This window comes from Adiantum capillus-veneris, chromosome 2, assembly GCF_014529385.1.
Source record: "Adiantum capillus-veneris isolate H3 chromosome 2, ASM1452938v2, whole genome shotgun sequence".
NCBI lineage: Eukaryota > Viridiplantae > Streptophyta > Polypodiopsida > Polypodiales > Pteridaceae > Adiantum > Adiantum capillus-veneris.
This window is the reverse complement of record NC_140932.1, coordinates 118,539,817-118,683,995: the sequence shown is the minus strand read 5'-3', so window position 1 is coordinate 118,683,995 and position 144,179 is coordinate 118,539,817. Positions and strand designations below refer to the sequence as shown.

The 144,179-nt window shown below is 43.3% G+C and overlaps 1 protein-coding gene across 2 annotated transcripts; it reads left to right on the top strand.

The window, feature by feature from the left end:
* The first annotated feature begins 35,300 nt into the window (after positions 1-35,300).
* Positions 35,301-123,535, top strand: FKGP (L-fucokinase/GDP-L-fucose pyrophosphorylase). 2 transcript variants are annotated; one of them, XM_086488996.1, is made up of 7 exons: positions 35,312-35,733; positions 38,338-38,581; positions 38,708-39,093; positions 40,018-40,144; positions 64,454-65,458; positions 65,582-66,270; positions 122,771-123,535. In XM_086488996.1, the coding sequence occupies exons 1-7, from the start codon at positions 35,446-35,448 to the stop codon at positions 123,152-123,154; spliced, it is 3,123 nt and encodes a 1,040-aa protein (XP_086345122.1). In that variant the 5' UTR covers positions 35,312-35,445; the 3' UTR covers positions 123,155-123,535. The 2 variants fall into 2 exon arrangements, with proteins under 2 accessions (XP_086345130.1, XP_086345122.1); XM_086489004.1 differs by lacking the exon at positions 122,771-123,535 and having other exon boundaries at positions 35,301-35,733; positions 65,582-66,285.
* The last annotated feature ends 20,644 nt before the right edge of the window (positions 123,536-144,179 follow it).

The window sequence follows — 144,179 nt, the reverse complement described above, 5'->3', positions numbered from 1 at the left end:
GATGCATTCCTAGGTGCCTTGGCCTGTTGGACGCACTGGATCTTGTCATTGGCCATTTCTATTCCATTTTTGGACACCACATGTCCCAGTAGCTGTCCTTTCCAGACTAAGAAAATAGATTTGAATGGATTTAGACAAATCCGCCTTTCTTGACAGCGCTTAAAAACCATCTCCAGAAATAGTAGATGCTTTTCCTTTGTGGAATATATAGTGAAGTCATCCATGAATATGGCGAGGAATTGATGAAGAAATTCACTGAAGATTTCCATCATACATCTTTGAAAAGTGGCCGGTGCATTGCAAAGGCCAAATGGCATTACCAGATACATAAATGCTCCCCACTTCGTAATGAAAGTGGTCTTTCCCCGATCCTCAGGAGCATTTGTAACTGGTTATAGCCACTATATCCATCCATAAAGCTATACATCTCATACCCTGCAATTTCATCAAGTAACATATCTGTGAAGGGTAATGGAAATGGGTCCTTGACGGTTTGAGCATTCAGTTTCCTATAATCTACACATACTCTCAGCTTCCCATTCTTCTTAAGCACAACCACAATAGGAAACAACCAATCACTTCTAGCTACTTCAGTAATGAACCCAGCTTTTAGAAGTTTGTCAATCTCTTCTTTGACCTTCTTAGCATAATTTGGATTCATTCGATAGCGCTGCAGTCGTACTGGCCTGGCATCGGGTTTCAGTGGTATTCGATGTTGACAGACCTCTGGATCCACTCCTTTGAGATCAGTATGTTCCCATGCGAACACATCTTTATAGTGCTGGAACATATGTCGTGCCTTCTCTTTCATCGTAGGATTCAAATGTTTATTAACCTTGATCATTCTAGGGTTTTCTTTAGACCCTAAATTCCATTCCTCTATCTCCTGATCATCTGGAAGCAACCAGTCGGGCCCTCCACCCTTTCTCTTGGTTGATTCCTTAGCATAATCCCAGGACGATCCTCTGAGCTCTGAATTACCATTTTGATTTCTAGTAGCTCCTCCAGAGCATGCCGGTTCTACTGGTGTGCGGAACTCAACTGGTTCTTCTGGCCTTCCAGTTAACCGAACTGGACGTTCTCCTGAAATGATCAGTTCAGTGAAAATAACAGAACCAAATCTCCTTTCTAAAACTCCCTTACTCTGATCTGTCTATCATGCCAGTGTTTCCTTCTTTGCTAAACAATTTCTTGTTATGGCATAGCCCTCTGCCTTAACTCATCCAACTGTGTTAACTCCTCCAGTCTCTGCCTCAGATTGTGATTAAAATCTAACCCATACTCGACTGCCATCCTAAGGCTGGGTATGACAAATTCCATAGGCACAATAGCTTCGGTGCTATACACCATTCTAAATGGTGTCAATCCTGTGGTGACCTTATAAGCTGTCCGATATGCCCATAGAGCTGTTTGAAGTTTCAAGTCCCACTAATGTGGCTCTTTTTGCACAATCTTAGTGAGAATATTCATGATAGTCTTGTTACTGATTTCGGCTTGCCCATTGCATCTAGGATAATATGGTGTGGATTTCCGATGCTTGACTGAAAGCATATCCATGAGAATATCCATAGTGTCATTGATGAAATGCGTACCATGATCTCACACAATATTCACAGGACATCTGTATCAACAAACAATATTTTCAAATAGAAACATAGTAGTAGATTTGGCCGTGTTGTCGGGAAGAGCCTTAGCTTCTACCCATTTGGTCACATAACAAGTGGCCATCAATCTATACCTATTCTTCCTTGGAGTAATTTTCTTGAAGGGACCCATAAAATCTAGACCCCACTTCATAAAAACACTCAGTGGCTGAACCAGTGTGAGAGGAGTCATATCTGTTGCCGTGGGTCTGCCCATTCTTTGGTATATATCACAAGTTTTACAAAAGCTTCTGACATCACATATTAAAGTCTACCACCATAAACCAGCTTGTAGAATATTTTTGGAAGTAATATCAGTAGAAAAATGTCCTCCAAAATCCCCATTATGTGCCTCCAAAATGACTTGCATTCGTCCTTCCATAGACACACTTTTGCGAAGAATCCCATCAACTCCCAATCTGTAAAGTGATCCTCCAATGATGGTGAACTTCAGACTCTTAATAATCAGAGCCTTCTTCTGATTCTAAGTCCATTTATCTGGGAATCCTCCTTTAGAAAGAAACTGATATACCTCATACAGTTCTGGATCAGTTGATTCTACCGCTGTTAACTGGAATAGTTCTGCATCTATTTGATCGTCTCTTAAAGACACATGAGAGTATCCATCCGTACTCCTGGACAAGAAATCAGCGCATAATGGTTCTTGTCGGGCTTATGGAAGATAGGAAATTCGAATTCCATTAGGAACATCAGCTAGTGTATCAGTCTGCCTTGAATAATGACTTTATTGATGAGAAATAGTAAGGCCTGATGATCCACATAAAAATGAAATAGCTTGCCCAACAAATAATGTCTGAATTTGGTAGCACTAAAAACCATCCCTAAGGCTTCTCTTTCAGTAGTTGTATACCCTTGTTCAGCCTGACAGAACCTGCGACTAGCAAAGTATACTGGATAATCGGTTCTACTTTTGGGTTGAGCCAGTATTGCTCTCATTGCTAGTCCTGAAGCATCGACATGTACATGAAAAATGATGTCCAGTTTGGTTGTTGAAGAATTGGCTTACTGATAATAGCATTCTTCAAAATCTGAACTTGTTGGTCTTCTTTATAAGTTCATACAAAGGTAATGCCTGGGAAGCAAACTTGTGCACAAATCATCGATAAAAATTGATATATCCCAAGAAAGAGCTTAACTCTGACACATTACGAGGTGCCTTGGCCTGTTGGACACACTGGATCTTGTCATTGGCCATTTCTATACCATTCCTGGACACTACGTGTCCCAGTAAATGTCCTTTCTAGACTAAGAAAACAGATTTGAATGGATTTAAACAAATCCTCTTTTCCTGATAGCGTTGGTTGTGCTTTCTCAGAAAACTTTACTGGTATCTTCTAAACGACCCGAGTATCAGAATTCTCTGGCTGATTTCAAAAATCTGCCGAGCCATCTCATGGAAATGGTTTTCCAGCGCTGTCAAGAAAAGAGGATTTGTTTAAATCCATTCAAATCTATTTTCTTAGTCTGGAAAGGACCGTTTACTAGGATACGTAGTGTCCAAGAATGGTATAAAAACGACCAATGACAAGATCCAGTGTGTCCAACAGACCAAGGCGTCTTGGAATGTGTAAAATTTAAGTTCTTTTCTGGGATATATCAATTTTTATCAACGATTCGTGCACAAGTTTGCTTCCCAGGCATTACCTTTGTATGAAGTTATAAAGAAGACCAGCAAGTTCAGTTGGACAGATGAATGTGAGGAGAGTTTTCAGATTTTGAAGAATGCTATTAGCAGTAAGCCAATTCTTCGACAACCAAACTGGGATATCATTTTTCATGTACATGTCGATGCTCAGGACTGGTGATGGGAGCAAGACTGGCTCAACCCAAAGGTAGAACCGATTATCCAGTATACTTTGCTAGTTGCAGGTTCAGTCAGGCTGAACAAGGGTATACAACTACTGAAAGAGAAGCCTTAGGGATGGTTTTTAGTGCTACCAAATTCAGACATTATTTGTTGGGCAAGCTATTTCATTTTTATGTGGATCATCAGGCCTTACTATTTCTGATCAATAAAGTCATTATTCAAGGCAGACTGATACACTAGCTGATGTTCTTAATGGAATTCGAATTTCCTATCTTCCATAAGCCCGACAAGAACCATTATGCGTTGATTTCTTGTCCAGGAGTACGGATGGATACTCTCATGTGTCTTTAAGAGACGATCAAATAGATGCAGAACTATTCCAGTTAACAGCGGTAGAATCAACTGATCCAGAACTGTATGAGGTATATCAGTTTCTTTCTAAAGGAGGATTCCCAGATAAATGGACTTAGAATCAGAAGAAGGCTCTGATTATTAAGAGTCTGAAGTTCACCATCATTGGAGGATCACTTTACAGATTGGGAGTTGATGGGATTCTTCGCAAAAGTGTGCCTATGGAAGGACGAATGCAAGTCATTTTGGAGGCACATAATGGGGATTTTGGAGGACATTTTTCTACTGATATTACTTCCAAAAAGATTCTACAAGCTGGTTTATGGTGGTAGACTTTAATACGTGATGTCAGAAGCTTTTGTAAAACTTGTGATATATACCAAAGAATGGGCAGACCCACGGCAACAGATATGACTCCTCTCACACTGGTTCAGCCACTGAGTGTTTTTATGAAGTGGGGTCTAGATTTTATGGGTCCCTTCAAGAAAATTACTCCAAGGAAGAATAGGTATATATTGATGGCCACTTGTTATGTGACCAAATGGGTAGAAGCTAAAGCTCTTCCCGACAACACGGCCAAATCTACTACTATGTTTCTATTTGAAAATATTGTTTGTTGATACAGATGTCCTGTGAATATTGTGTGAGATCATGGTACGCATTTCATCAATGACACTATGGATATTCTCATGGATATGCTTTCAGTCAAGCATCGGAAATCCACACCATATTATCCTAGATGCAATGGGCAAGCCGAAAGCAGTAACAAGACTATTCTCACTAAGATTATGCAGAAAGAGCCACATCAGTGGGACTTGAAACTTCAAACAGCTCTATGGGCATATTGGACAGCTTATAAAGTCACCACGGGATTGACACCATCTAGAATGGTGTATGGCACCGAAGCTGTTGTGCCTATGGAATTTGTCATACCCAGCCTCAGGATGGCAGTCGAGTATGGGTTAGATTTTAATCACAATATGAGGCAGAGACTGGAGGAGTTAACACAATTGGATGAGTTAAGGCAGAGGGCTATGCTGGAACAAGAAATTGTTCAGCAAAGAAGGAAACACTGGCATGACAAACGAATCAGAGTAAGGGAGTTTCAAAAAGGAGATTTGGTTCTGTTATATCAGTCAAAACTAGGCCCTAAGAAACTGAACTTAAAAATAGCTTGGGCAGGTCCATACGAAGTGGATTGGGTGTTCTCCAATGGCACAGTTAGATTCAAAGTTTTATCTGGATTACTGCTGCCAGGGGTATATAATGGGGCTAAAATCAAGCTTTATTGTTCAGAAGATAGGGAGAATTCTAGAAATAAGGGTACTGATAATCTGGGAACTAAGGAACAACAAAATCCAGAATCAGCTATTTTAAGCCTTTTTCATGCACAGCCAGTTCCAGAACAGGTCAAAAGTTCAAAAAAATCTTAGTAGGATAACACTATGGCAGTATCAGAATCAGTAAAGTGTCGAAATCAATATTAGCCTTTATGAGGAAAAGGGTGAGTTGGACTAATAGTAGTAATCATTTCAGAGAAGATGGAGAGAATTAGCCAATGCATGTGTGCCACGTCATTTGTGGTGCACAGGACTCTAGGAATGGTAAGTAGTGGAGCTTTTAAGGTGCGGATCCGTATAACAGTAATGCGCGCTGCAAAAGCTTCTCTTCCACTTATTCCTCACAATAAAATATAGTGGTATGTGTTCACTAACCAAGCCAAAGCGTTACTCCGGTTGTGCAAGCCACAAGAATTGAGTTTGACACAGTTATCATTAGACAAGTTCTTGATACTTTCGATGTGGAAGATGGAAGTGCTATGGTCTACGATAGAAAGGTGTCGGTAACACCTGAGAACATTGCTTTTGCATTCAAAATGCCAAATGAGCCAAAGCCAGCTGTAGCAAAAACAGAACAGATTAGTGCAACGCTAAAAGAAGATGAGGCTGCCAAGAAGAAACGCAAAGCCGGCGCGCAACGGGTTCTAGTTTAGCAGGTCTGGACATTCCTACTGCTTACCGCTTTGTAGCAGAAGCTGTGAGTCTCAAAAACAACCCAACTTATGTGTCAAAAAAATTGTTTGCTATGTTATTAGCAAAAAGATTGGACGGCACAGTTCCCATCAATCTATGTCAAATTCTGTCACATAATGTACTTTAGCAGACTTCTAAATTGAAGTCTCAAAATGTGTTCAAAGCCTGGTATGTTTGACAGTTCCTTTACTGGGTGACTTCTTTGAATGCTCATGACCAGGTAAGGATGGCTTGGAGCCTGAAGCCCTTTCCAGTAACTAACAATGTGGAATTGTCATCAGATGAGGAAGCCCCAGATAAACAGTTAGCCATCACTGGGCAAAAGAGGAAAGCCACGCAAGAGGAGGCTGGCAGTTCAAAAAGGCCAAAAACTACATTGGCCAAAAGCAGTGCTTTCCTCAGGCAGCTGGAAAGTCAAGTCACAACAGTGACTGCTGAAAAGACTCCAACAGACCAGACTTCAGCTGGTCAATCAAAACAACCCCTTGTCCAGACCACTGGTGGGATCAACCAGACAGTAGGGCAAGTTTTAGCAACCACCATTGTAGGAAAAGACTGAGCAGATAGGACCAGTGTTGAGCAACCAGCAGGTCAGGCTGATAAGGGAAAAGGACCAGTGGTACCTTCGAGCCCACTGGGTAAGGTTTCCATTCCTTACAGTGAGGTGGCTCTACATTTAACCAAGAAGGACCGATTACAGCACCTGCAGACTCATCCTCTCAAAGGATGTCTACTGTTGCACAAATCTGATTACACTACACTACCATATATGGCTCCTCTCACAGTTTACGAGCTAGTTGCTTGTGACCCAGCCACAGTGAATGATGGATGTTATGTACTTATTCAGTCATCGTGGAACACTATTGTGAATGCCATAGGACAAATGTTGGATGCCTCGACGTCAAATGATGAAGTGACCAAGCTAAAAGCTAAACTGAGGGAGAGTGAGCAGCAAGTTGAAAAGTTGGAACGGGAGAGAGGAACTCAGTCTTTGCGGCACAGTGTCCTTGAAAATCAATCAGCTAGGACTATTCAGCATTTAGAAGACAAGTTGTCTAAGATGGATTCTGAGATGCGGACGCTTTGAGAAGGAAAGATAAAAGCTGAAAGAGCTGCTGACAGAATCGAAACTATGATGAGAATGAAGAGGGTTGATTTCAACTCATTGTTGACTAGTCACACTACCTTGAAAGCCACTTTAACTGAGAGATATATCTATAATAATTTGTCTGAGATATTGAATCTAGAGGGGAATGATGTTTTCAATATAGATAATCTGAGAGCACTCATGGAAACAATGCAGAGTGATTTGCAAGATAAACTCTCTAAATACAACAGTGCTCTGGCAAATCAAGCTATCTTGGATTATATTGAGCAGTAGAACAGCCTTGATGAGGATGATGATAAGGCAGCAGAAGAGGATGAGAAGGAGGATGAACCAGAAGAAATGCATGATGATGATGACTCTCCTCCATCTCCACCTTCAGGATCTGGTGCTGGTGGAGCAGGGGCCACAGGAGGAAACCAGTCCAACACAGACCACAGCCAGACCAGTATGAAGGTCAGCAGTCGGGTAATCAGCAAGCTGGAGATCATCAACCCAGCAACACTGGGAATTCACCAGTGCACCAATCACAGAACAGTATGGATGAGAAAGGGAAAGGCAAAAAAGTGATGACTGAAGTCCTGAAAGGTGATGAGCAACATTCATTGCAACTCATCACACTGAACAGGAGACTAAGACATCAGCAAGCTCCCTTAACCAGGAGGTATCCGGAGGATGGTGATCTTTTGTCTGATCTGGAACAGTTTCAGCGATTGTATGTCGGAGCCAGAGAAATGGTCTAACATTGGAAATCAGCTGCTTTCCATGACCAAGAGGTGTGCCAACTACTTGAGCATCCTAGCAGAATTCAATTGCTAGAAAGAGTACCTTAATGGGTACTAAGCATACTTAATCCACACTCGCAGCGGCAGTCTACTGCAGACTGTCATTCCCTAGCCATTGAATTAGAGCGCCTGTTGGGAAGCAAGCCAACCTATAAATGTATGAAGGATGCTAGAGGTCAATTGAAAGAGGTCTTACTGTAAATGCAAATTGCTAGGAGAGTTATCAGAGGGTCCAAGCTATTCTTGAAGATCAGGCTACCACCAGTAAAGGACCTTCAACTCAAATGACAGTCAGAGAACAAGCAACTGCTCTCCGAAGACTGTTTCAGCTGGTCATAATAACTAGAAAGATGATGCAGCAGAAGAATCAAATTTTCCTTAATTTTTGGAATTCGTACCTGATTCTCCAGTCCTCTTGTATGCCTTACCAGCTAGAGAAGCTGAGTTGCCTAGGTTTTTCCCAGCACTATATCCGCAACATCCAAAACCAGTAGATCGGCTCACATACTACAATGTTACGGATGATCTTCGGGATTGGTATGAGCGATCTACTGTCGAATGGAAAACCTGGCAAACACTTCTCAATGATGCTCTTCAATTAAATGATCCCCAAATGATCCCGCGGAATCAAAAGAGGAGATACAGAGAATTAAGTTGTGTATGGGGCAATGGAAAAGTCAGCTTAGAGGTCTCACCAAGATCACAAACCAGCTGCTGCAACTTACTGTGGAGTCCTCTAAAATTCCTAAAAAGGATGTTACGGCTAAACCAAGCCTGGGACCACTGTACAGAGAGGTGGCTAAAATTCTCTTTGAAGATAGGATTAAAACAAATCAGCCTCTAACAGAAGGATGGATCCATACAGCTTTGCATTGTCACAAATTGGCCAAAACTCCTCTAACAAAAGGCAAACACATGCTCTATGATCCGGACACCAAAACCTACCATCCTCTCACGCCTTATGAAGTAGAATTGACCACAAAAAGGCGGGATCAGCTTGAGCAGGAGGCCATTTACAGACTTATCCAAAAGGACAATGCTGGCACTGGGACTTTTGAAACACCACCACGACCGAAGGGCAGGAGGAAGTGGGTTTAGTGGAAGGATACTGGGTAGTTTAATGTCAGAATTCAATGGTGGATTCTTCCAGCCGTTCTCAAAATCAAACGGTGGACCCATGGACCTTTCTACTCCCTTTCTAGCATCTTTCAAAGTGCATAAGAGGCCAAAAAGGAGGTCAAAACAGGCCCTTAAAAAGTGCATACTGGTTCTCCACTTGTTATCCTCTTCTGGGCTGATACTTGAGACATCTCACACCTCATCTATGATGTAACCAACAAGCTCTAGCCTATGCCTATATAAGAGGCTGTCATGTATGAATTGAAGCTTAACTATGTTCTATTGCACCCATGAATGTCTCATTTTGTTATCCCCCTTAACCCCACATGTGGTATCAGAGCCAATAGTGTAATTAGCATTTCCTAATTACCCACCTTTGATCTTAGCCTACACTCTTTCTCTATCCTAGTTCTAGTGCGCGCGCGCACACACACACACACACACTTTGATCGTCATTCAATCCCCCCCCCCCCTCTATCTCTCCTCTAATAAAACTCCTAATCACAAGCTCCTAATTAAGCTCGGGCTAGTCGTTGGAAAGACCAATTGGCCACTACCCTTCTTGTTTAATGGGATTTTCATTAGTATGAGTAATTAGGCTTTTATTTGTCTCTCATTAGCTTAGTAATTGATTTGAGTTAGGAATCACATCTTGATTCATCAAGCACATGTTCAATAGCCCTCTGCTTGAGCTTCATTTAGAGCCCTTAATAGTTGGCTTTGGACATTATTAGCCCATTCTAATTGTGTTGCCAAGTTGGGGGGGGGGGGGGGGGTATTTGTGTGTGTGTGTGTGTGTAATCTCTTGCTAACTCAATTATTATATTCCATTTTAGGAGAGCTCCCATGAGAAAACGAGGTGGTCGTGGTGGTAAGTTTACCATTGATAGTGCATTGGTTGAGTTGATGGAGGTTCAAATCCTTGTTGCCTGTTTTTTGAATGGGATGACTTGTGCGGATATAAAGTTGTTGACTAAATGGAGTTCATAGCCATAGTTGGGTGCACCAACGGTCAACATTATTGCATTGTTTTTTTTTTTCATCGTCCAATTCCAAACGATCATCTTTTGGTCTCACCCATTGACTGCCAACTACAATCCCCTTCTCGTTTGCCAATCATTGGCCACACACCTTCAAAGCCTCACATACGGGGGCCTTTGCACTTTCCAATCCGGCCAACAAGCTGCTTCTCAAGAGTTTTTTTTGACCTGTCGATAGCTGCCTAGCAAGCCTCCACCAAGGGCCATGGCCACAAAGGGGGCACTCTCCCGTGTAGTTTTTGAGCATTTTCCCCAAGTTCAACACTTGATCTCAAGGCTTTTTCCCATGAACCTCGCACTTCAAGATCTTCAACCATTGAAGAGGTGATGGAAGCCTTAAAAATATGGAGTACCTTGACATACCTTTTGGTGGAGTAGATGGGGGTGGATCATTGCTGTATTTCTTTTCCCAAATTCTTGCCCAATTCACCATTGTGCACTTTAGAGGGGTCTTCCAATTTGTTGGATCCTTGTATTTGCTATGACTTTGGGGCAAGAAACGATGGTTGTTTGAATGGATTACCTTGTGCAAGGCATCTGACCTCTCCATCACCAATGATGGCCTAAAAGTAGGATAGGAACTGTGGCCTAATGTTGACAACCTTGCATTCGTATTGTTAGAGAAAAGCTTTACTCTTCAAATAATAAAGAGCGAGAGGAATGAACAAAACATACTAGAAATATCTCCGAGGCTAGGATAGTCATGCATAGACCGCATAAGGATAACCCTCACAATGGCCTCTCTCCTCTCTTTTGGAAGTGGAACATCGATAGTGGAAATATCCTTCCATAACTCCTTCAACTCCTCGATGAGGGGCTTGAGGTTTCCACTTTGTAATTTTCTGGTACAAGAAAAAGAAAGAAGTATATTGCCCTTCTTGGTTGTCTCCCATGGTGGAATATTGTAGTTGATGATCACCACTGCCCAAGTGTTCCATGATGTAGACTTGGTGCCAAAGGGATTAACACCGTCGCTTACCAACCCAAGCCTCAAATGCCAAGGCTCTAGCATAAACTCTAGCCACACTGAGTCTTGATGTGCCTCCATGCAGGTGAATTGATGGCGACATGCATCATTCCCATCATTTGAGTAGTGGTTGGCGTGCCATGTGATAAGTTCCACTATAGATCTGCTTTTAAACATGTACTAGATCCGAGGAATAGAAAAGTGCCTCAATACCTTATGGGGTAAGTGAGCTCCGGTCATGCCAGTCTTGTGGCATGGCACCCAACACGAGATAGGTGGTGGCATGTGCATGTTGATTGCGATAAACTTTTCAATCATTGATGCATGCATGGATGCTCTCATACTCCATTCTAAGTGTAGTGACATATGATCTCGCCCGATGACGATCCAAATGCATGTGGTGATCTCTAAGAAGCATTTTGCCCATCAATCTACAATCAAACATATAATCAATACAAATCCACGGAGCAACCAAGAAGAAATTGAAATAAACAAAAAGTGGAAATAGAACTTACTCGAGGAGTCCATCTACACTAACATTGCTCCAACCAAATTTCTCTTGTAAGTTGAGGACTTCCAATGATGCTCAGAGCATTGAGTAATACGCACCATTGTAAAGAGGTGTTTTAGCACTCAATAGCAACTTGTCCTTCGTTGCTTGTGCCCATTTAGTACATGGTCTACAATCCTCTTCACACATGTTAGCTTCATGTGCCAACAACTCATCAACCATGTGCTCATCCTCAAACTCAAAGTGACCCTGAGAAGCGTATGGAGGAGCTGTTGAAGCAGAGTTAGTGCTCACCCGCTCTTGCCATTGTTTTTCATTCTTGCATGCCCTCTCACCTCCATTGATGATAGTAGACCAATGGGTGCATCATCAAGCGATGCGATGGGATAATGGTACTCTCATAAACTTGAGTGCTTTTTTGAGAGCTCAAAAGTCACTCGTTCTCCACATGCTCCAAGGCAATGCACTACAAGCAAGGAAATGCAACTTTACACTTGGCACAAGGGCAATGGAATTTGTCTTTGAGACATCAATCACGCTTTGGGCCATTTGAATGGCCACATCCATCCGAATTGCCCTACACACATGTGAAAAGAGAGTTATATTAATTTAAAATTCTTAAAAACCACATCTTGCCTAAAAATGAATAGTAAATGGATTAGACTAAAGCTATATTTGATAAATTAAAGAAAATATTGAAGAAATACTTTAAAAAGATTGATAAATATGAAAAGCAACTAAAAAGTAAAAAATTAAAAATCTAAAAAATAAAACTAGAGTGAGTGTGTGATAGAGAGGTGGTCTAATAGTGTATAGCCTTGCAACCTTGGATTCTTTTTTGAATGTTTACAAAATTTAAAACGCGGCAACCTTGGATTCTTTTTTGAACATTTACAAAATTCAAAATATGACAATATTGGCGATAGCAGGCACGGTAATATTTGCAATGATAGGCGCAATAATACTTGGAGCTCTTAAAAAAGAAATAGAGTACGATATGCTGCTTTTTTTGGCAGCATGTCTTGCTCTTTCCTTCATCTTGCCATCGCACTTCTGTAGCAGCAAGCTTCCCCCCCCCCCCCCCCCCCCCCCCCCCCCCCCCCCCCCCCCCCCCCCCACCCCCCCCCCCCCCCCCCCTCCCCCCTCACTCTCTCTCTCTCTCTCTCTCTCTCTCTCTCTCTCTCTCTCTCTCTCTCTCTCTCTCTCACACACACACACACACACACACACACACACACACACACACACACACACACACACACACACACACACACAAACTCTTTGGAGGAGAATCCTAAACTAGCGATTGTTGAAGCTCAACCACAAGGAAGCTTGACCAAAAGGAAGCTCGACCACATAGCAAAGAGGCTTCTCCACAACCCTTCCCCCTTTGCCCTATTGTTTTAAACACACACGCACACATACACACACATACACATAGAAAAGATAGAAATAGAGATTTCATATCTCTTGCATGTTTGGTGTAGGTGTTTTCTTGCTTGCGCAGATGCTTGCAATCGTGCTTGATTGCTTGGTGTGTGATTAGGGAGAGATAAAAAAGAAAGGGAGAAAAAGAGATCAATATAAATTAATGTTTAATCTAGAGTGAGAATTTTTGAAAGATAATCAATTGGTGTCACAATGAGAAACTGTTTGAAGGATGGCTATGTTGAGTTTGAGATAAAGAAGGTGAGTGAAAAAAAGACAAATAGTTTAGACATTATGCAGTAAACATTAAAAAAAGTTGAAATTTTGAAAAAGAGATTGGATAGAAAAATAAAAAAGAGAGTTTGAAGAAAGAGTACATCAAGAAAAAGTGTTAATTTTGTTTTGATTAGAGAGTGAAAAAGTGTTAATTAGAGAGAGAGAGAGAGAGACAGAGAGTTGTAGCATAGGCCAACTCTAACAAAATCATCAATCTAGAGAGAGAATCACCCGGCTAGGGCATGGAAATATCACATAATGAAGTGTGAGAACGTCATCGGGGGTACAATGACTAAGATGATTCAAGAGAATGCTTCTCCAATGCAAGTAGAGATTAGTCATGGCTAAACTAACTCTAATCATCAATCAAGCATCACCTACACACATAAAGCCCATGAATTGAATATCAAAGCACCCTCTTGGCAAGCACACACTAATTGCATTGGTGTTGGCTTCTCCAATCACCACATGCCAACCAAAGTACTTGATCAAAAGCTCCACACACAAGGGTGAATGGTACTTGAATCTCACAAAACCTACCCACTTATGAGCACACAATAGGGCACATATTCCAATCAAAAGATCAAGAGTGCATACACACTTCTCTAAGAAATCTAAATAGAGATGCTAAATATCACAAATTAAGTACGCATAGAATGTTAGGAGACATTCATCAAAGCAAGAAGTCATTACCACACCCAAATATAGAATAATGAGAGGGTAAAACTACTTCATGACATGAATGTAATGTAGAAGAAACAAAATTAATGAGCAAAATAGAGATTAAATTAATCAAGGATAGCTTCTCTAATTACAAATGATTAGCACTAGCCTTCTAAGCATGAGCAGTAAGCTCAAAGCTCGGAAGGGCATCCATAGATTGAGCACTCAAGTGTGAGCTCTCACGAATGACTACTTAAGAATGAATCCTCTTAAGAATGAATCCTCTTCGCATAAAAGAGCTTCTTATAATTTACCATGGTTGAGATGTGATGATATCTAAAGAGGTGTCACTAGACTATTGAAACTAATAGCCCCTACTTAGGTCTAATAGTATAAATGTATGTATGTATGTATATACTTATATATGTGAGTGTGTGTATATGAGTGTGCATATACCTATTCTACTTCTCTCTCCACCCTCTCTATCTACCTTGATTAGGTAGAGAAGTAAAGGTATGTAGATTAGGTGTAAAAAGAGGTAGAAATATGGATGAAAATCTATCTACCTCTCTCTACCTAATCTATATCTAATATACTTCTATTTACCCTCTCCACCTAACTCTCTCTCTCTATCTACCTTGGGTAGAGAGATAGAGGTGTGTAGATTAGGTGTAGAGAGAGATAGATATATTAATATCTCTCCCTGTATGCCCCCTCTATCTACCTTGATCTACTTCCCTCTCTATTTACCTTAGGCAAAGAGATAGATATGTGTAGATTAGGTAGAGATTAGGCGTAGAGAGAGAGAGAGGTAGATAGATTGATACAAATATACCTACCTTAGGTATAGAGATTAGGTGAAGAGAGAGATGTATATAGATGGATAAAAATCCACCTACCTCTCTCTATGCCCTATCTATCTACCCCAATTTATCCTCTCTATATGCACTCTCTATCTATCCCAATGTATCATCTCTCTATCTACCTCTATTTACCTATCTCTACGTCCAACCTAGCTTTGCGTAGGTGTAAATTAGGTGTAGAGGATAGAGATCTACCTCTCCATCTACCTTAGGTAGATAGGTAGAGGTGTGAAAATTAGGTGTAGAAGATAGAGAATCGGTGTAGATTAGGTATAGATAGATAGAGATAGAGGCACCTCTCTCTATCTATCTACCCTCTCTATATAGAGGGTAGAGATTGGGTGTAGGGTAGATTTTATGCTAGATAGATAGAGAGAGAGAGAGAGAGAGAGAGAGAGAGAGAGATAAGGTCAATACTTAGAAACTAATCTCTTGTAGACGTTGGATGAGAGACCACCTACTAGGGAGCAGCCACCATCTTCTTCGTTTGGTTGGTTCACGTCAAAGTTGGGTCCCCTTCAGGGTGATCGTCTTCTCTAGTGAATCCAACTCTTGAGGCAATAAATCTAAGCAATAAATTTAGGTTTATATGTAGTTAGTAAAAGGCGAGCTTGAGTGTAGCTATCTTTTTGTTATCTGCAAGCATGGCCCTCTTATTTTGGTGGAGCTTGAGTGTGTGTGTGTGTGTGTGTGTGTGTGAGAGAGAGAGAGAGAGTTACAGTATGATGGCTCCCATAGTTGGCACGAAATGTGAGAGAAATGGATGGCGAGGTGGGGTTAAGTGTGCCACAAAAGGGTCAATGGGGAGTTTCAGCTGATCATAGAAGTTAGTCTATCCATGATTAATCTCTACTTGCATTAGAGAAGCATTTTCCTTAATCCTCTTACTCATTGTGCCCGATGACACTCTCACACTTCATTGTGTGATGTTTCCATGCCTTAGCTCAGTGATGCTCGCTCCATATTGATGATTTTGTTGGATTTTCCCTATGCTATTGACACACATTAGCAAAGTGATTTGCATAGACAATTGCAATCAATTTCTTGATTTGTAAGCATGCACACACAAGAATTTTGGTGTACATACGCACCTTAATTCATTGCCAATTTCCATTGCACTTAGTCAATTTTCTTCTTAATCAAGCTTTAATTATGGCGCACACACATGAATATTTGTCAAAACTAAGCATAATTTCACCACACACAAGATTCAAAGACCAAAATTGACTAATAATTTCATTCCAAACAATCAAATCCGGCACACCAAGTTTCTACACACCTAATTTTAGCAATAATTTAGCACCATATCGAAACCAAATTAATCACCCAAAAATTGAAGGGAGTGGGTTAATGCACTTACGATTAATTGCATCCAAGCTATTCCTTGCTCCATGCATAGATTCAACTTTGCACACACATTTGTGGCACTCCAATTTGGCCCAAAATTTGACCAATTAATGGCAAAACATAAGCTCTCAAATCAACAAATAGACATTAAATAGCTCAAATTAGCTTGACTAGAGTTATAAATCCACCTCTAATTAGGGGATAAAACATACGTTACACTTAAAATTAGCAGTTATGTTCGTAAAGTTAGCATGGAATTAGCATGAAATTATCATGGGATTAGTGTATATTAGCATGAATTAATAAAAACTAGCATGGAATTGAAGTGAAATTAGTAAGAGTTAGTGTGAAATTAGTAAAATAGTAGTAAAATTGAGGGGTTTGGGGTTAATTAACCCAAAATCATTCCATACACATATCAAATTAAACCACATTGAGCTACACACACTCAAAATCCTACAAGATTAAAAGAAATTAGTGATGAAATTACTCTTACCAAAGCATCCTCTACTCCTCTAGCTTAGGCAACTGCTCCCCGACAACGACACCAAATGTAGGAGATAGTTGTAGCATAGGCCAACTCTGACAAAATCATCAATATGGAGAGAGCATTATCCAGCTAGGGCATGGAAACATCACACAATGGGCACAAAATGAAGTGTGAGAGCGTCATCAGGCACAATGAGTAAGAGGATTCAAGAGAATGCTTCTCCAATGCAAGTAGAGATTAGTCATGGCTATACTAACTCTAATCATCAATCAAGCATCACCTACACACATAAAGCCCATGAATTAAATCTCAAAGCACCCTCTTGGCAAGCACACACTAATTGTATTGGTGTTGGCCTCTCCAATCACCACATGCCAACGAAGGTATAGATCAAAAGCTCCACACACAAGGGTGAATGGTACTTGAGTCTCATCAAACCTACCCATTTATGAGCACAAAATAGGGCACATACTCCAATCAAAAGATCAAGAGTGCACACATATTTCACTAATCAACCTAAATAGAGATGCTAAATATCACAAATTAAGTACACATAGAATGTTAGGAGTCATTCATCAAAGTAAGAAGTCATTACCACACTCAAATATAGAATAAGGAGAGGTAATGAGTGAAATAGAGATTAAATTAATCAAGAAGAGCTTCTCTAATCCACAAAGGATCAGCACTAGCCTTCTAGGCATAGGCTCAAGGCTAGGCCATCCATAAATTGAGCGAGGATTGAGCACACAAGAGTGAATCCTCTTTGCATGGACTCCAAGTGTTTATCTATTACAATTAAATTAGGCTCACCTCTATATGATATACAAATGTCAGCATAAAACTATACAAGACTAATAGGAAGAATTGTAGCATGTCCTCCTATGCTTGGTGCATCCTTAGTCCATATCTCAATTGTTACTAACATTCCCCCCTTCTAATTTGGCACACGTCCTCGTGTGTCGTTGAAGCAGAGCACGGTTACATGATGGAAAGTATATCCTTGGAGGAATGTTTAGCTGTCAAAACATAAACCAAGCCATAAAAGTATGAAAGATGAACCAAGATGAATATAACATGAAAAGCAATGGTCAATCATGCAACGTGAATTTTTGCTTCTAAAAGATGGCTATAATCATAGCCAAAGACTAAACAACATAAAGCAAAAAACCACCTAAACTATAATGAAGATTAAGCCACTAAAGTTTTTAGATTTATGTATGTAACATAAGTAATCAATTATGACCTTAGGCTAATGTAAGTTCATAAACCTACTAGCCTAAAAACCATATGATAATACTTAATACAACTTCCAAGTCTCTGCATATCTGTGGGTCACAAAGAAGCTCAAAATCCGTCAGTACATTGTCATTTACTTTTAATGAAGCTCATGGAAGATGTTTTTTGTTTAGTATTTCAAATAAAAAAGTAAAGCACATCACAAGGCGATCACCCCAAGGCAAATCAAGCTACAACTCTTGGCTCTTTGAACCCTCAAGGAGGTGTTCCAAAAATCTACTAGCCTACCATGGTGATGGCTAACCCCTATCATCCCAAGAGATCAGTTTCCGGCCTTGACCAAGGGACCCAAGGTGGTTCCCTTCGCTTGCCAAGCATGTGTCTAGTAGCAATTAAGTGGAATATTAATGTGATCATTGGGAGCCTAGGACTAACAAGAATGAACCTATATTAACCTAAGATCAAGGTCAATTATCTATGGTTAACACATATAAAGCCAGATTTCTAATGAGTTTAATTTTCATAAAGTCGAGTGTTGAAACTTTAGTATGTGCCTAGCTTTTGGAACGAAAAGAACCATAGCTAGAAACAAAATCATTTAATGCAAGCATAAGGAATGGAGAGATTAAAAAAAAAGCAATGTCATGAAAGGATTTCACCTATTCGTGCTCTTTTGAGTATCCTTGAGCAAAGCATCAACTCATTGGGTAGAGGTCTCTTGATTCATTTATTGCAAGTCAAGTCTCTTGAAGCAAGTGTTAGCAGACACAAACTCAAAAAACCATTTATTGAAAACCAAAACACACAAAAGCTTTACTGAAAAACCTAAAGTTAGGGTCTTGCATACCCAAATTTGCCAAAGGAAAAAGCCCTAAGGAAAAAAGTGCCTTTGGTTACACACATGATGCTCTTTAGAAGCAAATATATGTATACATATAAAAAAAGAGAGAGATTATGCGTCTACATAAGCAAATTTTGCACTTTTTACAATCTCTCATCTCTAACTAAAAGTTGATTTATTGCTAGCTCAAATGAGATGTTCAATTTAAAACAAGCCATGAGTTAAAAATAATGCAACTTTTAAGTGAAATGAAGTGGCTCTTGAAAGCCAAATTTTGAATAGATTGCAATGCCGGTGCTCGTCATTGATCAACAAAAGCTCATGTCTGCCCACCAACCTTTCAAAAACAACTCGATCTTTAGTGCTCTTAAACATATGGTTATTCAACACAAGCACTAAAAATGTCATGCTCAATCACAAACCCAAAATGATATCTTATGGCCATTCAAAAAAGCTCAATTTTAGTGCTATGCAGGGTTTTTGCATTAAAATGTAACATTCAAGTCCAATTTTGGTGCACTTGTTTCGATCATGCATAAATGCATTGTCAATGAATCTCTCAACTAAGGCTCACATGCATGCCAAAAAGAATTTGTTATGTAGTGCAATGAGAATGCCAATGAAATCGAGCACCAAACCATGCACAAGACAAAAATTTGTTGGAATTGTAGTCCATGTATGCATGGAAATCATCACACAACTATAGCACACAGTCGATGCTTGCTTAGTTTTCTCTCATATGGCAAATATGGAATACAGGGCAATAAAAGAGACAAAACACATTGTTAATGAATCTTGAGGTCTGTTGAGTCCATCAAAAACCCAATGTTGTATATTTGGCAATGTCCCGTGTAATAGCGATGAATTATCAGTATATTGGAAGAAGTTTTGGCTTAAACCACTATCATAGCCCTTCACAAAACATGCAATTGTTATGCCAATCCGTGCAAAAATGAATTAATGAAAAGCACAACATTGATTTTTACATACATAACAAAAGAGACTTAGATGGGCCAGGCCTGGATATCATCGAAGTGAAAAAATGCTACTATGTTGATGGCCATATCTAATTCAATGAGGATTTGGCTCTCAAGGATCCATAAGGACCATACATAACAACAATGGAGAGAATGCTAAAATATTTATCATTTGATTTCACACATCGAAGCGTGTCTCATCCTCTTATTGATGCAATCACTTTTTCCCCCCCTCTAGTCTCGAAGGGGGAAAAGGATGGCAAGGTGGGGTTAAGTGTGCCACAAAAGGGTCAATGGGAGTTGCAACAGATCATAGATGAACGTTGAATCCCTAGCCACTACGGGGCCATAGGCTGAGGTGGATGTGCAAATTTGCAGTCGAAAGAGTATATGAGGAGGTGTTGTTCCACCATCTACTTCATAGATTGCACACATGCTGCAGTGGTTATCACCGGCAAAACAAATGGGTGTGTGAGGTGTTTGTGGGTAAGATTTGTGCACAGTTGTGTGTGTGTGTGTGTGTGTGTGTGATTTGATTGGCCAATACATCAATGATCAGTGGTCATGCAACATATGATGGGTAGCAGGGCATAGTCTGGACTCGATAGTCAAAAGTGGGACTTTGCAATTTGGAAAGGTTTGCAAGCTCATCGATTATAGATTCTGCAATGAACGCCCACAGTGTGGGGTGGATATTGGCAAACCTACAGGCGAGGAATAAGGGTGGTGGCTTGGTAAGCTATGGGCGAGTGTTTGTTATTTGCACCAATGCTACCCAGTTTGATCAAGGAGTTACCCACTGACTCGGGTAGGTGTATGGAGACTTGGGTTTTGTGAGAGAGTGAGCACCGCTTCAAGTCAGCAGGGAGAAAAGGCGCAAGATATTGCCAACGTGAGGAAGTAGGCAAGTGGCCATGAGAAAACTTGAGAAATAGTGTGTGTGTGTGTGTGTGTGTGTGTGTGTGTGTGTGTGTGTGTGTGTGTGTGCGCGCGCGCGCGTGTGTGCAAGCAGACATAGAAGCTACCAACGCTAATGGCAAGTGAGCATGTGTCTGTAAATGAGGCAGGTGTGTGGGGCATGCGAGAGCATGCATGATAAAAATTTCCATCTGTGTGTATGTGGTGAGATTTGGCAGCAAAGGCAAGGATTTGGAAAAGAAATCCAGAGAGTGTCTCTATGATTTATTTTTCTCCCTTTTTTTTTTGAATATTTCTCTTGGAGCTATTCTCACGACCAAAGGGTGTGTGTGAGTGAGTCTGAAGCAAGATGGACAAATGGCCAAGTGGTGATGTGCGTATAGCGGTGCTGATAGGCTAGCAGGGCCAAATAAATCACAACCTTTTGTGAATCCCCCAAAAATCTTCAAATTTTGAATCTTTGAATTTTCAAGCGAATGTTTTCGGGCCACAATAGATTATCAATGTTAAGTCAATTCAATCAACATTCAAAAGTGCACACACATCTCACAATTGCATTTAAACAAACTTCTTGGATGAGACTAATCATCTGACTCCTTCATTTAGGTCCATTTTCATATTCCTTAGGATACACACATATATGATTGGAATCGATGCCCCAACAAGTGCTTTATTTTCAATGTGAAATCAAACAAGTTTGAACTCGATTTAGCTTTGCATAAACTTGTAAGCATGAGTGCTCATGCAATAAAACAAAAATTGTCATCCCTTATGCCCACCCATTGCTTCCGATTGAAATTCATGCAATTGAGTTGAGGAATTCATGAACAAGGGTTTAAATCCATCAATTGGTGCAACATTGCCATGTTCATCTCATTTGGTAAAAATTACAAATAATTCATTCACACATTGGATTGCACATGCCATTGATCGGCATACACACCCAAATTTAGACCAACAATTTATGCATCCAATCAATTTATCCATCATAGAATTGCTTTAAATTCACACTTGATCAAGCATATGTGACTGCATTCATGCTTATAACATTTATTTCAATAAAAGAATGATCCAAATTTTACTCAATAAAGCAATCCACACACTCAAAAACAAGGTACACAAGTTCAATTTTGGCCTACTTAGCAATGCAATGAGGCCTATTCTTCATGCTTGAACGGACATTTAATACAAAGTTATCAATCCAAATCCATCTAGGTGTCTCATTTTACCAAAAATCATGACATCGAGGTGGACTTAGTATGAGCACACACAAACAATTTTTGCCCAATTTCTTGGCATATAGGCATAACCGATGATTGGAATTACATTGCACACACATTAACAAAGTGATTTGCATACACAATTGCAATCAATTCTTGATTTGTAAGCATGCACACACAAGAATTTTGGTGTACATACACACCTTAATTCATTGCCAATTTCCATTGCAGTTTTTCAGTTTTCTTCTTAATCAAGCTTTAATTATGGCACACACACATGAATCTTTGTCAAAACTAAGCATAATTTCACCACACACAAGATTCAAAAACCAAATTTGGCTATTAATTTCATTCCAAACAATCAAATCTGGCACACCAAGTGTGTCAATTGATTTACACACCTAATTCTAGCAATAAATTAGCACCACATCAAAACAAAATTAATCACCCAAAAATTGAATGGAGTGGGTTAATGCACTTATGATGGATTGCATCCAAGCTATTCCTTGCTCCACACGTAGATTCAACTTTGCACACACATTTGTGACACTCCAATTCGGCCCAAAAGTTGACCAATCAATGACAAAAAATAAACTCTCAAATCAACAAATAGACATTAATTAGCTCAAATAGAGCAACGAATCCACCTCTAATTAGGGGATAAAACATATGTTACACTTAAAATTAGCAGTTATGCTCGTAAAGTTAGCATGTAATTAGTATAAAATTATCATGGGATTAGTGTAGATTAGCATGAATTAATAAAAATTAGCATGCAATTGAAGTGAAATTAGTAAGAGTTAGTGCGAAATTAGTAGAATAGTAGTAAAATTGAGTGGTTTGGGGTTAATTAACCCAAAATCATTCCATACACATATCCTACACACACTCAAAATCCTACAAAATTAAAAGAAATTAGTGATGAAATTACTCTTACCAAAGCATCCTCTAGCTTAGGCAACCGCTCCCCGACAATGACACCAAATGTAGGAGATAGTTGTGTAGCATAGGCCAACTCTGACAAAATCATCAATCTAGAGAGAGCATCACCCAGCTAGGGCATAGAAACATCACACAATGGGCACACAATTAAGTGTGAGAGCGTCGTCAGGCACAATGAGTAGGAGGATTCAAGAGAATGCTTCTCCAATGCAAGTAGAGATTAGCTACGGCTAGACTAACTCTTATCATCAGTCAAGCATCACCTACACACATAAAGCCCATGAATTCAATTTCAAAGCACCCTCTTGGCAAGCACACACTAATTGTATTGGTGTTGGCCTCTCCAATCACCACATGCCAACAAAGGTATTGATCAAAAGCTCCACACACAAGGGTGAATGGTACTTGAATCTCATCAAACCTACCCACTTATGAGCACACAATAGAGCACATACTCCAATAAAAAAGAGTGCACACATATTTCACTAATCAACCTAAGTAGAGATGCTAAATATCACAAATTAAGTACTCATAAAATGTTAGGAGTCATTCATCAAAGTAAGAAGTCATTACCACACTCAAACATACAATAATGAGAGGGTAAAACTACTTCATGACTTGAATGTAGAGGAAACAAGAGTAATGAGAAAAATAGAGATTGAATTAATCAAGAAGAGCTTCTATTATCCACAAAGGATTAGCACTAGCCTTCTAGGCATAGGCTCAAGGCTAGGCCATCCATAAATTGAGCAAGGATTGAGTACACAAAAGTGAGTTCGCAAGAATGAATCCTCTTTGCATAAAAGAGATTCTTATAAAGGCATGGACTCCAAGCCTTTATCTATTACAATTAAATTAGGCTCACCTCTATAGGATATACAAACGTAAGCATAAAACTATACAAGACTAATAGGAAGAATTGTAACATGTCCTCCTTTTCTTGGTGCATCCTTAGTCCATATCTCAGTTGTTGCTAACATTCCCCCCCTTCTAATTTGGCACACATCCTCGTGTGTCGCTGAAGCAGAGAACAGTTACATGATGGAAAGTATATCCATCATGTAACTGTTGTTGCTAACATTCCCCCCCTTCTAATTTGGCACACATCCTCGTGTGTCGCTGAAGCAGAGAACAGTTACATGATGGAAAGTATAACTATACAAGACTAATAGGAAGAATTGTAACATGTCCTCCTTTTCTTGGTGCATCCTTAGTCCATATCTCAGTTGTTGCTAACATTCCCCCCCTTCTAATTTGGCACACATCCTCGTGTGTCGCTGAAGCAGAGAACAGTTACATGATGGAAAGTATATCCTTGGAGGAATGTTTAGCTGTCAAAACATAAACCAATTCATAAAAGTATCAAAGGCCAACAAAGATGAATACAACATGAAGTGCAATGGTCAATCATGCAAAGTGAATTTTGGCTTCTAAAAGATGGGTCCAATCATAGCCAAAGACTAAACAACATATAGCAAAAAACCACCAAAACTATAATGAAGATTAAACCACTAAAAAAATTTAGAGTTACGCATGTAACATAAGTAATAAATTATGATCCTAGTCTAATGCAAGTTCATAAACCTACTAGCCTAAAAACCATATGATAATAGTACTTAATACAACATCCAAGTCTGTGCATGTCTATGGGTCAAAAAGAAGCTCAAAATCTGTCAGTACATTGTCATTTAGCTTTTAATGAAGCTCATGGAAGTTGTTTTTTGTTTAGTATTTCATATAAAAAAGTAAAGAACGCCACAAGGTGACCACCCCAAGGTAAATCCAGCTACAACTCTTGGCTCTTTGAACCCTCAAGGGGGTGCTCCAAAAGTCTACTAGGCTACCATGGTGATGGCTAACCCCTATCAACCCAAGACATCAATTTAGTGCCTTGACCAAGGGAGCCAAGGTGGTTCCCCTCGCCTGCCAAGAATGTGACTAATAGAATTTTTGCTACTCTTTTTGGACACTCTTTTGATTCATTTGTTCATTTGTTAGCCCTTTATTTCTTGCTTCCATAATGAGAGATGCTTATGGCAAATGGACTAAGGGAATAAAGCCTAATCATAGCCCTAGGTAATGTGAAAGTGATTGGAATATTAAGGTGATCATTAGGAGTTTAGGACTAACAAGAAATGAACGTATATTAACCTAAGCTCAAGGTATGATTAACACATATAAAGTCTGTAGATGGTGGAGGCAGTCTCACTGGCGGCGGCAGTTTCACTAGGTGGGAACCAGCTCCTGGAAAGCCAAGCAACGGATCAATCAGTAATTACCATGACGGTTACCACAGTAACTTCAAGAAGCTATAAATAGGACCCATTCCATTGTAATCGGGTTGGCTGTACTTTTGGGCTGTTTTATCTTTTGACTTCCTACTCTTAGTGTGAGGTTGTAGTCCTGAAGCTATTCCTAAGCTACATTATTCCCACTTGTACTCTTACTCTGTAATTCCTAATATAGTAGTCGAGTATACTTCAGCCAGATATGCTTTGTATCCATTCCTTCTGAATCTCAATCTGAACACTAATTCTAGTCATTCAGCTTGTCTATTTCTCAGTAGATGTATTCCAGTTCATGTAACCGTTCTAGCTCAGTTTCTATCTTTTCCTCCAGTTCTACTAATTGAACTAATGAATCACCAGTAGCTGTAAACTCTAACATTGGAATACGCTATCTAAAGAGATCAGCTCCAATTCCATTTTGGCGATCACGATGGCTAGAGCTGTTGCTCGTTGACCAGCAAACTCCTCTCCCAGTTTGAGTTTTGAGTTGCAGTAATGGCACCCAAACCCAGTCGAGGCCGAAAACCATCCTACCGTGTTGACCCTATTCCGAAGGAGTCAGAAAGAGACTCTGATCCCAAGGATGAACAAGTAATTGACATTGAGGCTTAGGAGGAGCACAGTCATGCTAATGAGGCACAAGACTCTCAGCATTCTAGTCAGTCCAGAAGACGCAGGGTTGAAAGGGAGGAACGCAAGGCTAAGAGTTCTCGGACCACACATGGAGACAAAGGAGCCAAAGGAAGTAAAGGAAGTCGTCATACTTTCAGTAGAAAAGCCAGGGAGGAAACAACAACTGAGACAGAGGTAGAAATTAATTGGGATGCAGACATGGACCATTATAAGAAAGCTTCCAAAAGGGGTCAGGATTATAAGGTGAGAAGAGGAAGAAATGAGGCTAATAGACATGATTACACATCTGCATTGAAAATTTATTTTCCCATGTTCAAAGGGGGAAAGAAGGATGACCCGGATGTTCATATCCAAGCCTTTGAGTAGTATGGTGAGTTAAAAAATATTGATGAAGATGACTGGGGTGAATACTTTCGGCGAACATTAAAGGAGGCAGCAAGGAAATGGTACTAACATTACACGGCTTGTCAACTCAGATCATATAATAAACTGCTCAAAGCTTTCCGACTGGAATATTCAGACAACAGAGGGGATGAGGATATACTCTGTGAGCTGGATAAGATAAGGCAAAGAAAATTATCAATCAGAAGCTATGTTGAGAAAATCAAGGAACTAACTAGACAATTGCAGGAACCACCATCCAAAAAGCGACTGAGAGCATGGTTTTTGAATGGTTTTCGCAGTAAGAAGTTTAGGGAATAGGAGGTGCTGTGTGTGACACACACACACACACACAAGACAAAACAAGTTTCAATGTGTGAAAGTATACATGTGTAGTCACATATATATATATATATATATATATATATGTATGTATGTGTGTGTACACACACGCACGTGTATATTTATAAATGCGTATGATTGTGTATCCATGTGGGTGTGTGTACGTGTGTGCATGCCCAAATGTGAGTCTTTCAACTACTTTTTGTGCATTTAGGATTTTTTGTAGTCCATCAATTTCTAATTCATCCTAGTTTCTTTCTCCACAAACGAAAGTGTCAAAGTGATTCATTTGGCTTTCGAATGCATAGAGTCTTCATTTTTGTGAAGTAAGCAAGAGTTTTTGGCCTGCCCAAAGGGCAAAAGCTATAGAGATGCCTTCTCTATCTGCTAAATAAAATAGGAAAGAGGTTAAGTTATATTTTCAAGCATTTTTTGATAGGCCAAAAATGTTGATTGGTTGAAATAAGAAGTGGGCACTCATTTAAATGAAGAGTGTGTAAATTTAATGATGGGCATGTCTTGGGTTTTGAAATATGAAATGAATTCTCATTTACCAAAGAAAAGATTTTGGGCATTCCTTGCCACCGATTCCTTGCATTTTTGCCCACTACATGGATCAGGAATAGTAGCGAGGAGAGTGGTCATGTAGTTGGTGGACATAGAGTCATGCCTTGAGCCATCAATCGCCGATTTGTAGCAGTAGTTGCTTCTTGTGCAGCAGGGAGGTGTTGGGGGGGGGGGGGGGGGGGGGGGGGGTGCAAAAGGAAGGTGGAGACGGGGCAGGTGAGGGGAAGGGAGGTGAAGGCAGACGAGGCTACCTAGGGGCTGCAGGACCTACAGATGCAGAAGAGCTAAAGGGCAGGGTCTTAAAAGTGGAGGCAGTGGGTGGCCTTAGGCGTGGGGCTATGAGATCTGGCACGGACCCTGCTGTGCAGAGAGTGCAAGGCACCTATGATAGCGAGGAGAGCAAGTAGCAAAGGATATAGGGCGTAGGCACCTGTTAGAACACGAACACACACACACACACACACACACACACACACACACACACACACACACACACACACACAGAATATGGTCGTCGAGTGATTTGAGTCTCCAGTCGTCCGGGAGAGGGGGATGGCAATGCTTCAATGACATGCAAGCCATTCTCGAGACTCAAGTCGGTGGATGCCTGCATCCAGCCTCTGCCTTGCACCCGCTTGCAACTCCACCATCTCCACTCTTTCTAGCTCCTGTGTTGCACCTCGATTACTCGATTACTCCATCACACCTCCTGCGTTGCACGCTCGAGCTTAGCTTTGCATTCCCCGTTTTCTCACTGCCCATTGTGAACGGCCTCCTTAAACTTCTCCTCATCTAGCAACCGTAGAATGAGGAAGACAAGCCCGCGACTTAATGAAGATAGCTTTGGAAGAGATCTCTTGATACGCACATCCACTGAACTCCAAAATAGAGGAGAAACCATCGCTTTTCCTCTCTAACACCATCTGCATCTGGCGGTAGCGGCGGCAGCACATCACAGAGGTCTTGGAGGATCGATGCCTCAAAAGGAGGTGTGGCTGCTACAGAGTTGGTTGACCAACACCTCCCCGGGGCCCGATCAGAAGGAAACAACGAGGATAAATGTCCACAATTACGTCATCCGCTTCCAATGGGCAGCCAGTATTTGCAAATTACAATTTTGGGAACTGTCAACCAGAAACGATGACGGCTTCTGCCTAGCAAAAGGAGGGCTGCACACAAATAACGCACAAGCAGGGTCTGGCTATGGCATATACTCGAAGGAAAAGGGTGGGGAAAACGTACATGATACAGGAGAACAAAGGACTGCCTAAAGGCAGGGAATCTAGAAGCTAAAAGCAAATGGGAAAGGCATCTCCACACACCTGCTGCCCTCCCCTCTCTTCTACCTAACAGTCTTCCCATCCACATGTGTGCGTCCTTGCTTCCCTCTTCTGCTCGAGATCCCTCCACATCTTCCTCATTGCACTTGATTAGAGATAGAGAGAGAGTCAACTCATTCTAAGCCACTTGCTACGAGTCAAGCGATATATATATATATATATATATATATAGAGAGAGAGAGAGAGAGAGAGAGACAGAGAGAGAGAGAGAGAGAGAGAGAGAGAGATCTTTTGTCGTGCTCTCTCACTATGCCGTCACCAGGCTGGACGCAACCAGTGAAAGCATTGCCAAGCAATGGGGTGGGGGGGGGGGGGGGGGGGGGAGGGGGAGAGAGAGATTCTCCCTCTATCTTCGTCTACATACTACCCTCTTGCGTGATAGTGCCCCATTGGTGCGTCAAGTACAGCTGCACGAGGTTGGGTCATGAGGGATTTGAGGAGAACTACGAGGGTGATGGGGCAACGGTGAGAAGGAAATAGCACCCAGCGATGGGGAAGGAGATGACACAAGGTTGAAAGTGTGTGTGGTCTATGAGGGAGGGTTACATATGCTTTTTGTTGATCACCGATAGGCTATCTGAGAACGAGAAATAAGATGATTAGTCTCAATTGTTGGTGGCGCAACAATAGAAATATCGCATACTGGGTAGTCATGTGAGGCGTCGCTTCTGAATGCCAAAGGAAGGCCTCTATAAGGGGCAGGGGTAGCTCCAACCTCCAACTATTGGCTGCAGAGCTCGAGACAATAGTCTAAAGCAGGAAATGTGTGGTCCCACTGGTAAAACCTAAGTGGCGCTATGCAATACCCATAGCAAGACGTCCGGAGTAGTAGGAGAGACTGTGAGAGCACATGCATGCAATTTGGAAGGGGAAAGTGACAACGGAGCCTGGCCGTTCTTGATTCCATGGCAACTTCCTTAGTAATCATCCCCTCCTGTCATGCAAGTGTGGAGATTCCCTTTTTCTTGCTTGGATTCTAGTCACTCTACCTGCATTGCCATACATAATCTTCACCCCACCGAGGAAGAGAGAGAGAGAGAGAGAGAGAGAGAGAGAGAGAGGTGGCCCGAGTGGTGGTCGTCAACTATCGGCAGTGTCAACGGAGCTCGTCGATGATGATGGGCCAACACAGGCAAGAGGGGAGAGCCGAGAGCTTTCGAAGAGAGAGAGAGAGAGAGAGAGAGAGAGAGAGAGAGAGAGAGAGAGAGAGAGAGAGAGAAGGCATGGCACGTGTAGCAAGTGGGAGTGAGGGCAAAGTTGGTGAGAGAAAGTGAAGGGAAGGAAATAAAGTAGTTTTTCTTTTGTGCAATCTATTGCCCTATTTAAACGAGGCCTATGCTAACTTTTTCCAAAAACTTATGAAACCTATGTATGAGAAACTTTAGAGGTAAATTAACTAAATTTGAAAACTTTGCACAAATTCTTTAAATTTTGTAGATTTTTTTGTTTTTAAATATAAATTTAAAGATAAATCTCAAAATTTGTAGATGGGATTACACTAAACTAGGGTTTTTTTTAGCTTTTGAATCACTACCGTCCCTTTTCTCTCATGCTCTTCACGTGCCAACCTCTCACAACTACCATGACCCCTTCCTGCTCATTTTTCTTGCTATTGGGTCACCCTCTTCGCTGCTTTTCTTCTCCCGAGTCCCACGTTCACACAACATGCCTTCCTACTTTTTAGAGATGAAAATATCCCAATTTTGAAATGTAAATGCATTTTGAAATATTAATTTCTTAATGTTGAGATGTAAAGGCATTTATGAGAAATTAATACCCTAAATTTGGTAAGTATGTGACTCTAATCTTCGAAGCAGGTCACATTAGTGGGAATGTTGAAAGATGCGCACTTGTTAATCAAAGAGGAAAAGGGAGAGGTCTCCATCTGGCGGGCGAGAGGGAATAAGAAGAAGATTTTAACGTCGCTTACTGTCAGATAGCAAGGATCGCCGCCTTGTAGTCCTGCGGTGTCAGCCCGAACGTGGGGAGAGAGGGAGAGAGAGAGAGAGAGAGAGGGAGATGTGACTCGGGGAGATCTCATGCGCAATACATGAGACAAGGTGACGATGACGAGGGGGTAGTGTGCAAGGGAAGCTGTGAATGGGGTGGATGCAGAACAGCCCTGGGGAAGCGGCGTGTTGTGTGCACAGCAGGGCTTTGTGGTCTTGCAGGACAGAAAAGCTTCATGGATTTGCTGCAGGTTATTGCGATCACGGAGAGAGAGAGAGAGAGAGAGAGAGAGAGAGAGAGAGAGAGAGAGGGGGCGATAGACAACATAGGCTTGGCAAGGGAAGGGTTCTGTGACGCTGAAGGAGTCTGTACGTGGATGGTGATCGCGAGAAGCATAAGGGGTTGATGGCAACAAGGCCATTCGCTTTTGATTTCCAATTAGAAGATTCTGTTGGCATCACAGTCGGTAATTAATTAATGTTTGCACATAGACCCACTATGTCTATGTAACTATGAGAAATTAATACCCTAATTTGGTAATAAAGTCATTGCTATTGCATCTTTGTAACGTTTATTTCATCTTTTCTTGGAAGATCACAATGGTGCTCTTTACCTTCCCTTGCTCTTCTCAAGGGCAGGCCTTGTGATTTTATCACTTGTTTGAATCAAACTACACTCACTCTAGGAGTGCACGGGTAGAGTATTCAAAATTTAACCTTAATTTTTCCTTTCTTCTTTCTTTAAGAACACTTTGCAACAATAGCTTAACTTTACAAACATTTTCATTGAGAGGCACTCATACAAGATTTTTCTTGAATCAATAGTCTATAAGATCTTAGAAACCCTTTAGTCATTAAAGTCGAGGTTTTAAAATGTGAATATATGTATGCATTCTACAAAGATAATTCAATTAAGAAAATAAATAACTAAAAATCTACTTAATTAGCAATTGTTTCATTCTGAATCTTTGTTATGGAGAAGATTGTGCGGTGGACGATATATTCATATGTGCTCTTAATGCACATAAAGTATAGAGAGGGAGAGAGAGATTCATTCAAAATGCATCCTTTACACTTCTCAAAACATTTCATCGCTCCTCTTTCTTGCCATTCTTCGTCTTCTTCTGCCCCCCTCTCCTCTCTCTCTCTCTCTCTCTCTCTCTCTCCCTTTACTCAACAAGTTGAGGCTTTTTCTCTCTTACTCTTCTAGCCAGCAAAAATCTAAGAGAAATCCATACAATCTTGCCCATGGAATCGTCTATAGAAAAGAGAATACAACTAAGGTATGATTGGAAAAAATTGGATCGTGTCATGATTTAATCACAAATATAAATGTCTTTTTGTTCAAAACATCCTACCTGGTTTTGCTTGGATTTAAGTTTCAATCATAACTGTCATGATTCTTTTCATTCCAAACTTCTTGTTTTTAACACTCCCATATGGGTTTTCTCGAAAGTCTCGCTCGTTGTATGGGATTCTTCAACACATAATAGGATCACATTCAGTACATGCACATACATGTATATGGTATCTTGACATTTCGAGTAGATATTTCACCACGGCCATCTTGGAGATTGAAGGTCCGAGATGTTTTGGCTACAAACATTTTGGGCCTGAAAGGTTTCGTGGCTAAACTCTTGGGGAAGTCACTTTTCAAAATGTATATCTTATTTGGTGAATTAATTGGAGAGGATTAGCAATAGTCCAAAATGTATACTTTTATGTATACATTTTTTAGCACAAGGGTTGGACCAGGGGCGACACAGACCTCCGGCAAGGCTGGCTATAGGCATGCAATTAATCAAGGGGTCTTCTAAAGTTAGAGCTAAGGGCCTATAAGAGAAGGTGGTTTGGTGAAGATGACCATGCATCAGTCCACTTGTCCTTTTAGTGGTATCAAAGTAATTTGGTTATGGGGAGGAGGATCATGGAACCCCACAAATTTTGCATGTGCATGGATCCAAAGCTTCCATGGTGGGGTTGAGGAAGCTCGATGAGCCGCACAAGAAAGAGGTCTTACACACAAGGATGGCAAGGAGGCACATGAGAAGAACACGGCGATTATGACATCAATGTAATCTCCATGTCCTATTGCATATTTTTTGCTCCTTGAGTGAGCACAACCGAGGCACCTAGCGAGCTATGTGAGTCTAGTTCTCTCTCTTTGTGCTGCCTCCAATTTTTTCCATTGCCATGTTAAGCTTGAATTCATATCTTTAAGCCTTGAGTTAAGTTGGGCACCCTCAAGAAAGGATTTCAAAGCTCGTCAATCACATGGCGTGGAGGATTCAGAGGGCAGATTTTCAATGTTGCAAGCCACCATGCATGCATCCATGGCGTATCTTCGATGAATAGATTGTGCAAAAGCCATGCATGGCTTAAACAAAGTTCTCAAGTTAAAGAAGTATGGCTCCATGTATGGTTTGTGCAGGGCAAGGCGATCATCGCTTCCAAAGGCAATGACCTTAGAGCACAACGTGCTTGGATGCATAAAACCAGACAAGTTTAGGCAAGCCATGTGCAGCAAGGCAATCAAGGCAAGGCCTTTTTGTGAAGCATGGAAAATCTCAAGCAATATTTGTCCCTATCAAGCAATTATCGCAAGGAAATCTAGTTGATTTCTCAAGGCGCAAGGCTCAATCTCTGCAAGCTCAAGAAGTAATGCATATACAAAGTTATATAAGAATATAAAATAGTGTGTATCCTCTCCACACAAAGTGAGGAGGTAAGAGCTTGAACAAACACAACATTTTTTTCAAAGCAAGGATTTTGAATCAAGTGATCACATATTGCAAGGAGATTTGGTCACATTCAAGGCTCCTCTCAAGCAAAGGGAGCACAGAGGGCTTGCAAAATTGGGTTTGAGTTTTGGAATCCAAGGTTCCAAGCATTATTTTTTATGATTTCGCTATGACACGTGACACTTTGTCAAGGACATCATCAATCAAATTATGGTTGATTGTTTGCTTGATAATCACAAGGCCGATAATCAAGCAGGGCATGCACATGATGCAATAATACGCACGTTTTTAGTTATGACTCTTTGCACGAGGATGCTTATGGAATTTTGTATTAGGGTACACATAAGATTCATTATTGGCATTTATTTTGCCCTATACACAATTTCTATTATGTTGTGGACGTGGATTTGATGATCTTGGGAAAAATCTCAACACTCTTGCTCAACATGTCATTTGTTCTCAAGCTTACTTGAGCTTGGAGCTGAAAGATAAATATATATATGGGAAAAATAAGTCATGGGTAAAATTCCTTACCATTTGATCATGGCAAGCCTAAAGTGGATGCATTGTATATTCCAGCAAAAACAACAAAATGGCGAGGTCAACCCAATCCTAATGCTTTTAAGAAAAATTATAGATTATCAAAGGATTTTTCTACATATATATTTTGTTTCCCTACTAATGACTTTTTTAGAATCGTGCAGACATACTAAATACTCCTTCCTCGCCTCAAAAACATCTACAACCACAGCACTCAAAAGTCGGCTGACACAATGCATGAGAGAGAGAGAGAGAGAGAGAGAGAGAGAGAGAGAGAGAGGTAGGTTCGGAGCATCCAGAACCTTGTAGAGCTACAAGAGAGAGAGAAAAGGCATGGCACCGCCCACACACACACACACACACACACACACACACACACACACACACACAGAGAGAGAGAGAGAGAGAGAGAGAGAGAGAGAGAGAGAGAGAGAGAGAGAGAGAGACGATGCTGCCTACTTGGCAACCCAATGTGTACCTCTCTTTGCTTCATTGATGGCATCTTCAATAGATTCTCTCTTTCCTCTATTTGTTGAAAATCGAACAGACAGTCTTGAGATTTATTCAATTCTTTCGGAGATTTGTGCCAGAGATTCCTCCCTATCTTCACTCTCCAAAAGGGATACATCAGACTCGAACATGCACAGGTTGACAAACATCACCTTAGAGCGGCTCTCTTAGCCAACTAACTGCCCACACTATCCTGCAATTGCGTCTCATTTTTTTAATAGGAAAAAAACATCAACATGATCTGCGCCTGCATCCTCACGAGCCCACGCGAGCAATCATCGTCCAACAAAAAACCGGCAAGATCTGTCCCCCGCCTTCACTGGCACCTCGCGGCCTTGCTGTCTGTTCGGATTCACCCCGTTAAATGTACCTCGCCTCGGATCAGCTGAGATTCCCCGTTTTTAGTGAATCTACTCCAGCTGGTAACCCCTACTACTTTTTTGGCACTGCCTGCTTGGAGATAGTGATATAGGCGTGGTGCCTATCAAATTGTGTACATATTTTTTAGGCTTCCTAGAAAAAATAGATTATCTTTCTCCCTCTGTCGTTCAAAGCAATTAAGCGTGCGCGTGTGTGTGTGTGTGTTGCTCTGCTCTGCCGATCAACGCAATCAAGAGCTCTCTCTCTGTCTCTCTCTCTCTCTCTACACCAACTAGGGGAGAGCCAGAGGAGCAGTCATCATAGTAGATCTTAGAGCCCATCCACACTAGAGGTACATTGATTGACCGAGCCATTGAGCTAGGCAGATCTAGATACCTTGAGGGGTCTCCCACCATCGACGAAGACTGTAGCAGAAGATACGGATCACTCTAGCTCGACATGCAAGACGCCCACCCAGAGTATTGACCATGGAGGATGTTAATGAGATTTGACAACGACCGATTAGAGATTTCATTTGAAACACCCCCCCCCCCCCCCCCCCCCCCCCCCCCCCCCCCCCCCCCCCCCCCCCCACCCCCCCAAATCTCGTTTCAATTTCGGATCAGCTTCAGATTCATTTCCTTAGTGTTTTTCAGTCTCAGTTCTTTGTACTTTCCGTACTCAGACATGGTATCAGATTCACCAATTGTAACTTTTTGGTCTCATAGGTCATTTTGGCCTTTCGAAGATGTTAATATAACATCTCATCTCATTTCATTTCATTTCTCTCTCTAACAGCAGCCAGTGCTACTGTCTGTCTGCACGTTAGTGTTTCCTCAAATAATTAGGCTATGGTCACGCGAGGCTTAGTTTCCTCTGACCCTCTCTGACGGCGAACAGCTTTCCACCGGTATAGTTTTGTAACTATGCCAAAAAAGGCATAGTTACAAAACTATGCCGTCCATTACCGGTCATCGCCATGACTCTCTCTCTTTGCTTTCCCTCTTTCTACCTGCTGCTCACGGTGACACGGTCAGCTCCTATCAAGACGGTGTCTCAGACCTACGGATAACTAAGCATCGTGTGACCATAGCCTTATTTGTGGACAGAATTAAGTAAGAAGTAAATTAACTACAGCAACGCCGACCAAGCATTTTCTGTTCTCCTCAGATCTGCGAAAGACGCGAAATGCGCACTGGCAACAATCAACAATGGAGGAAAGTGATCCTCATAGCGTTTTGTCCAAAGCATGGTATAATTTGAGGCTATCTATACGATGTCCCGAGAGGGTACCCACGTGGGATGCTATCCTCCTCACAGCGGCAAGCCCCCAGCAGGCTCATCTCTATCAATGGCATCTTGACTTGGCTAAGCTCCGGGGCACCATTGCTTCTCACACAATTGCTCTTGCTGTGCCAGACCCTGGTGGAGTACGCATTGGCTCTGGTGGTGCTACCCTTCATGCCCTCCGGTCGCTTGTGCATTTCAGCACGACCTCAGTAAGCTGCTATCTTTTAAGCTTTTTTTTTTTAATATTCTGTTTTTCATCCAATTTTGCATGGTGCTTGTGAATGTGTTAAATGAAAGGTGCTGGAGGATTCTGAGCTCAGTGAGCTCGTTGAACTTTTGCATGACGAACAGCCTTAATGACGGGCGAGGGTGTTGAAAACCAGTAGATTTCTTGGCTACATGGAGCCACCGTGTGCCCCTTGTCACGTCTGTCTGTGTGTACATGTACGTGTGTGTGTGTGTGTGTGTGTGTCTGTGTGTGTGTTTAGTGAGTATGCCTTATTTTTCAAGATTTACTTATTTTTCCATTGCCTTAAAAATCACCCGTAAATGGACTTCTTATATTAAAAAACAGAGTGTGTTTTATGCCAAGTCAAAGAAATCAATTCAAACCATCCTGTCGTAAAGTTTTATCGAAACAATTATTATAAATATGGTGAATAGTGATTTTGCACATTTTAGGAATATTGGGAGCAGGTTTCGTAAAGAATATGCATTGATGAACTGGATGATGACCATGAGTCTATAAGTTTCACTTTCTGTATGGGTGAATATGGGATTTCCCTAGATTTATCTAGGTATGTGTTGAAGTTGTATTATTAACTTACTAATTCTATATTGTGAAGTTTTTGTGCAAATAGCATAAACAATGGAATTCTCTCTATCTTTAGAGGTGCGTATGCCTACCATCTTGTTGTGTTATTCCTTCCATTAAAAGCTTTTGTTAGTGCTATGCTTCATAATCTGCCCTGCATTTTTGCAGTGGATGTATGCTCATGTATACGTGCACGCATGCGTGTGTTTATCCAACAAGCTGTCAAGCAGCGATTCCACCTTGTATGCTCATATATGCGCGTGTGCGTGTGTATCCAAGAAGCTGTCAAGCAGCAATTCCACCTTGTAGTGGCAAAAACGAGATTCTTGAGAGTGAGCCCCTTATGAACATGGGTATCAGCAGCAACAGTGTGTTTATGAGCATTGTTGTATTTTGTAGCTGCCACTACCTACAGACGTGAATGGTAAAGCGACCAACAGAACCCGATTAAGTTATTAACAATCAGCAACCCCAGCTTATTGCTGTAAGCGGCAATAACTAAAGTGGATATGGAGGCAGTGGTACAGGGATAGCAATGACATTAGAGGATATGGAGCCTTTTCTGTTTTCTATTTGACACAAACGGGATTCTTTATGTATGCTGATGTTTGCCTGATAATCAAAAGCAACTCGGGGGTCAAGGGGCACCTAAGGGCAATAAATTCCACTTTAACACTAGGTTTGTGTTTGAGCCACTTAAGTGGCTTGGCACCTCATTCTATAAAATTGTCTCTACGACTGTCTATTTTTTAATAAACCATGATCGTAGGATACCATTGAGATCCTATGACATAGAGGAAAACTCTAGTATACCATTTTTCCCAAAAAAGTGTAAAATTAAAAATTTTAATTTTCTAAAAATAGTAAGAAGCCACAAACTGGCTTTTAAATTTGACAGCATACACGTTTTTGAGGCCTAAAACAAACCGGCAGTTATTTTTCTAAAATTAGTATATGCATATATTCTCATTGTATGCATATTCATGTATTTTTCAAAAAAGTTTTAATGTGCTTTGAAGTGTTTTAAGGGGTCTACACGGGATATCAAAAATTTTTAGTGATCTTTTTGTTCGATTGTACCTTAAAGATGGCTCTTAAAAAATAATAATTTTACATGAAATTATTTATTTCTATATTTTTTCAACTCCCTAGATGAATCCCTGAAACGTTTTAATGAGGTTTTTTGTGGTCCATGAGAACAAGAATGTACAAAAAGGTTGCTTATAGTCACAAAAGTGGCTCATGCTCACACAGCCCTAGTGTTAAAGATTCCGATTATTGAAGAACACTTCTTTCCACTTGTTTGTACAGTATTTTGTACAAACTTTGAGCTGATGCACATGCAACAATCTAGAAGGGCTTTAGATTCAAATCTTGGAAGATGAATTAGTCATATCCAAATCCGAACACAGAGAGAAACTTTGCCCTTAGTTCACTTATAGCAACTAACATGGAGTTTATCTCTCTGGAAACTTGTTTGCAAAACGAGCCTACTTCTTCTTCTTTATGCCAGTTTTGCCTATAAAAATGTCAAGGACAACTTGAGTGCTTAGAGGTTCTCAAGCTTATGCATAGGTCTTCATGGTGCAAGCAGCTTGAAGCTAGGGACTCTTTTGTAAGCAATTTACCAAATTCCAATCAACCTTGAGGTAGAACTTGGGTGTAGCCTCTGGGGCAGTGAAGATGCTGGAACTCCTGATGCTGGTCAATCCGATTGAGTCTCTAATTGTCAGTTTACCAGGGTCCAGTACAATAAAGACGGAGCCACAGGCTCAGTGTCGCGCGATTGCAGATCGAACACAATCTAATTTGTTTTCTCTTTTGACAGTGAAAGTCCATTGTTTTTCACATGCTCTTATTTCTTTCGACTTGCTGCATTCTGTATAGCTTGCTCATTTGAAAATTCGCTGAAAAGTTCAATCGACAGTATGTTGTGCACTTGAGTATAATCTTGAATTGTAAACAATCTTTGATGAGCCTACTTGAATTTGATATGCAGGACTTTGTCCCTGCAACTTCCAGCCGAACTCAAGCGCTTAACACTGAAAACATTTCTAGCATGAGAGTCTTGCTGGTTCATGCAGGAGGAGATTCAAAACGTGTCCCATGGGCTAACCCTATTGGGAAGGCATTTCTACCTTTGCCTTCTCTGCATAATGATGATCCCAATAAGCAAGCCTCTACATTATTTGATCATATCCTGGCAATATCTTCATATGTACCTCAAGATTTTGGGGAACAAGGTAGGAATTCTGTGGCGTGGTTTCTATGGCGCTTTTCGAAATTCTTCTATCTTTAAGCCTTTTGCAGTTCTCAAATTGAAACGTAAACCTATCATCTAAACAAGGAGTGCAACGATGTTTTGGCAGGTGGTCTTTTAATCATGACAGGAGATGTCCTACCTTGCTATGATTTCTCGTGTCTTTCCACTCCAATCAATGGAACATGTATTGTCGTGGTGCCTGCTCCACCTGATGTTGCGGCAAATCATGGGGTTATTCTTACACGTCCAGGAGACGATTCTGGAGAAGGATATGAAGCTTCTGGTCAAAGGTGCGAGCTGCATCAAGTTATAGACCTGCTACAAAAGCCTTCACATAGCGAGCTGTCCGTTAGAGGTGCATTATCAGAAGACAACACAGCACTTCTTGATTCTGGGATATTTGCAGTTCGAGGAAGGGCATGGACACAATTCCTGAACCTTTCTGTTGAGGACCCTGACCTAATTTCAAAGCTTTTGGAACAAAGAGAAGAAGTAAGTGTCTGGGTTTTTTTTTTTGAGCCTTCTTATCTGTCTACAGTTATTGGTGTCTATGATAATTCTGTTGGTTTTATATCTTCAATCTAGTGCTCTTATTTAGTGCCAGGCTTCATCACGGTGGGCCTCTCCAGAGTAAACACACAGACTTAGTACGCATACCTTTGTGCTCATGTCTGTGTGCATGTTTGCGCGACCCGAATATATGTTGAACCTACCTATATATGTTCTGGTTGTTTTACGACAAACAGAAACTTCTTGTATAATTTGACTTTGTATAGTAGTGCAACGTGCATGGCATATCTAAGGAATATTCAAATGTACTTCAGCCAGTGAATCAAAAATGTTTCCTTAGCTGATCTTGTGAAAAAAGGTACCAATTGTTGTTTAAATCCTTTTAGAAAGCACTGTGATAAAGTGAGTGGACATTGTGTGAAGTTAACGAATTAGTCTGTATTTGATGGCTTGATTGTGTGTGTCCTGCCTTGTAAACTTACGTTTTTGCAGTGTGTTAAAGCACATTGTTGTAAGCTATGTTCTTTAATGGAGTTTTACGCAAGTGAGGAGTAGTTCTTTATTCAGAAAGGGCATTGGAGCTTGTCTGAAGGTTTCAATTTCAAGTGAACTTTTTAGAAGACCAGGTGTCACTTAACTTCTGTGGTGAGCATTTGTACTCAATTCCAAGTTGTTACATTGAAAGAGCTTAACTGTGTGGGGCCTATTCAACATCGTTAAGGGCTTATCCAAATTTCAATACTCACACAACAGTAGAAAATCAGCTTAATTTGTTTGCGCTCAAACGACACATACATACAGAGCTTGCTAATGTTGTAAGTCTGACAAACGCGTATATTATAGGTGTACTTGAGTCTCTGTACTTTAATTACAAGTTACATTTATTGATCCAGATCAATGCTACAGGTCAGCTTGTATGAGGAAATAGCTGCAGCTTGGGTTCCTTCTCGTCATGAATGGCTAAGAAGTCGTCCTCTTGGTATCGAGCTTCTCAAGGCTCTGTCATCACATTGCCTATTCAGCTATTGTGCTCGTAGGTGAATGACAAATCTTTTCCTTGGTTAGCTTCAGATTTGCTGCTTGCATTTACCTGTATGATTCCAATGTTGCATGCGGTATATGAATATGAATGGCAGTTGCCGAGCTTTGCTGATATCTGACAGCTTATGCATCAGAATCTCATTTTCATTTTGGGCCTCATATGGAAGTTCTGAGGCTAGCTTTAAGAGTATTATAGTCAATTAGTAGGTCAGTTTCTGTTGAATTATATAAGAGGTCTTCTAGCATTCCTTTACTTAACATGGGTGTTATGTACGGGGGCCATAAGGTAGTACATTCATTGGAGGAGGTCTTCTTGTTGATTCATTTAACATAGGTATTCCTTACACGTCAGAAGTTATGTTGCCTGCGCCTCATACACAGAAAATTGTGTGAGCTCACCTCCTGCACCGTGTGCATGCAATGACTCTCTCTCTCTCTCTCTCTCTCTCTCCCTCCCTCTTTCTTTTCGAGAAAAGGGGCTGTAATCTGTGTACAAAAGAGATCTTTGGAGATGCTCAATGGCCTCTCACCTAAAGTAAGTACAAAAGTGAGAACAATGTGAAGGCTATGTAAATGTCAAGGTGGTGTGTACAATGAGTGTAAAACAAATTACTGGGGAGGTGCATAATACCACGTGATGTGGGCATGGTCCTGACTGAAAAGAACTGACGATCTTGCCTATGTATGAAGAAAGGCGCGTCTATGCTACTACGCTGCCTTGTAGGAGCCTGTTGAAGTATCCCACTAAGAGTATGTAGCAGCTCAGTCCAAATGGCTGTCAAAATTGTGGATGTAGGGGAAGATTGTGAGCCCAAATGCGAACACATCGAGCCTTGTGCCTGGTCCAAAGAGTGATGCTGCACCCATCACGTATGCCTACTCTAATCAACAAACAACAAATTGCCATCCACATTGGCTGCGCATACGGACAAACCCAGAAACTGTGCCTCAAGGATTCAGGCTCTAAAATGCATCTTTGACAAGTCGGATCATCCTAGTGCCAACCGGCAATCCTGCGTGCGCTATCATCCACATGAAATAATATATCCTGTGGCTGATCTTGAGGGTCCAAATGCATGCCAAAACTGTTGCTGGAAAGCAGGGAGGATACGCTAATCCTGGCATACCATTGGCGTGGGTGGTGAGGTGGGTGTCAGGTCCGCAATAGAAGCCTTTTCCCAACGGATATAATGTACTTAAAGAAGCGAAGAGGGGCTCCATCCATAGGAACGGGGAATGGGGGACGGGTCGGGGCTGGGACGACAAAAGTTAGGGAACAGGGTCGGGGCCCGGAACAAACAACATTTTTTTTTTCATATTTTCTCGATTTTATTAAGCTACATGTATATACCATAGTGCTAAGAATACTTTGAGGATTGAATTGTACCAAAAAAAAGAAAACATGACTCATAATAGCAAAATATGCCAATAATACATCGATGGCGTGATGGCAAATACAAGTAGATAAGTACATGCCTTAAGGGCTCAAAATGGCAAGTATTTAAGAGGCAAAAGAAAGCTAAAGCCTAACTAGGGAGGGGGTGAGCCCAAAATTTCACATCAAACCTTGGAAGTGCTTGCCTAATGAGAGTAGATAGAGGCTTGCCGCTTGATAGAGAGTAGGTAGAGGGAGCTTGAGAGAGAGAGAGAGGCTTGATTATCAATAGAGAATCGAGACTCGAGAGACTAGAGTAGATAGACTCTAGACTCTAGAGGGAGCTTGAGAGAGTAGCGGGGGCTTGAGTCTTGAAACTTGAGAGCTTGATGCTCGAGAGAGTAGAGGGAGCTTGATAGCTTGTGCCAAGGCCCAAGTGAGCTTGCAAGTGAGGCTTGAGCTAAAGCATAATGATAAACAAGACTCAAGAGCTTGAGGCTTGAGGCTTTGAGCATTGCATTGAGGAGGCTTCCTTTTAAAGGCCTCCAAAACACCTCCTACAAGAGCCCCTAAATCAAGGTGAAAAAGGGCTCTAAAGCCCCCAAAAATTGGCGATTTTCTATACTTCAATTTTTTTAAAAACTAGCCGTTGGTCCCCCCCCCCCTCCCCCGGGTTCTTAATCAGAACACCATTCCGAATGGCCAACCTTGTGACTGGCTTGCAAAAAGCCATCTCTGGCTCCATCATCGTGCAACGAAGGCCATATCACTCACTAGGATCCCAATCCAACTGAACAAGGGGCTTTCCCTGCCAAATCCACAATCTCCCAAGTGGTGCCTCCTTAGTAGTGAAAATAGAGTCAAACACAAGATCTCTTGAAAGAACCTACCCACCTTTGGTATAAGAGAAATGAGTCTTGTGGACATAGAGGCAGGCATCTCCGGAGTGCTAAATATGTGCTGTAAGCCAGAAAGCATAACGGAGTCAAGTACATCCCATCCTCTCCTAGACAAGATGCACCATCTAGGCCAACCACTGTGTCATGCATCTCTTGCTTAGAGAAGGGGCTAGTAAAGTGAGGCACACAACTTCTGTAACCACAGGCTGAACATGAGACCAAACCTCTTCTTTGGCATGCAAAATGTCATTAGTCAGGTGTTCTATAGTAAACGAATGCTCAAAATAATCTGAAGCTATGTCAAGGACCTCGTCAAGATGCGTGTGCAAGGACCTCATCAAGATCCGTGTACAACCTGTTCGTTGAATTTTGTTAAGGCCCTAATAGAAGTCCCCTTGGGACGCTCTTGGAAGTGTGCAAAGAAATCCTTATTCATCCTGTCACAAACTGTTGACGTGTCAAGCCACTGAAGAGTGGAGCCAATCTGCAGATCCCGGCCGAGGAGCGTAAACCCTAGAAGCAGCAGAAAAGTTTTACCAACTTATGGGACCTCGTCCGATGGGGTCCCAAGTCATTAGAAGTAAAGCCGGCACACATACACACTCAAAGATGATGATGTGGCAACTTTACGGAGTGCCACATTTTGCGTTGGATTGCTGATGTGGCAGATTCACGCAACTCCGCAATTTTTGTTGACATGTTGACGCTGTAGACTATATGGACAATCCTGTAATTCACACTGACAGTGCCATGTGGCAACTGTACGGATTTTCGCAAAATGCGTTGACAGCTTTTGGGCACTAGCTTCTGGGCCAGATGCTTTTAGAGTTTGATGCTTTTCATAGGCCAAGGGCCTTTAAATATGAACGAAGGGCTCATTCTCTAGCATGCTTCTGCGTGAAGGTGTAGGGATTGGAGACTTGGAGTACCGGCGTTGTACTGAGTTCAAGCAATATAAAGAAATACCGAAAGGGGCGCCAATGTTTGGGGCCAATGCTCTCTGGGGGTGGAATTCAGTCACTCTGCATCTCGCGTGTCGTGTATCTCTTTTAGTTCAGTGTTATTTGAAGTGCTTAAAGTCGTTCAGTCTGTTCTTTTTGATTGGCACGTGGTGCCCGTCCTCGTGACACATCCTATCTGCTTTGGATATCCATGTCGATATCAAAGCATGATGGGTGAATTTGGATTTCTCACTTTGAATGTGACTAGGAGTCTCTTTGGTGTCTACCTCGCGCTCTCCTAGAAACTCATCTCCTGGAAACGCCTCGAGTTGCTAGCATATGCAACCCAAACCGTCCTGTAACTCACATTCCTTGTGAAATAGGCCTCAACGTCTCTTTGCAGCTGTTTGCTGTAAGCCAGTGATGCACGTAGCCAAATGGATGTGGGATGTGCAGAACCAATACGTTTCCAAACATCCTGAATCATTGAGACAATGAAGTATCTTGCAGCACCAAGTTAGGTAGAGGAAGTCTCGAATCTCAATTGCAAAGAAACTCGGGCATGATGAGAGAGCACTGTAGTAGGCCAAATTGTAAATGTCCTACCATGAGATGCTGCCAGGCGCCAATGTAAAATCTATCTAGTCGCTCTAACAAATGACCTGACTGCCTCCTGAAACCCCACGAAAATTGCAAAGATTGTGAAGTGCTAGTCACAGATGGAATATGCTAGGCATTTGCACTAGAAACTGCAAAAAGGAATTTGTCCCAAGCATCTCTATCGCAGGTGCTACAAATGGTAGAGAAGGAGGTTGAATAGATTGCCAGTCCTCAGAGGTCTCTACAGTGTTGAAATTACCCACAAATCCATATTAGGCAATACATTCACAATCTGTTGCCAAAACTCGGCTCTCTTGTGAGCTGAAGTGGGGGCATAGATACACATCACACCAACCAGAAAGTCATCAATCTCTAGAGTGATCTACGTCGCTCTACCATGTCACGAGACAGGCACCACGTGCCAATAGAAAAGAACAGACTGAACAACTTTAAGTACTTCAACAACAACTGAACTGAAAGAGAGAGACAATACGGGGAGTCGCGAAGTTCCAATCCAGAGAGTATTGACCCCAAACCTTGGCACCCCTTTCGGTATTTCTTTATACTTGAACTCAGTACAATGCCGGTACTCGCGCTTTGCATCTTCTCACAGAAGCGTGCTAGAGTATGAGCCCTCTGCACATATTTAAAGGCCCTTGGTCTCAAAAGCAGTTACATGAAAAGCAGTAAACTCAAAAGCATCTGGTCCAAGCAGGAAATCCGTACAAGTGCCCCATCAGTAGCGCAGTTCGCAGAAATCCCTATAGGTTGCAATGTCAGTAGGTCAAGGCAAATTTTGGAAATCCGTACAGGCCCGCCATGTCATCAGCTTAAAACACGAGCATCCGTACTGGTTGCCACATCATCAAATTTTACGCTATTTTTTGTGTGTGTGAGGATTCAACCTTATTTTAATGCTTGTATGTCACTTGGGCCCCATCGGACGGGGTCCCATAAGTTGGGGGAACTCTTTTTTAAAAATAGGCCACTCGGCAAAACTTTGCAAGTTGGTAAAACTTCTGCTGCTTCTGCTTCTTCACTTAGGGTTTAGGCCCCTCGGCCGAGATCTGCAGGTTGCCTCTGTTCTTCAGTGGCTTGACACGTCAGCAGTTTGTGACAACCATGTACTGATGTACCATGGTCACGTACACAATAACGCCAACAGCTCCCTAATAAATAGCATACACCACTGCTAAAATACTGGTGGCCACTGTAGTTTCCCAAAATGCGTGAGAATCCCTAGGTAGCAACTTGCCACATCTACGGTAACTATCCATACATAGCTTGTGCTCATGCACAAGAAGTATATCCACGTCTCGATCTACATGGGAACGCAAGCCTTGCGAAGCAAATTCTGTCTTGGGCTATTGATGCTACTATGATGCAATCCTTTGACATTCCAAGTGACGATATGTAAATCTATGTGACAAGCAATGGTGAACCTGAAACCTCAAAAGGCATACATCAACTGTTTCAGTGGCTACAAGATTGAAGATCAATTCCGATCCCTCTTGATCCTTGGCCGAAAGTGTGGAGCAAGAGCTAATGAAAGTGCATCCTTATCATGTCGTAGTGGGCGTAGGAGCCGTCGTGGAGCAAAGGAGTGAGCAGCTGTAAACCAAAGCCATTGATCAAGTCATGTCCTAAGTTGAAGGCCAAAGAGGCTAAGAAGAAAGAGGATGGTTCCACTGCAAATGCTGGTTCCACTACAAATGCAGCCATTTTTGAGTCTTCTGTGAAAGGAGATTGTGTTGCTGATGTTGATGCAGAATGGGCTTTTAGCGCAGAGTGCACTTACAATCCTGCTGTCCATGATGCATGCTTGTCAGTTGCTGCAGATTCACATGTGTGGTATTTCGACAGTGGTGCTACAAAGCACATTACCTCACATCGTGAATTGTTTACCTCTCTCGAGTCTGTCCGTCATGGGAATTCAGTCACTTGTGCCAACAACGCCTCTTATCCAGTTCAGGGAGTTGGAAAGATTGTGCTCACTGCTGCTAATGGCATTTCCTTCACACTTTTTGATGCACTTTATGTAACTGGGATCAAGAAGAATCTCATTTGTGGATGACAGATGTACAGTTCATGATCTCAGTTTTGGTGATGAAATTGTTGCATCTGGGCTTTTGTGCCGTAGGCTGTATAAGCTCACTTTGTATGACAAGTGTGGAATTTTTTTTGCAAATGTTGTTGCAGATTCAAGGGCTATTTCAAATGCAAAACTTTGGCATGCACGTTTTGGTCATCTGAATTTTGCCAGTTTGCTGCGTTTGCAGAAATCTGATATGGTTGCTTCTTTGCCACCTCTTGAAGCACCTGTCAAACATGTTTGTGAAGGATGTATTTTGGGTAAGATGCAGCGTTCTAAATTTCCAAAGGATGGTTCAGTTTGGGCCACATGCAGGTTGCAGCTTGTGCATAGTGATGTTTGTGGGCCCATGCAAACTCCGTCCTTGGGCAATTACCTGTACTTCGTGACTTTCATTGATGACTACTCCAGGCATGCATGGGTATTTCCGCTTAAAGCGAAGTCCGAAGTTTTTATGTGCTTCAAATTTTTTTTGGCTATGGCTGAAAATGTCTCAAAATGTACTATGGGCACCCTCCGTTCCGATCGAGGGGGGGAGTATATGTCTCATGAATTTAATGCATTTCTGGCTAGTCGTGGGATAAAACACCAATGTACAGTGCCTTATACACCTCAGCAAAATGGTGTTGCTGAGAGGAAAAACAGGTCACTGACGGAAATGGCACGATGTATGGTCAAAACTCAAGCTTTACCGCATTCTTTTTGGCTTGAGGCCATCATCTGTGCCACTTATGTACTAAACAGGTGTCCTACGAAAGCTTTGCAGTCTATTACTCCATATGAAGCATGGCATGATAGAAAGCCTTCTATTGAGCACATGCGTGTTTTTGGCTGTTTGGCATATGCTTTGTTGCCACAAGTGCAGCGCAGAAAATTGAATGATAAGGTTGTCAAATGTATTTTGTTGGTTATAGTGCTGAAAGAAAAGGTTACAGTTTGTATCATCCGTAAACAAAACGTATTCTGGTTTCTCGGGATGTAGTGTTTGTGGAAGATTCTGTTCAGCCCTTGTTGTCATGTACTAGAGACAGTAATGTAAGCTCACAGGACATTTATGACACTTTGTTGCCTCTTTTCAGTGGTGGAAATACGAATGTAAGTTCCAATGAGGCAAATGTACAGCCTATGGGGGTTTCTGAAAATGTTTTAGATCAGCCTATTACTGATGCAGATGTACATGATGTACTTGATGAGGAAAGGGCTGAAAATGAGCAGGCTAGAGGTATGCCAAAATGGCTGGTGCACACTTTGCGTGATAGTAAATTGGATGCACCTTTGTCTAGTCGTACTCGTTCAGGCTCTCGCCATGCATCTTATGTATCAGATTGTTATGCTTTGGCTGTGTCTAGCTTACATGATGTTGAGGAGCCTCTGACTTTTGATGAAGCACAGAATTTAGAAAATTGGATGGCTGCCATGTAATCAGAATATGATGCACTTATAGAAAATGGCACATGGACTTTATGTGATTTGCCTCCTGGCAAAAAGGCCATTGGTATGAAGTGGGTTTACAAGTTGAAACGCAAGCCGGATGGTGAGATCGATCGCCATAAGGCTCGACTTGTTGCAAAGGGTTATGCACAACAAAAAGGCATAGATTATGAAGCGATTTTTGCTCCCACTTGTCGTATGACTACTGTGCGTTTTCTATGTGCATTGGCAGCTCATTTTGGTTGGGATGTACATCAATCAGACATTGTTACTGCTTTCTTGAATGGTGACATATTTGAGGAAGTTTATGTAACGCAGCCTCGCGGTTTTGTCATAAAAGAACAAGAGGACAAAGTGTGCAAATGTAACAAGGCTTTGTATGGGTTGAAGCAATCTCCTCATGCTTGGTATGAGAAAGTTGACACTCATTTGGTCAAACAAGGCTTTCGTAACAGTCCAACAGAAAGCACATTGTATGTAAAGCGTGAGGGTGATGTGAAAGATGACAAGTACAAACGTTATGTATGGCTGAAAATTATGACACCAAAAAGAGCACCCATTTTTGTAGCCGGTTGCTACATTCCTCATCATGATTCTCCCTTTTATGCTTGCATGGATAGAGATCAACCATTTTCTGATTTGGAAGAGGACATTGCTTATTTCAAAGGTGAAGGTGATGTTATTGTATTCGGGGATATGAATGCTCGCACAAAAACATTGCAACATGATACTCAACAATTTGATATGCCATACATTTCAAGGGAGTTGGAGGAAGTTCACTTTGATGATCGTACTTCAATGGATGAGAAAGAGCCGGATCACTATGGAAAGTTACTTTTACACATGTGTAATAGCACAGGTATGCTCATTGCCAATGGTGTATCTTTGTGGAGTGGAACCAATGGATTTACATGTAGGAGACATAATGGGGATAGTGTGATTGACTATATGCTACTCTCTGAAGCCATCATGTATCGCATAAAGAGTTTTATGTTTGGTCAATGGACCCCGGAATCCGACCATCGCACCTTATGTATTGACCTTTCATGTGGAGAAGCAACTAAGCATGATAATCTCAGCCAAAGGAAAGAGAAGTTATCACTATGTATGGATTTCAAACGGGCACCAATGTACATGACGTGGCATGACCACATGGAAAGTACGGGTGCTGATGTGGCAATAAGAGGTACGGACGATGATGAAGTGGCATACTATACCATAGAACCCATATTTTGCACTGACAGGTGCCACCTGGGAGCAGTACGGATTCTCGCAAAACGCGCTGGCAGACTGACGTGGCTGCTGTGCGGAATTCCGCAAGTTGTTGTGCTTGCTTTTTGGACAGATTTTTGATCAGTTGCTTTTGGAACACTTTGCTTTTGAGTTTGGAAGCTTTTGGGGCTTTGCTTTTTTGGGCATCCCTTGTATCAATAAATAGACCTAAGGGGCCTCACTCTTCAGAGCATCTGGATGCAGAGTTTGAGAGCAGAGAACCCCTTCGGAAGTTGTACTTTGCTCAAGCATTAATATAAAAGTAATACCGAAAGGGGCGCCAGTCTTTTGGGGCCAATCTCTCGGGGCACTGAACTACGCCGAGCAGTGTAGACTCAATTATTAAAGTGTGATAAAGTTGTGAAGTATTTCAAGTGATTCTCTCGTGGGTGGTGTTGGATTCTCGACTTGGGGTGCCCAAGCCTGTTGACAGTGGTATCAGAGCACGGCTGATTTCTCTTCTACTGGGAAATCTGATCCTCTTACCGTGACATACATGGATTCAAACGACGAATCCCGCAAGAATCAGACAAAACCCTCCTGATACGTCTGAAACGGGAGGCAGAACGGAAAATTCAAATGGATTAGCAGATCATGAATACGGGCCACCTCGGCCTACACAGTATCAGCTTATGGAGATGCAACGTCAACAACAACTTGATGATTGTGCAAAGCAGATGCTCCAGTTTGCAAACAATATGCTAAATTTTTGACCCGACACCCAATTGACAAGGTGCACACCCATTGGCAGAAAGTCATGTCCCACGCATGTTTACTAAAGATGAACTCGAGGACGTTGTTGAAAAACGTGTCAACCATCTATTGGGGTCAAAAGAAATGCAACTGAAGAAACGAAACAAGGGAATTGATTTCCCTAGTTACTTGGGCAAAAAATCCTCTTCTGAAAACGCCAGAAAACCGAAGAAGAAGCGTGTACGTGTCGAAGGATTGTCCAGTTCGTCCTCATCTTCTTCTGACAGCTCAAACAACTCCTCCTCCTCTGACTCGAGTGATGAGGACAGAAAGGGCAAGAAACGATGGAAGATAATATGTTTTATTAAAAAAGGGAGCATTTTTACAGAGCCAATCAATATGATTTCCTTGATGACAAGGGCAAAAAGGCCAAAGAATTCAAAGAGGGAGGACAGACAGTAAAGTTTGAGTGCTTTTTAGGGTTTGGAAATGCTCCCAAGGCTTTAATATAACATTTTCTGGAGGCCGCTATACAAAGCACTCCAAGATTAGACGGGCATCATCTTTTCTAAAAGGCAATGCATGGACATGGTGGTCCACTCTTTTGTTAAAGAAACAAGCATCGACAAAGTGGTTGAAATTTAAGAAACTCTTTATTTCTTTTTGGCTCACACAAGAATATGAACGAGACGTGATTACTGATTGGAACCATGTTCGGATGGTCAAGATAGAATCTTTGGATTCTTACTGTGAGAGATTTTGAGATGTCTTCTTACTTTCTTCATCCTTTTAGAAGATCAGTTTTAAGGAGCAGATTGAACAGTTCAACCAAACTCTTGTAATCTAATAAGCCACTTAGAGATTCTAGATGGGACATCCATGTGCTGCATCACATACGAAAATACATTTTCCATTGGTAGACTTACAAAGGGTCTAGGAAATAGATAAGAGCGGAAATTTGTAGTGGCAAACATCAATGCAAGCACCATGTGCTCTACGTGGTGAATCCTTTTTCTGATGGGGTCATGATGCGACGAAGTAGATAGGACGCATGAAAGAGGTTTGGGGGTCCTTCTACATTAGTACGGCTCCAAGTGTATTACTTCCTACACTAGGGTTAACATAAAATGGCTTGTCCAATCTAGGGGGTGCAATGGTGGGAAGAGCAGCCAGGATCTGTTTCACTTCACTAAAATGTTGTTCATTTTCTTCACTCCATAGAAAGACATCTCTATGGGTGACTTGTTGTAGAGGGAGAGCCACCTGAGAGAGCAAGTGGATTAACGTGCTCAAGTACCTTACCTTCTGAAGGAAAGAGACCAATTGCTTAGCTGTTGTGGGTGATGACAAAGATACTAAAGTCTGAAACTTGCTTGGGTCAGCCTCAATTCCTTTTGTTGAAATTACATGGCTGATAAGAGAGACCTTTCTTTCACCAATGTGACATTTATATACCTTAAGCTGGCCACCCAAGGTTTTCAGCCTAGCTAGGCCATCATAGACCTTGCTTAAATGGAGAGAGCGAGAGCTGTAGATGCAAAAATCATCTATGGAAACCTGTATTGACTTACTAAGTATGGTTGGAAGAAAAAATTTACATAGCATTGAAATGTGGCCGGAGCGTTGATGAGGCCAAAAGGCATTACCCTGTAAGCAAAACATCCACATGGTGTTATGAAATTTATCTTTTTCTGATCTTCTTTTGCAATGCTAATCTAGAAGTAGCTTGAGTAGCCATCACATACTGTGTAGCACTCATGACTTGCTACCTCAAATCTCGTCTTGGAGTGGGAGGGGAAAATGATCCCTCTTTGTTGCTACATTGAGAGGTTTGTAGTCTACACAAACCCTCCACTTACCATTCTTCTTTGGCGTGACCACCACTGGAGAGACCCACTCTGAGTCCTTGATGGGGTAAATGAAACCTTCCTATAGAAAATTCCTTATCTCTTTGAGAAATACTTCTTGCGTAGCCCTTCCCATTGTGCAGCATGACAAAAATGTCTACCTCCACTTCTGTGCTAAATGCCTTCACTTTGACATTATTTGCCACTTGAGCTCGACACGGTCCCGGACTACTTACCTCTAGGCCTAGATGGTGCATCATTTTCTCACTCATGACACATACTTATGTGCCACCATCTATATAGACATTTGAGATACATTGCCCCTTGATGTGGACATCCATGATAGGTAGGATGTTGTCAAGATTCCTCCCAGAGATAGCCTCAACAATCCTTGGTCTTGACTTCCTTGTACTTACCATCTTCGTCCATTGTCTCCTCATTCTTGGTGGGGATTTGCTATACATTCGAGTAACTTGACTTACCCACCAGATGAACCTTCGACAAGTCAGAACAGAAACAGACAACAAAGAGATACATGATCTCGACTGACAGAAGAACAAAGACTGACAGAAGAATAAAGAGAGGAATATTTCAAAGCAGGAAAATGTTTTCTCTGCACGGTGCCCCAAGAAGGCACAAGAATGAAAATGGTTGACAGATTGGAAAATAGAACGGGGCGAGGAGATACTCGTTCTAGAACAGATATTGGATAGAAAATTATGGATGATGTAACAGACTTGGACACTCCAAGTCAAAAATCAATCGCGAGAGCACCAAATAACCACTTCAAAACAATTCACAGATCACAATAGATTTGCACTGGCCCGACGGAGTTCCGTGCCTAGAGATATTGGCCCCAAAGACTGGCGCCCCTTTCGGTATTTCTTTTTATATTAATTAGTCAAAGTACAAGAGAGTGGCTAGGGTTTCACTCTCAGACTCTGTGTCCAGATGCTCTGAGAAGTGAGGCCCTCACCACTAATTTAAAGGTTACAAGGGATGCCCAAAAGCAGAGCCCCAAAAGCTTTTAAAATAAAAAGCATCAGTTCTCTCTCTCTCTTAGAGAGTCTTTATCTCTAAAAAAAAAAAAAATCAAAATTCGCGTCGCTCATCATTTTCCAAATTTCTTTTTTCAAGCCTTTTGCGATTTTCCGAAATTAGGGTTTGTGGCAGAAATTAGGGTTTGCAGGAATTTTAGGGTTTCTGGCAGAAATTAGGCTTTCTGCTGTCCGCCACGTCATCACTTTGTGACATACCCCCCCTCTTGAAAGCATTGTAATCGATCGCGATTACGCCTGCAAAACCGACAAAAGCCATAAACCATCTTAGCAGACATTGACTGTTAGTATCTACGTACTAGGAACACACATCTAGCACATGTACAAAATCGACAGTCACATCACACGACATCACAAGACATCACATGACATTCAACATTCATTCAGATCTTAGACCATTATTTATCGGCAATGTAGCTAGCAATCACATCTAGGTCCAATCGGGACCTTATCGATGTCCGATTGACTAACCCCTATTGCAACCATGTCTATTCGAGATCAATCAAACCAAAATGCTGCAGTCATTTCGTCTATCAATTCCTGCACTCACAAGAAGTCAAGAACAAATCAGTATCATTATCAGGAATTCCATTTCATAAAGTCATTTAGCAGAATACTGTCAGCTCTCAGTATCCCTGAAGCTCAAAGAGACATAAGTGACTTTAGTATCAAAATCGAGGCATCTGTTGACAAAGGAGCGGAGTAACTCCCCTCTTGTGCATCCCACTGCACCAGATCTTTGGCCAAGCTGAATTTCTGGGTTCCGTTTGGAGAAGACTATGCTAAACCAAAACATCGAGGTAAAGTTTCACAATCCGAGGAGTATTTGCTAGGTCCTCCTCCTCCATCCACTTCGCATCAAATGTAGGAAAGTTCTTGAACTAAACCAAGAACCGCCTTCGGACTTTACCTTTCTTCGTATCGTTATGTGCCAAAATCTGTTCAGGAACAAGGATCTCCTCCTTTTCTTCCACTTTGGGTTGCTCATGAGGCTCCCCATCATCAGGCACATCACCCTTAACAGGTTTCAAGAGACTCACATGCAATGCATTGTGAATCCTCCAAGTATGTGGCAGTTTCAATCGGAAGGAGACATCATTTATCTTGTCAGTGATCTGGAAAGGTCCGTAGTATCGCATACTAAGCTTTGGAAGAAGCCTCTCCTTTCCCTTTTTCTTTTGGTAGGCGTGCCTTTTCAAAAGTAAGAGCACCCAATCATCCTCCTTCAATTTCAAGTCGCGACGATGGCGATCCGCTGCCTTTTTCTATCGTTCTTGAGACTCTTGCAAAGTCTTGCGAACCTTGGCAAAAGCCGTATCCAAATCTTGCGAATATTCATCCGCCTCAAATATCTAATCTTTCGTGCGCAAGAAGGATGGAACCTTTGCAGCACTTTCAAAAATCTCACATGGCGTCTTCCCCGTCGAAGAGTGTATCGTGTTATTGCAGGCAAATTCCACCAAAGGTAAGTTCTTTTCCCATTGAGTCTTCTGATCCAAGATACAAGACTTCAATAAATCTAAAATCACTGAATTGGCAATCTCAAATTGCCCGTCAGTCTGCAAGTGGAACGATGACGAGAACTGCAACCGCGTGCCAATGTTCTCCCAAATTGCCTTTCAAAACAAACTCCTAAATCTGGGGTCTCTGTCGGAGACAATCGTCTCGGACCTGCCATGTAATCAGAAAATCATTGTGATCATTCTGTGTGATCGGGAGATCAAAAATGAAATCCATTTCAATACTTTCCCAGGGGCGGGTGGGTATGGGTAAAGGGTGTAACAATCCCTATGCCTTATGCCTGTCAAACTTGACCTTCTGGCATACTGCGCACAACTCTTCCACGTCCTTTTTGAGTCACGGCCAAAAGAAGTATCTCTCTATCCCTTTCATGGTGGTAGCAATGCCGCGGTGACCCGTAAAAGGTGGACAGTGGCATTCAGTCATAACCTTTTCCCTCAACGGCTGTGTAACTCACAACATAGTCTTTTTCATCAAGTAGCCTTCCCGAAGGGAGTATCCAGCTACTGTCTCCCCATCCCGTATCCATGTGAAAATATCTGCAAAGATGCAAGAAGGCCATGTCATAGCTTACGAGAGCCATTTCTTCTCTAGGCCGGAGATGACAGCACAGATCTATGAGAAAGAGCTTTTGGCGGTTATCCATGCTCTTACTCAGTGGCGGCATTACCTACTCGGAGCGGATTTTACTATCTTTACAGACCATCAGAGTTTGCGCTACTTCTTCTCACAGAAGTAGCTTTCGGAAAAGCAGATGCGGTGGGCGAACATCTTGTCACAATTCCACTTCCAGATTGTCCATGTGCAGGGACAGAAGAATGTGGTGGCAGATGCTTTGTCTCGGAAATCATTGGTTCTGGCTGTTTCCGCGATACATCATAGGAGCTTCGAGGATATGGTCGATGATATCCACTCTTCAAGTCAATCCTGCTAAAGCACGAGGATCCCTGTAACCTGTCGAGTATATCATCGATCCTAGGGATCGGAAATGTGTTCTTGATGGTGATTTCGTTTAGAGTGCTATAATCGATGCACATTCTCCAAGATCCATCTTTCTTCAAAACCAACAACACTGGAGAGCAATACGGTAAAGTACTAGGCTGGACAAGACCCTTTTCCAAGAGGTCTTTCACTGGGTTCATAATCTTTTCATTCTGTACTCGGCTCACACGGTAAGGTGGCCGATTCGGTGACGTGCTTCCAGGAATCAGATCAATGGTATGATCTTCAGGCCCTCTGAAAAGCAATCGGCATGAGTGTGGAGAAAAATCTTGGCGTTGTTTTGATTACATCAAAACATATTCAACCTTTATCCATCGTTCAGTTCTCTCCCAAAAGAATGAGTAAGAAACTGAAGTTCATCAAGTACACTCTCTAAGCCCTTCATTTATCAAAGTCGCTTTCTCGGCCCGGTAGTCAACCACGGCGTAGTTCTTGTGGTACCAAGGGATCCTGAGTAGAACGTCACTCGCGTGTCCTGAACACCCCTGTCATTGCAAACAAAGTTTGCCAATGCTCGGTGTAATGGCAACAGCCCATCCGGGTGCCAATCGAACTACCTCTGCCTGTGGCGTCAGTTTGTCGGGCGTAATTCCAAATCGAACCGCCAATTCCAAGTGAAAAGAAGTTGGCCTTGGCTCCTTCAAAAGAGCTTCCTGATCCTTCACTTTGCCCCAAAAGCAGCAAAGTTTGTACTTTCATTCATTAGATTCGGTGCAGGTCCCACGCCATGTGGTACCAGTTCTGCTTTTCTATCTGCCTTTTCTGCCACATTCCTCAGCTGCTCTCAAACTCTCAGACCTGTCGTCGTCTTTATCATTCTGTTCTTTCTGTGCCTTTTTAGGGCACTTCGCGGAGATATGTCCATGTTCCGCGCATCCAAAGCACTTCCCCTCTCTGATGAAGCAAGCTCTCTCCTCAGGAGTAAGCTTGGGTCGTGCATCCCTTTTCTCTGGGTTGCTCTTTTTCTTTCTACTTTCATTCCCATAAGTCTGTTCGGCTCGTTGTGTCATGCCCTCATCTGTGGGGTAGGTCAGACTGCCAGAGTGAATGGCAAAGCCCCGCTTCGCACGACTCATCAACTCCTGAATAGAAGCTGGTTCTGCCTCATCAACTCCTGAATAGAAGCTGATTTCTGCTCCAAGCAGTGATCTCAGATCTCTGTAGGTAGACCCAAGGTAAACCGCATAATCTGTTCTCTGAAGGAGATCTTCTTGAATGAAGAGGCGGGTAGAAAAGAGCTCCAGAATCTTTCACAATAAGCATTGATTGTATCTTGCTTGGTCATCCGAAGATGGTTCGAAGCAGCTCATACATCTCGTTCATATTCTTGCGTCAATCAAGAAGAAATTAAAAGCTTTTTCAATTTCAGCCATTTAACTGGCGCACTCTTGTTAAAAGAAGCGTGGACCACCAAGTACGAGCATTCCCCTTAAGGTAAGAGGTAGCTCTCCGAATCTTGGAGTGCTCTGAATAGCGTCCTCCCGCGAAAGCGATGTCAAACTGTTGTATAAAAGACAAAGCCTTCGAAGCATCCGAGTATCCTGAAAAGTATTAAACTTGATCGAGTGGCCACCTTCCTTAAACTCTCTGACTTTCTTGCTTTTATCTTAGTGAAAGTCATACTGGTTGGCTTTGTAAAAATTCTTCTTGTTCGCATAAAACTTTCCGTCATCGGAATCCGAGCTGTCTGTAGACGAGTCCTCAGTAGAACTGTCAGTCTCTGGGCGAGATGTAGCCTTCTTTGCCTTTTTCTTGCTTCGCTTTTTACCTTTTCTCTCTTCTTCGCTCAAATCTGAGCTAGAAGAACTATTAGAAGAAGAAGAAGAAGAAGAAGAAGAAGAACTGGGTACTCCTTCAAATCGAACACGCTTCTTCTGTTTCTTTGCCTTGTCAAAAGTCGACTGACGACCCAAATATCCTGGGAAGTCAGTGCCTTTCTTCAGCTTTTTGCCGTGCTTTTTGCCTTTCTTTTACACGTCGAAAAGCTGAGTAATCCGTGCATCAACCACGTTCTCTAGTTCCTTCTCCGTATATTTCTTGGAGGCAGAAGGTTTCTTAAAGGCGGGTTTCGGGAGTGGTGTTGTGGCTCTTTGCCCCTCCATCTGTACCTCTTCCAAAGAGGTCTGGTTCATATATTTTGCCATCTTCGGGTCCTTGGCAAAATTGAGCATCATCTTTGTTGCATCGCCGATCAACTGGCGACGCTCCATCTCTCGCCGCTCCGCCTAAGTAGGCCAAGGCGGGCCATACTCTCTGCCGGAATCTTCGTTGTGATCCCTGCCCGCATCTCCAGATGCAGAGGGAGTCAACTGATCATTGCCTGAAGCCATAGGTGCCGCGGAAAAAAATTTTCGGGGATTGGATTTCCCGTAGAAGAGAAATCGGCCGTGCTCTGATACCATTGTAACAGACTTGGACACTCCAAGTCAAAAATCAATCGCGAGAGAACCAAATAACCACTTCAAAACAATTCACAGATCACAATAGATTTGCACTGGCCCGACGGAGTTCCGTGCCTAGAGATATTGGCCCCAAAGACTAGCGCCCCTTTCGGTATTTCTTTTTATATTAATCAGTCAAAGTACAAGAGAGTGGCTAGGGTTTCACTCTCAGACTCTGTGTCCAGATGCTCTGAGAAGTGAGGCCCTCACCACTAATTTAAAGGTTACAAGGGATGCCCAAAAGCAGAGCCCCAAAAGCTTTTAAAATAAAAAGCATCAGTTCTCTCTCTCTCTTAGAGAGTCTTTTTCTCTTAAAAAAAAAAAAAATCAAAATTCGCGTCGCTCATCATTTTCCAATTTTTTTTTTTCAAGCCTCCGTGATTTCCGGAAATTAGGGTTTTGGTTGTCCGCCACGTCATCACTTTGTGACAGATGAACTAGCATTATTTTGCTTTATAAATAAAATAGAACTTTTTGAAGATGATTTTGATTTAAGTATGAAGCTAATGTTTTATGGAAGATCTTGCTATTTGTGAACAGATAACAGGATTAAGAATGAGATGATGATGATTTTGGAGCAGTGACAGCTCCAGAATGAACTTGATATTGACTTATGAATTTTGAATCACGATTGATTCAATGGAACGGTCGTGAGCGCATCAAGAGTTCCTGCGGGATGAGATGGCCACACAGCTAGAACTGAATGATTGGATCACTCTGTTCAGTATGAACTTAGTGATGGATTGGGATCCCCGGAAATAATTACTCGCACACGAGAGTGCTGAAGTATAGATGGAATGATCACTCGCACACGACAATGCTGGAGTGCAGAAATCTATGGACATGATCGCAATATGGGATTAGTCTGACATCAGTGAGATTTGGGATAGATCTAGATGCGGTTGCTAAATATGTTACCAGGAATCATGCTCTTAGATCAAAATCGAGTCCATGGACGTGATTGTGATATGGGATTAGTCAATCGACATCAGTGAGGTCCGGTGCGGATCTAGATGCGACTGCTAAATACGTCGCCAGGAATCACGGTCCTAGATTCTATGTGATGTGATCTGACTGTGACCAAATGTGATGTGATGTGAGTGTCGTCTTTGTACAAGTGCTGGATTTGTGTCGTCTAGTGCATCGGTACTCAGAGTCAGTGTCTACTGAACTGGTTTATGGCTTATGTTTGATTTTGCAGACATAATCGAGGGCGATTACAATTCTTTCAAGAGGGGGGTATGTCACAAACTGATGACGTGGCATGACCACCTGGATAATACAAACAACTGATGACATGGCAGACTGCACAATAGAACCCGGATTTGTCCTGACAGGTGCCACGTGGCAGCAATACGGATTCTCGCAAACCGCGTTGGCAGGCTGACATGGCTGCTGTACGGAATTCCGCGAATTGTGCTCCTTGTTTTTGGGACAGATTTTTGGTCGGTTGCTTTTGGAACACTTTGCTTTTGAGTTTGGAAGCTTTTGGGGCTGTGCTTTTTTGGGCATCCCTTGTATGAATAAATAGACCTAAGGGGCCTCACTCTTCAGAGTATCTGGGCGTAGAGTCTGAGAGCCCCTTCGGGAGTCGTACTTTGCTCAAGCATTAATACAAAAGAAATACCGAAAGGGGCGCCAATCTTTGGGGCCAATTTCTCTGGGCATTGAACTACGCCGGGCCGTGTCAACTCAATTATCAAAGCGTGATAAAGTTGTGAAGTATTTTAAGTGATTCTCTCGTGTGTCGTGTTGGATTCTTGACTTGGGGTGCCCAAGCCTGTGACACCAAGAACCAAAGTAGTCTGAAGAGCATTGTGGTGTGGAGACTATGGACGACTCCAACTATACATGGTACGAGGGATTGGGGTAGTATGATCCACAGACAAAACCAGTAACAATCCTCTGTATGTCTTTATACTCTGTGCAAGTCTCGTGTAGCAATGCATGATGGAATGCAACTTGCCCAAGTCTTGATAGCCTGCAAAGTATGGCGCATAACAAAATCCATGAGTGAAACCTCTATCGATGGCTCCGTGGCAGCAAAAGATAGGGAGAAGGAGAGTATGGGACTCTGTCTACTACTAGGAGAGAGCACGCTTTCTGTGCATGCAGCAAAATGTACATCCAGACTAATAACGGACCAATGCTATCACCATTGTACTCAGCTCTAGAGAACTGCCAAGGTGTTGGGAGCACTAGCTTTGAAGGAGCAAGGAACATGAGTGGGTGGTGAGGCACACAAAAGAGGTGGAGAGGATGGAGCGACGTGTGGGGGTGGATGGATTGGGGTGAGTGGCAAGGGGTGGTGCGTTGCAATGTCAGTGGGTGGTGGCGGAAGGGGAGGGGGTGCTAGTGAAGATGGCAGAGGTGGAAAGTTAGTCTCCATAGCTGGGTGTGAGGCAACCCTGAGTGAATGCCCCGAAGTAGAGGGCATGCCCGATAATGGTTGATCTGGCGGAGTGTTGAAACCTGTGAAACTGTTAGGGGGACAGGCTTTCGAGGAGGTGGGTGTGGTGGCGCAGGATGCTGTGGCTGCCGAAAGATATGACGGTGAGGAGACTTCTGCCAATCCTTTGTTGCACCTTGAGGTGGGGGATGCTGTGTCTCAGGGCAACGAGCACGGGGGGGGGGGGGGGGGGGGGGGGGGGGGGGGGGGGGGGGGGGGCAGTCTCTCACCATGTGTCCAAACTGATGGCACCTCAGGCATTGATTCGAGCGACCAATAACCACCATCTTCTGTAGACGGAACCACTTCGAGGTGGGATCTTGAAGTCGTATTGTATCTAGAAAATGGGTGTCTCTAGGTGTGTATACCAGTATCTGTGGTGTGCCAATCTTTGTAACCAATGAACTCGGTATAACCAGGCTCCATCTAGTGGCTATGCTAGGGAGACAACTTGAGAGATGTATTGGGAGCGACAGGAATGAGTGACCGGGAAACGAGGGATCCGTTGCTAGCATTTAAACTCCTCAATGTCGAAGTGCAACGGAAGTGTTTATGGATTTAGCTCGGATCTAGTACTCCGCACAAACACAAGGGACACTTTACTTCACTTGAAAGAATTGAACTGAACTGATCTGAAAGAAAGAGAGAGACACAAGAGAGAGAGAAAAGAGATGACACCGAATATCGGGTCCCAAACCCTCAAGGGCCCCCTTGCTCTGTTGCCAGAGCAAGTACTTTCTTTATTCTTACCAATGCTGATACAATGACTAAATGCTGAGATGCTGATGTTAATGGGTACTAATGCTACTGATGCTTGGTACTGGTATTGATGCTACTGATAATGGGTATTGCTGGGTATTGAGGTACGGAGAGGTTCTATGTCGACGACGATAATGTGGATGACGAGGTACTGATGGGTCTATGTCGATGACGATGATGTCGACGACGAGGTATTGATGGGTCTGTGTCGACGACGAGGTTTTGTGGATCTACGTCGACGACGAGGGCTTGATGGGTTCTACGGATCCTTATGCTGAGCCAAGGCATAAGGGGTACTAGGTGCTAGGGTATTGTGTCGATGACGACGACGAAGATGACGCTATGGTTGACTGCCGGTATTCCCAGCGATGTCGATGGCTAGGAACCGCAACCATGACGAGGCTAGAGGCTGATAGCTATTGCCGAGGACGACAATGGCTGAAATCTGTTGGCGCTCAAAGCTGAAAAAGCTGGCTGTCTTGGGCTGAAAACGCTGGCCTTCTTGCTGAGAAAACGTTGGGGAACTGTTGGTTATGCGGCATTGCCTGATGCTACTGCAATCCCAAGGTCTTCTGGTGATTCTAGCACCCAAAGGGCTCCTCATATAGGTGCTGAAATCTGGGTCGAGCAGGGCTGGCTGAACCCCACGATTGGGAATACAAAATGTCACTTATTAATAATATGCAAGCTAAGAGGTGGTTCATGCGGTACAACACCTATATGCTGAAATGAGTGTATTGTGCAAGAGAGGGTATGGAACTATGACTGGCCTGGACATGCACGTTCTGCTAGAGGCTCACAAAGATGCTGGGCTTAGTCTTAAGCTAATGACTCATGGCAGACTGTAGCAGAAGCATGTCCACGTAGCGCAAGTGAACTACGCACGTGACATCCCCATCCCCCCATGTTAAAGGTGAGGCACAACTGCCGAACTTCTATCTTGGATTCTTTTGTACTGCTGATGCTGACTGCCTCTGATGCATGTGGATGCATAAACCAATAAAAACTCCTCCAAACTCATGGGTACTATGGATGTAGGTTCTGTTGCGATGTAGACACCAACCAACCGAGTCGATAGGTAGCCTTACTACTGTCGCAGAATACCAGCCTTCATACTGACTCTGCCTTACAAGCAAGTACTACCACTCGTGAAAACATTGCGGGTGAAACTAAAAGGTAAGGGTTCTCGGAGTTGTTTCCAAGGGTTTCTTGTCGATTGAAGTGGATGCACTCTACATGCAAATGGGAAGAGGGTTAGGGATTCTGTCTCCCACTCCTTCCATATCCGCATAAGAGGCTAGTAGGTCCTGGTACTCAAGATCTGGGTTATCGTGTATTTGATGTCGATCTTTCTTCAAAGACATGGCAATGAAGAGGGGAGCTAATAAGTCCATGATTGGGACACTCCAAGATTCAGGAAAAAAAACTGGGAGAGGTTCTTTGGGTTCTTGGGTTCTTGAGTTCTTGTAGTTCTTGAAATTCTTGGCCCTTCTCGGGTTCTTCTTTAGGTTCTTCCCTTGAGTTCACGAAGCCGAAGCACACAGACTCCAGAGAGCTCTGATACCAATATCAGGTGCAACGGAAGTGTGTATAGATTTAGCTCGAATCTAGTACTCCACACAAACACAAGGGACACTTAACTTCACTTGAAAGAATTGAACTGTTGTGAAAGAAAGAGAGACACACAAGAGAGAGAGAAAAGAGACGACTCCGAATGTCGAGTCCCAAACCCACAAGGACCCCCTTCCTCTGTTTCCAGAGCAAGTACTTTCTTTATTCTTACACAATGCAGATACAATGACTAAATGCTGAGATGCTGATGCTACTGGGTACTGATGCTACTCATGCTTGGTACTGGAACTGATGGTATTGATACTTGGGTATTGACGTACTGAGAGGTTCTATGTGGACGACCATGTCGACGACATGTACTGTTGGGTCTATGTCGATGACAAGGTACTGATGGGGTCTATGTCGATGACGATGATGTCGACGACGAGGTACTGATGGGTCTATGTCGTCGACGATGATGTTAGTGACGAGGTACTGGTGGGTCTATGTCGACGACGATGATGTCGACGACGGGGTTTTGTGGATCTATGTCGACGACGGGGTCTTGATGGGTTCTGCGGATCCTTATGCTTAGCCAAGGCACAAGGGGTACTAGGTGCTGGGGTACTGTCACCGTCTGTGTCGACGACGACAACGACGGCGTTATGGCTGACTGCCGGTACTCCTAGTGAGGTCGATGGCTAGGAACTGCAACCACGACGAGGGTAGGGGCTGATAGCTATCGCCGAGGACGATGCCGGCTGAAATCAGCTGGCTCTCAAAGCTGAAAACGTGCCACACACTAGTTGGGCACATGGTGGGCCTCTCCTTCTCGCACGGCACTGTTCAGAGGTGGGTTCAATCTACACTCGGTGGCTCCAAGGGCAACATCCTAGAGCTGGACCGTGGCATCTTTCAGGTTCAACTTTCTGACGACTGTTGTGCCAAGTCTCTCTAAAGTCCCTCTCCTACTGTGGCTGGGACCCAGTTGTTGGATTTAGAATGTTGGACACTAGATGTCACGTGTGCATTTCACTTGCGCTACGTGGACATGCTTCTGCTACAGTCTAGCATGAGTCATTAGCTTAGGACCGAGCATTTGTGAGCCTCTAGCAGGACGTGCATGTCAAGGCCGGTCATAGTTGCATACCCTCTCTTGCACCACAATAGTCATTTCAGCATATAGGTGTTGTACCGCATGAACCACCTCATATTATTAATAAGTGACTTTTTGTGTGACTTTTTGTATTCCCAATCGTGGGGTTCAGCCAGCTCGACCCAGATTTCAGCACCTATATGAGGAGCCCTTTGGGCGCTAGAATTACCAGAAGACCTTGGGATTGTAGTAGCATCAGGCAGTGCCGCACGACCAGCAGTTCCCCAGCACTTTCTCAGCAGGAAGGCCAGCGTTTTCAGCCCAAGACAACCAAGATAACGTCCAGTGGCCGCTTCGATACTAGCTAGATCATGCATAGTCAGGTCATATGTCTTAAGTGAAGGGTGCATGGGCAGTTGTCGTGATACCCGGTGCAGGTGTGGTACCTGCCATGAAGCTCTCTCTCTCTCTCTCTAGCTGGAAAGTGGAGGAACTAAGGTGGCGTAATCGTCAAGAAACCCAAAACAACGCTGCGTATTGACGACAATGTATTTCAGCCAGAAGATGCCAATGGAGGTTTTGCATCACTCGCCTAGGTTGTAGCGGGGACAGCTCTCACAAAATGAAAGGCAGGCCTCGACTGTGTTGCTGAACTGCAGTGCTTTTCTGATTACCACCGATAAAAACAGTTGTTTCTGAGCCCGATGTGCTGCCTTGATGCACACAGCAGCAGCAAGCAGGATAGGTTGTTGACTGCAGCAGCACGGCAAAATGTATGTAGACAGCGTGATTGGGTTTTAGCAAGCAGTTCCAGAAATGATGGCAAGTTCTGAGTTATGTGTAGCAGCACAGGTATGCAAACTCTTGGGCAAGTTAGCCATGTGTGACAAGGTTCGTGAGCAGCGGCAGCGCAGCAGCATGTTGCGTGCAGAGTTGCACAACAGGTTGTGCGAGGGCTGGCCAGCAGGAGGTTGTGCACAGGGTTGAAACAGGTCGCGCAAGGGCTGTATGCACAACAGGGCGCATGGGGGTCCAGGAAGCTGCAGGTTTTAGGTTTTGCGATACTTCATGCTAGTTCCTTCTCTCTCTCTCTCTCTCTCTCTCTCTCTCTCTCTCTCTCTCTCTCTCTCTATCCCTCCCATTGCTCCCCATGAGGCTACCTGTCCTTCAGCATATTTTGGTGTCTGAAAGAATTCTGTAGAAATTATTGTGAATTTATTATGTAGTGAGCCATTAGTGAGTCAAAACTTATTTGGTTTGTTGTTAATTTCCAGGGAATTTGCATTTTCTTCATTTTGGTACTAGTGTGGAAGTTCTTTCCCACCTTGCTAAATATATTGGAGGGAATAATATGCAGAGAACATTGACATTAACTGCAGACAATCAAGTCACTGAGGTAGCACCGTCAGCTGTGATCATCTCAAGTGACATCAGTAGTATGGTTTACGTAGGGGATCAAAGTCTTGTGTGCAATTGCACTTTAACAAATGGTGTGAGGGTTGGCAGCAAATGCATTGTATTAGGTATCAACTTGGGTACTTTGTCAGGAGAGATGCAGGGGCCATTGTTACTTTCTGTCCCAGATCAACATTGTCTTTGGGAAGTACCTTTACTAGATAGTGAGTGCAGAGTCACCCTTTGTTGCAGCATTCATGACAATCCTAAAGTTGCTCTCTCTAAAATGGGAACTTTTTGTGGAAAACAGTGGAAGGATGTTTTTGATGAGCTTGGGGTTGATGAAGAGGACATCTGGCCTGAAAAGGCTTTTGGTGAAGAGAGAAAACTCTGGAATGCAAGTTTGTTCCCTGTGGCTTCACCAGGAAAGGGGATTGCTTTTGCCATGTGGCTGATGGGCACGCATCCTGAAATGAGTAGACTTAAGGTTGAATGGCAGAGATGCAAACGAATGAATCTTGCAGAACTGCATGGCTGCATCGATTTTCAAAAGCTGTGCAATGAACGCAAGGTTCATCAGGCCAAGGTTTGTTTGCGATTGGCGGAAGCTAGTGTGAGGTGTGGATCCTTACATCAAGATCTACCGAAACTATGCAGAGAAATTGTGGAGGGGCTGAGTTCTGGCAGGGAGGCATGTAAAGATTTGCAATCACTGTACCTGGACCTCAACTTGGATGATTTCAAGGTGCCTCATAGTCGAGTCTATCAAGCTGGGATAGACCTTAGTAATGCGTCTGGAGACAGCGCGGCTGTAGCTACTTATGAAAAAAAGGTTTGGGAAGCTGTTGCCGCAGAAACTGCCATGGCAATTGGACACAACGAAGGTAGTAGTTACACAATAGTGTCCTTCTTGGTCCTGCATTTTAGAATTTTATGTCTGCTAAACAGCTTGCCAAACTTTTGAATGTTTAGGTTGATGGTCAAGTGTTCTTTCTTCTATCTTGCAGTGACTCATGGTATGCACAAGCAGCTATACTGCATTTTCCGAGTTAGCAGAGTCAAGGTGGAATTGCCAGCACGGATTGACTTTGCAGGTGGCTGGAGTGATACACCTCCCTGGAGTTTGGAGCAGTCAGGAACAGTTTTGAACATGGCAGTCCTTATTGATGGATGTGCCCCAATTGGTGTGGAACTTGAGGTCACTTCTGCCATTGGTGTTTGTATCAGTGATGATGGAGGTCATCATACATATATCAAAGATCCAGCAATGCTTGGTCCTCCTTATGAGCATGACGATCCATTTCGACTAGTGAAATCAGCTCTTGTGGTCACTGGTCTTGTAGGCTCTTCAGCTTTGCAATGTGCTGGGCTTGCTATAAGGACATGGGCTAATGTTCCTAGAGGAAGTGGTCTAGGCACATCCAGCATTTTAGCTGCCGCTGTTGTAAAAGCTATTCGTCAGGCAGTAGGGGCAGATGACTCTAATGAAATCATAACAAGCCTGGTTCTATTCTTAGAGCAACTAATGGGGACTGGTGGAGGCTGGCAAGATCAAGTGGGAGGTCTGTATCCTGGTGTTAAGTGCACCAGTGGTTTTCCAGGCAGTAAATTACTGCTTAAGGTGGAACCTATTCTGATCACTCCTCAAATTCAGAGTGAACTCGAAAATCGCCTCGTGGTCTTTTTTACCGGACAGGTAAGCTGCTTATGAGCTCATGTTCAAACCTTAATGTTTAGTCTGCTGTGCATATTATTCTTTTCTGTGTGCAAAAGAGATTCTTGTATCAGTTTTAAAATCTGCCTAATGGGCTACATTACCCCTATCATGTGGGGAAACTGTACAAGGGAGGGGGGGGGGGGGGGACTTGAAAGTCAAGGATATATAATGGTTACATCAAAGAATGGGAGGGGGGGAAGAGCCAAACAGGATGCCTGTATTGCAAACGGAGACCATATGCCTCAGTGTAAAGAATGGTCTTTGCTGCCACAAAACTAATGAAAGCATGACGTTTTCTCAGAGCCCTATTTGAGCTGCTCTGTATGCTGTTGTACTGCTCTCTAAATTTGTGTAGAAGCTCAAGCCAGAAAGTGTGAACCGTCGTTGTAGCTGGCTTGGGCCACCCACGGAAACACTGAGCCCTCTGGATGAACCTGAGACCCTGGCTATACTAATCAACTCCCATCTAAGGTCTTGCTTGTTAGCCCATGTCATTGCGGAGATTCGAGAAGTCCAACATAGGGCACTGCCTTGAAGTGTAATGGCTAGGCTTTCCTTGTCACGTGCACATCTAACCCTATGTGTACGTGGACAAGCTACTTCATGACCAGGGTTGAGTCAGCCTAGCTTAGGAAGTGTTCTGGCACTTTTGTGAGTCCGTTCGCAGACCGTGCATGTCCAGGCACTTAGAGTAGATGCATATCCTCTGGTTGCACACAACATGATCATCAGATTACCATCAGAACCCATTATGAGCATTTTTACAGTGCACAAACCTATTTTCCCTTTTTTAGCCATTTTTCACTTATTATTAATAAGTGACTTTGTTGGGAAATTGGGTAGGGCAATTTGACCAAGCATGTATATAAGAAAAGCTAGCGCTAGCACTTTCTGGCAGAAGAGGCAGCAGGGACCAAGTGTCCAATAGAGCACCTTCTCAGTAAGACTTCCCTCAGCGTTTGTAGATTCCCGGCGACAGAACACAAGATTTGCATCAGCGTTTTCAGTTTTCAGCATCTAGACTCCGTACCGCAAGTCCTGAACCTCACAGATCTCACCTTCCTGCAACAGATCCTCACCGCACGGTCAGATCAGCCAGCGTTTGCAGATTCAGCCTGGAAAACACAGATTTTCAGCATCTGTGTTTTCAGCCCATCGTCATCGACATCGTCGGCAAGTCCATAGCATTTTAGAGATTTGTGCAATCAATAGTAGACCGCTCTCGCCATAGAGTGGGGCCTTCCGAGGAGGGTTTGACAACATTCTGGTGTCGTATTCTTCTCTCTCTATCTCTCAGTCTCAGCACCTTCATTCACAGTGTTTTCCACTTTGTTTGTGATCATTTCCACTCTCACACTAAAGGAACGGAAGGCTCTCCCTACCGTAAGCAAAAGGAACCCTTGAGCCCCTTCCAATCTGTCTATACTGAACCCATGCGCCTGGAACCACGATGATGTCATCTCCCCATACCAACATGGTGTATCTCCCTGCATGGCTAACTGTCGAGAGGACTCAAGTGCAAGGCGGGCGTATCTGTCTCTTGAAGTTCCCACACAGGGTGTATGAAGGAGACAAATCTGGTGAGCGCCTCAACCCTTAGTGGGGGTGCAGCTAGCTCTGCTCAGATAATGGCACGTGGTACTGAAGCCTTGGCTCTAATGAGCCGCGAGATCATAGAGACCAGAGGCTTCTTCATGCCCCCCCATCCATCAGTGCGACCTGTCCTCCTGTGATCATCCAATGAAGGCCCCCATATCTCAGCTCCATAGAGCAATGCAGAAGCCACCAAAGTGTCAAACTTTGATGGATCCATTTGGATGCCATCTTGAGAGATAATGTGATTTAAATACTGAATCTCTTGTAAGAAAAATTTACTTTTTTTTTCGATTAACATAAAGTTTATTCTCTCTTAGAACTTGAAATATTACCTGGAGGTGTTGCTTGTGTTTGTCTAATGAATTAGAGTAAGAATGAATGTTGTATTTTCTCAAGATTAGTGATCTTTATTGCTCAAGGTTCCTTTTAGTTCTTAGGGAAAGAGAGAGCGGAATGAATGTTGTATTTTCTCAAGATTAGTGATCTTTATTGCTCAAGGTTCCTTTTAGTTCTTAGGGAAAGAGAGAGCTTTCCGTCTTGTAGAGTGCTGTGGTCACGAACACCGAGAGAAGGAGAGAGAAGAGATATGACACCGAGAGGTTGTAAAACCCTCCTCCGAAGGCCCCACTCGTCGGCGAGAGTGGTCTATTCTTTGATTGCACAAAGGTGTATAGTGCGTATGCAATGGACTGATGCAATGGGACTATGCCGATCACGACGACGACTCGATGGCTGAAATCTGAGGTCTTCTAATCGCTGATTTCGGGGACTGTTTCGGTGGCTGAAAATGACTGTTATGGCTGCGTTTTTATGGCTTAAAATGGGGAAGCATCTGCAACCAACTTTGGGGGAATCTGCTACTGTTCATAAGGCTGAAAATCTGCGTTTTCTGCTGCGGTATGGCTGAGAATCAAAAACGCTGAGGCTTCTTGCTGCTGGTCAAAAACGCCAGGCAGTTCTGCAGTTGAAATCCAAAAACGCTGGTATGCTTGACTGGCAGATCTGCTAGCGTTAGCAGATTGCTGAAAACGCTGGGAAATTCAGCAATGCTGGCATTAGCAAAAACGCTAAGGGCTGGGCTGAGCCTGTCGCAGGAAAAGTGCCAGAACGGGAGGCTTATGGCGATGGCTGGCTGTAGGGAGAAAAACGCCAAGGGAGGGGTGGTGATGGCGAGGGTCTACTGCTGGGGTGGGGGGTTTACTGCTGAGAAGTTGCCTGTTGAGCGGGAAGCTCCTGTTGCCTCTTCTGCCAGAAAGTGTGAACTTGGGTTTGCTTATATATTAACTTAGCAAAATTGCCCTACCTACTTTTGTTGGAAAGTCACTTAAAAATAATAAGTGAAAATCCCAATAAATAGGAAAATAGGCTAAATGTATTGGAAAATTCCCCTAATTGATGCTAATGGATTCTGATGGGAATTTCGATGATCATGCGGTGTGCAACCGGAGGATATGCATCTATGCTAAGTGACTGGGCATGCACGGTCTACGAATAGACTCACAAAAGTGCCAGATCACTGCTAATCTAGACTGACTTGACTGACTGAACCTTGCTGTGGTGTAGCTTGTCCATGGACACATAGGGTTGGGATGTGTCATGTGACAAAGAGCCAGAACTTCGTCCGAGGCTGCTGAAACTGAACCTGTGAACACGTCTTTTCCAATCTCCCCAATGCCGAATGGGCTCTGGTCAATCTAGTCTCTTGTAAGGTGCAGCGGAAGTGAATGTTGAACTTTGCTCAAGATGAGTGCTCCGAACTGTGCTCAAGGTTCCTTTTACTTACGGAAGGGAGCACCTTCCGTTCCTTAATGAGAAAGTGCAAATGATCACAAACAAAGTGAATGACACTGTGAATGAAGGTACTGAGACTAAGAGATAGAGAGAGAAGAATACGACACCAGAATGTTGTCAAAATCCTCCTCTGAAGGCCCCACTCTCTATGGCGAGAGCGGTCTACTATTGATTACACAAACTCTACAATGCTTTGACTTGCTGACAATGTCGGCGACGATGAGGACGACGACGAGACGGGCTGAAATCTGAAAATGCTAAGGGCTGAAATCTGCAACTCTTTATCTGCTGAATTTTGACTCTATGTCGGTGACGATGTCGATGGCGACGATGCAACGACCACGTGCTGAAAACGCAGATGCTGAAATTTGCGTTTTCCGGGCTGAATCTGCAAACTTCGTTGGATCTGACCGTGCAGCGAGGATCTGTTGCGGGAAGGTGAAATCTGCAAGGTCTGAGGGATCTACTGCGGAGTCTTGATGCTGAAAACTGAAAACGCTGGTGCTATTGTGGATCTTGTCGCGGAGAATTTGCAAAACGCTAAGGGTCATGCTGATGCAGAAACGCTAGGGCTGAAAATTGTCTTGCTGTTTTGCCGGGTGTCCCGCAAATGCAAAACGCTAGGCTTCTTGATCTGTCTGCTGTTGCTAGGCTACTGCAATGCAAAAACGCTGGCTTGGTTCTTGATGGAAAAACGCTAGGTCTGCTGTGTTGCAAAACGCTAGGTATTGTTGGCGGGGGATCTTGCTGAGAAGGTGCGTGTTAAACCTTGGTTCCTGTTGCCTCTTCTGCCAGAAAGTGCTAGCGCTGGGTTTACTTATATACATGCTTGGTAAATTTGCCCTACCTAGTTCCCAACAAAAGTCACTTAAAAATAATAAGTGAAAATTGGCTAAAATAGGGAAAATAGGTCTATGCACTATAAAAATGCTCCTGATGGGTTTTGATAAAAATCTGATGATCATGCTGTGTGCAACCAGAGGATATGCATCTACTCTTAAGTGCCTGGACATACACGGTCTGCGAACAGACTCACAAAAGTGCAAGAGCACTTCCTAATCTAACTGAATTGAACCCATGTCATGAAGTAGCTTGTCCACGTACACATAGGGTTAGATGTGCACGTCACATCTCTACTGCTCTCCTCAATGAAAATGCTGGTCCACTAAAAACCACTGCAAGGTAAGTGTAAGCATCTGTATATTCCACTGTCTCCTGGCCATATGCGAATGCGGGCGGTGACCTCCTGATCCACTGTGGGGTGGTATTAAATACCATGACCTTGGTTTTACCAAGGTTGACAGGCAAGCCACTTTCATGGGCAAACCTATGCAAAGCATACAAGTGACGTTGCATCCCCTCTGGAGAGTCGGAGATCAACACAATATCATCATCATATAACAATAGCGAAATCCATGTCCCTGCCAGCGGTGCACCTCTATCACCATCTCTCTCAATGTAGTCAGAAACCTCATCCACATACATACCAAATAGAGTAGGAGAGCCCTGCTTCACTCCAATAGTGGAGTGAACTGGTGTAGATAGTCCCTCTGAGGTGCATACATGCCCTACTACTGATCTATACAATGCCATGATCCCCCAAATGAGCTCTGTGGGTACTCCCATCTCCTGTAATTTGCGCATCAATCTAGCTCTGGGTACAGTGTCAAATGCTTTGTGGAAGTCCACAAAGCTACAATAGATCCGTCTCCCACGGGATCTGCCCTCCTCGATGATGGCCCTGAGTGTCAAGATATGGTCAAGAGTAGAAAAACTTCTCCTAAACCCTGCCTGACCCGCTGCTCGCATTCCCTCCCTCTTTGCCCATCTACTGAGCTGCTGCTCAAGAATGGATCATACAACTGTGTCGATGTGTGTCCAATCATGATAGTGCGATAATTTCCAGGTTCCATAGGGTCTCCTGATTTGAAGATAGGTACAATCGTAGATTGGCTCCAAGTATCGGGCAAGCCCTCACACATGGCACGGTTAAACACACACATGCCACGGTTAAACATGACTGCTAGAAGCTCTACTAGTAGATCTCTGGCATGCGTGAAATGCTCAGCCACTATGCCATCATGATCATATGCTCTCCCAGTCCTCATCCTGTCAATGGCCTTCTTCACCATCTTAGCGGTAAAAGCATATGTGTGTTGGCATGGATCGAGGGGATCGGGAAGGGGCGCTGTCCAGAAACTGTGTACAAAGATGATGCGTATTGACCCCAAGTCTCTGTAGAGGTAATGGCAGGGGGGGGAACAGCTCACGAAAGAGCAGCCATGCCTCACGCGAGTCCTCACTCAAGAATAGCTGGTATAGATCCTGCTCTAGTCGAGCCAAAAATGCCCTCTTCTTCCGCCGCACTAGGGGTCGGAAGTCAATCTGAGACTGTCTGTAAGTGATGTCCCCCAAAAGCACTTCCCTATGAAGTCTAGCTCTAGTATGACGGCATTCCTCATCATACCAGCTGTTCTGAGGTATGCTCCCAGAACGGCGTCTCTGCTCAGGCTGGGTGTGTGGGTATGCCTTTGGTGCTGCATCATGTATTGTCTGTGTCAGTATAGTAATAAGCTCCTCGAGAGGTCGCCCTGGCTTCTCAATGGATAGGCGTCTATAGATCCCGTCTATGTATACCGAATCCGTCTCCCACGTGAAGGTGTAGCGAGTAGGGGTTGCTACCCATGGACTGCGTGCTACACTAAACCGGAAAGAGATGGTCAACGACACAATAGCATGATCCATTGCCACCCCAACGGGTCTGGGCCCAAATATGAGATCCTGGATACTAGAGATGAGGCTCGGCTGTTCCATGACATAATCCATTGTGCTGTCTGTGTGGAAAGCACGTGAAGCCTCCCGCAACGGGAAATCTATGTAGGCCATTCAAGATGGCCAATCCATGTGCAGTCCCCATGTCTATCAAGTGCCGTCCATACTCAGTATGTTCCCCATCCTGTGATAGTCTGGATAGGCCCGTCTCTGCAACATCCAACTCTCTCAGCATCTCCTCTGAAGTATCATAAAATACCGTCTGATGATGGGCAGTCCTAGCATTGAAGTCCCCTAGAATGATAATGTCACCATCTCTAGAGAATTCCCATATGTCATCATCCAAAATAGAGAAGGGGACTGTCCTCTGGGTGGTGCATATACTGACGTATTCGGGGGAAAGTAGCAAATAGCAATGTAAAGAAATCTGCGAGTCTCTGCTATCAATCTCACCCACATGTACCTAGCTTGCTCATCCCTACGAGCTATATGTATCAATGGCTGAAACTCCTCGCTGAATAACACTGCCACTCCTCCTGAGCCCCGCCCTCTGTGCTCTGATCATGTCTTGTGTCTACAGGCTACCTCCCATCTGTATCCACTAATGTGAGGCATAGACTGCCCAGGTGCCTGATGTGTCTGAGAGTAGAAGATGATGTCTCTCCCGGTAAAACTCTCCTCAAAAGCACCCACATCAAGACGCACAGATCCATTACAATTTTAGGTAGCAACTTTGAGTGTGGTCCCATAGGCCTCACACCGTCATGTGGAGCGTGGCTCCAATATCACCACTCTTCCATCTCGGTAAAAAGCAATCTCACCTTTTCCCTTGCCGCTCTAATCTCTGGCATTACCTCTTGCATATGGGCGACCTGTGAGAGGGTAAGGTCATCCCCGAGAAGATGCCCGTCTTCTTAAGAGTTGGTCTCTTCTTTAAAAAGTCCTCCTTCGCTTCCATGGAGGGAAAACGAAGGATGAGTGCCCTTTCTTTTAAGATTTCCTCCTTGCTCCATTTTTCTTGTTGCCCACTCTCCAAGCTCTTGAGTGCATCGGCTCATGAATCCCCAGCAGAGCCATGAGTTCTTTTACCTCTTCGTCTACATTATCTTTGTCTTTAAGGCCGCAAATTCTAACATGTAGAGAGCGTACATGTCTTCTTTGCTCCTTTTCTAGTGTCAGGTTGATAATGGTGGGTGTGGATGTTGTTTCCTTGCTTTTCCCTTTCTTGGCAACCTCAATCCATTTCTCAGCCTCATCTGCTTTCTGTTGAGTCTTTGTAATAACGTCCACCCAAGAAGTCATCATTTCTTTATGCCTCTCTTCCCCCTCTTTGATGGCTCGCACTTGCTCTTTGATTGTGTTGAGTTCTTCTATTACAGAGGGATGCAATTCTCCCTCTTTAAGCGTGTTTCATGATCGTGCCTTAACGAGCTCCTTCTTCAGTGACGCAATCTCTTCGTCTTGGGCCGTCACCTGATCTCCCATTGCCGTGGTCTTGCTTTCTTGGGCAAAAACGCGATCTTCGAGCATTTTTATTGTCCCTAATAGGTGGCAGTTGATCTTGTTAAGGGTTTCTGCCATTTCTTCTTTGCACTTTTAAACTGCATCTTCTAAGGGGTCGTGCTTATCATTTTGCTTCCTCATGTTTGGTTGTTGCCAAAATGAGAAAAAATTGACCTACACGCACAAGTGCTTCCACATTATGCATACATGTTCTCCCATACTAAGCATACATGGCATGCATTTCCTGCAATTTTTGCAAATTACGACAAAAGACGACAGAAGCCCATTTTTTGCAAATTCTGCAATTTTCTGCCAATTCTGCAATTTCCCGAAATCATTCTGCATGAACTGATTAAATGTGAGGGCCGAAGAGCCGGAGGCAGCAGATTCGATACTTCTCCTTCCCCAGAAGTGTGGATTCACATCAAGCAAAACCACCACTAAGCTCATGTCGTGTGAAGCGAGACAAAAAATGGACTTGGCTCTTCTCGGCAGAATTTGCCATTCCACAAACAGATGCGTCTGTGTGTGTGTGGGGAGTTGTTTGGCTTCACCATCTCATGGGCTCGTTTGCTCTCTCTCACTCTCTCAGGCCTGTAGTCGCTGCGTGTTGAGCTGTACTAGCAAACTTTTCTGTTCGTCACCATCTCATGGGCGACAACGTTTTGTGTGTGAGAGAGAGAGAGAGAGAGAGAGAGAGAGAGAGAGAGAGAGAGAGAGAGAGAGCACGACGAAGTTCTCAGTCAAGATGCACTGGCCCCAAAGATTGGCGTCCCTTTCGGTTTTCTTTATTATTACTCGTTGCAAAGTACAACTCTCGAGAGTCCAACTCTCTCCGATACTCTGCGTCCAAATACTCTCTAGAAGAGTGGCCTAAAGAAGGGCTCTTTTAAACTTACAAGGGATGCCCAATGGCAGAGCCCCAAAAGCTTCTGTTCTAAAAGCACAAACCCTTAAAAGCAAAAGCTTGTGCGGAAAGCTATCCAAAATAGCTTGCGCAAATTGTGGAAATTCGTACAGCTTGCCATGTTATTAGTCAACGCAATTTACGAAATCAGCCCCAAATGTCAAGCTTTTGATGTTTTAGGGCCCTTTGGTTGGTGCTCCATAAGCTGGATAGGGTTAGGTTAATTTAAAAACCATAACCCCTTCAGCTTAGGTCCCTCGGCCATACTTTTTGGGTTCATTTCTTCGGGTTCCACTTCCGCTTGTCCACCCAACTATTCCTTTTCCAGTTAGGCACGCCACGTTGTCACGTGTGACATTCCCGCATCTCTTGAAAGATGGTGTGTATGCCCTATCAACTGTGTGTGCATGTGGCGTGTGCTGTCTGGGAGCATATGTTAGTACTCAGCTCTACACACACTATTGGGTACTGATGATGTTAGTGGGGATGTTTGGTATTTAGTCAATACTCTGCATAATGGAGCTGATGGTTATAATGTCTTGTGGATGACTACCACGGGTCTATACCTTGCACTTTTCTTTAAAGATGAATGTGGGCTTATCCTGGATTCATCAAAGTATATATGGTTGCCCCTCTTGAAAGAACTGTAATCACCCTCGATTACATGTGCAAAACAATCAAAGAACTTTCTTCAGTAGACACTGACTCTATGTACCCATGCACCAGACTCCACGAATCCAACACTTCTACAAAGACATTAGTCGCTGATGAATCACATTTTGTCTTGTGTCTCAGATACAAATCATTATCATTGTAACCTATTTAGCAATCACATCCAGATCGCGTTGATCTTTTCATGGATGTCTTGATCTACTAAATCTTGTTACCATCATATTCATATCGTTTCTTTTCAGGTTTCAAGCAAGCTATGCCTATGAACATCCCGACAAGACATTACATTTATATAGCATGCAGTTCACAAAATCACACACTTGGTTCACACTAAACATTTGTGTTTCAATCCTTCAATCTGGCCATCTCATTTCGTCTAGAATTCTTAATGACCGTGCAACCATTTCATCCTTTCGAAACTATTGATGCACTCGCAACAATATCTAGTCATCTCATCGAGATAGACATCTTGATGTGCTAGAATCTCATTCAATTCATATTCACTCAGCCATCACATCCAGATCTCGCTGATCTCTAACAATTGTCTACATGCACTAAGTTCAAATCATTCATCAGACAAAATGCTGTAGACATTTCATCTTTCTCTACATGTCTCTAACAATACGTGAAAGAGCACATGTCTTCAGTTCAATCAAGGAAATTTCCAATTCAATGTACATATATCATTCGCAAAATATTGTCAGCCTGTGAGTATCCCTAAAACTCAAAGAGAAATTAGTGACTTTATTCAACCTAGGCAATTTGTGACAAAGGGCTGGACTGGCTCCTCTCTTGTGTAGTCCGCACTGCACCAGATTCAATCTGCTAATTCATCGGTAACTTTTGGCATAGACAAAAGTTACCCTTGCTTTTATAGTTTTATGAGTGCTTTATTCTCTGTTATTATTCCTGAGTTCAGACTATTCTGAACTTATGAAGGTATATATATAGACATTCCTAATAACCTAAAGGCTTCTAGGTACAACTCTCTTTAAAGAGAATTTGTGATGTTCTCTTCCTCCATCCACTTTGCATCGAGGGCCAAAAAGTACCCTTGACCAAATTATCTGGCGGACCTAGCTTACCTTTGTGTTCTTTCCTTGTGCCCTGTGACCTGGCGGTAGCCCCACTAGCCTTCCCTGTCCATTGACACCTCAACTTGACTCGTCCTCTGATGAACCATCAAAAGATTCCCTTACTTCGTCGGAACCCTCAGATACACCTTCAATTGGTTTCCTTCCTTCTTCGGTATCCTCTTATGACCTTTCATCTGGTTCCCTTGGTTCTTTCTCTTCCCAGGAAGACTTTTGCCTTGTTGAGGTGGACATTGGCTTGTCGGTAGGATAGGTCAATGAGCCGGCATGCATACCAAAACCTTGCTTGGCATGGCCCTTAGTCTTTGAATGGAGTCAGACTTCTATTGCAGACAATATTGTTGGATCTCTTTTTGCAAACCACAACAAAACTGCTCAATTTGGTCCTTCGAAATGACCTTCCGAAACAAGGACAATGGCAATAAGTATCCCAAAACCTTTGGCAATAGTTTTCGTAAGTGTCTTTCTCAGTCATTTTCAGATGATGCCAAGTCGTGATGACATCTTCTTCATATTCTTTTGTTATCCAGACACAGAGTGAAAATTCTTTGGAGTTTTATATAGGTGCTTCTCTGTGTAATAACAGAGTAGACCACCATGTCTGTGCATTTCCTTTCAAGTAAGATGGCGCCCTTCGCACCTTGAAGCGTGTTAAGGCAACGTCAAATTGCTGTAGGTCCTCAAGGGCACGATGGGTGTCCTGGTAGCCTAAAAATGTGTCAAACCTAACTGCGCGACCCCCATCCTTAAGCTTTTGGATCTCCTTGTCCACTTGTTCACTGTGAGAAGAGGACGAGCTCTCCTCCCCTGAATAGCTAGATGGCCTCCCATGCCTTCGAGACTTTTCACAAATATGCTTTTCTTGCTTTCCTGGCTTTTTCTCCGCTTCTTCCACCTTTTCTCATCCTCTCTGGAACTAGCGGACGACAAACTGTCGGAACTCTCTGAAGACAAAGAAACAGTCATCCTCGAAACGCATGCTTTTTGGATTTGATTACCGCCTCAAAAGTTGACTTGAAAGGGGCGCAATTCTTTAGGGCCAACGTGCCTTGACTCGGAATTCAGCGGCATTGTGTCATCTCCCTCTCTTTCTTCTTTTCAAGTTGTTTTGAAGTACTAGAAGTGTTGCCAACTGTTTAGATTGCGGTTATCTTTGTGTTTCCGTTTGATCACTCGGCGGAAGTGATTAAAGTCTTGTCACGTGAAACATCCAACCCTACGTGCCCGTGGACAAGCTACAGCATGACAAGGGTTCAGTTCAGTCAAGTCAGTCTAGAATAGGAAGTGATTTGGCACTTTTGTGAGTCTGTTCGCAGACCGTGCATGTCCAAACACGTAGAGTAGATGCATCTCCTCTGGTTGCACACAGCATGACCATCAGATTCCAGTCGGATCCCATCAGTAGCATTTTTACAGTGCATAGACCCGTTTTCCCTATTTTTGACCTTTTTCACTTATTATTTTTAAGTGACTTTTGTTGGAAAGTTGGTAGGGCAATTTTGCTAAGATAATATATAAGCAAACTAGAGCTAGCACTTTCTGGCAGAAGAGGCAAAAGGAACGCAGTTCAACAAGCACTCTCTCAGCAGGACCCTAGCAAGCCTAGCGTTTTTGCATCTGCAAGAAGGTCTAGCGTTTTGCACCCAGATCAGCCAGCGTTTCTGCATCTGCAGCAGCAGCCTGGCGACAACAAAAGACAGATCAGCCCTAGCGTTAGCAGTTTGCACTAGCATATCAGCAGCGCTTTTGCAGATCAAGACAAATCAGCCCTAGCGTTTTTGCATTAGCTTGACCCCTCAGCGTTTTTGCAGATCTTCGCGACGGAATCAGCCGTAGACTCAGCGTTTTCAGTTTTCAGCAGTTAGAACCCGTAGAACAAGTCCCGAACCTCACAGATCTCACTTTCCTGCAGCAGTTCCTCGCCGCACGGTGGGATCCATCGAAGTTTGCAGTTTCAGCCATGAAAACGCAGATTTCAGCATCTGCGTTTTCAGCGCGTCGTCGTCGTACTGTCGTCATCGACATCGTCTCCGACATAGAGTCAAAATTCAGCAGATAAAGCTTTGCAGATTTCAGCCCGTCTCGTCATCGTCCTCATCGTCGTCGACATCGTCGGCAAGTCCAAGCATTGTAGAGATTTGTGCAATCATAAGTAGACCGCTCTCGCCATAGAGAGTGGGGCCTTCGGAGGAGGTTTTGACAACATTCTGGTGTCGTATTCTCTTCTCTATCTCTCAGTCTCATGCACTTCCATTCACAGTGTCCATTCACTTTGTTTGTGTCCATTGCATTCTCTCACTAAAGAAACGGAAGGCTCTCCCTTCCATAAGTAAAAGGAACCTTGAGCACAGTTCGGAGCACTCATCTTGAGCAAAGTTCAACATTCACTTCTGCTGCACCTCACATTGGTATCAGAGCTTTCGCAGTGTTCTGTATCTCTCAAGGAAAGAACCACAAGAACCACATAATTTTTTTTCGCTTGTTGCGGTGTCACGCAACCCAAGTCCTCTTGGGCGTGTCTATTCCTAATCGTGTTTTTGAAGAGTGACAGGAAATCCAAGAAAGAAGGGCTTGTCCAACCTCCCCTTGTGCCTCTTTTCACTCATTGAGAGCGGACTGTGCACTTAGCGGCCGGCCAATCGACGTGAGGTGGGAAAAAGCAACCTTGGTGAGCGCAAGGTCGCCAAGGGGTGCGCCCGCAGAAAAGAGCAGAACTCGGGTGAAGAGAAGATCCTTGTATAACACAGATTGCAAGCGAAAGAAGAACCTCAAGACCCCAAGACTCTCAAGACCCCCAAGAACCTCAAGACCCTCAAGAACCCAAGACCCACAAGAACCCAAGTTCCTTGTGAACTTAAGAGCCCAGGACTTTAAGTGTATGGTCATCACCCGAAGCGGAATGGATACTTCGCATGGAGGTGGTGAGCATGGGAGTGGTGAAGAAGAGTTTTCCCCACCAGGAGGTTTTCCCGACCCTCCCCCTTCCCCATCGACGCCAAGGATTTCACTAACTCCTATGGAGGCTTTCGACAAGATGATGATGGACAGGAAGTTAGAACGCGAAGCAAGAAGAGCATAAAGAATGGCAGAATTTGATCGTGAATGCGCAGAAAGAAAAGTAGAAATGGATCGCGAGAACAAAGCAAGGAAAGCCTTGAACGAGCGACACATGAAAGAGATGTTGTGACTCTTTTCTCAAGTGCAGACACGGATGCAAGAGATTCGGGAAAAGGAGACTCTCTCAGTCTCTTTGTCTCCAAAGCATGACACAGGATTTGCATGATGATTTGAATGATAATGATAAGCATGATGATTTGAATGACAATGACAAGCATGATGATTTGCATGATGATCACGATGTGATTTCTCACGAGCATGATGATTTGCATGAAGATGATGTGATTGTTCACAAGAATGATGGGTTAGTTGATACTTTTTCTAGTGAAGCTAATCTCATTGTAGATTCGATCAATCACAAAGAACCGATCTTGGCTTTCGAGTCGAGGTCCACAGAACCCCCAAGGAAGATTCGATCAATCATAAAGAACCGATCTTGGCTCTCGAGCCTCGGTCCAAAGAACCCCCACAGGAAGTACTATGTGTTCGCATGATTAGTCAGCACGCATTGTTCGAATGTTTCATTTGTGATCGTTTCCTGTATTTTAGTCAGCGTCTTTATGTGATCCCTTTTCATAGGCATGACATATTGTTCGTTGAGCACGATTCACTCATGAATGAGCACGGATGTATGCGGATTTCTCATGAAAAGCTGAAAAGTTTGCATTCAAGGAATTCACATTCCATGTCTCTTCCTTGGCATGACACAGTCGTAGATAGAGCATCAAGCATATGCATTTCCATTGTGTTTTGCCACAGTTGATTGATTTAGATCAGAAGGACAAGATTCGATCTCATTGTTTGCGTGTGTGTGGTGAACGGTTTGGCACTCCGTCTCTTTGTTCATCTACATTGCATGCACAGTCTTTGAGGAAGACAAGATTTTTTCCAGTCACTTTACATGGAATAGGTATGCTCATGTTTTTGTGTTGGAAGTGGTTTCAGGAATTTTCAGCCATGGAGATTCTTGAAGAAGGAAGAAGCATGACTCTAGACGAAGTTGAAGCATCGAAGGAGTCACAGAAGACTTTGTGTCGCTTTCGGCGCGGCCCAAAGAAGCAAGCTTTGCAGACCTTCATAAAGTTCAAGTACCGCACGACCCCCAAGCGTGCAAGTATTTTTGCGAGCTTGCTGTTGCGTGCGCCCCCCCCCCCCCCCCCCCCGCCTTCGCGTATCCTCCCCCTCCTGCTCCCTGCGCGCGTTGCCCGTCCTTTGTGTGCATAGCCCCCTCCTCCCCTGCTGCTTCTGCCCGCAACCCTATCCGCTGTCCTTGCCGCTGCCCCCCTGCCATTGCCCAGTGCCGCTGCCTATCCCCGCCGTTGCGTACCTTCGCCTGACGTCCCCCGCCTCCCCCCTCTTTCCCCCTCCGCGGCTGCTGCCCCGCCCATGTCTTAGCCCACCGCCTTCGGAGGAGGGTTTGACAACATTCTGGTGTCGTATTCTCTTCTCTATCTCTCAGTTTCATGCACTTCCATTCACAGTGTCCATTCACTTTGTTTGTGTCCATTGCATTCTCTCACTAAAGGAACGGAAGGCTCTCCTTCCATAAGTAAAAGGAATCGTTGAGCACAGTTCGGAGCAGTCATCTCGAGCAAAGTTCAACATTCACTTCTGCTGCACCTTACATTGGTATCAAAGCTTTGGCAGTGTTCTGTATCACTCAAGGAAAGAACCACATATTTTTTTTTGCTTGTTGCGGTCTCACGTAACCCAAGTCCTCTTGGGTGTGTCGATTCCTAATCGTGTTTTTGAAGAGTGATAGCAAACCCAATAAAGAATGGCTTGTCCAGCCTCCCCTTGTGCCTCTTTTCACTCGTTGAGAGCGGACCGTGCACTTAGCAGCCGGCCAATCGACGTGAGGTGGGAAAAAGCAACGTTGGTGTGTGCGTAAGGCCGCCAAGGGGTGCGTCCGGGGAAAAGAGCATAACTCGGGCGAAGAGAAGATCCTTTGCTAACACAGATGGCAAGCTAAAGAAGAACCTCAAGAACCTCATGAACCTCACAACCCTCACGACCCGCAAGAACCTCAAGAACTCCAGAACCCCAAGAACCAAGACCCCAAAGAACCCAAGTTCCTTGTGAACTTAAGAACTCAAGACCACAAGAACCCCGAAAACCCGCGACTTCAGTGGATGGTCATCACATGAAGCGGAATGGATACTTCGCTTGAAGGTGATGAGCATGAGAGAGGCGAAGAAGAATTTTCCCCACTAGGTGGTTTTTCCGACCCTCCCCCTTCCCCCTCTATGCCAAGGATTGCAGTAACTCCTATGGAGGAGTTGAAGCAGTTGTTTATGGAAAGGAAGTTAGAATGTGAAGCAAGACAAGCAGAAAGAAAGACCGACTTTGAGCGTGAACGTGAGCAAGCGCGCTTGGCGGCTGAACAGAGAGCCCAACAGATGCAAGAGTTGTTCCAACTCTTTTCTAGTGTGCAGGCACAGATTGCCAAGGATCAGGAGAAGGAGACTCTCTCAGTCTCTTCTTTTTCAAAGCATGACACACATGAAGATTTGCATGATGATTTGAATGAGAATGGTAAGCATGATGAATTGCATGATAATGATGAGCATGATGATTTGGATGATAAGGACAAGCATGATGATCAAGATGTGATTTCTCACAAGCATGATGATTTGCATGAAGATGATGCGATTGTTCTCAAGAATGATGGGTTAGTTGATACTGTTTCTAGAGAAGCTAACCTCATTGCAGATTCGATCAATCCCGAAGAACTGATCTTGGCTTTCGAGTCGAGGTCCACAGAACCCCCACAGGAAGATTCAATCAAACACGAAGAACCGATCTTGGCTCTCGAGCCTAGGTCAAGAGAACCCTCACAGGAAGTATTATTGTCACGTGACAGATCCCAACCCTATGTGTCCGTGGACGAGCTACACCACAGCAGGGTTCAATCAGTTTAGTCAAGTCTAGATTAGCAGTGATCTGGCACTTTTGTGAGTCTATTCGTAGACCGTGCATGCCCAGTCACCTAGCATAGATGCATATCCTCCGGTTGCACACAGCATGATCATTGGAATTCGCATCAGAATCCATTAGCATCAGTTAGGAGAATTTTCCAGTGCATTTAGCCTATTTTCCTATTTTTGGTTATTTTCACTTATTGTTTTTAAGTGACTTTCCAACAAAAGTACGTAGGGCAATTTTGCTAAGTTAATATATAAGCAAACCCAAGTTAGCACTTTCAGGCAGAAGAGGCAGCAGGAGCTTCCCGCTCAACAGGCAACTTCTCAGTAGTACCCCCCTCCTCATGACCCCCTAGCGCCAACCATCATCCCCATACCTGGTGTTTCCTCCCACAGTTTCACAGCATCAGCATCGCCATTGGAGTTCCCCTTCTTGCGTTTGTTCCCCAGCAGATCAGCCCCATCCTTGGCGTGTTTTCCCGCAACCAACTCACTTGAACCTGGCGTTTTTACCTGATCCCCATCAGCGTTTTTCAGCCTTCTCTAACGCTAGGCATCCACAGCACAACCTCAGCATTTGTAGCGTTTTTACAGCAGGATTGCAGCCCATTGAAAACGCTGCCCTATCTTGCAGATTTGCAGCTTTTCCAGCCAGCAACATCAGCGTTTTTACCCTCGGCATGACCCCCGAATAGACCAGTCATTTTAAGCCAAGAAACCAGCAAGAAACAGTCATTTTCAGCCACCAAGAAGACCACGAAATTCAGCCACCAAGAAGATCACAGATTTCAGCCTAAGTCGCCGTCGTCATCACTGTCGTCGTCATCGGCATAGTCCCATTGCATCAGTCCATTGCATTCGCATTGTACACCTTTGTACAATCAAAGTAGACCACTCTCGCCGATGAGAGTGGGGCCTTCGGAGGAGGGTTTTACAACCTCTCGGTGTCGTATCTCTTCTCTCTGCTTCTCTCAGTCTCATTCACTTGCACACACAATATCCACTCACTTTGTTCGTGATCATAGCACTCTCCATAGACGGAAGGCTCTCTCCTTCCCTAAGAACTAAAAGGAACCTTGAGCAATAAAGATCACTAATCTTGAGAAAATACAACATTCATTCCGTTGCACCTTACATTGGTATCAGGTCTTTGAAAATGTTCTGCATTACTCAAGGAAAGAACCACAAGAACCACAAGAACCACAAGAATTTTTTTGCATGTTGCGATCGCACGAACCCAAGTTTACTTGGGCGTGGCGATTCCTAATCGTGTTTTGTTGAAGAGTGACACGAATCCCAAGAAAGAAGGGCTTGTCGAGCCTCCACTTGTGTCTCTTGTCACTCATTGAGTGCGTTCTGTGCACTTAGCGGCCGGCCAATCGACGTGAGGTGGGAAAAAGCAACCTTGGTGTGAGCGCTAGGCCGCCAAGGGGTGCGCCCGCAGAATGGAGTAGATTCGAGTGAAGAGAAGATTCTTCTCCAACGCGATTTGCAAGCGCAAGAACCTCAAGATTCTCAAGAACCCAAGATTCTCACGAATCAAGGACCTGAAGAACCTCAAGACCTCAAGAACCCAAGTTCCTCGCGAGCTTAAGACCCCAAGATTATAGTGCATGGTCGTCACCCGAAGTGGAATGGATACTTCGCATACAGGTGATGAGCATGAGAGAGGCGACGAAGACTCGTCCCCACCCGGAGATGATTTCTTCAACCCTCCCCCTTCGCCATCTACGCCACCAAGTCCACCAAACCCTATGGAGGACATGGTCAAGCAGATGATGGCCATGATGGATAGACAAGAAGCAAATTTCCTTGCTCAAGACCGTGAGCGCCTCAGCACCGTGAGCGCGACGACAAAATTGCAAGAATGGCCGCAGACCAAGCAGCTCAGGAACGTGAGCGCCTTGCTCATGAACGTGAGCGCGATGGAAGAAATGCAAGACTTGCCGCACAACAAGAAGAAAATCGACTTGCTCTCGAATGCGAGCGCGATGAACGAAAGGAACGAAAAGCAGAAAAAGACGCCGAGCGTGAAGCTCAAAGGGAGCTTCGCAATCAAGAATTTATTGCCAGAATCCTAGCCTCGAAAACTGAACCACCCAAAGATCGTGGAAGTTCCTCAAGTGGCGCAAGCCACGACGCGGATTCCAACCACCCAGTCACAGAAAAGTTGACTTTCAGTAAGTATGATAGTAAGATGGATGCTACGGTTATTCATTCTTGGTTGCATCAATTTAATGCTTATTTTGCGACAACTAAGAAGACAGGAAATAGCAAAGTTTTGACGGCAGCTATGTACCTTGCCGGTGATGCTATTAATTGGTACCACGCATGGCAAGAGGCACAGTTAGCCGCGCACCTAGAGGAAGCCAACGAACTCACGTCCCTTTCCTTCAATTGGGCTGATTTCCAAGACAAGCTCAAGGCGCTGTTTATGCCACCTCAGTACCTCGCACGATTGAAGGACGATTGGCGCGCTCTCAAGCAAAATGGTATGCCGGTTATGTCTTTTTCTAAACGTGTTTTACAGCTAGGTACCCAACTACGCATGTCGGATGATGAGCGCAAAGAGGCTTTTCTCTTTGGATTGGACGAGTATATCAAGTACGATGTCGAGGTATTCGATCCAATCGATCTCAACAAGGCGGTAGTGATTGCTCTCGCACAGGAGATGAAGCACAACAAGGGAAAGCCTAAGGAGAACAAGACTTCCACAAGTACCTCGCAGACTTCTCAGAACCCGCTGAACGGTAAGAATGATAACTCTTCTAACCAATCTTCCAACAGTCTCTCATCAAAGAATTCTTCCAATGAATATAAGGGTAAGGCTAACACAACTGCTAAACCTAAGCTTGATGAGCGCGCGGCGGTGTGTGCAAGTGATAGAGCACGCATAGATGTGCAGGCCTTGAGGCTTGAAGTGGAGGCACTGTGCTGCAAAAGGGAAGCGCTAGCAGAACGAAGAGGGAGAGAGAGAGAGCTCACGTTTTCAGGGAAAACTCAATAAGTGAGTTTTGGGTTTTCCCACTTTTATTATAAGTGACCTTTAAAAAATGTGTGCAGGTTCAATATGAATCTGGACAAAGTACAAAAAGGGGTTATTTAGGCCTTTAACCCAACAACCTCCCACTTAAAGGCATAAATGACGCCTTTAAGTTAACCAACTCCCACCAGTTGTATGCAATGCTCATGTTGAGCCTTAGCAAGACTCTTGGTGAGAACATCTGCAGGGTTATCTTGCGTATGGATCTTAGTCAAGCTGACTAGACCATCCTCCAATACCTGTCGTATGAAGTGGTACCGCATATCTATGTGTTTGGTACGCGCATGAAACATGGCATTTTTTGCTAAATAGATAGCACTCTGGCTATCACAACCCAACAGGGGTGTATGAGCAGGCATGCCAAGTTCTTTTGCAAGTCTGCCCAACCAAATGGCCTCTTTTGAAGCCTCTGTGGTTGAAATATATTCAGCCTCAGTAGTACTCAATGCCACAATTTTTTGTAACCTAGAACACCAAGAGACTGCACCACTAGCAATGGCAAATACATATCCACTGGTAGATTTCTTGGTATCCATGTCACCTGTCATGTCTCCATCACAATATCCCTGCAACTTTAAGTCACTTTTGCCATATCTCTTTTAATGCGCATGCCCAAAATATGCTTTGCATCACCCAAATCCTTCATAGCAAATGTTGAATTTAGCTAACGTTTCAGAGCATGAAGACTAGTCTTATGTTTCCCGGCAAGCAACATGTCATCAACATAGAGAACACGTATGATGGGACTACCATCTTCATCCCTTTTCATATACAAACAATGATCTGCATGGCTACGTTTAAAGCCTTGAGACAGCATAAAAGTGTCAAACTTCTTATACCACTGCCGTGATGATTGTCTCAAACCATACATAGCCCTTTTCAGGTTGCATACAAGTTTCTCACGTGTAGGAACTACAAAACCTTCAGGTTGTTTCATGTATATCAAGGTAGGATCAACACGTACGTCCGGATCCTTTCCGTACCGTACGGGTGATCTGTACGGATCCGTACCGTACGGATCGATCCGTACGGTGCTGGTTTTTTTTATAAAAAAATTCTGTCCCCTTTCCAGCCTGAGGGTTTCACTAGGCCCAGGCGACCAGTTTTTTGGCCTTATTTTTTAGGCGCTTGCATTGGGTTGCAGAAAGCCAGTAACGCAGTCAATTATCTCTGCAGAGAAACAAAGTGTTTAGGGAGAAGTCCTAGAAAATGAGTATTTTGCGGTTTTTTTACCAAGAGTACGTATTTTTACATACATAAAAATTTTTCCTGCACGGAACAACGTACAGTACGTACATATACGCCACGTACAGTACGTTTGGTACCACCTTGATGTATATGTCCTCTTCAATGTCACCGTGCAAAAACGCCGTCTTTACATCCATTTGATTCAATTCCAAATCAAGCACCGCAACGAGAGCAAAAAGGACACGTAAAGTTGTAAGCTTTACAATGGGAGAAAAGATTTCTTGAAAATCAATTCCTTCTTTCTGTGGATATCCTTTTGCAACCAATCTTGCCTTGTACTTGGGTTTTTCATCCACAATCTTAATCTTGTATACCCATTTGTTAGGAAGAGCCTTTCTCCCTTTAGGCAATGGCACAAGATCCCAAGTATCATTTGCATACAAGGATTTCATTTCCTCTTGCATTGCAAGCTCCCACTTACTGCTTGAGTTACATGTCTTTGCCTCTTTATACGTAAGAGGCTCTCCCTCATTTGTAAACATAACATGATGCAAAGAGGGCTCAAAGCGCTGTATCAACCTTCTAACACGAGTAGACCTGCGTACCCAATGATCTACATTCTCAGGCACAGGCTCTACATCAGGAGGCAACTCATTTTTAGCATGCTCATGCTGCTGAAAATCATTTTCAGTCATGACAGGTTGCTGTCCATCCTCATTTGGAGCATCTAAATCATGTCCTACCTCTTCTGGCTCAAGGTTAACCGGCTGATTATCAATTTCAGCTTGCGGTAATGCATCCTGAGGCTCTTTTTCAACATCAATAGGTGGCAAGAGAGGCTGAAATTTGACCGATTTCTTGTCAATTTCAGAAGATGTAGCATTTTTCAGCAATTTAGCCTCATTGAACACTACATCTCGGCTGCGTACTACCCTCTTAAACTGAGGCAACCATATCCTGTAGCCCATTTCACCCTCTTCCCCATAACCTAGGAAGAGTCCTTGGATGGACTTGGCATCTAGCTTTGTCCTCAAGTCATTACGAACATGGACAAAAGCCTCGCAGCCAAACACTCTCAAATGATCATAAGAGGTAGGTTTGACAGATCAAACCTCTTCTGGAATGTCATTTTTCAGCGTATTGTTAGGAGAGCGATTACATACATGAACTGCAGTTTTCAAAGCCTCTCCCCAAAACCCATGGGGGAGATTAGCCGTGGACAACATGCAACACACTCTGTAACAAACTGCTGACGTGTCGACCTACTGAAGAACGAAGCTACCGGCCGAGGGGCCTAAACCCTAAGAAGAACAAGCAACAGAAGAAGTGTCACAGAGTGATGACGTGGTTGCCCGAGAGCAAAAACCCTAACCCTAATTTTTGCCAAAAATCCTAACTGCTGAAACCCTAATTCTGAAAACCCTAACCCTAAAACCTGCAAACCCTAATTTCTGCCAGAAACCCTAATTGCTGCAAACCCTAATTCTGCTGCCAGAAACCCTAAAACTGCAGAAACCCTAACCCTAACCCTAAGGGCAGATTTCTGCGTTTTGCGTTGGCTGATGACGTGGCAGGCTGTACGGATTTCAATGATTTACGCTGGCAGCTTTTGGCTTTGCTTTTTGGACCAGAAGCTTTTGAGTTTGAAAGCTTTTCACGTAAATTGCTTTTTGGACCAGAAGCTTTTGAGTTTGAAAGCTTTTCATGTAAATTGCTTTTTTGGACCAGAAGCTTTTGAGTTTGAAAGCTTTTCATGTAAACTACTTTTTAGGCCAAGGGCCTTTATATATGAGGCTAGGGCTCATTCTCTAGCATGCTTCAGTACGAAGGTGCAGAGTCTGGAGTACCGGCTTGTACTGTGTTGATGCAATATAAAGAAATACCGAAAGGGGCGCCAAGGTGTGGGGCCAATACTCTCTGGGGTGGAATTCCGCCACTCCGTGTCGCGTGTCGTCTCTCTCTCCATTTCAGTTCAGTTGTTATTTTAAGTGCTTAAAGTTGTTCAGTCTGTTCTTTTCTATTGGCACGTGGTGCCTGCCTTGTGACAGTGGTATCAGAGCATCAGACGTGTGCTTTTCTAAAAGCATACCGGTCCCACAAAAGAGCAGACAGAGCTATTGAATTTGATTCGAGGTATCTTCGCCCTCCAACCCAGACCAATCAGCCACCCGCACCCTTACTTCATCGCGCATCGGGCGCGCTCCCGTCTTCACCGCAGTGTCTTAGAGGGCATAAGCCAATTAAGATCACTTGCAAGAGAAGGATCCAGATTTATTGATGTCTACAGCTACCAAGCAGCATACTCCAAGTACTTGGCAAGCTTTCAAGAAATTTTTTTCCCGAAGTTATATGGTTTCTGACATCTTCCTTCGGAGTGCAACTTCTGGCAGAGTGGGGTATCCTGAAATGCTTGCCATGGAAACCCTAGCAGATTATAACTTGAAGTTTCTCGATATCTCCCAGTAGATGTCTCTTCACGAGCAGATGAACTTGGAGACCGAGTGCGATTGCTATCTTGGGACTACTATCGCCGCCAAAGAAACAGTGTTTGTCCAAGAGTTGATGGACCATGCTGTGCTTGGCTACGACCTTATGGAAGAAACCTAACCCTAATTTTTGGTGCAGGTTTCAGGATGGAAAGTCAGTCGACTTTTCGAGCTTGACTGATGTCGAGATTGCTTTTGAAGTTTGAGTTCTGTTTGAGCTTGTTTGGTGATCCTGTTTGGAATTTGTTTGAAATGGATGGTATCTGTTTTGAACGTGTTTTGGTGCCGATTTGAATTGTTTGACTCTGGTTTGATATTGGTTTCAATGATTGGTGATTTTACTCCCGGGTGGAGAAGTGAGAAATACTGTTTTGGTATTGTTTGAACCTTGGAACGACATAGGCCGATGCCTAGGGAGCGTTTCGTTGTATGTTTGAAAACCTTCGAACGACGCAGGCCGATGCCTGGGAAGCGTTTGGTTGTATGCTTGTAAAATAATTATTGTTGTGACTCCTGGCCCGGACCTGGATGGTTATGCGGGAGGAGTATTAAGAAGTCTGAGCAGTGGTTACTCTCAGCACCTCCAAACGACGCAGGCTGCGGTCTGGGGGGCGTTTGGTTGTAAAAGGCCTCTATATCTCCCGGCCCGGACCTTTTTAGGTTATGCGGGAGGCGTGATGAGGGAGTCGTTGAATATCTCCCGGCCCGGACCTTGTTAGGTTATGCGGGAGGAGTGTTCATCGGCGGCTTTATGTTTCTATGTCTTGTAACATGCATATGTGGAGCATTTGTGTTGCATTGTGATGTGCCAACCACTGAATATTCCTAATTGGATGAGATTGCCTGGGTATGTAATTTTAGTGCATCAAGACACCCGAGGAAGATCAGTACGGTCTGGGTGTGATGGCTAATTTTACTATGCCGGAATATCAAGAGTTCCGATCTGGACAAAAGGAGAAGCTAACTCCTTGATGAAAACAGCCGATAGGAGCAGCTAACCCCTTGATCAAAAGAGCAGAAAGGAGAAGCTAACTCCTTAATAAAAAGAGCAAATTGATTGTCCCTCAAAATGACCCTCGGAAATTTTTGAACTAACTTGAGTTGTTTTGCAGATATGCTGTAATCGCGGACGATTACTCTCTTTCAAGAAGGGGAGATGTAACAAACTGCTGACGTGTCGACCTACTGAAGAACGAAGCTACCGGCTGAGGGGCCTAAACCCTAAGAAGAACAAGCAACAGAAGAAGTGTCACAGAGTGATGACGTGGTTGCCCGAGAGCAAAAACCCTAACCCTAATTTTTGCCAAAACCCTAACTGCTGAAACCCTAATTCCAACCCTAAAACCTGCAAACCCTAATTTCTGCCAGAAACCCTAATTGCTGCAAACCTCAATTCTGGACACCCTAACCCTAAAACATGCAAGCCCTAATTCTGCTGCCAAAAACCCTAAAACTGCAGAAACCCTAACCCTAACCCTAAGGGCAGATTTCTGCGTTTTGCGCTGGTTGATTACGTGGCAGGCTGTACGGATTTCAATGATTTACGCTGGCAGCTTTTGGCTTTGCTTTTTGGACCAGAAGCTTTTGAGTTTGAAAGCTTTTCATGTAAATTGCTTTTTGGACCAGAAGCTTTTGAGTTTGAAAGCTTTTCATTTAAATTGCTTTTTTGGACCAGAAGCTTTTGAGTTTGAAAGCTTTTCATGTAAACTACTTTTTAGGCCAAGGGCCTTTATATATGAGGCTAGGGCTCATTCTCTAGCATGCTTCAGTACGAAGGTGCAGAGTCTGGAGTACCGGCTTGTACTGTGTTGATGCAATATAAAGAAATACCGAAAGGGGCGCCAAGGTTTGGGGCCAATACTCTCTGGGGTGGAATTCCGCCACTCCGTGTCGCGTGTCGTCTCTCTCTCCATTTCAGTTCAGTTGTTATTTTAAGTGCTTAAAGTTGTTCAGTCTGTTCTTTTCTATTGGCACGTGGTGCCCGCCTTGTGACACACTCTCACATAAAGTACGGTTATACCTCGCAGCCATACCATTAGAAGATGGATTATAAGGGGCTATCAACTCCCTTTTAATCCCATATTCTTCGCAATAACGTTGAAATTCAGCAGACGTGTACTCCCCCCCATTGTCAGATCTCAGACATTTAAGCTTACTACCCTTTTGTGTGGTCACAAAAGACACAAAAGCATGAAACCTCTTAAATGCATTAAATGTCTCACTCTTATTCTTTAACAAATATGCCCAGCCTTTCCTAGTGCAATCATCAATGAATGTAACAAAGTATAATGCACCACCAAAAGACTTAACAGACATTGTACATACATCGGAGTGAATTAAATCAAGAGCATTAGCTTTGCACGAGACACCAGAATAATAAGAAGACTTCTTTTGTTTACCATATAAACAGTTATTACAGAAATCTAACTTGGTGCCCTTTACATCAACCCTCTTCAAAGAGGAGAGCACATCAAGTCCCTTCTGGCTCATATGGCCAAGTCTTTTGTGCCACAACTCCAAATGAGAAGCAACTTTAGCCACTGCAAGAAACTTACCAGGCAAAGCTTTGCAATGTAAATAGTACAATGTACCACTCTTGCATCCCTTGACAATGAGCATTGATCTCTTAAGCAACTTCCATGAGCCCCCAGCAAAAATGGTTGTATAACCCTGTGCATCCATTTGGCCAACACACAATAGACTCTTCTTGACGTCTGGTATATACCTGACATCTTTAAGCATAAACTCTTGGCCATTGTTTAATGCCAAGCGCACAGTGCCCATTCCTTCAATGTCACAAGCATGGTTATTCCCAAGGTAAACCTTGCCATACTTGCCTGCATGATAAGAAGCAAAACACTCCACAGATGGAGTCACATGAAATGAGGCACCCGAGTCTACTATCCAAGACTGTGTAAGGCCATCGTTTGTACTTAGCAATGCATCAATGACATCTCTACGTGAGATAAGCATGTCTTCTGCATTTGCTACAACGAAATCTGAGGGGCATGAAGCTGCAACCAAGATCTCTTCATTGTCGGATAACTCTGTGATAACCACACTAGAGGATACATTGCCAGTCTCCGAATCCTTGGAGGAGGTATCTGCTGATTTTTCCCCTTTCTTATCCTCTGTCTTCTTCTTCTCCTGTGATTCCTTCTTTCTTTCCTGCTCTTTATTGAAATACCTGCAATCTGGCTTCTTATGGCCTTTTCTGCCACACTGATAACAAGTCACATGCTTATCCCTAGACTTGCTTTTGCTCCTGTTTTGAGTCTTGGTACTTGTATTTTGCTTTTGACTTCTGCCTCTCACATTGTAAGCAGAACTGCCACCTTCCCCCCCACTAGACTTGCGTCTAATTTCCTCATTTAAGATGGAGCCTCGCACTCCATCATATGTGAGGTTGGGGCTATAACTCAAAGAAACCACAAGCGTTTCCTGAGTCTGGCAAAGTCATCAACAAAAATATGGCTTTCAACTTGTCATCAAAAGGTTGAAGCCCAGTATCCTGTAGCTGACTCATAACACTGGTGAAAGCACTTAAGTGCTCAGAAGCCGACTTGGCTTCGTCAAGCATTATGTTCACCAGTTTGCGCATCAAATGCACCTGATTCATAGGGGTGGCATTCTCATAAGTGACCTTCAACTTATGCCAAATTGCATGTGCACTTTCCAAACCCTTTATGTCCACCAGAATGTCATCGGTCACAACCATTTTGATGTAGGCCTTTGCCCTCTTGTTGAGCTTGGCCCAATCCTCATCCGGCATATCCTCAGGCTTTACAGCCAAAAGGGCGTCCTCACAATCCTTGAGGAACAAAATCCCCTGCATCCCGTCCTGCCATAGGTCGAAACCTGTACCGTCAAATCGCTTGATTTCCATCAAGCTCTTGGCATCAGACGACGAGGAAGTAGAGGCCATTTGCACGGATAAAAATGCAACAGAAAGTGTGTACACAAAATCTGAAAATTTTCAGTGATCACAATGTACCGCACGTTGCATACAATGTGCTGAAAATTTCAGCAATTAACAAGTATCCCCAATGCGTACTTGCATAAACCCACAAAAGGCGTACATAAACCTCAATTTGTGTACATAAAAACAGTCCAATTCTGAATTTTCTGCAAATTTATTGTTTTGGCGCATCAATTTGCATCAAATGGACCTGTTTTGAGTGGGAAAAGCAAGGGGCATTCACGGGAATCGATTTAGAACACCTGCGTTTTGCTGTTTTGACCTGTAATTTTCTGATTTTTACCTGTTTTGACCTAATTTCACCCTGTTTTAGGCTGTTTTGGAAACCCTAATCACCCTAGGTGACACTGGAAGCAAGGGGCTTCGCGATGAAAGCGGAAATTTGACTCTAGAGAAGCCTTTTGCCTGCTGTCCAACCACCTGCACAAAGCTTCTGAAACCCTAATCTGGCTCTGATACCAGTTAATGAGCGCGCAGCGGTGTGTGCAAGTGATAGAGCACGCGAAGATGTGCAGGCCTTGAGGCTTGAAGCGGAGGCACTGTGTTGCAGAAGGGAAGCGCTAGCAGAACGAAGAGGGAGAGAGAGAGAGCTCACGTTTTTAGGGAAAACTCGATAAGTGAGTTTTGGGTTTTCCACTTTTATTATAAGTGACCTTTAAAAAATGTGTCCAAATTCAATATGAACCTGGACAAAGTATAAAAGTGTACAAAAAGGGGTTATTTAGGCCCTTCCTCACATTTAATATAAGTGACCTTTAAAAAATGTGTCCAGGTTCATAAAGTATAAAAATGTACAAAAAGGGGTTATTTAGGCCTTTAACCCAACAAAGCTTACTCCAGATGAAAAGGTAGCACAAGGAATTGTAGGAGGATACATCACGTCGGAAGAACAAAGCACTTATTCTAAGGAAGGTCGTTGTTTTCATTGTCACATTAAGGGTTATATAAAAGAACATGTCCTAAGTTTGAATCGAATGAATCTAAAGAACCCACATCACCCACTACATCTGTCAATGCCATGAATGATAACACGATTGTGCCCAAAGTCTCTAAGGACACTCCCATTGATGATTGTCTCATTAATGTTATGGTCGTACGTCGGGGCACCATTTTGTCATATTGTTTGACCCAAATAGTATGCATGATGTGATCAGTTCCTCTCTTGTTGAGAGAGCCCGCCTAGAAGTTAGTCTGAGATCTCGTATCGAGGTCTCTGGCTTTCGTTGCGGTATGGACGCTCTCATCACGGAGGAATGCCTTGATGTGTTGTTTGCAATTCAACAGATTGCCTTCACTAGAAGATTTGTTGTTTCTCCTCTCTCAGGATGTGATATGATTTTAGGCATTCGATGGTTTCGTGATAATGACGCTCTCCTGAAATTTGCGGCTAACACTATAACTCTCACTGTCAACAATGATTCTCCTATTGTCATTCATGGAGAGGACATTGCTCCTTCTCCATCTCTCATTGCTAATATGCAGGACAAGGTTGAAAGGATTCGGGATAAGGAGCTTCCCTCAGTCTCTTTTTCTCCACGGCATGATACACAGAACTTGCATGATTATGAGAAGCATGATGATTTGAATGATAATGATTTGCATGATGATTTGGATGACAAAGACAAGTATGATGACTTGCATGAAGAAGATGTCATTGTTCACCAGGATGAGGTGTTAGTGGATGCTTTTTCTAGCGAAGCTAACCTCGTTGCAGATTCGATCAATCACGAAGGATCGATCTTGGCTCTCGAGCCTAGGTCCCAAGAACCCCTTCAGGAAAAACCGATCTTGGCTCTCAAGCCTTGGTCAAAAGCACCCTCACAAGAACTATTATGTGTTCGCATGATTGATACGCACGCATTGTTCGAGTGTTTCATTCGTGAAGGTTTCCTTTATTTTAGTTAGCATCGTTATGTGATCCCTTTTCCTAGGCATGACATATTGTATGTTGAGCACGTTTCTCTCATGGATGAGCACCAATGTATGCGGATTTTTCGTGAAAAGCTGAAAAGTTTGCATGTAAGAAAGTCGCATTTCATTTCTCTTCATTGGTATGACAGAGTTTCCGAAAGAGCACATGATAGTATGAGCACCAAACATGGGCATTTCCATTGTGATTTGCCATAGTTGATTGATTTCGATCAAACAGAAATGATTCGATCTCATTGTTTGTATGTGTTTGATGAACGGTTTGTCATTCCGTATATTTGTTCATCTACATTGCATACACAGTCTTTAGAGAAGACCAAAATTTTTTCCTTCACTTTACATGGAATGGGTATGTTCATGGTTTTGTGTTGGAGATGGTTTCAGGAATTTTCAGCTATGGAGATTCTTGAAGACAAAGGAAGCAGGACTCTAGATGAAGTTGAAGCAAGAAAGGAGCCACAGAAGACTTTGAGTTGCTTTCGGTGTGGCCCAAAGAAGCAAGCGTTGCAGACCTTTATGAAGTTCAAGTATCGCACGACCCACACATCAGAGTGGGCCGGCGAAGAGTCCCTTCAGGATTCCGGATGCTGTTGGCGATCTCCCTCGACGCCATACAGTTCGGTACGAGTACCTCACTTTGAAAAGGAGGGGATGTCACGTGACACATCCCAACCCTATGTGTCCGTGGACAAGCTACACCACAACAGGGTTCAGTCAGTTCAGTCAAGTCTAGATTAGCAGTGATCTGACACTTTTGCGAGTCTATTCGTAGACCGTGCATGCCCAGTCACTTAGCATAGATGCATATCCTCCGGTTGCACACAGCATGATCATCGGAATTCCCATCAAAATCCATTAGCGTCAGTTAGGGGAATTTTCCAGTGCATTTAGCCTATTTTCCTACTTTTGGTTATTTTCACTTATTATTTTTAAGTGACTTTCCAACAAAAGTAGGTAGGGCAATTTTGCTAAGTTAATATATAAGCAAACCCAAGTTAGCACTTTTAGGCAGAAGAGGCAGCAGGAGCTTCCCGCTCAACAGGCAACTTCTCAGTAGTACCCCCCCCCTCATGACCCCCTAGCGCCAACCATCATCCCCATACCTGGCGTTTCCTCCCACAGTTTCACAGCATCAGCATCGCCATTGCAGTTCCCCTTCTTGCGTTTGTTCCCCAGCAGATCAGCCCCATCCTTGGCGTGTTTTCCCGCAACCAACTCACTTGAACTTGGCGTTTTTACCTGATCCCCATCAGCGTTTTTCAGCCTTCACTAACGCTAGGCATCCACAGCACAACCTCAGCATTTATAGCGTTTTTACAGCAGGATTGCAGCCCATTGAAAATGCTGCCCTATCTTGCAGATTTGCAGCTTTTCCAACCAGCAACATCAGCGTTTTTACCCTCGGCATGCACCCGAATAGACAGTCATTTTCAGCCAAGAAACCAGGAAAGAAAAAATCATTTTCAGCCACCAAGAAGACCACGAAATTCAGCCACCAAGAAGATCATAGATTTCAGCCTAAGTCGCGGTCGTCATCACTGTCGTCGTCATCGGCATAGTCCCATTGCATGAGTCCATTGCATTCGCAATGTACACCTTTGTGCAATCAAACTAGACCACTCTCGCCGACGAGAGTGGGGCCTTCAGAGGAGGGTTTTACAACCTCTCGGTGTCGTATCTCTTCTCTCTCCTTTTTCAGTCTCATTCACTTGCACGCATAATATCCACTCACTTTGTTGGTGATCATAGCACTCTCCATAGACGGAAGGCTCTCTCCTTCCCTAAGAACTAAAAGGAACCTTGAGCAGTAAAGATCACTAATCTTGAGAAAATACAACATTCATTCCGGTGCACCTTAGAATTATGTGTACGAATGATTAGTCAGCACGCATTGTATGAGTGTTTCATTCGTGATCGTTTCCTGTATTTTAGTTAGCGTCTTTATGTCATCCCTTTTCCTAGGCATGACATATTGTACGTTGAGCACGTTTCACTCATGGATGAGCACGGATGTATGCGGATTTCTCATGAAAAGCTGAAAAGTATGCATCCACGAAAGTCACATTCCATGTCTCTTCCTTGGCATGACACAATCGTCGCAGACAGAGCACAAGAAAGATTGAGTAGATAGCATAGGAATGTCCATTGTGATTTGCCACAATTGATTGATTTAGATCAGAAACACAGGATCCGCTCTCATTGTTTGCGCGTGTGTGGTGAACGGGTTGGCACTTTGTCTATTTGTTCATCTACATTGCATGCACAGTCTTTAGAGAAGACGAGATACAGTCACTTTAGATGGAATGGGTATGTTCATGTTTTTGTGTTGGAAGTGGTTTCAGGAATTTTCATCCTCGGAGATTCTTGAAGAAGGTAGACGCATGACTATGGACGAAGTTGAAGTATTGAAGGAGCCACAAAAGACTTTGTGTCGCTTTCGGTGCGGCCCAAAGAAGCAAGCGTTGCAGACCTTTATGAAGTTGAAGTATCGCACGACCCACACATCAGAGTGGGCCGACGAAGAGTCCTTTCGAGGATTTCGTATGTTGTTGGCGATCTCCCTCGATGCCATACAGTTCGGTACCAGTACCTCACTTTGAAAAGGAGGAGATGTCACGTGACACATCCAACCTTGTGTCCGTGGACAAGCTACAACATGACCAAGGTTCAGTTCAGTCAAGTCAGTCTAGAATAGGAAGTGATCTGACACTTTTGTGAGTCTGTTTGCAGATCGTGCATGACCAGACACTTAGATTAGATGCATATCGTCCGGTTGCACACAGCATGATCATCAGCATTACCATCAGAATCGAGCAAGATCCATCAGGGGAATTTTCCAGTGCATTAAACCTATTTTCCTATGTTTGACATTTATCACTTATTTATTAAGTGGCTTTTGTTGGGAACTAGGTAGGGCAATTTTGCTAAGATAATTTATAAGGAAACCAGAGCTATCACTTTCTGGCAGAAGAGGCAGCAGGAGCATTGCTCAACAGGCACCTTCTCACGCAAGATGCCCCCCTTAGGTTGGCGTTTTTCCACAAGACTAACCCAGCGTTTTCAGCAAAGAACCACCAGCGTTTTCATCCCTTGAAGGCCTGGCGGTTTCAGCCCCATAGATCAGAATGGACCAACGTTTTTGTGGAAGCAGAGACATCGTTTTTGCAGCGGCAATTTCAGCATGATCAGCATTTTTAGGACAGTAGATCTAGCGTTTTTTGCAGGCCTTGATTCAGCTTTTTCAGCCCTGCCATTCAACGTTTTTAGATCCCAGAACCAACGTTTTTCAGCAAGCAGATTCAGAATAAAAACAGCAGCAAGACAGCAAGACGTTTGCAGATTCAGCCTCAGTAATCAACCCTCAAGAAGTTCAGTGATTTGCCTTGTTGCAGCCCCTTGCCGCATCGTCAACATCTCAAAGTACCCTAGATCTCCGGCGTCTTTGTATAGCACTAGTCTTGTCATCGTCGGCAGCACTGTCGGCCTCAACATAGCATCATTTAGATTTGCATCAGCATATTGTACCAGATTGTGCGATCAATAGTAGACCACTCTCGCCATCGAGAGTGGGGCCCTTGGAGGAGGGTTTTACAACATCCCTGGTGTTGTATTCTCTTTTTTCTCCATCTCTCAGTCTCATGCACCTTCATTCAGTGTTCGTTCACTTTGTTTGTGTCCATTGCACTCTCTCACTAAAGGAACGGAATGCTCTCCCTTCCGTAAGTAAAAGGAACCCTTGAGCACAGTTCGGAGCACTCATTTTGAGCAAAGTTCAACATTCACTTCCGTTGCACCTTACACAAGCTCCCCCTTCTCGGCCATATGGTTGCCACGTTAGCTTCCTCATTTTACGGCACATTTTAGTGCCAATTGACACGTGTCATGTGTGTAGATTTTTTGTGTCAGACTTCTTTTGTATAGGGTTTTTTGGTTAGGTGGCCATTGAGGGCCATTAGGCCTCATGCCAGTTCATCACACTTGACATACCCCCCTCTTGAAAGAAGAGTCATCGCCCTTGATTATGCTTGCAAAACAGACACATGATAAAAACTAGCTCAGTAGACAGCGACTCTATGTACCCATGCACCAGATGATACACATTGCGCACTTGCACAAAGACGGTAGTCATTGAACGGTCACCTAACATTCATATCATTATCCCTGTTGATATTTCAGATGAGAATCATGATGATTGTAACTTATTTAGCAGTCACATCCAGACCGCGTTGATCTTTTCACAGATGTGTTGATCTACTAAATCTTGTTACCATTACATTCAACTAAATCTTGTTACTATTACATTCACATCACTCATCAGGTGGAACAAACAAAATGCTTGTCAGGTAGCAGAAGAGTTTAAGGATTTTTGCTCGGATCTAGCTCTCCTCACAAACACAAGGTTACTTTACTTCACTTGAAAAGAGAAACTGAACTGAACACAATGAGAGACAGAGAGAGAGAAAGAGAGACGACCGGGCATGTTGGGTCCAACCATCCCTTGCTGTATTGATAGAGCAAGTACTTGCTTTTTATTACATACACAAATGCTGATGAAATGTTGCTAATGTTGAGATGCTGATATCTTAATTTTTGTGTATTGGATGTCGATCTTCCTTCAAAGACATAGCAATGAAGACTGGAGCGTGCCGAATGCGCGATGGACTAAGGGTGGGGGTGGCTAATAAGTCCGGGGTCACGACATGAAGCTTCTTTGAGGAAAAAAATTGAGAGGGGTTTTTTGGGTTCTTGGTTCTTCTTGGGTTCTTAGGTTCTTCCCTTGAGTTCGCAAAGCCGAAGCACGTATAGAGCTCTGATACTAATGTCAGGTACAGGGGAAGAGTTTAAGGATTTTTGCTCGGATCTAGTATTCCGCACAAACACAAGTTTACTTTACTTCACTTGAAAAGAGAAATTGAACGAAACACAATGAGAGACAGAGAGAGAGAAAGAGAGACGACACAGCATGTTGGGTCCCAACCACCCTCAAAGTCCCCCTTGCTTTGTTGCCAGAGCAAGTACTTGCTTTTTATTAATTGTACGAATACTGATGCAATGATGCTAAACCTGAGATGTTGATGGGTACTAGTTGTAGATGCTTGATGGTGCAAGGCTAAGGCTGAAATGCTAAAAACGCTAGACTGATTGGATGGAATCTGTGACTGCGATTGCGACGAGGCTATGGGCTCATCTGCTATCGCTGGTGGCGGCGATGGGCTGAAAACAGAAAAGCTGGCTGATGTGAGGGCTGAATGCTGATGAGGATGCTAGGGCTGAACTATTGTAAAAACGCTAGATACTGATAATGGCTGATCTAGGAAAACGCTGATGTTGAGGATAGGCTGAGGAAAACGCTGGCGATGTGGGCTGCTTGCTGAAAACGCTGATGATGTATGGCTGGAAAAACGCTGAGGGGTTGATACTGAAAACACTAAGGTGTTGGTACTGCTGGTCCTCGTGCTACGGTGCTACGGGTACTTCTACTTCTTGCCACTTCTTGCCTTCAAGTGCGACCCTCCGGGTCACCTATATAGCAAGGAAAAGCTGGGTTGAGCAGCCATCTATTAGCCTCCACGATCATAATAAAATGACTTAAGGGGTTGTTCACATGCCTACATGCCTACCGATTGTACTGTGCAAGAGAGGGTATGCAACTATGACCTGCCTGGGCATGCACGTCCTGCTAGAGGCTCACAAAGTGCCAGGCTAGATCCTACGCTAGACTAAGATTGACGCTAGACTGTAGGAGAAGCTTGTCCTTGTGGCACAATTCGTGTGCGCACGTGACAATGTTGCAATCGTTCCATCTTTTAGAGTGTACTCGAACATTACACACATTGAAAGAGCACATGGAACAAAGTTCATTCCCATTTCAATGTACATCTTTTCATAAAGTCATTCCGCAGAATATTGTCAGCCTGTCAGTATCCCTAAAATCTCATGGAGATATCAGTGACTTTATTCCATTCTAGGTAATTTGTGACAAAGGAGTGGAGTGGCTCCCCTTTTGTGCAACATCCAACACCAAAATGAACGCGTTGATCTGTAAGGATTAGTGGTGCTAGTCCTATATTTAACACTAAAATTTCATACTTAAGATCAAACTGAGACTCAAGAGACTGAATGTGTGCTTGATTGATTGAATGAATGCTTCAAAATTGAGTACAATAGGCTCCTTATATAGGAGACGAAGAGACACAAATGAAAGACACGTCTCATGGTGAAGAGACGCGACTTTAGACGTAAAGACATCCCTTTCGGCGAAGAGCTGCAACCATTGGACGAAGAGTCGCAACTGTAGAGTAAAGGGGTGTGACTAGTCGTCGAAGGAGTGTGGCTTTTGGCGAAGAGGCATGTCTCTTGAGCGAAGAGTTGTGACCATCCAAGCGTAGGGGTTCTCCTTGGCATGGCACTTTGCGTATTTGCAACTAGGAGTAGATGTAATACTGTAACATAGTCACAATCGTGACATTCCCTCCCATTTAAAATGAGAGCCCATGTCAAAGAAATGACTTCTGATGTTGATAGAACTTTGGAAAAGGATTGAATCTCCGAAAATCATCAGTCTTTGAGTTATGTGAAACCTTTGTCTTGAACCTTTGCTTCTTGCGAAACCTTTTTGCTTTGACTACTAAATCCCATGTCATTGCATTATTCAAAGACTTTTGAGAAGAATCTGGTTTAATCAAGTTGACTGCAAAAAGAGGTTGATCTTCAAAATCCTTCATGCGATGTAAGATTTCTCGTTCAAACTCTTCCAATAACTGTGAAACATTTGGTGAACAGGAAATCTTTTCAAGGCACTCTTCATATGGGGTAACTTTAACATTAGTAATCACTGGAGAGGATTTTGGATTGAGATTGTAATCATCTTCCAATAATGAATTTCAAAATTCTTTAGAATCGTCTTCAATTGCCACTTCATGGCTTGCAATTGGCATATCATCATCCAACAAAGAATCAAAGAAAGCATAATCACCTTCAGACTCGGAATCTGCAACCATATCCTTATTGGGAAAAACTTCTTGCTTGAAATCATCTGTGTCTTCGTCAATTGATTCAGGAGAAGATAATAATTCAAAAATTCATCAATAATAATTTCTACATCTGCATCGGAGATTATATTCGTTCATATGCCATTGTATCATGCCGTTTGGCTTGTACACGTGAGGCTTAAATCACTCGTTCCGCATGGTAAAGCCCATGTAGAATCAGTTCACGTTCATCTTTGAACAAATTGATAGTATGTCCTCGAAAGCTAATAGCTGGATCGTATTGGAATAACCAATGCTGACCAAGTATCATGTCGTAATAAGATAAAGGCATTACTTCAAAATCCAGCTGATTTGCATAATCTTGAATCTCGAACTGTAACTGTTGAACTGTTTCATCACAAGTTAAAATTGATCCATCTGCTAATTCCACATCATATAAGTGAGATGTCTTCTGAGTTGGCAAACCAAGCTGTCGAACTATCTGAGTGCTGACGAAATTATTCGAGCATCCGCTATCCACCAAAATATTGATGGAGCGACCATTGAGAGTTCCAAGAAGGCTCAGAACTTGCTTTGAGAGAGGCTCCAAAATTGAAGAATTGCATTGAGCATGCTTCATAAGAATAGTCGTATCCTCTAAGACAATACGATCAAGTGGAGCTTTTGAAGAAGATGTGCTTTGAGATCGTCGATCTTGAGAATAGAACCTCAGAGTTGAATAAGGTGCTGTGGCTTGTTGTCTGAACTGAGGTTGTTGTTGTTGTCTTCGGCTATAGCTTTCTCTGTGAATGCGCTATGAAAAGCGAGCGCTATTTGAAGATCCGTCATCAGGGAAAAAATTCCGTGTAGGGTGCCGATCGCCAAGACGCTCCACATAAGCAATTACAACATCCAAGGTGGTAGGGTTGTATTTGTGCACATCGTCCTTCAGGGTTGGTTCAAGCTCGTCAATGAAACTGTGAAGTTTATTAGAGGGACTAAGGGTCTCTATCTCCAGAGTTAGCCTTTGGAACTCTGTGATGTACGCAGCCAAGGAACCTCAGGCGGCGAAGAGAGGACCGGGCATGAAAATCCGCATTGGCAGGTTCCAACGCCTTGTGGATAGCACGCCGGAATTTATCCCAAGAAGGTGTGTGTTTACAATCAGCAACCCGTCGTTGCCACCAAAGAAATGCTGTATCCTTGAACAGAGAACTAGCAAGTGCAAATTTTTTACTTTCGACTAAGTTCGTGTTGGACAAGTAGACCTCCATTTTGAACAACCATTGGTCCAACACGCGCTTGTCGTGGCAACCATTATACGATTCCGGCAGTTTAACATCAAGCTTCTTCTTCTGTGTAGCATTAAAATTTTTATAAAGTAATTAAAGTTTGCGATTGTCCACCTCTTTAGTTGGATCTTGTTCGTTCGGTTCGTCTACTGAAACTTCGGAAGAAGATGTTGAATTAGCATGTGTAGTCCGAGCAGTTCTAGGACGATTCCGGGAAGTGTTTTGGGTCTGCATCTGATCCAAACGAGTGTGTAGTGATGCGAGGCTTGTGGAAAGTGTGGCCATTTGCTCCTTGATAAGAGTAAGGGCATTGTCAGATTGACCACCTCCTTCCTGAGAATTCGGCATGGTTACGCCTCATAGGGAATAACCAACAGGTGCAGGAGCAAGTGCTAGGACGGGTACTCCGGGAGCGGAAATTATGTTTAGAACGGGTTCCGGCTCTAGGGGTCAGGCAATAATCTCGAATGAAGTACCACTTTGGGTGCCAGGAAGTTTTCCGGGGGAACAGTGTCCGGAATCTGTGGTGCGACGTGCACGTAGAAAAGAAACCCGAGGAAACCCTGGAGGAGAAGGGGAGTGCTGAAATTTTGCAAATCGTGGCTCTTATAATTCTCAAGCAGCAGTTGGGTATTTGTGTTTATTTTAATTTATAACAGCTCACATTGGTTTAATAAATTGGGGCAGGCAGGCCCACTTTGGCCGGCCACTTGGCATTGAAAATTTTGGGTTATTTTTGTTTTTAATGGTTTAATAAGTTACGTTGGTGGGTAAAACAACCACAGTAATGTGCAACACAAAAATCATTTTCAGCAGCGTAACATTTCATTACTACCCAACGATTTGGTAATTTGAGGCCAACTTTTCAGAATTTCAACAACCATTGGTGACGTTTTCAGCAACCAGTGTCACGAGGACATGGCAACTGCTAACCTTAGTTATTGGTTTCTTTCCAAAGATTTTTGTTGCAAATGATCGGACATTGTATGACCAATGTGAACAATAGTTTCACCCGTAGACGGGAAGTTGTTCGGCACTGGAACTCGTAAAGTAAAAGGATGTCTAGGCTCAGTTCAAGATCATGTATGTCCCCCCGTCGCACTTAGCAAGTTGGTGGATACTAGGAAGTGAACTCAATAAAGGTACAATGTCAAGGTGGGGTCACCAAAGGAAAGTACCTGACAACTGGGCTACATTGCATTTTTGGATGCAGTCCTAGTGGGGATTGATGGTCAGATGACCAATGGGAGTCCAACGGAAGCATCCCCTAAAATTGAGGGAACTACTATTTTGGGCCATGAAATCTGTTCGCGTCATTAGCTTCAGAATGACAAGGGGAACATTTTATTCCCCTGCTGCAAGGTCTATTGATGCACCAGTTGAGAGATTTTTAAGCAGGAAGTCGAGTGCGGGGAAATTGCATGCATGATTGCCAAGTGGTAATTTTTGGCCAGTTTACCAAGTTTGAGAGAGCAGAACTCCTAACTGACTTTTTGGAGCAGTTTTGGATGTTGATAACTCGGATTGTCAGTCATTTCTCTCCATTTTTGAGCTTCCCATGACTTTATCTAGGACCAAGGAGCTCATTTTCAGCATTGGAAGGCATCAGATGTGTGTTTACAGGGCTGTTTTGTTGCATTTCAGCGATACGCAGGTTTTGGCAGCCACGAAAGTCTTACCCTTTTGCATCTATTTGTTCACAGATGCATTACAGGTCAAGCGTAGAAGAAGGCACGCTCGATTTATGCAGGGGGGATGCTACATTGAGAACCTGGAGTGCTTTCTTTCCACTCTATGTACAGTGTGGTGCTAGGAGTGATGACCTGCACACTACACACTGCTCTCTCTCTCTCTCTCTCCCCTACGTGCAATGTACAATGTGGTGCTAGGAGTGATGACTTGCACACTACACACTGCTCTCTCTCTCCCCTACGTGCAGTTATGTGATGCCCCACAAGAGAGCTCTTCATTTGACTGATGTACAACTGTGTGGTTTCATGCTTTTGTGCTGAGGCAAGAGCCTCCTTGAGCAGGAACAGGGGTAGCTAATTGCTACTCCAAAAGCAGGCGGGTCATAACCTCACCAAACAAGTGCGTTTCCAGCGCTGTGTATGCGTTGTAATTTGACTGTTTTTCAGCGATACGGACGCTAGAACCATTGGGAAGAGTTCCCCACTGGCAGAGGACAATTCGGGGACTGTTTAGGGCTGAAAACAAGGCAAAAGCCAGTAAATACAGCACGCTGAATTTACTTGTTTTGGGCAGGAATCAGAGTGTTTATGCCAGTGGAAGTGAGTTCCAGCAGGGGAATTGGTTTCGCGCAAGTTTTGGGGTTGGTATGTTGCCAAAATTTGGCCAAAACAGGTAGTGTCTAGCTGGATACAGGTGAAGAATTCCCAAGACTCTACTTTGTTATTTACCCTCTCAAAGTAAAAAGAAATACCGAAAGGGGCGCCAATTTTGGGGCCTATAGGTTGTCGGCGTCTGCTTGGAGCATTCTAGCTTCCGAGCCGTGTGTGTGCTTAAGTGTTAATTCCTGTCGCAGGTTCCCTTTGCAAATTACTCTCTCTCTCTCTCTCTCTCTCTCTCTCTCTCTCTTTGTCTAAAGTCAAGTAAAGAATTTTGGGTGAAAGCCAAAGCCTACCGCCCCATGGGCCGGTTTCAAGGTTCCGTTGCCGGGACATCAATCATTTTTTCCTCGAGAAGTGAGTCTCGGTTGTTTGGGGTAAAGACAAGAGTACAGGAACGCGGGATTATACTATGGCCGACAAAGGGAAGGGCATTATGGAAGAGGGTTCCTCTTCACAGGATAGACAAGTAATTCCGCATGTTTGCCTTGCCAAAAAGTGGTCAAATTCGGGCTGAGTTTCTGCTACGTTCTTAGGGTTTGCAAGTATGAACCAAGATGAGATAGAGAGAGGTCTCATGGTGGTAGATTGGCCACGAGATCTCTTGTGGGAGTGATGTGGGTCTGCCAAGTGGCACGTTGCTCGTCGATTCTATGAGGCAATTGCTTGGATTCTTTTGACGCATTGGTAAATCATCTTGAAACTTAAGCTTACCGTGTCGTGGGAAGTACGCTACAGTGTTGTGGAATTACGCTCGTTTGGACAGGTAAGAGCCTCTTGCATAGGACAAAAAAGTTAAAGGACAAGTTGCAAGACGCTACTTGGTGAAGTTCAAGAACTATCCACCTATGGATGGAAAGTGGATGGAAGAGCATGAATTGTTAGAGTCACGAATGTATTGTAGCTTTACCTTGAGGTCTTTGTGTTACAACCTACTTATGCCCCAACCCAACGTGCGCAAAGGAGGGATAATGATAGAGCTAGCACATCATATGTACATATGAATTTAGTGTAATAGATGAAAATGACAAAATTTTAGAGGTCTCATTAAGTCATTTGTATCTATGTGTTATGACCTTTCTTGCTGACACATGCGATGATAAAAGAGTGCTAACAACACAATATCATCAGTGGCATGTATTTATGGTATGCAATCAAGGACGTTTGCAATTTCAAGAGGGGGGTATGTCACGAGGACGTGGCAACTGCTAACCTTAGTTGTTGGTCTCTTCCTAATGATTCTTGTTTAATTTTTGAGACCCTCTTTTTGAAGTTGCAAATGGTCAGCCATTGTATGGCCGGTGTGAATGGTAGTTTCACCCACAGACGGGAAGTTGGTCGGCGTTGGTACTCGTAAAGTAAAAGGATGTCTCGGCTCATCTCAAGATCATGTAGGTCCCCTCGTTGCACATAGCAAGTTGGTGGATACTAGGAAGTGAACTCAATAAAGGTACAATGTCAAGGTGGGGTCACGAAAGGAAAGTACGTGACAACTGGGCTACATTGCATTTTTGGATGCAGTCCTAGTGGGGATTGATGGTCAGATGACCAATGGGAGTCCAACGGAAGCATCCCCTAAAATTGAGGGAACTACTATTTTGGGCCATGAAATCTGTTCGCGTCATTAGCTTCAGAATGACAAGGGGAACATTTTATTCCCCTGCTGCAAGGTCTATTGATGCATCAATCGAGAGATTTTTAAGCAGGAAGTCAAGTGCGGGGAAATTGCATGCATGATTGCCAAGTGGCAAGTTTACCAAGTTTGAGAGAGCAGAACTCCTAATTGGCTTTTTGGAGCAGTTTTGGATGCTGATAACTCGGATTGTCAGTCATTTCTCTCCATTTTTGAGCTTCCCATGACTTTATCTAGGACCAAGGAGCTCATTTTTAGCATTGAAAGGCATCAGATGTGTGTTTACACAGGTGTTTTGCTACGTTTTCAACGATACGTAGGTGTTGGCAGCCATGAAAATCTTCCCCTTTTTGCATCTATTTGTTCACAGATGCATTATAGGGCAAGCGTAGAAGAGGGGGCGCTCGATTTATGTTGGGGGGATGCTTCATTGAGAACGTGTCACAGGTTAAGAGCTATGGAGTGCTTTCTTTCCACTCTATGTATAGTGTGGTGCTAGGAGTGATGACATGGACACTACACACTGCTCTCTGTTTCCCCTACGTGCAGTTATGTGATGCCCCACAAGAGGGCTCTTCATTTGACTGATGTACAGCTGTGTGGTTTCATGCTTTTGTGCTGAGGCAAGAGTCACCTTGAGCAGGAAAAGGGGTAGCTAATTGCTACTCCAAAAGCAGGCACCGGTGAGGGTCATAACCTTACCAAACAGGTGCGTTTTGAGCGCTGTGTATGCGCTGTAATTTGACTGTTTTTCAGCCATACGGACGCTAGAATCATTGGGAAGAGTGCCCCACTGGCAGAGGACAGTTTGGGGACTGTTTAGGTCTGAAAATAGGGCAAAGACCAGTAAATACAGCGTGCTGAATTCACTTGTTTTGGGCAGGAATGAGAGGGTTTATGCCAGTGAAAGTGAGTTCCAACAGGGGAATTGGTTTCGCACAAGTTTTGGGGTTGCTATGATGCCGAAATTTGGCCAAAAAAGGTGGTATCGAGTTGGATAGAGGTAAAAATTTCCAGAACTCTCCTTCGTAATTTACCCTCTCAAAGTATAAAGAAATACCAAAAGGGGCGCCAATTTTGGGGCCTATAGGTTGCCGGCGTCTGCTCGGAGCATTCTAGCTTCCGAGCCGTGTGTGTGCTTAAGTTTTAATTCCCGTTGCAGGTTCCCTTTGCAAAGTACTCTGTGTGTGTGTGTGTGTGTGTGTGTGTGTGTTTAAAATCAAGTAAAGAATTCGGGTGAAAGCCAAAGCCTACCGCCCCATGGGCCGGTTTCAAGGTTCCGTTGGCGGGACATCAATCACTTTTTCCTCGAGAAGCGAGCCTCGGTTGTTTGGGGTAAAGACAAAGAGTACAAGAACGCAGGATTACACTATGGCCGACAAAGGGAAGGGCAATATGGAAGAGGGTTCCTCTTCACAGGAGAGACAAGAAATTCCGCATGTTTGCCCTGCCAAAAAGTGGTCAAAATAGGGTTGATTTTCTGCTGCGTTTTTAGGGTTTGCGAGTATAAACCAAGATGAGATAGGGAGAGGTCTCACGGTGGTATATTGGCCACTAGATCACCTGCGGGAGTGATGTCGGTCTGCCAAGTGGCACGCTGCTCTCCAATTCTCTGAGGTGATTGCTTGGATTCTTTGACGCATTGGTAAATCATCTTGAAATTTGAGCTTACGTTGTCGTGGGTAGTACTCTACAGTGTTGTGCAATTATGCTCGTTCGCAGAGGCAAGAGCCTCTTGCACAGGACAGAAAAGTAAAAGGACAATTTGCAAGACGCTACTTGGTGAAGTTCAAGAACTATCCACCTATGGATAGAAAGTGGTTGGAAGAGCATGAATTGTCAGAGTCACCAAATGTATTGCAGCTTTACCTTCAGGTCTTTGTGTTACAGCCTACTTATGTCCCAACCCGACGTGCAAAGGAGGCATAATGATAGAGCTAGCACATCGTATGTACATATGAATTCAGTGTAATAGATGGAAATGACAAAAGTATAAAGGTCCCATTAAGTCATTTGTATTTATGTGTTACGACCTTTCTTGCCGATACATGCGATGATAAAAGAGTGCTAACACCACAAGATCTTCAGTGGCATGTATTTATGGTATGCAATCAAGGACGTTTGCGATTTCAAGAGGGGGGTATGTCACGAGGACGTGGCAACTGCTAACCTTAGTTGTTGGTTTCTTTCCAATGGTTTTTGTTTAATTTTTGAAACCCTCTTTTTGAAGTTGCAAATGGTCGGCCATTGTATGGCCAATGTGAACGGTAGTTTCAACTGCAGACGGGAAGTTGGTCAGCATTGGAACTCGTAAAGTAAAAGGATGTCTAGGCTCAGTTCAAGATCATGTAGGTCCCCCTGTTGCACTTAGCAAGTTGGTGGATACTAGGAAGTGAACTCAATAAAGGTACAATGTCAAGGTCGGGTCACCAAAGGAAAGCACCCGATAGGTGGGCTACATTCCATTTTTGGATGTGGTCCAGTGGGAATTGATGGTCAGATGACCAATGGGAGTCGAACGGAAGCATCCCTAAAATTTAGAGAACTGCTATTTTGGGCCATGAAATCTATTCGTGTCATTAGCTTCAGAATGACAAGGGGAACATTTTATTACTATGCTGCAAAGTCAACTGATAGACCAGTTGAGAGATTTTAAAGCAGGAAGCCCAATGGGGGGAAATTACATGCATGATTGCCAAGTGGCAATTTTTGGCCAATTTACCAAGTTTGAGAGAGCAGAACTCGTAACTGACTTTTTGGAGCAGTTTTGGATGCTGATAACTCGAATTTTCAGTCATTTCTCTCCATTTTTGAGCTTCCCATGACTTTAGCTAGGACTAAAGAGCTCATTTTCAGCATTGGAAGGCATCAGATGTGTGTTTACATGGCTGTTTTACTGCGTTTTCAGCGATACGCAGGTTCTGGCAGCCATAAAAATCTTCCCCTTTTGCATCTATTTGTTCACAGATGCATTACAGGTCAAGCGTAGAAGAGGGGGCGCTCGATTGATGTTGGGGTGATGCTTCATTGAGAACTTGTCTCACAGGTTAAGAGATATGGAGTGCTTTCTTTCCACTCTATGTATAGTGTGGTGCTAGGAGTGATGACCTGCACACTACACACTGCTCTCTCTCTCCCTTACGTGCAGTTATGTGATGCCCCAGAAGAGGGCTCTTCATTTGAGTGACGGACAGCTATGTGGTTTCATGCTTTTGTGCTGAGGCAAGAGCCTCCTTGAGCAGGAACAGGGGTAGCTAATTGCTACTCCAAAAGGAGGCACCGGTGAGGGTCATAAACTCACCAAACCAGGTGCGTTTCCAGCGCTGTGTATGCGCGGTAATTTGACTGTTTTTCAGCTATATGGACGCTAGAACCATTGGGAAGAGTGGCCCACTGGCAGAGGACAGTTCGAGGACTGTTTAGGTCTGAAAACAAGGTAAAGACCAGTAAATACTACGTGCTGAGTTTACTTGTTTTGGACAGGAATCAGAGGGTTTATGGCAGTGAAAGTGAGTTCCAACAGGGGAATTGGTTTCGCGCAAGTTTTGGGGCTGTTATGTTACCGAAATTTGGCCAAAACAGGTGGTATAAAATAGGTGGTATCTAGCTGGATACAGGTGAAGAGTTCCTAGGACTCTATTTTGTAATTTACCCTCTCAAAGTATAAAGAAATACCGAAAGGGGCGCCAATTTTGGGGCCTACAGGTTGTCGGCGTCTGCTCGGAGCATTCTAGATTCCGAGCCGTGTGTGTGCTTAAGTGTTAATTCCCGTCGCAGGTTCCCTTTGCAAAGTACTCTCTCTCTCTCTCTCTCTCTCTCTCTGTGTGTGTGTGTGTGTGTGTGTGTGTGTGTGTGTCTAAAGTCAAGTAAGGAATTTCGGGTGAAAGCCAAAGCCTACCGCCCCATGGGCCAGTTTCAAGGTTCCGTTTGCCAGGACATGAATCACTTTTTCCTCCAGCAGTGAGCCACGGTTGCTTGGGGTAAAGACACAGAGTACAGGAACGTGGGATCATACTATGGCCGACAAAGAGAAGGGCATTATGGAAGAGCGTTCCTCTTCACAGGTTAGACAAGAAATTCTGCATGTCGGCTCTGCCAAAAAGTGGTCAAATTAGGGCTTATTTTTGTTGCGTTTTTAGGGTTTGCAAGTACGAACCAAGGTGAGATAGGGTGTGGCCACTAGATCATCTTGGAGATAGGGTGAGGCGATTGCATGGATTCTTTGACCCATTGGTAAATCATCTTAAAATTTGAGCTACCGTGTTGTGTGTAGTACGCTACAGTGTTGTGGAATTATGCTCGTTTGCAGAGGCAAGAGGCTCTTGCATAGGACAAAAAAGATAAAGGACAAGTTGCAAGACGCTACTTGGTGAAGTTCAAGAACTATCCACCTATGGATGGAAAGTGGATGGAAGAGCATGAATTGTCAGAGTCACCAAATGTATTTCAGATTTACCTTGAGGCTTTGTGTTACAGCCTACTTATGCCCCAGCCCAACGTGTGCAAAGGAGGGATAATGATAGAGCTAGCATATCATATGTACATATGAATTCAGTGTAATAGATGGAAATGACAAAAGTATAAAGGTCTCATTAAGTCGTTTGTATCTATGTGTTACGACCGATACATGCGATGATAAAAGAGTGCTAACAATACAAGATCATCAGTGGCATGTATTTATAGTATGCAATGATTTCAAGAGGGGGGTATGTCACGAGGGCGTGGCAACTGCTAACCTTAGTTGTTGGTTTCTTTCCAATGATTTTTGTTTAATTTTTTAGACCCTCTTTTTGAAATTGCAAATGGTCGGATATTGTATGGCCAATGTGAACGGTAGTTTCACCCGCAGACGGAACTCGTAAAGTAAAAGGATCTCTAGGCTTAGTTCAAGATCAATAGGTCCCCCCGTTGGACTTAGCAAGCTGGTAGATATAGGAAGTGAACTCAATAACGGTACAATGTCAAGGTGGGGTCACCAAAGGAAAGTACCTGACAGCTGGGCTACATTGCATTTTTGGATGCGGTCCCAGTGGGGATTGATGGTCAGATGACCAATGGGAGTCCAACGGAAGCATCCCCTAAAATTTAGGGAACTGCTATTTTGGGCCATGAAATTTGTTCGCGTCATTAGCTTCAAAATGACAAGGGGAACATTTTATTCCTCTTCTACAAAGTCAACTGATGCACCAGTTGAGAGATTTTAAAGCAGGAAGCCCAATGCGGGGAAATTGTATGTATGAGTACCAAGTGACACTTTTTGGCCAATTTATCAAGTTTGGGAGAACAGAACTCGTAACTGACTTTTTGGAGCAGTTTTGGAGGCTGATAACTCGGATTTTCAGTCATTTCTCTCCATTTTTGAGCTTCCATGACTTTATCTAGGACCAAGGAGCTCATTTTCAGCATTGGAAGGCATCAGATGTGTGTTTACAGGGCTGTTTTGTTGCGTTTTCAGCGATACGCAAGTTTTGGCAGCCATGAAAATCTTCTCCTTTTGCATCTATTTGTTCACAGATGCATTACAGGTCAAGCGCAGAAGAGGGGGCACTCGATTTATGTTGGGAGGATGCTTCATTGAGAACTTGTCTCATAGGTTAAGAGCTATGGAGTGCTTTCTTTCCACTCTATGTATAGTGTGGTGCTAGGAGTGATGACCTGCACACTACACATTGCTCTCTCTCTCTCCCCTACGTGCAGTTAAGTGATGCCCCACAAGAGGGCTCTTCATTTGACTGTTGTACAGCTGTGTGGTTTCATGCTTTTGTGCTAAGACATGAGCCTCCTTGAGCAGGAACAGGGGTAGCTAATTGCTACTCCAAAGCAGGCACAGGTGGGGGTCGTAACCTCACCGTACAGTGTGAATTCCATGCTGGTTATGCGCTATATTTTGACTGTTTTTCAGCCATACGGACGCCAGAACCATTGGGAACAGTGCCCCACTGACAGAGGACAGTTCGGGGACTGATTAGGGCTGAAACAGGGCAAAAACCAGTAAATACAGCGAGCGAATTTACTGTTTTTGGGCAGAAATCACAGGGTTCCGAGCGGTGTGTGTGTATAAGTGTTAATTCCCGTCGCAGGTTCCCTTTGCAAAGTGTTGTGTGTGTGAGTGTGTGTGTCTAAAGTAAAGTAAAGAACTTCGGGTGAAAGCCAAAGCCTACCGTCCCATGGGCCGGTTTCAGCCAGCGCGGGGAAAGGGTCCGAGAGCAAGGGTGAAGGGATGCGAGCAGTGGGGAAAGGGTGTCTTCCTTGGTGCCCTCTCATGAAGAGGTGCCCTTTGGATATGCAGTAGCCAACAAAGGGAATTCAGCCCCTTGCCGAGTGAAGGGGCACACAGGCGAAGAGACACACCCATATGCGAAAGGGTGCCAGCAAGGTGAAGTGGTGCCGTCCTTTCACATGAAGAGGTGCGAGGGCAATCCCGCAGGGACACCACCCGATGAAGAGGCCGGGTACGTGGCACTCCCGCACACCCACATCTGCATCTCTGTCCTTTGTTCTACATGTATTTAAGTGGAACAGAATAAATATAAGTTACCTCATAGTGGTAGTAGAAGTACACCATCTTTCCTCTGCGGCCATATGACACACTAGGTGAGGGTTGCGGGTAGGGTCGGCAACGGCGAGGCTAGGTAGACGCCAAGTCCAAAGGCCTGGGAATTTTTTTTTGTTGTTGTGATACCATTGTGAGGATTAGTGGTGCTAATCCTATATTTAAGACTAAAACTTCATACTTAAGATCAAACTGAGACTCAAGAGGTTGAATGTGTGTTTGATCGATTGAATGAATGCTTCAAAACTGAGTACAATAGGCTCCTTATATAGGAGACGAAGAGACGCAAATGAAAAGACACGTCTCATGGTGTAGAGAGGCGACTTTAGATGTAAAGACACATCTTTCGGCGAAGAGATGCAACCATTGGACAAAGAGTTGCAACCGTAGAGCGAAGGGGTGTGACCAGTTGTCGAAGGAGTGTGGCTTTTGGCGAAGAGGCATGTCTCTTGAGCGAAGAGTCGTGACCATCCAAGCGTAGGGGTTCTCCTTGGCATGGCTCTTTACGTATCTGCAACTAGGAGTAGATGTAATACTGTAACATAGTCACAATCATCACAGATTCGCTTCGACGTGCACTTAAGGAATATATGGCGCTAAACCAAAGCCTCAAGGTATAGCTCTAGTAAATGAGGAGAATTTGCTAAGTCGTCCTCCACCATACACTTTGCATCAATAGTCAGATAGTTCCTGAACTCGACCAAATATTGGCGGGCCAGCTTACCATTCACTTTCCTTGTGTGCTAGGATTTGTTTTGAAACGAGAATCTCTTTGGTCTCTCCCACTTCTGGCTGCTCCTTTGACACCCGTCCTCTAGAACCTCACCTTTGAAAGGTCTCGAGAGACTCACATGAAAAGCATTGTGAATCTTCCAAGTATCTGGCAACTTCAGTCAAAAAGATACATTGTTTATCTTTTCATGAATCTGGAAGGGTCCATAATATCGCATACTAAGCTTTTGGAAAAGCCTCTCCTTACCCTTCCTCTTACGTAGGCATGCTGTTTTGTCACGTGCGCACTTCACTTGCGCCACGTGGACACTTCTGCCATAGTCTAGCATGAGTCTTAGCTTAGGACTGAGCTTGGTACCTTTGTGAGCCTCTAGCGGGATGTGCATGTCCAGGCCAGCCACACTTGCATACCCTCTCTTGCACAAGAACAGTCATTTCATCTAGGAGGCATTTTACCGCGTGAACCACCTCTCATACGTTATTTTATTAAAAGTGACTTTTGGAATTCTTTTTGTAAGTTTGTTGAAAGAGTAGGTAGGGCAAATTGCTAAAGATCTATAAAAGAAACCCATTGGGCAGTCAGTAGAAGCAAAAGAAGCAGGGACACAAGGAGGCAGGCACCCAGCAGGAAGGCAACACCTCAACAGGAGCCCTAGCGTTTTCTCAAGAAGAAAAAGACCCAGATCAGCCTGGCGTTTTCAGATTTCAGCAGACAGCCCAGCGTTTTCAGTTTTCAGCCTTGACACTGTTGTCGTCGATACCATCGTTGTCGTCTAAGTCCCTATCTTGATGACGACATCATCGCCATCATCATTGCAGATACCTATCTTGACGACGACACCTTCGTCATCATCTTCGCAGTCCTGGACTTGACGACGACACCATCGTCGTGATTGTCACAATCACCATTGTCGTCGTCATCGTCGACATAGACCAACAGTACCTGTCGTCGACATAGACCCCGTCGTCGACATCACTGTCTTCGGCATAGAACCGTCATCGACTTCACCGGCTTCGACACAGTACCGTCTTCGACTACCTTAGTACCTGGTCGTCGACTTCATCGTCTTCGACATAGACCTCGTCGTCGACCTCCCCGTCTTCGACATAGAACCCGCAGTACCTCAGTACCCCTTCAGTACCTCAGTACCCAACATCGGTAGCATCAGTATCCATTAGCATCAGCATCTCAGCATTTAGTCTTTGTAGCAGCATTGTGTAAGAATAAAGAAAGTACTTGCTCTTGCAACAGAGCAAGGGGGGCCTTGAGGGTTGGGAGCCGACATCCCAGTGTCGTCTCTTTTCTCTCTCTCTTTCTTTCATTTTAGTTTAGTTCTTTCAAGTGAAGTAAAGTGTCCCTTGTGTTTGTGTGCAGAGTACTAGATCCGAGCAAATCCTTATTCTCTTCCGCTACATCTGACATGTTTCAAATTGAAATAGCACCCTATCATTCTCCTTCAACTGCAAGTCCCAACGATGCTTGTCTGATGCCTTCTTATGCCGTGCTGAGACCTGTGCAAAGCCGCCTTTACCTTGGCAAAAGTAGTCCCCAGATCTTGTGTGTATTGGTCTGTTTCAAAAATCTTGTCCTTGTTGTATAGAACGAGTGGAACCTTTTTGACACCCTCAAAAATCTCAAACGGCACCTAGACGTGTAAATAGTGTTGTTGTAAGCAAACTCCAACGGAGGCAAATGTTTTTCCCCCGTGAGTCTTGTTTTTTTTTTTTTTTTTTTCCGAGAAAAAGATCCTTCTATTAGTTAATGAAAACTGCTCAGAGGACTACAACCACCTCTGCAAGAGAGGGCTACAGCAAACATGATGGGGAGACTCTCCCAATGAAAACAACAGCATATATACAATGAGGCTAAATCAAGAGATGGGAGGAGGGAAGAGCCACACAGGTGGACGGTAGTGCCATCTGAGCACACCCTGGACTATGGTGTAGAAAGGCCCAGGGCGCCAGAGTCGAAGGAAAGCCTCGCGGCGCTCCCGCATGCGGTCGGAGCTGCCTTGTAGTCCCTCAAGCTGTCCTCTGAGAGTATGGATCAGCTCTAGCCAAAAGTCACGAACAGTCTCTACTGGTGGCACAGGGCGAGCCTCAAAGATGCGGAAATAGCGGGCCCGCCAGATGAACCAGAGTGTCAGGCCACTGATGAGCTCCCAACACTCCTCTCTCTCACTGCTGCACAACTCCTGTGGAGTAAGCTCTGTAGCAGGCTGGAGTGAAGGTTGCCCCCCCTGCATCACTATCATCCTGCTGGTGGAAGATAGCTCAAAGTTAAGTGCCTGGCCCGTGAGGGTGGACCAAGCTGCTGCCCCCGAAGTGTACTGTCGAGCCGTGGAGAGAGCAGGCATCAGCCGAAGAACTCGTAGCCACACGTGCTGGGCTGAGGGACAGTCCCAAAGACAGTGACTCTGACTCTCCACCAAATGGTCACAAGCTGCACATGCGGCCGAGAGACCACTATGCACTAGGCAACTCCCTACTGCTGTAGCTCTGTGTGCGACCAGCCACTGAAACAAGGTGACTCGCCTCGGCTGTCTGGAGTCCCAGAACCTCTCCCAAAAGGTTGCCAAGAACTCGATTGTGAGACCCTCCTCCTGCCAATGACGTGCTGCAGCAGGGCGGGCCTCTCTCTTTGCTGCTAGTATGACGTCCCAGTCGAACAGTGTACTGAAAGAACGGGACTCCGTGGTGGTCTGCAGAAGAGAATGGGTCCCTCCATAGCGACTCACCAGATCCCACTGTACTCGTGCCAGTGGACAACACTCCCAAGCCCACAGCCTCCAGTGTCCAGTCTCAAGAGCTGCTGGGGTCAGGGTCTATGACGCAAGTCCTCCCACAGATGCCCACTACTCGGATCGTCTGAAAACAGCACTCTGCTACCTGCGGGGCCTCTATTGCAACTCGCTGTAGTCGTCCCCCACCCTGCAGCTCGAAGAACAGGGCTGGGACAGTCTCTGAGCATGCTCTGACTGAGATGAGAACCTCCGGTCGTGTGAAGGCTCCCATCCGCCGGGGTGCTACTGGCTCGAGAGGCGTGAGCCACTCAGCTGGAACTGACTCTGCGATGTTCTGACACATGCTCTGCACCCCTCTCATGCCCTGTAGCTGGAACCCTGTACCTCCTCTGACAAACCTGTGAACTCTAGCCAGTCACCTAGAGAGCGCGCTGGACCTGTTGCCATGGGATCCCAGGAAACATGAGGCCGACTACCAACCAAGTGGCCTCTCTGAGTGCTAACCATGGGGTTCCAGACACGGGGCTGTCGTAGGCGCTCCTCCGTGCAAGTAGGCTGCCTCTGCTCGAGTCCTCGCCGCAAAAGCTCCCAAGATCGAAGCAAGCTCACAGTGAAGCGATCCTCCAGTCTCCTGCTCAAACCAACTCTGCGCATCTCTGTAAAGATCCATCCGGTCAAAGGTTGCCAAGGGCCTCCTGAGTGAGGCACCCTAGCACGAAGCCGCTGTAGCAAGAGCTCCTTCCAGGGCTCCTCACCTGGAAGAAGTCCTCTGACGATGAACTTCGCAAGAAGGGCTGTGCTCTGTTGTGCTGGATCAATGATCCCAAGCCCTCCCTGAGAACAAGGAAGCGTGATGACCTGCCAAGCCACCTTGGCTCGGGCTATCTGAGTGTCACGTCCTGACCAAAGGAAGTTCCTGATCAGCCTCTCTACCTGGATGATACAAGAACTCGAGAAGATCCAGCAGGAAGTGATGTACCACATAGTCGCCGACAACACCATGTTGGCAACTACTACTCTGCCAACCAGAGAAAGTCGTGCTGAGCTCCAATGTAACAACTTTCTCCTGATAGACAGGAGAAGGGGAGCAATCTGCTGCTCGGGAGACAAATTCAAACCAACTTAACAACCCAAGTATCGAATTGCAGTCCCTGGGGGAAATCCACCTGAAGCCCTCTCTTGGCATCCAATCTGGCACAGGAGCACTACCAACCTAGAAAGCCACAGTCTTTCTCTAGTTGATCAGTGCGTCCGGTGCACAGCAAAAGGTTGCCAAAGCCTGCTCACATCTGTGAAGATTGGCCTCCTGGCCATCTAGGTACAAAGCTGAGTCATCGGCAAACTCAACGTTCAGTAGCTCATCTCTCCGAATAGGGAGTGCTAAGCCCCGTAGACCAACCTGCTGTGACACCAAAAATCTGCTCATCGCCTCTGCATAGAACAGAAAGAGAAAGGGGGCAAGAGGACAACCCTGTTTGACCGAACCTGCTCCTTGCATGTATCCTGCCGCTCTGACTAGGGCTCTACAGACAGTAGCTCACGGTAGAAGTCAGTAGCAACTGCATGCATATCCTCGGGCTCACAAGCAACTGACCCGTCGGGCCTCCTCAACCGACTGACCTTGGCATGCGAGTGCCGAGGTCCCACTGTCTCAAAGAAAGCAGTAGTCACTCTGTCGCCCACCTGAGTCCACTGAGATGCCCGTCGGTGAAAAGCAAACGCATGTCGCCTCTCCTCTGTGCTAGCAAGCTCCTGTCGAGCCTGTTGTAACTGCTCCTCCAACCACGGACTGTCTAGATGCTGCTACTGCATCCTCTGTAGTGAAGCAATGCCCCGTCTGAGACGCTGCTCCGCCTCTCTCGCTGCAGCCCGGCGAGCCAGAGACTCCTGAAGAAAAAAGTGGCCGATCTGAGCTAGGCCCGAGGCCACTCTGTCAGCAAGAGAAGGCTGTCTGTCCATGCCCTCTGTCCAGAGAGCCTCTACCCTCTCTCTGAGTGGTGAGTCCAGCAAGACCCTCTCTGGGATGTGTAGCATCTGCCTGTCTGCCACTGTGAGGATCACTGGTGCATGGTCCGAGAAGGAGGTCCCTGCCAGGATGCCCACTGATCCTCCCAAGTCACTGAAGTGGTCACTAGTGTAGAAGCGATCTATCCGCGATAGATTCACTCCTCCCACTCTGCGGTCCGATAGAGAGAAGGCAAGACTGTCTGGGGGCCTCACAAAACTAGAGTGCTGCCATGTATCCGAGACCCTCATAGTCATACAAAACCCTTTCCAAGCTGCCAACTCGACTCCATGCACCGTAGTATGGCTGCCACCAATCTTGTCAGAAGGGTCCTCCAACATGTTGAAGTCCCCTTGTATGCACCAATGATCTGCTTGTGGCAGAGACTCAACAATCTGTGACCAAAACTTTGCACGAGCACTCACCACATTGGGTGCATAGATGTTCAGGATACCCACAAGGTCACCTTGAACCTGCATAGTAATCCACTGAGCCCTACCTGGCACAATGATCCCTCTGCCCACAATGGCTTGCTGCAATGAATCGGCAATAGTCATACATACCCCACCTTGGATGCCTCCAGGTCCAAAAGCAGCTGACCAAAAAGTATCATATCGTCCACGCAAAAGCTGACCACATCACCGAATGCGGCTCTCACACAGATGGTGCTCCTAAAGCATAAGGAGATCAATCTCTCCTCCCACAAGGCAGCGCTGAAGCTCCTGACGCAATCGGCCCCGCTGATGCTGAAACTGGGGCCCACCTAGTCCTTGCACGTTCCATGAGACTATCCTCATGGGGAGCGAGAGAGAACAGATGCTGCCGCAGCAGCTAGACGGGCTATCTTCGAGGCTGGCTTGGATGGGGAGTAATCCGCATCCGAGCCTCCTCTAGATAGGCGTGACTGCAGTGAGTGCCTCCACACTCTGTCTAAACCGACCCGCACTCACCCGAGGCAAAAGAATAACCTTCGGGAGCGTGTGGATGTCTCTGACCAAAACTCGAACTGAGGGGATGCCTGCCGCCTTGGCAGCTACTGAAGCTGCCGTATGAGGTGTCTCCAGGACAGTCCCAATGGCTGAGCCAATCCTGGATAGAAGTGGTAAGTACTCCCTCCGTAAACCCAGAAAGCAGACCGGGATGGGGATGTCTGCCTCCTCTACTAGAACATCCGAAGCCGGGTCAAAACCATGTCTCCATTGTCGAAAGTGGGCACGTGCTGCTCGGATGGTCAGTGGACTCATGGCGATGACCTTGGACGCCATCTCGGAGGTCTCAAACTCGATCTGATAGTAACCCCGTCCGAGAATCTGGACATCCAAGATCTTTTCACCTTTGCGAGAAGGCGGGCCTGGAGAAGGTCACGCAACTCTCCTCTGCTAGGTCGGGTGCCGAGAATCTTGCAGATGACCGAAGTCGCCTGCAAACGCTCTACCTTTGCGGCAAGGCTCGCTTGCTTTTTCGGCGAAAGAGCAAGTCGAATGGTGGGCTCAGTGGGGTCGGGCGAGGGGGCTTCGGGCGAGTCCCTCTGTGGCAAAGCTTGAGCCTCCATCTGTGTCTAATGCTGTGGCGTAAGACGAGGGCGACGGGCGGAACCTGCAACTTGGCACGCAAAACACTGCCCCAAAAAGGACTCAATGCCGTAGGTACCGACTTGCAGGATGCAATTGGGAGGAAAAACAGCAGGCGGGCCGGGGGTGCTGGCAGCAATAGGCGGGGGCGGCAAAGGCGGGAGCGGCTGCAACAACGGGTCGGCAGGGGCTGCAGCAGCGACAGTGGCGCGAGCTGCAACAGCAGGGGTGGGGCATCGCGCGGACGAGCAGAGCAGCAAGGGGGGCAGCGAGGGCTAGCGGGGGGGCAGAAAGGGCAGGCGGGCAGCGCTTGGGGGGGGCGATGGTGCAGCGAAGGGAATACAGCAGCAGCGAGCGCACGGGACTAACATCGTCAAGTTGCCTCCTGTGGTTCTTCAATCATGTTAGTTGTGTTTCACTTCAGCAGCAGGAAAATACCCACTCTCGACTTTCTTCGCAATAGCCCCCCGTGAGTCTTGTTGTTAGAGATATAAGAGTTCAACAAGTCCAAAACCACTGAAATGGCTACCTCCGATTGCCCTCTGTCTGTGGATGAAACGACAACAAGAATGTAAGGTGAGTGCCTATATTCTCCTATAGTGCTCTTCAAAACAAACTTGCAAATCTGGGGTCTCTATCTGACACTAGAGAAGTAGGCATGCCATGTAGTCTGAAAATCACGAGACGAACAATTCAGCCAAGTGATCGGCTTTTACTGTCTTCTTTACTGGTACGAAGTGAGCTTGCTTGTTGAATGTGTTGATAATGGTCCAAATACCATCATGCCCACTCTGAGTCTTTGGAAGAAAAAAAGGAAGTACATTGCTATACTCTCCCAAGGGCGCCACATTCCTCCTTTTGTTGGGCATAGAGGTATCAAGAGTACCTTGAAAGGGGTGGAAAAGTATTTCTATTGGTATCCGCTCAAGAAGAATGTGGACTAGTTTGTGTCAACTTGTTTGGTGTGTCAAAAGGTAAAGTTTGACAAGCACAAATCGGCAGGACTCCCACAACGTTTGCCTATTCCAGACCATTCCGTCTAACACCTTTTGCCTTAGTACATGTGTCGCACACAACATGGATTTCCACCTCAAGTAACCTTCCTTGATCGTTAGTGTATTGTAATGGGTCGGACACCACGTGCCAACTGAAAGAATAGACTGAGACAGACGTTTAGCACTTCAAACAACTGAACAAAAAGACGGAGAATTCACACAAGACACGGAATGGTGTGACAGGCTGCCGTCAACTCTGTTACTTGCTTCTGTCCTTCTCTCAGACAATATCTCAATGATTCTCGATAACTGAACAAGATAGATGGGAGATTTTGATCCTTTGTTTGACATTCTTGGGATGGATGACTTCAGGATGAAGTTCATCCGCCCTAGAACATCCCTTTTCTGATAGTCCTTTTGTATTTCAACAGAAACACTGTTTGCTATCAAAGTAACAATGATTGTGTGTGCACGTGCGTGCAAAATCTCTCCAACAGGCATGCTTGTTCATGCATAGCCCGTTAGCATGTAAAAATTTATCTGCTTCCATGTGTGGTCACAGCAATAGCATTTATGTGCTTCACATAATAATTGTGAAGAGGTGAGTTATAAAGGATGTTCTGTCCTTTTTCAGGTGAGGTTGGCCCACAATGTTCTTCAAAATGTAGTGCGTCGATATCTGCAGCGGGATTCTATTCTTATTTCCACCATCAAACAGATTGTTTGTCTTGCAAAGAGTGGCCAGGAAGCTCTCAGAGTAGGAAGCCTCAATGAGCTGGGTAAAATTATACTGGATGTCTGGCGTTTACACCAAGAGTTAGATCCTTTTTGCAGTAATGACTATGTGGATATGATCTTCAAGGAAGTTCATGCGTACTCTAGTGGCTACAAGCTAGTTGGTGCAGGTGGAGGGGGCTTTGGTTTACTGATGGCAAATGACGAGGAATCTGCTGTTCGTATCAAAGGCATTCTCCAAGGACTTTCTGTAAAAGTATACGAGTGGAAATTAAGTACCTAGCCATCACTAGTACCAAATGTCGAGGAATCTGCTGTTCGTATCAAAGGCATTCTCCAAGGACTTTCTGTAAAAGTATACGAGTGGAAATTAAGTACCTAGCCATCACTGCTTTAAAGTTTGTCTGTGTGATATAGTGAAAACATTGACTGCCATTGAAATATATGTATACGAGTGGAAATTAAGTACCTAGCCATCACTGCTTTCAAGTTTCTCTGTGTGATATAGTGAAAACATTGACTGCCATCCAGGATATAGGTATTCAACATTCTTACAGAATGGACCTTTGTGATTGGGGTCGAATAAATGTAAATTATCAATGTGTTTCCCTTATGCAAGCTCCAGTGTGCCTAAGAATATTATCTACAAGAATTTCTACTTTTCTTTAGAGGTAAGCATTGACCCTTTGTCCCCCAGATAAGTGACTATTGAAGAGGTAGGAGAATCAGAAGCTTTGGTAGCTTTTACTGCTTGCTTGTCCGACAAGGCTAAGTTGGCCCTTTCTTCTTTTGAAGAGCGTGCGACTTTCCTTATCTTCCATATTGCTACTTGCAACCATATACTGACAGGGGGGGACTGGATTGCCTCTCAATGTTAGCCAATTTCATCAAGGCGGAGGCTCTTAGGCACGTACTGGCCAAATGGTGCCCATATGGTGCCAATTCTTAGGGCAAATACAAATTTCTGTTACATAGCAGGCCTGGATGTGACATCTGAAAAAATTAAACAACTCAATGGGCATAAACTGAAAACCTGAATGAAAAACTTGATGTCTTTCCAAATTATCTTTGGATGAATGTCTTTCAGAGCTTTCTTCTCACCACGACGTCTTCTTAAGTGCTTTGATTGGAAAATTTGCTCAAAATGGGTAAAGTCAACTGTTTATGGAATGTTAGTGAAGGCATTGCCATATGTGTGCCTCTGAAAATTCTAGGCTATGACTTGTGCCATGGACAAGCGAGAGTATATGTACAAAGCGTTTTTGAAGAAGCGGTGGTTATGTTAACTGGGGGTAATGTTGTGCCTATGTACAAGTTGCCATAGGAAGCTCCCTTTTTGCGACCTAGCTCCTCCTCTTCTTTAATTTTTAGATATGCTTATTGCACAATGGACTAGTTAGGTATGCTCCTTGTGAATGCCCTACAGGCACAAATCAATTTTTTTAAATGTTCATTTAGATGCTTTGTTTTAAATATCCTTTGACTTAAGTTTTTTTCCTGAGTTAATGTTCTGACCCCCGAGGACGAGGTGAGCATGGTTTTTGACTAGTGAGCATGATTGAAAGTGAGCAACTTCTCTCCATTGTGCTTGATGTCTATTCAATTGTTATAGCCTTTCGAGCACTTCTGAACATTCAAGGGAAGTCAATTTTATGTGTTGTTAAAGAGGCAAGCGCATCTCTAAATGGCTTTAACTGATTTGAAGACTAACCCAATGCAAAATACCTTGTACCATTCCTGAATCAATTTGCACTTTGCCTTGGTTGGCCTTTCGTGTCAGCGATTATGCATTTGGAATTCTTGAAGGTGATGCGTAAATAGGTCATAAGCGAGGTTGTCATGGTCGTCGCCAAGTACCCTTGCGTATGCATAATGATCATGTGGAGTCAACTTGGTTTGTGAGTACATTGATTAAGGCTTCTCTTGATTCTCCTGGTGGCATCATTCGCTTCAATTGTTTCTTGTTTGTCAGATAGCTTTTGATGTCATTCTATGTATAGCGGAAGTGGCGAGATATTGTGGAGCAGGGCGTCTTTGTGTACCTCTTGGTGAGACTCTTCCGAGTTGGCTGTTACATAAAACACAGAAGAGCTTGTAGTCCTTTACATAAGATAAGATGATTCGCAAAAGATAGTGAACTGGTTGATCAACGCTACAAACAACAAGAAGGCGTGAGTGTGATGAGCAAGCAGCTCTGTCAAAGGTGGCACATTGTTCATGAGGGTTTTATATGCTCTATTCATTTCACAATAATCCAAGTATAGCACATGAATTGTTGGTTCCCAAGACAAAATTGACTTGTACATGAGTGTTTCGCGTTTTCTTGATCTCAAATTCCATGCTTACTCCTTGATTCCACCAATATCTCTAGGTAGGTCTAGTGATTTTTTCACTTGTCATTCTCAAATAGCATGATGGCTTGCCGCCATCATTCCCTTGGCAACAATTTGTATTGCCCTTTACATGTGATAGAAGCCTTTGCACCTGATAGTACATTGCTATTGTCAAATAATAACTACAGATGCAGCATTGTTAATTTGTTTGAGACGGGTTTCCAAGCCTCAAGTGCACTTGCAACCTCTAATTGCTAGAAGCCACTCGCAGTCACGGCCATTCATAGTCTTGCTCAAAGCTATTTGAATCCTCGAGTTTTGCAAGCCCACACATCCTTCTAACAACAAGCCTTGGGCTTGTCAACTGCCAACAACCACAAGTTCCACTAATTTTAAACTCTTTTTAAGTTATGTTTTTAACTCTCAAGGCAATAGAGAAAGTTCACTTGGAGAGAAGTCCAACAATTCTTTTGCTCGTTGATTTTGGATCAAGAAGTGGACTTGCTTGTGCACAAATTGGAAAATTTAGCTAAGCCCTTTGTCCTCACCACATGTTTTGCTGGATAATGAAATCCATATTCGAAACCCTTTCATGCAATCGACAAAAGGGACTAAATAATCTTTACTATTGCTTGCATATTTTCTTAAATGGGATCTTCTTTTGTACACACATGTATTAGGATATCACCATGGTCAAAGAGAGTCTCAAAAAAATTAAGGGAATGGGATTTCCAGACTTGGTAGGTAAAGACTAAAGGGTACCTCATAGATGTAAAGCCTACTAAACTATTCAAACAAGGGCAAATCTTGCAAAATCATAGATTATAAATGATTAATACCTAGGGGTGCTACTTATAGCCCTTGACAAGAACTTCATCCACCATTACTTGGATGATTCTACTTTGGCTTGGGATGCTTAAGAAAGATTGGAGCAAATTGTGGTTCCGAAGCAAAGAACTAATTTTTTCAATTACAATAGATCTTTTTTGGCTTGACTTGAAAGCCTTCGCACTCAACTTGTTATATATAGGTGGAGGTAAAATATAAAGATAACAAGGAGGATGTTTTACTCAATGCTTTTTTTTGAAGAGTACCGACATATTGTCATAGTGTTTAAAGAGACCAAAATTGGAAGACGGTACCTACTCCACACAACAAGAAGAAAAGAAGCTCAAGAAGAATGGACCAATGGGAAGAGGAATGCCAACAACGTGGAAAGACTAATCATCCTCCTTCCAAGCTCTACTTTTAGGATAAGTAGGGACCTAAGGGTAAATACAAGTTACATGTTGTAGAAATAGATGAAGAAGGGATACCCCAATTTGGGTATGAGTTTGATGACAAAATTTATGTTGTTGTAGCTCCCTCTCATGTCGTCTTGGATAACCTTATTGTGAATCAAGCTTGGTCCATACGTTTTCCTACTTTTTGTTGTTTGCGGGAGGCCGGGGAGGCAATGTCAAAGTTTTGCATTGGTCCAAAGCCGGGGGGGGATTATTGCTGGATGTGGTCTTTTTTCCATGTCCTTGCATGTACCTCCTGTTATCTAATAGATGGAGCCATGTATGTATTTCCACTTGGACCATAAACTTGTCTTAAAGCTACCTATGAATACTCCACCTCGCTACCCAAGTAGGTGCACCATCTTTTGCCACCCATATTATCTATTAGCTCTATTGTGCCTATAAAAAGTAGCTCTCTTGTACACATATTATTGTGCCTATCAAATTTTAGTGCATTGCACAAACATTTGTACCTACTCTCTCTCTTTAGTTTAAGAGGTGATTAGCTTTGCTAATGATCTCTGCCCTACATAATCGCCCATGTGCAACACGTACATCCTCCCCTTTGCGGACCAATTTGTATTGTATGGGATCTCCTGTTAGTGTTTATAGGTTCTATAGTAGCCTAGTCAAGATTGGGGCATTTATAGGGAGCTCCTTTGAGTTGTCGTGGTACCTTTGACAAGGTTACCCATCGGCCCCAAATCTCCTTTTGTTCTTTGCTACACTATGTCTTCTTACTTACATAGTTGTGTTCCAAACATCAAAGGATTGTGGCATTTATAGGGAGCTCTTTTGAGTTGTCATGGTACCTTTGACAAGATTACCCATTGGCCCCAAATCTCCTTTTGTTCTTTGCTACACTATGTCTTCTTACTTACATTGTTGTGTTCCAAACATCAGAGGATTGTGGCTGCTTATGTCTTAGTATTGTACCATGCTTTGTGGAAAGCACTTGGTTTTACTAATGGATACCTTGAGAAAAGACTTTGAATCGACTTTGTATGACGACAAAGTCCCCAATGATGCTCTAAGTTAAATCGGATAGATCCCATGGTTTTGACACTAGAGTTGAGGTTTATTGTTAGGTGGGGTGTTGACATTGTTGTCTTTGGGGCAAGCTTGTCATTATTCGAGTTTCCAGGTTGGGGTAAATGTTTCTTGTGACCAATAGTTTACTTCCATTTTATTCTCCCATTGGTCATCTTTGGGAGAAAACTAGGTGCTCTTGGTTAGAACTTGGTTTATTGCTTCTTAATGGGTAGTGCATTCAAAGGTATGACGCTTGATCACGGGAGCTTTGTAGGCACACACAATTCTAGGACTAGAAGTGCTTGGAGTACAATGAGTATGTGACGAGGACAAGGTCGTTTTGGCATCATTCATCTAGAGGTGTCGAGTTTTTGCATCGCTTTCCAAGTTCATCGTGCATCACTGATGCTTACCAAAAAGAATGGATCTGCTTCTTGGCCTACTTTCTTTTCAATTAGAATATATAAAAAATAATTTGATTATACACATTCTCCTCTCTCTCTCTCTCTCTCTCTCTCTCTCTCTCTCTCTCTCTCTCTCTCTCTCTTTGGTATTGCTGCTTGCTTTGATTGGTTAAAACCTGGGATTTTTCAGTAATGAACCCACCTCGGGTCAGATTATAGTTTTCCAACACAACTAACACTTTGGCACTCACTCAACCGCTTTATGGCTATAATCAGTCTAGAACTGGTCTCCTTTTTTTTTTTTTTTTGACCCAACAAGGGTTCGTATGGTTACCTACCCACTCCAAATGGGTAGTCTTCTTGCTTTTAGCACTTGGCTACCCCTTAGATGTTTCCCCCGTTGAAAGTTATCCTTATAGAGGGTGCATTGCAAATGTAATCCGAGATGGTAAGGTTAAACATGGAGGTTTAATCCCCCTTCTAATGATGTCCGCTTCAAGTCCCTACTGTCGTCTTCCCCCTCTCTCCCTCTCCCTTCTGTCGCATATCCTACTCTCCGGTAGCTCTGTGCACCTTAACCTAAAGCTACATACTCCTAGCCCGCACTGAGGCGACCGCATTTGTGACCCATTTGGAATGGTGCCTTGCCGGATCCTGCTTGCTATGATGGGAGATACTGCTCGTTTCGCGTCATAATGGTTCAACCTCAACCTGCTTCTATTTAAAGAGGTTTTACACATGTGTGCGTAGTTGTCTTACTTAAATAAATAAACACAAATGAACATAATAATTCAAAAGACAGTTGGCTTTAGACAAGTGACCAAGGGTAGCACAAAAACAACTCAGTCTTAGAATTATTTTTGTACATTGCTATAAGAATGAGGTCTCATTCCAGTGTATAAGTATAAAGGATGATTTGTGTTTTTTGCAGCGTAAAGTGAAAAGAGTTTGGTACATGAAGGATGGACAACAGCTAAGCCAAAAAAATTCCAAGAAAGGATAGAGTCCTCACCTGCATCTATATGTTAGCTTTGAATGTGTTTCACAGGTGTCTATGGACTATATAAGTTGTTATCCATGTCCAACTTAGAACCTTTTTAATTTAAAACCATTGTCCAAAGTAATCAACAATTCCAGTTAAAAAATTGCGTATTTGTTCTTTTAATGTTCATTTTAAGAACCTGTAGTCAAAAAGTTCATCACTCCTTTAAGATCCAGGCGGATTTTTGTAGTTGTTATAGGTAAGGCTATATATCCCCACTTTTTTTTATTATAAAAACATAAATAGCTATATACATATCATTTTGATCGAAAGCCCATCGCCCCTTCCGATCCAAGCGTGTTATTTCCCAATAATAGCCCATAAATTTTGTACTTTTTCAATAGTCTTACAAAACTGAGTAATTTTTCATGAAGCCGCCAAAATTAGTCCAAGAACACATTACGACCAAGTGCTCGAGGTCCAATTCATACCTCTCCAAACTCACCTCCCTTTTCTTATTCAAAGAAGCCATATCGTCTGTAAAAGCCAAGACTTAAAAATATGGTGTTAACCTATCGAAAATAAGCTTGAGATTGGCTTATGCTTCAACCACATATATTAATACCAAACCAAAAAATCATTATTGCCAATCAGAGAACGAGGTCCCCCTTTTTTTGAAAAATTGAAAAAAACGAAGTACTGCTAACCAAAAACCAACCACTGTAGCGATGCCATGCGTTGCCAGTAAGATATAAATCCTGTAATTACAACTTGTTTAGCCAAAAAACCCTTGCAGGTGTTGTGAGAACCATCACAAAGTGCCTACAAGATCGACCTCTTATTTACAAAAACCGTAGTATGCAGAAAAATCAGTAGTTGATGCCATGCGCTGCCTGTAATACGTAAATCTTATATTTACGGCTCGTTCAGTTAAAAAACCCCCATGCAGGTGATGAGAACCATCATTAAGTGCCTACACGATCAACCCCTTATTTACAAATTTAAAAACCGTAGTATGCAGTAAAAGCATTAGCCCATTGTTCAGAGTGTAGTAGGGTAGAAAAATACAGAAATACCACTAGTATGTCATCGTAAGCAGAGCCCCTCGAGCAAGGAACCAACTCATGTGGTGTTGCAACCCACCTAATACCATTACTCCTACAACTAGTACCTCATCAGAAAAAAACCCAAACCTATGTAAGCTGCATGAAAAGGTGCAGTTACCTCATAGTACCATCATAAAAATGCCAACCAATGTAGGCCTCCTCTATCCTAAGCATATAGAGGCTCCATCAAGCCCACGTGTTGAAGATCATGGACTTCAACAAATTGCGAGAAGCCTTTAAACAATAAACGATAGCGACAGAGCAGAGGGTTTTTTTTAAAAAATCCTTTTTACTTTCCAACAATACGCACCAACTAACAGTGATGAAAAATGTCCATAGCAGCTCTAATAAACCAATAGTTTGTGTGTCCCTACCCAAATTCTTAAGTGTAGCAAAACAAAAGTGCTTAAAACACAACATAGTATCCCTTTCAACAAAGAGTAGTATTATGATCAAAGTGCTACAGTGCATAACGAAATCAAGCCAGCTAGTTTCACAAACTTGCAAAGGTTGCTCTGTGAGCTCCATATCCATACAATAAGAGGCAACAATACACTCCTCTCGTTCAAATATACACACTAAAACAGAATCGAGGCTAAGTGAGGGGCAAAAAAGATACAAGTGGGAAACCTCAAGGCGAGGAAAACCCATAGAAAATATCATATAGATGGAGATCTCTTATTTTGTGACCTCACCATAGGATATGTGTAGAGTGAGGTAGGTGATGTTTACGCCATGTTGGCTATCCTGTGATCAAATTTCCAATCAATTTATGGACAATTTACAGTCTATTACATGGTTTATATGTTGTTGTGCTCTAACAACATTCCTTTATATGTTTTGAGTTTAGATTTTCTCCCCATATACAGGAGACACTGTCGAGTTTTGCTAGGAGTTTAGTTTATGCATTGATAGCCATTTTGTTGCAATTTTATTTGAGTTTTTTCTCCTATTACAAAGAAGACTATATCGAACTTTCCCTAGGATTCTTGCCATAGTGTTGGTCTTGCAATTATGGCCTCTTCTTCTAAGAAAGACATTTACAATATTAGGAATTTTGATGGCACAACTTTCCCATATAAAAAGAAAAGATTCAAGACTTCTTAACTATTGGAGCCACTCTTTGACTGGCAAGAGGGTGATGGCTATATGAAGGAACATTGAAAAATGCTTGATGCCATAGTTAGGTCCACTATTTGTCTACATCTTGCAGAGTCAATGTACTTCACCATCATTGGTGAAGATACATTTAAAGCCTTATGGAAACAACGTGACATGGAAAAATATGTTTTGAACATTTAAATGCATTCAATCTACTCTTTAGTCAATTGACATCACAAATATTCAATTTTGATGCACTGGGTGTGGCCTATCTTCTTGTTATGCTCTCTACCTTCCTCATGTGACATTTTTTGCATAGCCATAAGTAACTCTAGACCCGAGGGAAATTGGTTTATAATTATTAAGTTAGGGAAGAAATTTGTAGGAAATCTATGGAGCATGCTAAAGCAAGGTGATGCTGATGCTGCTACTTCACATAGACGAAGGAGTCATAATCAAGATTTTCGTAAGAGTAAAGATCATAAAATTTCACGCAACAAGCCTAAAGAATCTATGCATAACATTGAGAGTTATCATTGTCACAAGAAAGGGTACATGAAGAAGGATTGTAGGAGTTTGCAAAGACCCAAGAAGAGATCTCAAGAAAATAAGAAATCTGATAGTGAGGACAAGGGCAAAGAAAAGTTAGGAGAGAAAAATATGGTTGAGTCTACTAAGAGTCTAGATATCCCTGAAACTATTGATCTTTTAGATGTTCTGGATTTACTTCAAAAATTAGTGTAGATACTCTTGTTAAAAAGATGCCACCAATGCACAAAATTGAGTCATTGATTTTGGTGCTAGTTTTCATATGACACCACATAAAGATTGGTCCTTTACTTATGCACACACAAAGGGCATAGTGAAGCTTCTTGACTCTTATGAGATGGAAATTGTGGGTGTTGGAATTAGATTGGTGTTACATGGTGGCACAAATTTTATGTTGAGAAATATCAGACATGTCCCCAATCTAGCAAAGTGCTTGATTTCAGCAGGGCAGCTATATGACTTTGGTTACATGACTATATTTGGGAATGACTCTTGGGTCATCAAACAATAAAAATCTTGTGATTCTTAGAGGTCAGAAACATGGTAACTTGTACTCTGTGTGTAAAAGAGGAATATGTGTTTATATCCAAGTTGCCATCTACTAAGTTGTGGCATAGCTGGGCTGCTAGCCCATATAAGTAAAAATGAAATGAAAACATTGGCACGCATTGGCTACTTAATTGTGTCAAGTTTTTTTCCAAGTTTTCTATGTGTGAATACTATTATTATGGGAAAAAACTAGGATAGTACACTTACTATTGAATAGAAATCGAGCAGATCCACTAGAACTTGTCCATAGTGACGCATACGGTCCTCTAGGGAGTCTAGTCACTTCATGAGTTTCATTGATGACTTTACTAGGAAGGTGTGGGTGCTTCCTTTGAAACACAAAGATGATGTCTTCTCTACATTTTAGAAGTTCTTAGCGTTATGTGAAAATTAGCCAAGCAAGAAGCTCAAGTGCTTAAGGACTGATAATGATGGAGAATATTCTGCAGATATATTACTGAATTTTGTGCTAAGAGAGGGAGTAGGCATCAATATACTATAAATTACACACCTTCTCAAAATGGATTTGCTAAGGGGATGAATCATATGATTCAAGAGAGAGCCACAACTGAAGGAGTACGAGCGGAAGTGTGACGCGAGAGAGAGTGCGAGAAGAAGAGCACGACGATCTAGTGAACTCGCTCTACTGTAATGTGTAGAGTATAGTGAGTTCTTATTAGGTTTTTACAAAAGAATATGTGTACATACCTGGCGGCCCGCCCACTTACCTGGGCGACCACATTGGGCTTTATACCCCAACAACCTCCCACTTAAAGTCCAATGTGGTACTTTAAGTCTGAGAGAAGCTACTATACAAGCTAATATACAGGAGATGTAGAGAAGTGATGTACTACCCTACACCTAACTGCTTGCGAAAATGCGCAAAGCTCTCTGAGGGAAGTCCTTTTGTAAGTAGATCAGCAGGATTTTCTGTGGTGTGAACTTTGACAAGCTGAATTTGCTCATCCTCGAGCATTTCCCTGATGAAATGATACTTCACATCCACATGCTTTGTCTTTGAGTGATAAACTGGATTGCGAGCCAGTTGTATAGCACTCTGACTATCACAATATAACACGGGCATCTCTTCTTTGATTCCCAAATCTGTTACTAGTCGATTAAGCCAAATTGATTCTTTGCATGCCTCTGATGCTGCAACATATTCAGCCTCTGTAGTAGACTGAGTAACACAATCTTGTAATCTAGAACGCCATGATACTGCTCCACCAGCCAATGTAAAGACATACCCTGACGTAGACCTTCGGTTGGCTAAGTCACCTGTATAATCTGAGTCTGTAAAACCCTTTACACTTATCTCCTGACTCCCATAGCATATACGCATACTCTTTGTAGCTTTCAGGTATCTCAATATTCCTTTCACTGCCTCCCAATGTTTCTTGCCTGGGTTTGACATGTATCGACTTACGACTCCCACTGCAAATGCAATGTCTAGGCGAGTAGAAATCATTGCATACATTAAACTACCCACTGCAGACGCATATGGAATCTTATCCATTTCAGCCTGTTCTTCCTCAGACATAGGACAATCTTGTTTGCTAAGTTTCACATATGGTGGCAATGGAACACTCAATGCCTTTCCCTTCTCCATATTGAAATGTTGCAAAACCTTGTCAATATACTCTGTTTGAGATAACCAAATCAACTTCTTTGATCTGTCTCTCTCAATGCGCATACCAAGTATATGACTTGCCTCACCCATGTCTTTCATGTCAAACGATTTTTCCATCTTTGACTTCAAAGCTGAAATTTCTTCCAAGTGCTTGCCAGCAATTAACATGTCATCCACATACAAAATAAGGATTAGCCAATTGCCATCCTTAGCCTTCTTTGTATATAGACAGTGATCGAACTCACTACGTTTGTAGCCTTGAGAAAGCATAAACTTGTGGAACTTATGGTACCATGCCCTCAGTGATTGTTTTAAGCCATAAAGACTCTTTAACAACTGGCATACCGAATCTTCCTTGCCTTTCTCAACAAACCCTTATGGCTGCTGCATGTAAATTTCCACATCTAAATCACCATGCAAGAACGCTGTCTTGACATCCATTTGGTGCAACACCAAATCTAATATGGCAACCAATGCAAGAAAGCATCTCAATGTAGTTATCTTGACCACCGGAGAGAAGACTTCATCAAAGTCAATGCCTTGTTCTTGCTTAAAGCCCTTGGCAACAAGCCTTGCTTTGTACTTTGGATGACTATCATGAGCGGTGATCTTATACCTGTAAACCCATTTACAAGGTAGAGCCTTTTTGCCCTGTGGTAATTTAACTAGCTTCCATGTCTGGTTTTTATGCAGAGCTGTCATCTCTGACTGCATGGCCAATTGCCAATTCCCGGAGTCCTTCATTTGCATGCTTCCTTGTAACATGAAGGCTCATTGCAATCAGTCAACATGACATAGTTCATAGATGGAACAAACCGATCAGGAGGTCGCGTGATACGTCCAGATCTATGCACAATAGGTGGCTCAGGCTCAGCCACAACCTGTGGTTCCAATTTATCCTGTCCTTGCTCCTCTCGAGCCCTGACATTTTGTTTTGCACGTGCAGGTCCATCTTCTTGGAAGACAACTCTTCTAATCTCCTCAACCCTCTCTGGTTTAGAATGATATTTGGCTTCATTAAAGTGAACATCATTGTTGCGGATAACCTTTCTGGATTCGGGATCCCAAAGTCTGTACCCCATCTCACCAGAATTACCATAGCCTAGAAAGATGCACTTTCTACTCTTTGGCTCAAGTTTGTTCCTAAATTCCTTTGGAACATGAGTATATGCCTCACAGCCAAAGACTCTGAGATGCTTGTATGAGGGCATTTTGCCTGACCATACCATCTCTGCCGCCACCACTGAATACTTCTGCAAAACCTTGCTAGGAGATCTATTTATAAGATGAACAGCTGTTGATACAGCTTCAATCCAAAACCCATTTGGCAGTTGTGCATTAGACAACATACTTCTGACCTTCTCTTGTATGGTCCTATTCATCCTCTCAGCAACACCATTTTGAGGAGGATTGTAAGGAGCAGTAAGTTCACCTTTTATACCTTTTGACTCACAAAAGTCCTGAAAGGCCTTTGAAACATACTCTCCACCATTGTCAGTGCGTAAGCATTTAAGCTTCTTGCCACTCTGATTCTCCACAAGTGTCACAAACGTTTTGAAAACACTAAACGCTTCATCCTTGTGCTTGAGAAAGTAAACCCATACTTTCCTCGAGTAATCATCTATAAATGTCATAAAGTAAGAAGCTCCCCCTAGAGATAGGTTAGGCATAGGTCCACACAAATCACTATGAACAAGTGCCAACTGTGTATCTCTTCTACTGCTTCTATGCTTATGTGGCTGCTGTGTTTGCTTACCATACAGAAAATGTTCATAGAATTCAAAATCATTAAATGACAAGCCAAACAAATAACCAGAATGAGACAAGATTTCCATTCCCTTCTTGGACATATGTCCTAACCGGCTATGCCACAAAGAAACGTTTGGCTGCTCGGTTACATTGATTACATTTTTAGAGACATTTGATACATAAATCATGTAAAGTCCTCCAGACTTTACTCCATGTGCTACTGTCATCGAACCCTTGGATATCTTCCACATGTTTTGTCCAAAAGTGGTGACGTAGCCAGCATCATCAAGTAAACCTGTGCTGATCAAGCTCTTTGTAATTGTGGGAACATGTCTCACATTCTTTAGCGTGAAAGAAGAGCCATTTTGAAACTTCAATTGAACATCTCCAACACCTAAGATCTCACATGTCTGCCCATTGCCTAGCCGAACATGATCTTTAGTGGTCACATAAGAGGTAAACCACTCCTTGTTTGGAGACACATGAAGTGATGCCCCTGAGTCTATAATCCAGTCACTCAGTGCATTTCCATCAGATGCTGTAAGAAGAGCTGAGTCCATTGTATTTTTCAAGAAGTAGATATCTCCTGACACTAGACTGTCATCGTGTGCAACAGTGTTTGTCACATTTATTTCTTGAATCTTCACTGAGGACTTGTTCTTCTCACCATGGTCTTCTGCTTTCTCTTTGCCTTTTTCTGCTTTCCATTCTCTGCAGTCTCTTTTCATGTGACCCTTCTTGCCACAATGGTATCATTCTATGTCACTCTTGCCTTTAGCACTGCGGGACTTGCTACGAGACTTATTCCTCTTTCCACCTTTGTACTTTTCTTTGGTCCTTTCCTTGACAACTAAGGCTGTTCCTTTGCCTTTGTCCATTGTCTTTCTGTTGGTTTCTTCAGTAAGCAGACTGCCTTCTACACCTGCTATGGTCAAACCATCTGGAGGTGCAGAATTACTCAAAGCTGTGCAAAAAGTGTTCCAACTTTTCGGCAATGTGATCAATAGGAACATAGCTCTAACAGGTTCATCAAACTTGACACCTTGAGCTGACAACTGATTGTAGATGGTGTTGAATTCATTCAGATGATTGGACATAGGTGTCCCTTCTTTCATCTTCAAGTCAACAAGCTTCTTAAGCCAGTATACTTGTGAAGCTGCACTCTGCTTCTCATAAAGATCACTCAACTTTGTCCATGCTTCATAAGCCGACATCTCGTCTGCTACATTGAAGTAAACGCTTTCTGCCAAAGTCAGCATAATGGTAGAAAGTGCCAATTCATCCATTTCGCTCCATTCATCTTCGTCCATATCTTGTGGTTCTATCCCCTTGAGCTTTATAGGTTTTATCTGCTTCTTTTGTACCAACACGTGCCAAATCTGCTTCTTCCACAATGGGAAATTGGTTCCATCCAGCTTCTTGATATTGTAAAGAGCAGTGTCCTGTGATCCAGCCATAGCTACGCTTCACAGTAGTTTACTTTCCTGGGAAAAATTCGGCACAGTTTCCCCTGTAAACTGACCTCTGAACCAATATCAACCTGTCAAATGAACCAAGAAGGCTTCAGATTCTGCAGAAATTTCTTCAGAGTCTCCTTTGTAAAATGGCTCTGGTGTACTAAAAAACAGACCAAAAACAACTCAAAAAACCACTGTCTCTCTAACACTGTAAGCTGTGGGTAAACCTGTCCTCCACGTGTACTATCTTTCACTGTCCTGTCATCAGTGTCCTATAAGCATAGACTGCGACAATGCCTCAACGGCAGTAAAGCAAAGATGCAATCCCAACTGTCTAACTCACAGTCAATACATCCTAGCTGCCTATCTAAGGGTGCTCGAGGGATCGCTCCAAGACCTGTATCACCGAAAGGTTCGCAACATTCGAGAATCCCCCAGCTCAATAAAACCTCACTCGACCCTCAACAAAGGCTGCAATAAATCTGACAATACATAGACTTCCCACAAAATCATACATCCACAAATTTCCCACTATATGCTGTAACCGCTGCGGCGGTTGTTTGCTGCGTGACTCACAACCAGCAAACCCTCAACAGACATACATCATCTCTGACAATACATCCCATGTGGAAGTACCTGCAATGTCAGGATGAAATCTGGAATATCAAGCAGCAAACACAAGCTACCTGATGAACTAGTGGATGTCGCCTACAGTCTATGTGTAGGTGCGCCCGTGTCGTATGTGACACGCCTCCAAGAATTGTGAGCCGTCCTTTGTTGTGTAGACAGTCACAAATCAGCACTCTGGAAGTGTAGATATCCTCAGCACTTGCAGTCGTAGGCCGAAACCCCAAATTTGCATAGTCGGATCTGCACCCGCCGAGACCACGTAGTCGAAAATGGCCTGCGCAGAACTTTGTCGAAGCCGAACGGTGGCCGAGACGACCTCATAATGATTTGGGGCCGTATCTTCGCCTGTCGAATCTCACTCCAATCTGAGCAGGTGACTCTGGCTACCTCCAAATGCTGTCCCGAGCCTCGATCTGAGCTCTGATACCAGTTGAAGGAGTACGGCGGAAGTGTGACGCGAGAGAGAGTACGAGAAGAAGAGCACGATGATCTAGTGAACTCGCTCTACTGTAATGTGTAGAGCATAGTGAGTTCTTATTAGGTTTTTACAAAAGAATATGTGTACATACCTGGCGGCCCGCCCACTTACCTGGGCGACCACATTGGGCTTTATACCCCAACAACAACAATGTTTTCTATGGAAAATATAACCAAAGTTTTGTGGGTGGAAGGTATTTTGATCGTAGTACACATCATTAATTGATCACCTAGTACAGCATTGAATTAAAAGATTCTAGAGGATTTGGGGTCCAAAAAGAAGCCACAACATGAACATTTGCGCGTCTTTGGATGTGAGGCATATCCACATGTGCCAAAGGAGCATAAAAAGAAGCTAAACTCAAAGTCACATGTGTATTTTCCTTGGTTATCATACAAATGCAGAAATGAGATATTGTCTTTGGCACTTGGAATCTCGTAAAATAATTTGTAGATCACATGTTATCTTCAACAAGTGAAAGATGCACAAGAAGCCTATCAAAGAGGTTGAATATAGAAAAGTCATATTCAAGGATGTTGCCTCAGATTCAATGAAAGCTCAAACGATTAGTGATACACCTTCCTCTAGAAGTGCTCTAACTGACAAGGCAAAGAGCAATAGTCATCCATGAAGACAATCTAGAAGATCCTTGCGTCTATGTGAGTGATTTCAGCCAGGGGTGGACTATGTCATGTTGATTGACTGCAATGGGCTATCTTATTACAATCAAACCATGTATATGGATGACAAGGTCACGTGGGAATAAGCTATGCACTCAACATATTACTTGATTTTCATCAATTATGAGACATGAGACTTAGTTGAGCTACCAAAAGGCAAGCAAACATTACCTGCAAATGGGTTATAAGAAGAACTTTACATATGAGGATCCTAGCCCTAAGTACAAAGCTAGACTAGTTGCTAAGGGGTTCAAGCAGTAGTTGGGAGGAGTTGATCTTGATGAAATCTTCTTGCCTAAAGTCAATATGACTCCAATGTATATAATGTTTGGACTAGTAACCATTGAGGATATGGAGCTTGTCCAAATGGATATGATGACCGCCTTTCTTCATGGGGATCTTGAAGAGAATGTTTATATGAAGCAACTTGAAGGTTTTGAGCAGCTTAGTAGGGATGAGCTTGTATACAAACTCAAGAAATCACTTTATGGAGGATTAAAGCAGGGTTTAAGAAAATGGTATCAAAATTTTGATGCTTTTATGAGGTCCTAGGGTTTAGAAGGACTCATGAGGATCATTGCTTGTATACACAAAAACTCAATCATGACTTGCTACTCATTCTCATCTTATAGAAGTTTAAACATTGATTGCCAAGGAAGGCATGTTTGCTTTAATGTGGATCACCTAACACTTCTCTATCTCTTCAAGAAGGACTCATGAGGATCATTGCTTGTATACAACTCAATGATGACTTGCTACTCATTCTCATCTTATATAAGTTTAAACATTGATTGCCAAGGAAGCCATGTTTGCTTTAATGTGGATCACCTAACACTTTCTCTATCTCTTCAAGAATGTTTCAAGGTAGGCCCATAAAATGGATAATATTTTTATTGGATTTTAAATTTGTATCATGTCATAAGCCTAATAGTAGCCTACACAATAGCATAAACTTCTTAGCTAGAGTAAGAAAATTCTCTTTGATATGTGCCAATCTATGCAAATCTCTTTTACATAGATGAATTTTGATAAGGTAGAGGTAGAGTGATATGACTTTATATGTCTTTAAGTCTTGGTAGACTACTTAAAGAAATTCTGAATCTGAGAGTAAATCACTTTTGTTGAAACATTTGAAGCGTATCAGATTCATAGGTGGCCAACTCTGGAAAATAGAGATGGATGGTATTCTTAGAAGATGTGTTCCAACTAGCACTATAATATATGCAATAAAAGAAACTCATTTTGGTGATGTTGGTGGAAACTTCTCAACAAAAAAGTACATATAGAAAGACCTTGCAATAACAATGTTTTGGATGTCAACATTTTTACAAGAAATGGGGAAATTTTCTATTTGACTCCAAAAATCCCTCAAAGATTATAAATCTTCTTACAAGGTGAAACAATCCAGACCTTGTTCAAAATGGTTTGGCATTGAGACCATTGTATTATCAGAATTCATGATTTCAAATCTGAAACTAGATTTGAAAATGGATTTAGCATATGATACTAGATTTCATTGAAAATATACAAAAACAAATGGATTATTTGAGAGCCATAGAACAGATTCGGCAGAAGGCAATCTAAGAGTAGCATTGTATCATAGAGAGGATGCACTCAAATTATAGGAAGATAAATCACCAAGAGCTCAAGAAGGATAGACCTAACAATTTGCTTTATTTTTCTTAACTAACTTATCTAAGAAATCAAATTGAGGATTACATGGTTAGGAAAATATGACATCACTTGGGTACACTCAAATAGTATAATCAAACTAAAAGACTGTTGGATTTTTTACTCCCTAGTGTACAATTTACAATGGTATAGTATTAAGAGAAACTAAAGGAGGTAGAACAGGAAGACAAGGTAGCATACAATCCCAAATTTGATGGCGTTAGTGATGAGCTAGAAGGTGATTTGGATAGTTCATGTGACATATGTAGAGTGTTGAAGACTCTCACACCATGTTACATTGATCTCAAGAAAGTATGCTAGATCGCTCTTGTTTTCATCATTTGAGTCATTTTCTATAAATTTCACTAGTTCCTTCTTCTCATGTGCATTTATCTTCTACAATAGATTAAATTTTGAACTCTATCCATCTTACCCTTATTACAATGGACAAGCACAAAAGAACAATAGTGCAATAGCACAATGGAGATATCCAACACAAGAACTTGAGCAGAGACATAAAAAAGAGGAATAGTAAGTGATAGAAACTATCACACTTGAGCATTTCATAGAATCATAGAAGGCCTTGTTGAAGCTATAAAATCTTGTTGAAGCTATAAAATCTGACAAAGTATATGAACTTTAGAGAGGGCTTTTACCTAGAGGTACATACTTGTGTCAATAATTTTATTTTGCCCAAATCATATCATAATTAAAAAGTGAACGGAGTATAAATTGACCTCTTTATTTGAAAGTTTAAGAAAATGCTTACGGCTTAAGCTAGCTTTGACCAAGGCTAAAAGAGTGGGGGAAAAAGGCTTATGTTGGGATTAATTTTTTTCTATGTTTTGACTTTTAAAATAGGCAATTTTACCAAAAAGAGAGGTGAATAACTTAATTTTAAAATATATGTTATAGAATTTTAAATTTTATTTTTCCAATGCCTCTCCTTTCTCTCTTACATTGAAACTACTCGCTTTCACTTGGAGGCTATTAAACGAAGCATTGTTCAGCCCTCCACCTGCCCAAAAAGAAATTTTCACATTCTCTCTCTACACTCTCTCTAAAATGTGAGATAACACACATTCTCTCTAAAACGTGAGCTCTCTCTCTCTCTCTCTCTCTCTCTCTCTCTCTTGCATATCAAAGTCACTTCCATCTCTCAACCATTGAAAGGACATTCTTTGGTGCTTAGATCTGACAAAAAGTGGAGATCTCCTAAGGTTACAAATCTGTCTTCTCTCTCCCACTCTCTCTTTCTTTACGTTCTCTCTCTCTCTCTCTCTCTCTCTCTCTCTCTCTCTCTCTTCTCTCCATCTCCACCTCAAGCTTAGAGCAATGGGGGACTCTATTTATCTAATTGCATTAGCATTTCTCTCTGTGGAACAACCATGAGCAACCATTTGAATTTGAAGGAGTTTACTCAACATTCAATCACTTTCTTCCCTCTACAACATGATCCAAATCTCGTATCTTTGAGTTGTCTGTGGATATTTTCTCCAAAGACAACATTGTAGAAACTTCTTTATTGTGAATCAACATTACACCTAGTCTCTCTAATTAGCATGATCAAGTTTACTCTAAATGTCATTCAATCCACTTCTATTTTAGGAAGTTACTAATATGCAAAATGGATATCATCTTAATGCCAATTTGGAGCAAATATGAAATCGTGAAAGTTGACACATTTTAATTCGAATGCTGCATATCAATTATGGAGCATTGGATGCCGCATGAGAGTTAACTAATTTATGGGATGATGGTCATATTTATCAAAATGTCACTGAGCTATTGCATTTTGTAGGTGATGAAAAAGAAGGCATGTTTGAATGAGATTGCATTCTATGTTCTTGAGATGAAAGAAAAAAAAAAATCTTTGCTACATATTCTTCTTTGCAGGAGAAGTATGTCAAGGAAATTTAACAAGTTCAAGAGGAAGCCAATGAGAAGTCCAAGTAGCTAAATGAAGAACTGGCAAAACTCACACAAAAAGTAGACTAGCAAAAGTAGAGCAACGGTTGGATAATTACATTCAACTCTAGCACACTGCATGTAATATGTGATTCTGAATGAATAATCTCACACACATTCTTCTTGGCTTCCACATTGGCAAATACAAGAGACAAGTAATGGTAGTGCTATCTTCAAGTGGTGGAATATGAAATAAATGTATCAAAACGGGTATAGGCTATGAATGGTGCACAGTTTTGACATGTATTTTATAATTTTGACATGATATTGATGATAAATTTTATTTCAACCTGCAAGCATTTGTTGTGCATGACGATGAGAATTAATTTTGATGCTCAAGAAACTTGTGGAGCTATTGGATGATCCATCCAATGCGAGAGTTGCCAAAGTTTTGTGCCACAAGTATTTCTCTGAATTGAAGAACATTGTGTCGCTTCAGGAAATCATAGAGGTATGTGAAAATGTGGGAATAAGTTTGAAAGCATACGAAGCTTTGTACAAAGCCGTCATGCTAGACACAAGACAAAGGGACTATTTAGATTGCTACCAACATCTTACATTGCGAGACTTACGATAAAATATGCCAATAATGATGTTGCTAGCTTATTAGGTGGGTTTCAATGTGTGGATGATGTCATACCCATGGAAAGTAGCAAATCCTTCCACTACAACAAGTTCAACAATGTGTATGTTGATTTATTGAAGCTTCGGGAGTCAATGATTATGATTTATGAGTTGACACAAGAAGAGTGTGATGGTAAAGTCATAATCTTTATGAAGCTCAATGAGTGCCAGGTTGTTAAAGGTCAACGTGTCAAAAGAGTAAGCATTACCATGATGACAAAGGCCTTGGTGAGCAATGTTGAGCTAAATGCCAACAAAAAGGGAAAAATAATATTTGGTGGTTGATAGCTTTTTATCTCTTGTATGAGACACATGAGTTTGTCAAGTGGTATTTCAATCATACTCCAATTGTTGAGGTTATTTGGCAACAACAGGAAGAACAAAGATTGCATTTTTTAGGTCTAGATACGTTCCAAGTTGAATGGCACATGTACAAGACTTGAAAACCCTAAAGTGTATGTTAGGGTTCAAGCAAGTTGCTATGATGTTCTTTCCATGTATTTTTTGCTGATATAGTAAAGTTTCAACAACCACTAGATGCAAGGTTGCAAAAGCCAACAAGTCAAAGGATGGAAGGGGAAAGGGTGGCAAACATGGAACAAACTCTATGAAAGGTGTTCTCACTATGCAAACAATGAGTAAAGCACTACAAAATTGGTTTCAAGGCATCCTTAGTTGTACCAAGTGTACCCCCTAATCAGGATACAAATGACCAAAATTGGGATCCTATTCTACACATTCCACTAGCAAATGTGTATGTATGCACCCTTCATATACATTCAAGAATTCTTGACAAGTTTTCCACATTAATCATGCTTGGAATATGGAGCTTGCAGAAAGAAGGAAAGATTGTATAAGATAACTTGAGGCCATTCTATCAAGTGCCGTTCTCCATGGCGGTGTGCTTGAGCTAACAAAGGACAAGAAAGCATCAAGAAGCACACAAGATTGGCTCGATAAAATATGCATGTGTGGTAGTAATGCGAATCATTTGATTTTAAACTATTGTGACTACTAAAGTCCCAATGAGTTTCAGTTATGGAGAAAGGTGTGTGCATCACCACATATAAAGGTAGCAAAGC

Coding starts and splice junctions, on each gene's coding strand:
- FKGP (XM_086488996.1), top strand. CDS start 35,446: ATGGAGGAAAGTGATCCTCATAGCGTTTTGTCCAAAGCATGGTATAAT. Junction 38,582..38,707: donor TCAAGATTTTGGGGAACAAG/GTAGGAATTCTG, acceptor ATGTTTTGGCAG/GTGGTCTTTTAATCATGACA. Junction 40,145..64,453: donor CCTATTCAGCTATTGTGCTC/GTAGGTGAATGA, acceptor GTTAATTTCCAG/GGAATTTGCATTTTCTTCAT.